General features: G+C 35.8%; 2 protein-coding genes across 4 annotated transcripts; one reads left to right on the top strand and one right to left on the bottom strand.

Moving 5' to 3' along the window:
* Positions 1-10,907: 10,907 nt before the first annotated feature.
* On the bottom strand, positions 10,908-22,754 carry RPS7 (ribosomal protein S7). Its single transcript, XM_051976054.1, has 7 exons — positions 22,732-22,754; positions 22,304-22,386; positions 21,329-21,400; positions 18,504-18,647; positions 17,335-17,399; positions 11,797-11,947; positions 10,908-11,021 (listed from the first exon to the last, which is right to left on the bottom strand). The coding sequence occupies exons 2-7, from the start codon at positions 22,376-22,378 to the stop codon at positions 10,944-10,946; spliced, it is 585 nt and encodes a 194-aa protein (XP_051832014.1). The 5' UTR covers positions 22,379-22,386; positions 22,732-22,754; the 3' UTR covers positions 10,908-10,943.
* Positions 22,755-46,942: 24,188 nt separating this feature from the next.
* Positions 46,943-78,628, top strand: RNASEH1 (ribonuclease H1). 3 transcript variants are annotated; one of them, XM_051976052.1, is made up of 8 exons: positions 46,943-47,266; positions 51,698-51,813; positions 55,070-55,225; positions 60,100-60,199; positions 63,456-63,510; positions 66,099-66,183; positions 66,832-66,956; positions 75,739-78,628. In XM_051976052.1, exons 1-8 carry the CDS (start codon positions 47,136-47,138, stop codon positions 75,748-75,750), a joined length of 780 nt encoding a protein of 259 aa, XP_051832012.1. In that variant the 5' UTR covers positions 46,943-47,135; the 3' UTR covers positions 75,751-78,628. The 3 variants fall into 3 exon arrangements, with proteins under 3 accessions (XP_051832012.1, XP_051832011.1, XP_051832013.1); XM_051976051.1 differs by lacking the exon at positions 75,739-78,628 and adding an exon at positions 67,195-70,409; XM_051976053.1 differs by lacking the exon at positions 75,739-78,628 and adding an exon at positions 67,195-70,409 and having other exon boundaries at positions 47,168-47,266; positions 55,075-55,225.
* The last annotated feature ends 23,949 nt before the right edge of the window (positions 78,629-102,577 follow it).

Below are 102,577 nucleotides of genomic sequence, written 5' to 3'. Positions count from 1 at the left end.
CTACTCCCCAAGGAGGTTATTAATTTAAAAAAATAAGAAAAATAAAAAAGATACAACATATTTATAGTAACACTTTTGGTGATAGCAGAGAATCGGATACGAAGATGCTTATCAACTAGGGGATGGCTAAACAAATTGTGGTCCATCAATGTAGTGGATTATTATTTTGGTATAAGAAACAACTAAAATAATAAATACAAAGGACTAGGGAAAGTGTTCTCAGTAAGTCAATAAGCATTAGTGTCTAGTATAAGAAAGTACCATATTAAGTATGAGTGGATACAAACGCAAAAGACAGTTCTGATTCTCTAGTTTGCAGTCTAATAAGGGAGAAAGCGTGCAACTAAGTCCAGATGGAAACTCATGCAAAGCAAAGTAAGCAGAACCAAGAAAACAGATACGTCTACATCAATATACTATGTCAATGGAAAGAACAATCACAAAGCAAGGCAAAATAAATGTTGCAAAATGAGAGAGAACAATCTTGGCCCCAAATAAGACATACTGGAGAAAAGTATCCATGATTCACTTTTAAGTTTAATCTTCATTAGTTTAGATAATCAACAAAATAAATCAATCCCAAAGCTGTTTTGTAGCATTTGCCAGGCTTTAAGGTGTAAATTCTCAAACTGAAAATTTAATTTATTGGTTTCAAATCCAATCCATGACACAAAAAAAACCCCTGTATTAAACATAGTAAGGGGAAAGGTCCTAGGATATGTGAATTTTGTCTTTGAGATCTCTCAAGCCCTAAATCTGGTACCCTATTATAAATTTTTTGGAACCTAAGACCTCCCACTGATCAACAGTAGAGCAGGAGGTTGAACCCAGACCTTTGTAGTCCAAAAATCCAGTATTCTTTCCTCTGAATTGGAAATCTCAAGAGATGGGATATAAGACTAAAATCATAGAATTTTATTTCAGGAAAGGATCTCAAAGGTCATCTAGCATATAGACTACTCCTTTCATGTTACACACGATGAAACTGATTTTCAGTGTAGCTTTACTAAAAGTTACAAGACTAAACTTGTAGTTTATTGGAACCTTTATTGGAAATTATAATTCAGGTATGAAGCTATTCTGCAACCAATTCTATTCAACAATATGATTTCTAAGATCAGTCAGTCAAGTAGCATTAAGCCTGTGTCAGGCACTATGATGAAGAGTCAAAGAAAGGTGAAAACAGTCCCAACTCTCAAGTAGTTGAGTTTAATGAGTGAGACAATATGCAAAGAATTAGGTACAAACACAATAGAGAAAATATAAATTGAAGATAACTTTAAAAGAAGGCACCAAGAATAAGGAGGGATGAGAAGAGCTTCTTATAAAAAGTAGAATATTAACTGGGATTTGAAAGAAGCCAGAAATCCAAGAGACAATGATGAAAAAGAGAGAATTCCAGGCATGGGGGGAACCATAAAAAACATTTGGATTCAGGTGACAGCATTTCCTGTACCAGGAAAAACAAAAGAGGCCAGTGTCACCAGATTCCCAGAGAATATTTTAGGGGAATAAGGTATAAAAAACTTGGAATGGTAGGAAAGTCAAGTTGTAAAGGATTTCAAAAATCAAACCAAGGGTTTTGGTCCTGATCTTGATGGTAATAGAGATCCATTGGAGTTTGTTGAATAAGGGGTCAATTGGGGTTGTGAGGGGTGACATAGGCTTGTGTTGGAAGAAAAACCTTAGTTCATTGACAAGTATATTAAAGTGGGGGAAATTTAAAGAAGGGAGACCAATCTGCAGCAATTCCAATATTTTCCAATTATTCTAATAATCCAAGTGTGAGGAAATGAGGGGTTGCACTAGAATTCAAACAGTGTCAGAGGAGAGAAGGGGGCAGTATAGGAAAGATGTGAGAACAGTAAAAACTGATTAAATATGAGAGGGCAGGGATAAAAGAGAGTAGTCAAGGATGACCCTCTAGGATCAAAATATAAATTTTCTGTTTGCCATTTAAAGCTTTTTATAATTTGACACCTTCCAGCATGATAACTGTGGAAATAAGTATAGAAGCATTGTACATGTTCAACATATATTGGATTGCTTGACATTTAGGGGAAGGGGTGAGAGAAAGTGAGGGAAAAAAATTTGGAACACAAAGTTTTGCAAGAGTAAATGTTGAAAATTATCTATGCATATGTTTTGAAAATAAAAAGCTTTAATTAAAAAATAACCCATCATCTTCCTACTTTTCCTGCTTTATTTCATATCCCTTCCCTCCAGATACTCCACTATCAAGCCCCTGGCATTCTTCCACTCCTGCCATAGTAGGTAACATAATCTATTAAGCATATACTATATGAAAAGCACACAGAATGGGGACATAATAACAATAATAATTAGCATTTATATAATACTTTAAAATCTGCAAAGCAAAATGATACATTGCAAAATACAGGCTGGCAACTTTTCTATATTTGGCTACAAGGGTGAAAGAAGAGTCCCTATCATAATACAAGAGATCAGTGTGAAATTCTGGAAAATGATAAAGAGTTGGTGACTGATTGGATTGCAGGAAGCAGGGAGCAGAAAGAAACTAAGATAACTCCAATTTCAAGGCTGGATTACTGGAACACTGATGATCTTATGCTTTTGGCTCTTTATTCTCCCAAGATGACAGTGGAGGATAATGGATTGATTAAAAAAACATATCTCCTTTTAGATGTTCACCAGCAGATGAGTTATGCTTCCCTAGGTCACAGAATGCCTTTGACTAATTACAGTATATCATTTTCCTCAAAAAACATCCCTATGGGGCAGCTAGGTGGCGCAGTGGATAGAGCATCAGCCCTAAAGTCAGGAGGACCTGAGTTCAAATTTGATCTCAGACACTTAACACATCCTAGCTGTGTGACCCTGGGCAAGTCACTTAACCCCAAATACCTCAGGCAAAAAAAATAAATAACTAAAAGAAAGAGGAAAAAAATCCCCCAAAAGTCAAATTAGTGGGGAGAACTCAGCAAGCCATGTACCTCTTTGTTTAGAAAAGAAATATTTTATGGAAGGTCATCCATTCTCCACGAAAAGAAATATTTTATGGAAGGTCATCCATTCTCCACAAATCACATCTCAAAGGGCTTATCCCTGTGGTGAGGTCAGGCTCTATATAGAGAGTCTACCTAGGATACAATGTTGTCATTTCTGTGTACCACTCTTGGTAACCAGGGAGCTCCCACGAGGAAAAACTCTTATCTACCCTCGATTTTAAGAAGGCAGGATGGTATCATGGGACAAACATTTGATTTGGAATCAGAGAATAAGAGTTCCATTTTTGGCTCTATCTCTTTGTACCAGTGTAACCTTGAGCAAGTCGAAGGGACTGAACTAATTTTTCTCTTCCCATTACTTTTGCCTCCTACTTCTGTTTCTAGCTCTTCAGCAGCATGACTTTTTATTTTCCTATAAGGTCTTGTTTGTTCTAAGAACTTAACCCACAAAATACTTCTTTAATCCAAGGGCAATTTTTATAAAAACAGAAGTACATTTTTAAATATTATATTGCTTAGTATTGTATCAGATAAAATGGGAGCTTCCATGTTAACTTAGAGTAATCTTTACTTATATAAACAGAAGTACATTTATAAGAAATATTATATTGTCTAGTGTTGTATCAGCTAAAATGGGAGCTTCAATGTTAGCTTAGGAAATATGTAGATTCATAAGTTAAAGTTGCCAACACATATTCATCAAATGAAAAAGTACAGATTCTTGTCTTTCCTATTTACCTCCAAAGTTCCATGTCTCAAAACATCAATGGCATTGTCACAGTTAACATTTGGAATAGCCTTTTCCCTCATGACCCCTGATGTGCTCAGTTTAGCATTCTAGCCCCTTCCAGTGAGGTCAGGCTAAAATCTGGAATATATCCCAGCTATTATTTACTTTTTACAGAGATAGACGAGAAACTTGGGTACCAGGAGCCAGATTCACACACTGAGTTTGTCACTCTATGAGAATTTTCACGTTCATAGCCATATGCATGTAACTAATATTTTGCTTGTGGGGAAATAACCATCTACTATTTGCTTTAATCTTATCAGATGAGATGATTGTCATTTTTTACACTAGTTTCTCAATAAAGGAATAGCAAAAATAAGAATAAAAATACTCACATTTTCTTAACATTTTAAGGGTACCAACAATCTTTCCTTGCAACACATGGGCAGTGACTTCATTAATCCCACTTTGCATAAAGGGAAACTGAGGCTCAGAGAGAGACTTACCTAAGGGAACATAGCTAAAGGCTGTGACTCGAGTCTATCTTTTGTTTCCAGGTCTAGTGCTCTTCCACAAAATTAAAGACGCTGACAGGTGATCCTTTAACACTTCAACATACACTGGATGAGCCCCTTTTTCAGACGCCAAATCAATCCAAAATTTATATATGTATATATATAATATAATATATTCCCATAATCTTTGCTGCTTAAACAAAAATTCAATATCACGATAACAAACCAAAAAAATCTTTAAAATGAACTGAAGCAAAGTAAAGGAAGTATTACCAGGAAAGCAACATACATAATATCTAAAACAATGTTAGTGGAAAAAATATTAAATGACATCTACCTCACAGGGTTGTTATGAGGCTCAAATAAGAAAATAATTGTAAAATGCTTAGCACAGTGCCTAGGACATAGTAAGTAAGCATTATATATGTTAGCTATTATTACTAAGAACAACAGTAAAACAATTGAAATAAAATCCTATGAAATTATTTATTTATTTACTTGTTTTGCTGAGGCAGTTGGGGTTAAGTGACTTGCCCAGGGTCACACAGCTAGGCAGTGTTAAATGTCTGAGGCCAGATTTGAACTAAAGTCTTCCTGATTTCAAGGCTGGTGCTCTATCCACTGTGCCACCTAGCTGCCTCCTATGCAATTATAATGACCAAATGGTCCCTAAAAAAAAAGACAGAAGAAGGCATGGGTCCCTTCTTTACAGAGAAGAGGAATTATGCATATGGATGTGAAATTATCTGATGTGAAAATGGATCAGTTAATTTTGTGGAATTGTGTTTTTTTTTTTTCATTCTTTGTAATTAGGCTTTCCAGGATAAAGGAAATATATTGAGAAAAGTAAGTGATATAAATACAAAAAATGTTCAATTAAAACTTTTAAAGCATTAGAGGAAGCTATCTGTAAAGTGACCTTAAATTTAAAGAGACATACGCTCAGCCAACATATTTGATATTTTCATGGAGAATGCCTTGTTAGGGTCCAAATGGAAGACTTCCCTATAGATGATAGTCCTCCAGATAGTTTCATATTGCAGAAAGAGTCCTGGTTTTAGCCAGCCCTAGAAGTCCACAATAAGATTCATGACAGATCAAAAGAGATCTATCTAACAATCTACACAAGCCAAATGAATGATGTCTGTTGTCCATTATAAGACATGAAGATAAACAATTCATTTATTATAATACATACATCTAGGGCAAGCACTGCAAAAGAGCAATGAACAGTGAATGGCTCTAAATGTCAAATTAAGAAGTTTATATTTTATCCTACAAGAAATAGGGAACCTCTGAAACTTCTCAGGTTAAGGACTGGTGAGGTCAGATCTGTGGTTGCAAAATATGGGGGGTAATTCTATGGACAACAGATTAAAAAAGAGGAGATATTGGAAGCAAGAACATAATAGATTCGTGATATTCAAGTCCATCTTTACTAACTGATGTTCAATCTCAACATGATGAAAGAGTCAGCAACTACTGCACTTGCATGCAAACCTTTTAACTTTTTAAAGAATAAGACATTTAACAGATAGTAAAATCTCACAAAGCAGTATTACCTCTTAAATCCCTCATTTGGACTTCTCAGGTACTTCAAGTTCACACAACCCCAAACAAGGACATGATTGTGAAGCAAATTAACAGAATGATTACCTTGTTTATGAAGCATGCTGTGTTCTGTCAAATAATGATTAAAACTTGAATAAGTCGTGATTGGTTCCATTTTCAAAGGGATGGTTAGGCAATTTTTAGGTGCAGGCAATAAACAGTATACTAAGTGAAATGACAGCCTCATTTAAATATATTATTACAGAGCATGAACTTGATTTTACCCATATAGAATTTTGAGTAAAAATGTAATTGCCAAAGAAGCATTCAGACTAAACTTCATTATAATCACTCACCCATTGTTGTATGCCACTATTGATTACAGTGAGAACAATTCATCTAAGCTAAAAGCATTTTTTAAAAAAGAATTCATGTCGTATTAATCCGCTCTTTAGTAACCAGGCATATCTCTGGTAATTGAAATGTCTCTACTTGAATTGTACTGAGGCTCTATTATACCAGTTACAAATTTCAATAAATGTCAATAGTCTGATTTTTATTTTAAATGTCTAATTGTATGCATTTTAACTATGCAAGGTGCTGAAATGATAGAGTAGTATTTAGTAACTATCAAGCTTTGTGATGCTTCATCAGGTCTATTAAAACCAAATTTTGTGTGACTATGAGAATTAGAATGGAATAAGCTATTTTTATAAGGAAAAGGAAGCAATAGGGAATGGGGAGGGGGGAAGGAATGGGGAGGACCACTTCCCAACAGATTAACATTTGTTCTTGCATGTTGGGGACCAATGCATATTAATGCTGCTTATTGTTGTATCAAAGTCCAAACACATCCATTCTTATCTGAAGACATTTCCAAACATCTTTTCAAAGTAATGCATTTATTTTGACTTTTTTGGTTGTTTTTCACACTTTGCCTCTCTACTAAAGTCCCCTACAGATGGCTCTTCACGTTGTGATAGAGAATGGGTACAGAACAAGACAGGCTATTTTTTTTTTTTTTTGGACAATCAATTCAGGAATTCATTTTGTTTGAATATGCACATTTACCAAGATTTTCTTTTTCTTTTGCTAGTGGAAGAGAATAGAAAATAGATGTCTGTTAATTGAAAAAAAAATAAAGTTTAATTTTAAAATAGATCAATGTAAATGTGGGTCAAGGAAGACACTAGTAAGAAGTACTCATGTCAACATAACTTAGTCTATGACTCCTGGGACTACTCCATGTTACCCATTGGTCTTTTCAGGTTGAAAATGTCTCAGCATCAATAGCTGCCTCATCCAATTGATAGGTTAGTCCCAGGAACCTTTTTTTTTTGGCTGAGGCAATTGTGGTTAAGTGACTTGCCCAGGGTCACACAGCTAGGAAGTGTTAAGTGTCTGAGTCCATATTCAAACTCAGGACCTTCTGACTTCAGAGCTGGTGCTTATTTAATACACCACCTAGCTATCCCCCAGGAACCTACATTTAAGGAAGTACCATAGCAACCAAACTTGGATCAAACTCAGATCAGGCCATGTCTCTTTGAACTACTTTTCTATTTCCTTCCCAGTTTCCTTTCCCCTTTTCCAACTCTGTTTTTATATGCAGCCTTCCCTTAACAGTATAAGGTCTGAGTACAAGGAGTATTTGGGGATGGGGGGAGGAGGGAGGGTGTGTGTGTTCTAACTATAACAAGATATATCTTGTTTTATTATGCTTCAGTTTATTGCACTTTGTAGATTATTGGGATTTTTTTCTTTTATAAATTAAAGATTTGCGGCAATTCTGCATTGAACAAGTCTATTGATGCTACTTTCCCAATAGCATGTGCTCATGTCATATTTCTGTCACATTTTGGTAACTTGTGCAATTTATTTCAAACTTTTTCATTATTATACCTGTTATGATAATCTGTGGTCAGTGAGCTTTAATGCTACTATTGTAATTTTTCTGGATGCCACAAACAGTACCCATATAAGAAGAGAACTTAATTGATAAATGTTGTGTTCTGAATGCTTCACCAACCAGCTTCTCCATTTCTCTTCCTCTCCTCTGGCCTTCTTATTTCCTAAGACATAATATTAAAGATTGCAAAATCTTAGTTGATAAAGCAATGGCAAGGTTTGAAATGGTTGACTCTAATTCTCAAAATTCTACTGTGAGTAAAATGCTATCAAACAACATTGCATGTTAAAGAAAGCTTTCATGAAAGGAAGTCAGTTGAAACTGCGAAGCCCAATATCTTATTTTAAGAAATTGCCATGGCTACCCCCACCTTCAGCAATCACCACCTGATTAGTTAGCAGCTATCAATATCAAGGCTCTCCAAAAGCAAAAAGATTAGGACTCACAAAAGGCTTAGATAATAGCAATTTTTTTAAAAGCAATAATGTACTTCTTATACATAAGGGGGGTTTAGACATTTTTCCACCTTTAATAGATTGTAGTGTAAACATATGTACTTTTGTATGTAATTGTATGTATACAATTATGTAAATCACCTTAAACACTGGCAGTGACTTGGAACTGAACCTGCAAAATCTCTTACATATCTATTTGTCCGTCTCTATCTAGGTTTTCACATAGAAGATAGTCTTTGAGCAGAATCCTAACGAAAATAGGATTCTGAAGATGAACATTCTAGATGGGGTGGACAACCAGATGAAAAGACAGGACCAAGAGACTGTTAGATGAACAGGAAAACAATATTACTATAGAATCATGTTTTGCATTTAAGTTTAGTACAGAACCTAACATATAGGAAGTATTTAATACTTTCTAGTTTTATATTAAGTACTTTCATATTTTACTTTATTAAAATGTTCTTTGTTCAGAAAAATAAAACCTTTTGAAATATTTTTTCAAAAGCAGCAATGTAGAGAAATGTACAACAAAAAGGCTTTCATTTTTTAATCGTCTTATTCTCTCCCTTATGCTCTTAAGTCTAATCTTCCCACAACTTGTGGAGTACTAAAAATTAAAAGCAGCTAACTTGTCTGAGGCAAAGACTTGGTTCATTGCTGAAGTAAACTGCCCACCCAAACTGCCATCTCAGTCTGTTTAAACAAAATTTTCCCAGACAGCACTTCTAAGATTAATCATCCTAAATTCTTGGGGTATAAATTCTTATTAGAAGTTCTGCATCATGGTGCAGATTAAAGCTTAAAAACTAGACTTTTGGAAATATTTTTCATATAAATTTTGCTTATTTAACATAACAGAATGTGGTTTGGTCCATTTTCTTTGTCATAAAGATCATTTTCTGGGAACATCTCAAAGGGATATAAAAACTTCAAAACTTTTTTAAATGAAGCTAACATGGTACTTTCACCTTATTTTTTTTCTTGGTTCCGCCCCCCCCTCCTCCCCAGACCTGATTTTTCTTGTAAATAACAAACATGGAAATGTTTAAAAAGACTGCCCATAAAAGCTTGTTATCTTTGGAAAGGGAAAGGTGAGTGAATTTTTGGAAAACAAAGCCTTACAAGAGTCAATGCTTAAAAACTATGATTACATGTACTTAGAAAAAGAAAATACTTCCAAGGGGGGGAAAAAAGGCTCTCAACTACTTCTGAATAAAATATATGGAGAGTGATTCAGAAAAGCAAGACCAGCATGAACTGACATGAGCTAAGAATGCAGTCTCAAGAACAATATACAGTATCATAGGATTCTAGGTTTGTTTAGATGTAGAAGGGACTTTTGAGGTCATCTAACCCCTTTTCCTTATAAACTCAAGTACAGGAATTCATTTGCCCAAGATTACACAGGCACTCAAACACTGTGACATCATGCTGCTTTCCCAGTATGACAAAAATAGACCTGAAAAACCCAAAATATCAGAATTGACTTAAAGGTAACTAGTGATGAAACCAAATTTCACTCTCCTCTAGGGAAGGGTTTCACAGATGAATAAACAAGAATCTGTAATGTAGATATCAATTCTTAGAAAGCTGCTAGGTTAACCCTTTCAATAACATACCCCAAATCAAGAAGTTACTCAAAGACAATCCCCCAGCTCCCGGGGATCTCCACTTATCCTGCCCCACCAGCAGGATTAGAGCTCAGCCCAAGTCCGGCCTTCGCAGCCACTTTACCAGCCCCCACAGACTGCCAGAAATCCTAGTCATGCCCAGCAAAGACCAGAAATGTAAAGCCAGATACTCCATGGCCTATCAGGTCAGACCAAAATGGGAACAGAAGTTTTAAGTGTTTGGCCTCCCAAACATGCTGGAGAGCTTTCCCTGGAGTCTTCATATAGTCGGTTCCCTAGGTTACTGATCTCACTCAACCCAACAGGGATAGAACTAGAATTTATAATTTTCTTCCAATCTGTCAGGCTACTTCCCAAAGAGAACTGAACAGGACCATTAGATCAGCAATTGTGGATATCCCCCTAACTTAATGAAGGGTTTAAGTTGCTTAGACTGGAGACCGACTATAAGACTTGAGATCCACTAAAAATGGACTTTGGTTCTCCTGGTGAGTTTAGCATTTCTCCTGGGGTTAGATTTAATAGGAAGGAATAAAAACCAAGTTCTTAGTAATAAATTAAAAGGTAAAAAATCATGATGTACAATGGCATTCTCAATTTCTTCAAAAGATCACTTATTTCAAGGTACACACTTTCCTCCAAAACTTGTCCCCTTATTTCATAAGGCTACTAGTAAGACTGGTCTATCCAAAACTGCAGATTTTAACTATAGATTATAAAATTAAATGTTTTATTTAGCAGGCCTTTTAATCTGAAGTAATGAAGAAACATTCGAATAAGATACACTTCAAATTACATGTCCCTCATTTATCATGATGCATTATATAAACATGCAACTTAGCTTCAAGTGCTTCTGGAATGCTTAATTTGTATTCTCCTGATGCCAATGAAGATACCAATGCTCTGAGAAACACTGCCAATTTTCCTGTAGGAGTACTTCAAGGTACTTGACCTAAGATCACCTTTCTGCTTAAAATTCTCATGTAGAAAATCGCACTTAATTTCAATCATTACTATGTTCTGCAATTTGAATGCAGTCGCCATGACCTATGTGAGGTTATTAATATAGATAACTGCTGCTGCTTGTGTAATTTTGGAGAAACAATTGTGAATTGAGACAAGGTTATGAACAATGGACTTTATTTAATCATTTCTGCATTTACAGCTGGAACTCTGGGAATTCAAAATTAACATCTTTGCCTGTCAGCTTCTTATAAACGCCAGAAAATGTTTCTACCTGTAAGAAAAAAAATTACAACACTTTCATTTCATGTTTCAACAATTAAACAAAGAATGCTTTTATAAAAATAAGTTGTCATGGATTAGAGAAATATAGGGAACAATTCCCTGAAGAATGTGATTATCAAAGATAATCTGTCATGAACTACTATATACTATATATATATTATATACTATATAGTACTATATAGGCTCCTATAGAACCATGACAACTCTGTGGATGAAAATGGAGAATTTTTTAAAGCCTCATATGTAATATGAAACTCAAGTTTAAAACATTTCCACCTAATTTTTCCCACTTATCAAACTGGACACAAGGCAATCAATGACATTTACCATCATACAATGAATGTTTTCATTACTTAGGGATTTACCATTGTGCATTAAAAAATGGCAAAATATTTACTTTCAGAAAAGCAATATTTCATCTTAAAAAATCTATGCCCTTAAAACAGGTGACAAAGTGCAAAAGGCTTCAGTTGCAAATTCATCATTTCAATGAAAATAATCTCACATTTAAAGTGCTCCCTTTTTAAAAGCATCTACCACTTGGTGAGAAATGAGATAAAAATACTTTTTAAAAAATATAGCCACAATGAGAGCTCAACTATACTAAAGCAAAGCTATTTTTTATTCAAATAAAGTGATAAATTCAAGGTAAGCTGTAGCAATTTTGCTCACAGTATAAAAGGTTCATAACCAAAGAAACATGAGGCCATCTTAAAAGATGAACATCAACTAAAACTAATCATAACAAATATTATAGGTATTACCTTGTGTTCCACATTGTTCTGCTGTGCTTTATCCAAATGAACTTTTATGAGTCTGCTACCATCTAGTTTCACCCGAATTCTCTTGCCAACAATTTCACTTGGAAAGACAAGGTCTTCAAGGATTGCATCATGCACAGCAGTCAGAGTACGGCTAAAAAGCAATATAGTTATAAAGTCATTTGAACTAATTATGCCTTTGGTAAACTGATACCTATGCATGATCAACAGAAAAATAATTTTAAGGGTAGAAAAAGTAATATTAAGGTGAAGGTGTCCTATACAGTTAGTGCACCAATAAAACATGAGCTTTAGCAAACTAAAATAGAAACATTCATGAACACGAGACCATCAGCTAAATCTGGAGGTTCACAACCAGAATAGCCAAAGTAATTTTTTGATTATAGTAATTAAAGTTGTGATCAGTGGATTGAGTTTCATGTGATTCAAGTACTATAAACCCCAACAAGCCAGTCTCAACTTTTTAAATTTCCCACATAAAGCATTACAACATAACATCTATCTTTATAAATGATAAAAAGATATATTATTTTTCCATCAAGCATCTATTTTACATCTCCATTTGTCACAATGTGATTTTTAAGTCTTATTCTCAAGGTAGTTAAATTGTATAAAAAATATCTTTACTCTAAGTCCATAAGATTTAATTGTATAAAGTACATTTGATAAAGACAGTTTTCTCCATGTTTTATAGAATCACCTTGCATACTAGTGAATATGAGGCTTTCCTATTTAATACTCTATAAAATTTCTTTGACATGTTCAAGTATTTCATACTCCGTTAACTTTTTCAGAACATACAGTCTAACAAAACCCACTGACATTTAAACAGAAAACTATAGATTATAAAACTTAACTGACGAAAATCATGCCATACCAATAAACAATAAAACTGTATTCCATCTAAGGTATTAAATTATTGAGGGATTTTTCTTGTGCTTCCAAAGAACATTGTCAAAATTTCACTACCCCCCTTATAGCAGATAAGGTATTTAAGAAAAAAACATACCAAGATCTAATTTTTTTTGGGACAAGTGGCTGAAAATGCTATGCAGCATTTTGTCACATAGACAAATACAAATCAACCAACTGGATACAAATTCTATCCCATTCACTAGAATACAGCCCTGAAAGTAAAACTTCATACTACTTAATTTAGTATCATAAATTTAGAATTTTAATTAAGCAAATTATTTCAAAATGGTGGTCAGAAAAAACCAAGACCCATAGCTTTAGTGACTTGCCCAAAGTCACATGCGCATTTGAATCCAAATTCTGATTCCAAACCCAGTCCTCTTATCAGTTTTATTCTGCCTCCCTTTGTTTCACAAATGGCAGCTGACAATAGGCATATTTTCAGCACATTTGCTAATTTTATATACTGTTACTGGATTCCTGTCTCTCAAATATCATGCCAAGTAAATATTCTCAACATTCCCTATATAATTCTCACACATACAGTAGCAATTTAGAAATGTGAATAAGAAAAAGAAAAAAAGCTCTACCAGAGCCCCAAATATTGGTCACGCTGAACTGTGTACTGGAGAAAACTTTATTGGATGAGAAGTCTAAGGACTAGCTATGATTTTGGACAAGTCAAAGAAACCTCACTGGGTCTGTTTCCTCAAAAATTATAATGAGGTGGATGGCTAAGATGATTTCAAAAGATTGCTTCTAATTTTAAATCTATGATCTTAGAAACATAAACTTTAAAATCCCCCTAAAACTATTACATTCACTCATCTCCAAACATCTGTACTACATTTATTCATCATCACTTAACAGTCACCAAGATCATATGCTTTCTTCCAAATTCTTCCTCCTAAAGCACTTATGACTCCCTAGTTTAAATACTTTCAATAGTTCTCCATCACCTACCAAGTTCAATCTCCTAAGCCAATTATGTTCCAAAATGAGTCCCCAATTTATCAAGACTATCTAAATGATCTGAGTTTGTATTCCAAAAAGGTCATAAAAGAGGGATAAGGATCCACATAGCAAAAATGCAGCATCTCTTTTTGTAGTGGCTAGAAACTGGAAATTGAGTGGATGCCCATCAGTTGAAGAATGGCTGGATAAATTATGACATGTGAATGTAATGGGAGTATTATTGTTCTATAAGAAATGATCAGCAATAGCTGTGTTACCTTGGTCAAGTCACTTAACCCCAATTGCCTCAGCCCAAAACAAAAGAGAGAGAAAATGAACAGCAGGTTGATTTTAAAAAAGGCTGGAAAATCTTACATGAACTAATGCTAAGTGAAGTGAGCAGAACCTAGATATATTGTACACAGTAACAAGATTATGTGATAATCAACTGTGATGAACTTGGCAATGAGGTGATTCAAGGTAATTCCAATAGACTTGTGATGGAGAGAACCATCAGCATCCAGATAGAGGACCATGAGGACTGAATGTGAAACAAAACATATTACTTTCACCTTTTTTGATATTAGTTGTATACTTGTTTGGTTTTTTTCCTTATGTTTTTTCTCTTTTGATCTGATTTTCCTTGTGTAGCATGACAAATATGGACATGTTTAGAAGGAATGCACACATTCAATCTATATCAGATTGATTGCTGCCTTGGGGAAGAAGGGAGAAAAATTTGAAACGCAAGATTTTGCAAAGATGAATGTTGAAACTACTTTTGCATGCATTTGGAAAAACAAAATATCAAAAAAAAAAAAAAAAAAAAAAAGACTACCTAATACAAAATCTGCATTACATGCCTTTCAATTCCTTATGTTAACTACATTTTCTCTGCCTGATATGATCCTTCTGTAGCACATACAGATTTATGTATATGCTAGCAGCTCTCAATCAACATATCAAATTATATGATCCTGGATGACTTAAACCACTAGTGATAACAATGACTTCCAATTTCAAACCACTACAAAAAATATATGCCAGAAATCAAACAAGTATTGAAATCAACTTGAAATCATGTTTCAAAGGCCCTGGCACCTGAAATTAAAGAAATTAAATGTGGAGTGTACAAAAATGCTTAGTTTTATGCTTTTCTAGTGCTATGTAAACATACTGAAAAATTTTGACAAGGTTAGGTCTTTTAAAGAGCAATTCAAAACTTACCTAATCACCTAGCATATATAGATCTTTTTACATTTTACACTAGTCTTCTAGCCCTGAGTATCCAACCCATGCTATTTATCAGTATTGACCTTTTAAATACCTTAGTAACATTGATTACTTGGAACTCAGTTCAAATTAAGTTAGATCAAAGACCAAATGTTACTCAAGGAATATATATACTCTCATCAGCCATGTATTTTTGCCTACCTCAAAGTTAACAGTATGTGTACCATTAATTCACTCATTAGCTAAACTGCACTAGGATGAACTTGGGTTCAATGATGAACCTTATGCAAACATTTTAAAAATAGTAATCTATATACACATACCTCAACTTCTGTATATATATTATACACACACATATATACCACTCATTTCCATCCTTGTGAAATTGCCCAGTGGACACATTTGCTATATTTGTTCAACATCTTATCATTCAGCCAATTTCAAATTCAAGTCCCGTTTGATTCCTTACTTTCTAAATCCATCCAGATGCTAAAATCTTATCAAATTGATCTCCACTATAATCCTCTTACACACTCCCTTTTCTTTAGTTATATGACTCCCTTCTCATCTATCACTTTTTATAATCCTAACTATAGCAGTAGTCTCCTAGCTGGCCTCCTTGCTTCCAAGTCTGTCTCTCTCCTCACCCCACTTCACTATCCAAGAGATAACTCTCAAAAGTTTGAAGTTCTGAACACATTCCAGGGCTTAAACTCCAGTGGCTCACTATTTCTTTTCCTGTTTTCCTTTCCAGGTTTATTATATATACAGTACTGTCCCTCCTTCAATCACTCTGCTTTAGCCAATTATGCTAGACATACAATTCTCATTGTCTTGACTTTTCAAAAGCTGTCCTAAGACAGAAATGTTTCTTCTCTTTACTTGCACTCCTCAGATACCCTAACTTCCTTTAAAAGCTCCACCACTTCCACAATACTTTCTCATCTGTTTCTCTTCTAGCCATGTTATTTTGCATTTACTTTGTATGTAATTTAAAAAATATCTACATATTGGTTTACCTTAGTAGAAGAAATTTCCTGAGGGAATGGACAGCTTTATTTTTGTCTTTCCATCCTCAGGGCCTACTAAAGTGACAGGGTTCTATTAAGTAATGCTTATCGATTGATCCAATTATTACCAAAAGAACCAGTCACTACTAGTAAACAATAAAATACTTTAGGTTTCTAACATGACTATTTCAAAAAAGACAACTAGTTTAAATTTTCCAAACAAAATCAAAATAGAAAAACTTTTGTTTTGAATAGCATAATTCTTATAAGAAAGTTCACCTATGGGAAGGGGAAAAAACTAAATATAACCTTAAATTTCCATCCTTATAAAATGGATAGGATGCTAGAGCAACAAGAAGACCCTATTTTGCTAAAATGGCTTTTTCGAATAGATTTGAGCATTCCTTTCTATCTAGTCTCTTAGGGTCGATAATTAAAGGTTCTACTAGAAAATTTGGGTCAGGTCAAGTTAATCCTACAAATTTTATGGAACCATAGCACACTTTACTACATTTGGATTTTCTACACAATAATTTTAGTTCTGTTCTAATCTTACTTCACAAAACATCCTTAAAGAATGTATGGATTTCTTTCTTGTTCACAATTCAACATCAATTCATTTTTGATTTGAAGACAGGAACAAACTCCTATATTAAAATAGAAACTTTCCAAAACTGCATTTCCCCCAACACTGAGCTTTAATTCAATATTCTGAATTCTCTTAATTTGTTCAAAATAAGGCAACCTTACCATTAGTTAATAAATTCATTACTTGTACTGTAATCTCCCCTTACTTTACTAATCTTTATAACATTCTGCAGTTGGCTTCATGACTTTCTTCTCCAAGTAACTTAAATACATTTATTTATATAACTTGCTTCTACAATTCTTTAAAAGGTCCAGAAGCACAATGGCTTTTCCCACCATGCCACATAACCTTAAGATAATGTATAAATACAATACTGGTTTTAAAATAAGACTTACTATACCTTTCCTCAGGTCCAAAGTAAGGGATTAAACAAAATGACCTCCATATTCTCTTACAGCTTCATATCGATGATTCATGACACATTACTTCTTAACCCAATTTCTCCCAATCCCTCTCTCGTTACTAGATAGGGAGAACTTACATTCATTACTAGGTAGAGAGAAGAATGTAAGTTAAAGATACTTTCTGGAACCTCACCATAGAATAGTCATTTCCAAGTGTGGTTCATCTACCAGCTATTTTTTTTCCTAGAATACCAAGCAGTAGTAGAGAAAGCTCACTCTCTAGCTCCTTCCTCATAGCCCCTTCCACACTCTTTCCAGCTTTGTCAACCTCATTCTTGCCTCCCAAGGTGCTGAATCACAAGAAGGTGGAAAGAAAACTACATTTGTATAATGATTCCTAATAAGGAATACTCACCTTCTGGGACGTTTTTGTTTATTTTTTGTACGGCTTTTTCTTGTTGGCTTAGGAAGAATTCTCCTCTGCAACAAAGATTAGAATGCTTAATTATTCAAAAAACAAAATCTACTGTAGAAAATTGGCAAAAAACTTATCATCATCATACCTAACTTTTAAAACTATATATGCATAAATGAGTTTCAATGGGCAAAGAAAACTCAAATGTTCTAAGAAATGAATTTTTGAAAATTCCAGAAAAATTCAGAGCAACTCCACCTTAATATCTTCAGTTTGTAAGTTTCACAGTAGAGATAGAACTCTCAGGTGAAAAAAAAACCCTCAAATTAACAAAATATAAACCATCTTTCTCAAGACAAATCACTTCTAGAAAACTGGCTTAAAATTTTTTTTCAAGTCAAATAAATTTGGCCCTTTTCCCTACTCCATATCACAAATATAATAAACTAGTAAGTTTATTATATTTACATTATATTATTATATTTATATTATATTCAGTCTTCAAGACTGAAAGAAAAATTTAAATTCTAACACAGTATTCAAAAAACACAACCAATTCCAATTTTTTCCAGTTTACTTTATATTTGCATGTTCTTTTCTCTGAAAGCCAATATGATTTTTTAAATATTCTTGGAATACTTTGTAGTATTCCACACAAATTAGGATCCTTTCACTTAACCTCTTTCAATTTTATTTTCATCTGTGATCTAGACCAACACTGCTCAGTCTTGTCCCTTTTTAAAAATTGCTTTTCATAGTCCCTTAAACCTTAGCCTTAAAATTTATTATTAGCCCCAACAATACATATGAGTGACCTGTTAAAGAAAATCAAAGTTCCAAATATACTTCACATTTTTACTTAACCATATTCCAAAACATTCTTCACCATCCATAGGGATCAGTGCTTTTCAAAGAGTAGCCCCAAAATTCAATATCTTCAAGAACTTTTGACTTATTTCCCAACTTATCCAATAAAAGCAATTTCTAATAAATACCAACTCTTTTGAAAAAATTCTGATTCTTTAATAATTCATATACACAAATGATTTTCTACTACACATCCCTAAACTAGAATGACTTCTACCACATGCTTAAATGGCCTAGTTTTTTGTTATGCCTTAAGATCAACTTCGCTAGAAAAGTTTTAAACATATGAAGACAGCATCTACCTGAGCAATAAAGACCACATGTTTGCCACTGAATTTTTTCTCCAATTCACGAACTAGTCGTACTTGAATCTTCTGAAAAGATTTTAGTTGAGGAACTGGAACAAAAATGATGATAGCTTTTCTGCCACCACCAACTTCAATTTCCTAGGAATGAAAAAAAAAAATCAGTCATGCAGATAATTTATCAACTCCTCTGATTCAAATCCCAGAACTGTCAAAGTAAAATCACCATACATGATTTAACACCTTTCAAATTAAAATTTGCTATTAGTTGCCTAAGTGGCAAACTACAGTACCTGAACTAAAGAGGAAAAAATGCACTTCCCTTATAAAATACTAAAAGAGCCAGCTAAACTTTCATTGAAACTTAAATTTAAAAATGGATTTCATTTAAAATAACTTTTCACTTATTCAAGTTCGCAAAAAATTATTCTTTTTCTATTCATATTCCCTTTTACTCTCATATATGGCCAGCAAGTACTGTTCTATGTTCTACCTCACAATTTCTTCATCTGCCATTATTTAAGTCTTCCTAAAGTTCTTCATATATCTAACACTTGCCTATCTTAACTGTACTGCAATGACTAAAAACTAAATTAGGTTTAGGTGATTTATCTCAAAAATGTTTTAACATACATCTCTAACAAAATTGAACTCTTTCCACCCAGTTTCTTTGCCAACTTAGCCATTGTGTAATGAATTCAAGTTAACTTCATAAGTACTTTTTGCTAGTAGGAGTCAAGACAGATCTCCATTTAAACTACTTGTGTGCCAGTTACTTGAATTCTGACCCCCCATTTCCACACCAGTAAAATGGGGACACTAACCATAATACTTATCCCGAAAGGATTGGCATGGGAATCAATAGCACAGTGTATATGGTGTTACATCTTAAGAGTGCTATGAAAATGTCAATTATTTTCAGATGTAATGTTTTTAATGTTATCTTTACTAGTTTCCTGAATCTCTTGTTTATAATCATGACCCCTCCTCCCTAACATATGTCATTCCATTTTTTTTTCTGTTTATGTCTACCACCCATCAACACTGACCCTTTTCACGTACTGCAGAATTAGTTCTTCAGGAAGTTTTTAAGTTCATAGTGACTAGTTGTATACTTTATCTAAAAAAAGAACCAATTTGCCTAGACTTGATTCTCAACAGTTTTCTAAATCATAAATCTTTCTCATAATTTTTATTCTTTTTATATACATTAAAGACATAGATTGACAAAAGAAACCAGTATTCACATAAGGATAAAATCTTTTCTCCCCTCAGGAGTTCATGGCCCTCAGCTAAGAATCCATGGTCTTAATTTCTAAACTCACTTCTAACACAGACATTCATTTTTATCAGAACATGCATAAGTTTCCATACTACCTTTTCTGACTCTATCAAGTAAAAAAAAAAGAAAACAAAACAAAAAATACAAGTCTGCTAGATTCAACCAAAAACCTTTGAATCCAACTGTCTGAACCATGACAGGGATTATTTGACATGCACAAAATAGCCTACCTGTTGCAACTATATGGTTCTAAAATGGCTTTATCTTTATGCCAAGAACTGAGGGATATAAAGAAAGGCAAAAGACATTCTTGTTCTCAAAGACCTTAGAGTAATCAATTGAAATCAACATGCAAGCAATTGTGCACAAACTATGTTCAGGATAAATTTGAAATAATCAACAGAGGGAAGGCAAAACAATTAAGAATCAAGAAAGGCTTCTTGTATAAAGTACAATTTAACATGGAACCTATAGGAAGTCAGAGAAGCTAGGACAAGCATTCCAGTAACAGAGCATGCCTTGGAGTTGGGAAATGAAATGTCTTAATTCAGGTGAACAGCTCAGTATTACCCAGCTGAAGAGTATCTGGTGGGGAGGGGCATAAGGCATAAAAAGACTGCAAAGGGAGGAGGATCAGGTTATGAATGGCTCTTCAGAAATAAGATTTTATATTTGATCCTAAAGTTGACTGGAAACCACAAGAGTTTACTGAGCAGGGGAGCGACATGATCAGATTTATAGGTGGATTTTAGTGATGAAAGAATTGTGACAGAATCTAACCAACTACTACAGCAGTCTAAGTAAGGTGGCGAGGGTGTGCAGCAGGGTAATGACAATGTCAGAAGAGAGAAAAGGTAGTGTAAGAGATATATAAAGGCAAAAACGGGCCTTGGCTAAAATATAGGGTGAGAAATTAAGGATGACCCCAATTTTTCCGGCCTGGGTAACTAAGATGGCAGTATTCTTAGTGGTAACAATTAAAGGGTTTAAAAAGCATTTTAATTATCCTCAAACCCTCTTCTCTTCCAACTCATTACCCTTCTACCAATCTGGATAGAATAATTTTTCAAGTAAAAATAAAAGGAAAAAGCCCTAAAAATAAACAACCTCCACACACTAATCCTGAAGTCAGGAGAACCTGATTGTTCAAATCTGGCCTCAGACATTTAACACTTCCTAGCTGTGTGACCCTGGGCAAGTCACTTAACCCCAATTGCTTCAGTAAATAAATGAGTGGACCTCTCCTCCCCATCCAAAAAAAACAACCCAAAGCTTTCTTGAGATTTACACTTGTTCAAGATGGACAATTAATTTCACATTTTCTTGCTAGAAACAATGAGTTTTCAACACCAATTCTCCATTTTCTAGAATCTGGATTATTTCATTCTATCATTCTATCTCCTGAAAAGTGCTAAGAAAACTTTTATAAGTTATGTATAAGTTAGCAATAAAGAGCTCTTATGAATATATTTTACTAGTGAATACACTGTCATCCCCATTTCCCCAAACAATAAAGACCAGAATTAAAGAGTTTCTTTACCTTAGCTGCTGTGATATTCAGCTCTCTTAATTGAGCCTTTAAGTCAGAGTTCATCTCCAACTCCAAAAGAGCCTGAAATGGAAAATTATTAAATAGGAATCTCACTATTTTACTACAAGATGGGAGTCTGCAAAACAAGGATTGCTCCTCTCTTTTTACAACTCCAAAAAATCCATCATAACTGTGTACTAATGTAATACAAGCAGAATTTAGATCAAGGCATTAGTGCTCAGAGCTTTCCTTTCACTCTTCACTGAAACCAGCAGCACGTGTCCTGATCATTACAAGCTAGGACCCTGGGTTTTGAAATACAAGTAATATCTCAAGCATCCCAGACTACCTACTACTTGTGTTAAGAGTTCCTTCCCTTCCATAGGCTTCAGTTTCCTTATCTATAAAATGAAAAGCTTCAGATCTACAAGATTCTTTCCTTCAAGTTTCAGCTAAGACATTCAAGATCCCTTATCCACTCCCCCTTAAAACTAAAGTTTTCCATAACCAATTCCAATCAATCTTCTACATATTTTTACCTTGAGTCCCCTATCAGATTGTGAATTCCTTGAGGATATGTGCTTTCTATTACTCCAGAACTCAGCACAATGGATTGAGACGCAGCTTAAATGTTTGCAGGCTTGACATTAGTTCTAATTCCAAATCTTAAGATCCTAACTTTTTCCCTTCTGAGTCTCAGTGGTCATTAGTAAAGTGGAAAGTGCATTGGATCTGGCATCCAGTACAGCAAGAACTAATTAAAGTGCTTACTATGAATTACACTGTGCTAGGTACTGGGAAAGAGCGCCTGTTGAGCTGTTGTTACTTTTGAGAACTTGAATAGTCCCTACTTCTGAGTTTCTTTTTCGTAAATAGGATTAATCTTCCAAGTCCACATTCCATGATGCTATGATCCAAAGGAAGAGGGAACCTCAATCGAAGGGAGTGTGGGGGTCACCTGTCAGGGATCCCAAATGGACCCACCTGTGAAATACCAGACTCGAACTCGTCTGGCTTCTCGCCATTGGGCTTCACGATCTTGGCGCTGGAACTGAACATGGCACCGCCTGTAAAGCACAACACAGAACGCCTTTAAGACGTGTGCGCGGTACTCTCCCTCTAGGTGCCTGAGCCCTTTCCCTCCCAGGCCGCCACGCGGGACATCAGGCGGGCGGAACGCGAGTCCTCTGAGCACGAGCGCCCAACCCCCTCCCCCCAAACCCAGGCGGGGAAGCCACCGGCCTGGAAAATCTCCCGGCGAGGCCATCCGCGGCCCCGGAAAGGGCAATCCGTTGTATCCCCATCCCAACAAATGGCCCCGCCGCTTTAACGCCGACTTCGGGGCAGTATTCAGGTAAGTAGAAGCCAAGAGAGAAGACCTAGGCCCGGGAAGCAGAAGACAGCTCACCCACCTCGCTGAGCGCCGGCCTAGGAAGAGGGAGAGCTCTCGCGAGAGCACTGTAAATCTCGGCTACAGGAAGAAGGACCGGGTCGAGAGGCGGGGCGAACGGGACTTGGAGTGTTAAACCGGAAGAAAACCACAGCAACTCTCCAGAACGCCTAGATAGGAACAGGAAGTAATGAAAGGGAATATTAAGGTAGTAACGCATCTACCTGAAGAGGTATCACTCTTCGTCCTCGCACCTTGCAATTTACTCTTCCTCGGTGGAAATAGTGAACCTGTGACCTGGAGTCCCCAGGACAGCACTAGGCGTAGAAGGTCCCAGCAACCTCAATTCTTTGGGTCTTTTCTAAGGTGTTTTGCCTTTTTTTTTTTTTTTTTTTTTTGCCCGTCTTTCCCTCGTACCCCGTGACTTATGGTTCCGAATCCTATTATTTCCTTAGGTCTCTCTCCCACCTCTGCTGGGTGATTGTGGATGGCTTTCTAACACGGAAAAAATATATAATACCAACTTTCATTGAATAGGACTTTAAGGTCATGAAAAGCACTTTCCAACAACAGTAAGTCTGTGAGGAAGTAATGCAAAATTGTCATTCCCATTTTGCAAAGAAACTGAGGCTTAGAGTTAATATAATCTTAGACCTGGAAGGCACCTTCAAAGACCATCTCCAATTTTCTGTTTATAGAGAAGGGCAGTAATTTGCATAGCCATGATTTGAATCCAGTTAGTCAGCAAGCATGCCTTAAATGCTTACTGTATGCCAGGCACCTAGCTAAGCCCTGTAAATATGAAGAGCAGAAAGGAAACTATATATGAAAACCACAGGGATAGGGACTGGACCTATAATTTCACTGTTACAGGAAACTCCTTTAGGAATGCTGATTGGCATCTTCTCTGCAATTTAAACTCTTAGGGAGTTACATGGAACACTGAGGTTAACTTGCTAATTACTTTGGTAATTTATTATTAGTGTTGTCTTCATTCATGGATTGAAGAACTGAGGAGTATTTCACTAGCTTCTGAGATAACTCTATTTCAACTTTCAGATAGCTGTAATAGGAGGATATTTTTCCCCTTCATTTTAAATTTGCTTGGAAATTGTTATTATATCCTCCTTGAGTCTTGAGTTAAATATATTGAGTTACTTCAACATACCTTTATATGGCATTTTTTCCATCCAAGCACCCCCTGTTTTCAGCTTATCAATATGCATCTTAAAATGTAACATCCAGAATTGGCCCAGATGTGGTCTTACCAAAGCAGAATATGATAGGACAATCAATCGCCTCCTTAATCAAAAAGCATTTATTAAACATTTACTGTATGTCAGGCATCATATAAGCACTGATAATAAGAAGAAAAGTAAAAAAAAAAAAAAAAAAAAAAAAACAGACCCAGCCCTCAAGGGGCTCTCATTGTAATGGAGGAGAAATATGTTGATACTTATAAGATGTATATTAGAGAAGTAAGTAAAAGGTATTCTCAGAGGAGATGGCATTAGCATTTAGACTGAACAAAACCTTCGGAAGGTGGAATTTAAGCTGTGTTGAAGGAAGCCAGATAAACTAACAGGCAAAGATGAAAAATGATATTTTTGATTTGGGCATAGCCAGAGAATCATATTCAAGGAACAGAATATAACCTGAGCCCCAAAGCCTATTGGTATGGGGCTTTGTTATTGGTGGAGATTAATGTTCGAAATCAGTTTATGTAGTAGGGCATAGTGAGATTAAGAGAGAAGAGTCAAGTCTCTTCAGGTTCTTATGATTAAGGCTTTCAGAGAGACATGAGATACCAACCTCTCCTGAGCCCCTCCAAAGGTAGAAAGAACCTGAGAAAAAACTGACATGGAAAGAGCTATCAGAGTTTATCTTGGAAGACTGAGGAATTTCCCTTTAAGGAAGATCTGGGACTCTCAATTGAGCTATTGAAAGGAAGCTCATTTATTCTGTATTGTCTCTATGTGTTCTCATATGTCTCCTTCCTCTGACTTGTGTTTTGTTATTAATATGGATAAATGGATTTCTTTTCTATTTACTATATGTATTCATTGTGGAATGGCATTTGGTGAGAAGGGAGTCAAGCCTTGTATATAAAGCTTGCCACCCCATTCCCTATTAATGAATAGCAATCAGGAGTTTAGCTTGAGCCTGAAAGCTATTTCTCCTAGACTAGGAATATTAAAGAGAGAAGATACAATTCTAACCCAGTACCTGCTCTCTCTGGGGAAATTTTTCCTGCTTTCCCTCCTGGAAGGAATTCAAATATCCCTCAGAGAAAGGTATTTAGATGTAGGAGAGCCTAAAGACATCCATTCTTATCTCCCTGGGAGAGACCCATCAAGATAACTACTGTCAACTGTGATGGACTTGCTCTTTTCAACAATAAGATACTTCAGGCTAATTCCAATAGACTTGTGATGGAGAGATCCATTTGCATGCAAAAAGAGGACTATGGGGATTGAATGTGGATCTCAACCTAATATTTTCATCCTTTGTTTTTGTTGTTTGTTTGCTTTTTTCTTTTGTTTTTTTTCCTTTTTGATCTAATTTTTCTTGAACAGCATGATAAATACAAAAATATGTTTAGAAGAGTTGCACATGTTTAACCTATATTGGATTACTTGCTGTCTAGGGAAGGAAAGAGGAAAAATATGGAACACAAGTTTTTGCGAGGGTGAATGCTGAAAATTATCTTTGCATGTATTTTGAAAAATAAAAGGCTATTTTTTAATTCAAAAAAATAAAAATAAAGGACAACACTATAAGCAAGAAGGCCAATATATAAATATTCTGTAGTCTGTGAGGAGGGTTAAAGTATAAGAAGACTAAGGGTAGGAAAGGGTCAGGTTATGATAAGATTTAAATACTAAAACAAAGAAATGTGTATCTGTTCTTGGAAAAATAGAAAATCTCTGGAGTTTATTGAATAAGGGGGATGATATAATCAAATTGATGATTTAGAAAAAATCACCTTGTAATAGAGGAGGGCTTCAAGTAGAAAAAGACATGAAAGTAGGGAGATCAATTAGAAGTCTTTTGAATTAGTCTGGGTTCGAAGTAATAAGGTCTTGTTATGGTTGTGGTAGCTGAGAAAAGAGAACATATAGGAGATATGTCAAGAAAATAGAAACAGGCTTTGGCAACTGATTAGTTGTTGTCATTCTGACTCTTTGTAGTCCCATTTGGAGTTTTCTTGGAAAAGATACCAGAGTGGTTTGTCATTTCATTGTCCAGCTCATTTTTACAGATGAGAAAACTAAGGCAAATGGCTTGCCCAGGGTCACACAGCTAGAAAGTGACTGAGATCACATTTGAATTCGAATCTTCCTGATTACAGCCCCAGTTGCCCCAAATTCTTGGGAAGTAAGAGGCTGCTAAAGGAATGTCGGTAGCAAATATGGGAATCTGTGTTGCTTGATTCTGCTTATTTTCTATAAGATTTTTTTTTGAGGGGTGCAGGGGGGGAGGGGGAAGGGGAGAGGAGTTTCCTCCTAGGAGAAAGAGAAAATGGGAGGAAAACTTAGAAAAAAATTATGTATTTCCTTATTAGGAAGGAAACTTTCCTTAATAAGAAATGTTTTGAGAAAAAAATTTAAATAAAATTGAATTTAAAAAAGAGAATGTCAATTTCAGAAATTGGTAGTAATCCAGTTCGGTTAGAATACAATTTTTGAAGGGAATCTTATTATTATAAACTGAGATCTTTTGGGGGGAAATGATGTGGGGTGAACTCTTAGGGGAAGTTCCTAGGTCTTAAACTTTCAGGGAATCCAATTAAGTGGCCTCATTCCGTTGGACATCTTGTCCAGGGATGTGGTCCCACCCTTTCTTAAGTTGAAGGTTAGTCCAGAACTACTCCCAGTAGCTCAAAGTCCCAGTTAAGTGATTTTCTGCCTGATTGTCAGCTCAAACTGCTCCCTAACCCCCAAGCCAAGATTTACCCATATAATCAGGGGCTGATCAAACTGTCCTTTGCAGAAGTCCAAAACAGGATTATGCTTGCCAAAGAAACTGGTTTTTTTTTGGCCAACTGTCCTTCCAGGACTTTTGCCCACTAGTGAAGATATTGTCTTCTCAGTGCCAATAAATTCCTTTTGCCACACAGATTTCGGGTTTACAAATTCTTTCCGCATAGGACCTTCGGTTCTGACCAGAGGGATTTCCCATCCCAATTCTCCCACTTCATCACAATTAGCACTAACCTCATCATTTGCACCTCATCATTATTAAATAACACTGTACACAGTAGGTGTTTAATAAATATTTATTTTATTGTATTATTTTTTCCTGACGTTAGGAATATTTCTCCATTTCAACTCCTGAGTTCTAAAAGCTGCTGAAGAAAATCACAAAACTAAGCTGATTGGGTCTACTACAAAGTCATATTATCTGACATCAACTAGCCTTTATTCATCTTTGACTGCTCTTTCTCAGACACTTCTCTCTCAGTGTATTATATTGCTTTCTACTTCACTAAGAAAAATACTTATATTTTAGGTTCCCTCACTTGCACTATTCAGCATCTCAGTATTTCTTTACATCTTATTAAATTAGATTGTTGGGTTAAGGTGCCTCTTTTTTTTGGCAAGGCTAAGCTCTGTTTGTGTCCTTGATCACATCTTCTTTCTCTCAACATTGACTATCCTTCCCTTGCCTCCCCCCCACCTCCAACTTCAATCATTCTGTTGGTTCATTTATCGTTGCCTATAAACATGCTTGCATTATCCCTATCCTTAAAAAAATTCTTTATCCTCCTATCCTCTTAAGTTAACATTCTATATCTTTTTTTCCCTTTCAACAACCAAACTTCTAGAAAGATTGACCTATACTAGCTGCCACCTCCTTCCTTACCATCCACTCACTTTTTCAATCCTTTTTAATCTAATTTCTGACCCAGTCGCTTCACTGAAACTATTCACTTAAAGATTACCAATGATTTTTTTTTAAATTAATTATTACTTTTAAAAATCACCAATTAGTTTGAATCATTTTATATTAACATATTACCATATATTAACATCTCTATATTTAAAAAGACACTACTCTAGGCCTGTTTCACATTTATAAAAAAAGATAGTTGCAATGTATGTAGTGGAAAGAACACTGAGTCTGAAACTAAAAGACATGGATTCAATATGGCAGCATAGTATAGTGAAAAAGCATTTGAATTTAAATAATTAGACCAGACTAATTTTAACCCTGATTTTGCTATCCTTTTTGTAACCTGAACAAGCCATTTCCTCTCTCTGATCTTGAGTTATTTATAAAATGAGTTGATTTCAAAGGTTCCTATGAATCCTATGAATCCGGTCTGTTATTTACTAGCCATAAGCTATTTCTAATACATTTCCTCATGTTTTAATTAATTATTTAATTTGATTCATCATTTGATTAATACATTTCCTAATGTATATTACAGCATTCTATAATTCTCTTGGCTTTTGTGATGTATTTTGTAAATTATAAAGCACTATATAAATGTGAATTTACCTACCAAGCTGGAAAGACTTTGAATAGTATTAAATTCTATTAAGGGGTCTCCTAAATTTGTCTTTTGACTTGTCATATTTTCCAAGATAGTGGACTCAAAACATGCAGAAGACCCTGACTGAATGTGTCAAAAATGAAGCCGCCCCCTCCCCCACGGCTGAAATAATTTGTTTTTTGTACCTGAATTCCCAAGGTGGATTCCCTATATGGCTTTGGAAGGCAAGACAAGTACCTCTCAATCTGTTTTAGGCTGGGAAAAGACATATGCACTTTCCACACAAATAAAGTAAAATCTAAGCAATTAGAAAAATATCATGGTGCTCATGGATAGGTTGAGCAAATATAATAGATGACAATGAATATAATAAAGATGACAATACTTCCTAACTAATCTATTTACCAATCAAACTCAAGAAACTATTTTACTGATCTAAAAAAATCACAAAATTCATCTGGAAGAACAAAAAGGTCAAGAATTTCAAAGGAATTAATGAAGAGAAAAGCAAATGAAGGTGGCCTGGCTATACCAGATCTAAAACAATATTATAAAGCAATGGTCATTAAAACCATTTAGTACTGGCTAAGGAATAGAGAAGTTGATCAGTGGAATAGGTTAGGTTCACAGAACAAAATAGCCAATAATTATAACAATCTAATATTTGACAAACTCAAAGGCCCCAACTTTTGGGATAAAAATTCACTATTTGACAAAGACTGCTGGAGAATTGAAAACTAGTATGGCAGAAAAAAGGCATAGACCCACACCTAATACTTATACCAAGATAAGGTTGAAATGGGTTTATGATCTAGACATAAAGAAGGATATTATAAACAAATTAGAAGAACATAGGATAGTCTACCTCTCAGATTTGTGGAGGAGGAAGGAATTTGTGACCAAAGAAGAACTAGAGATTGTTATTGATCATACAATAGATAATTTTGATTGTTAAGTTAAAAAGATTTTGTACAAACAAACTAATGCAGACATGATTAGAAGGAAAACAATAAACTGGGAAAACATTTTTACATCCAAAGGATCTGATAAAGGCCTCATAAAATATATAGAAAATTGACTCAAATTTATAATAGTTCAAGCCATTCTCCAATTGATAAATGGTCAAAAGATATGAACAGACAATTTTCAGATGAAGAAATGCAAATTAAGACAACTCTGAGATACCACTACACACCTGTCAGATTGACTAAGACGACAGAAAAAGATAATGATGAATGTTGTAGGAGATGTAAGAAAACTAGGACTGGTACAATGTTGGTGGAACTGTGAACGGATCCAACTATTCTGGAGAGCAATTTGAAACTATGCTCAAAAAGTTATCAAACTGTGCATACCCTTTGACCCAGCAGTATTTCTATTGGGTTTATAGTCCAAAGAGATCTTAAAGGAGGGAAAGGGACCCATATGTGCAAAAATGTTTGTGGCAGCCCTTTTTGTAGTGGCAACAAACTGGAAACTGAGTGGATGCCCATCAATTGGAGAATGGCTGAATAAATTATGGTATATGAATGCTATGGAATACTATTGTTCTGTAAGAAACAACCAGCAGGATGATTTCAGAAGCTTGGAGAGACATGAACTGATGCTAAGGGAAATGAGCAGAACCAGGAGATCATTATACATAGCAACAACAAGACTATACAATGATCAATTCTGATGGACGTGGCTCTCTTCAACAATGAGATAATTCAAATCAGTTCTACTTGTGCAATGATCCAACAGAGCCATCTATACCCAGAGAGAGAACCATGGGAACAGAGCATGGAATACAACATAGCATTCTCATTCTCTGTTTTATTTGCTTGCATTTTGTTTTCTTTCTCAATTTTTCTTTTTCTTCTTTTTTGATCTGATTTTTCTTGTGCAACAAGATACCTGTATAAATATGTATACATATATTGGATTTAACATTTATTTCAACATATTTAATATGTATGGACTACCTGTCTGCTAGAGGAAGGGGTGGGGGAAGGAGGGGAAAATTTGGAACAAAAGATTTTGCAAGGGTCAATGTTGGAAAAATTACTCACGCATTTGCTTTGTAAATAAAAAGCTAAGAAAGAGAGAAAGAGAGAAAGAAAGAAAGAGAGAAAGAAAGGAAGGAAGGAAGGAAGGAAGGAAGGAAGGAAGGAAGGAAGGAAGGAAGGAAGGAAGGAAGGAAGGAAGGAAGGAAGGAAGGAAAGTGCAGCTAGGGCCTTTGCATATAAGCAACTCCTAGCTTCATAGTCTAGCCATCCCTGAGGCAAAAGAATGCAGCTTTGATTTTAACCTTTGGAAGGGGTTACCTCATCTTTCCTCTCCCATGCCTCGTTCCTTCCTGTTTGTTGTTGTACAATCATAAATATACAAACTTCTTTTGAGGCTGCAAATTCTTTGGATTCCACATATATGTATGTTCATGCTCTTGTAATAAACATGGTTTTCATGTAAGTTTCATGATACTATGATTATGTGCAAATAAATGGCCTTTTTTCTTGTAATCTGTTTTTTTATAAGTCTCATGACATTATGATTGCCTATTGACAGTAAAGTGCTTGTAAGAAAAGTCTAAATAAATTTGGAAAGACATCACAAGGTTGGCTACCAGCTAATGAGTTTTATTCTTTTAATACATTTAAGAAATTATTCTATTCTTTTAATTAAAAAAATACATTTTATGAATAGAAGGAGTGGCATAGGAAAATAGAGAGCTGCTCTGGGAGATTTGAAGACTTAGGTTTAATTCCAGGTCCTACGCATACTGTTTGACCTTGGATGGGTGTCCAAAGCAACTTTCAGACTAGCATGACTGTTGCTGAACTAACTGCATGGGGGTAGGGAGGTTTCATTAGGAATTCCCTATGTGCTTTAAATCACAGGTCTGAATAACAACAACAAGTTATGAATAAGGGCTACCTACTAAACTTGGAAAAGTTGTGATCTCCACTTTGGTGCAGGAAGGGGGCCTATGTGGGGAAAAATCATTAATTTTTTGAAGTATTAAGTATATATGTAAGCTTAGTAATCAATCTCTAACATCCCTTAAAATACTAACATTCTCCAACAGTAGGACTAAATTATGTCTAAGGGACTTTCTGGTTTTATCATTCTATGATTCTATGACTCAATCTTTAAGATTCCTTAATAATGATTCTGATGCAGGTCTAGTGGTAGTGGAGAAGTGTGAGAATTGGGGGGGGGGGGAATCCCCCTCTGGTCAGCTCACAGGTCCAATGTGAAAGAATTCGCCAACCCAAAAAGTCTGAATAGCAAAAGGGATTTTTATTGGCACTGAGAAGCCAGCTTTACTAGGAAGACAGACTCCTCAGTGGCAAGGTCCTGTCAGAGAAATAACAAAGGTTATCACTGAGAAGAGGGTATCTTTACAGTGGGGAAGAATCCTGGCAGGCAGCTGTGCCAAGAAGAAAAGTTTCTTGATAAGGAATAATTGTGATTTGATGTCTACAAAGATTTGGGGTTCAGAGTTGTCTTTTTATTGGCAGTCTGAGGCTAGAGCTTCTATTAAATGAGATTCCTTCAATGTTGTCAATGCCTCCAGGCCTAGATTTCCAGTTGAAAAGAGAGTACTTATCTTGGAGTTTCAAGCCACTCACTAGGAATATCAAGTCCAGAACTTGAATAAACTGAATAAAATCATTTTGAAAGCTTTTCCCCAGAGTCTTGGGAATTTCCTGGAGAGGATCCAAGCTACCCCAAAAATATCAGTTGAGGATGATTTAACCAAGATCTCCAATTGAATGAAGCCATTTAACTTGTCTGGGAAGATATGCTTTCCCAAAAGAGGGCCTGACACTCCAAATCTCCCTTCTTTTACAGATTAAAGAGGACACAATTTCAGAGTTCATCCCCATCAATTCCACTTATCTCTGAATCATGTAAAACAAAGAGATACTAGGGGAGTTGGACCACGACAATTCTTGAGACTGTCCACTAATAAAATTACATTCAGTAATGCTAGCAAACTCTCTATCCCTCTACTGCTGGCCTTCAACATACATACTTCCTGCCAAAAAAGGTGAAGAATTCTCTAAATTATTTGTAAATTGCATGATATTTTGAGAATGAATAATCTCAGCATTTGAGGCAGGGAGACTGTCTAAAGGTCATATAAATGGGAAAGGGGGTGGGGGAAATGGCAGTTAACAGACCTCAAAGTCATTTTCCTCTCTCTCCAGAACCTGGCTCTCAATGTTTTGTGCTGTAGTGACAGAAGGAGAGTTACTGATCAGTCCTTGCATGTAAATTGAATTTATGGACCTGTCTGTTCAACCAAAAATTAATGGGTTGAATTTAACAGAAGGTCTTTTCTCTCCCCTCCACTTACAGCTGGCAACTTTTTTTTTCTTTTAAGAAAAAATTTATTATTATCTATTGGCCAAAGGAGGATGTAAGTAAAATGAATGTGCAAGCTGTAATGAATGTGAAAAAGTCTGAGCTAGCATGCATTTAATTAAAACAAGGTCATGAGCATGTCTTAGAATTTTTAAAGTCCCACTCTCAGGAAAGCAGAATTTACAAAGAATGATCTTAATATGGTAGTAATCCTCAGGGTAGTCTAAAAACTATTCTCTAATATTGCATAATAATAAACATGACAGGCTCTATATTTTTGTTTCCAAAATGAATAGATAATTTCTTTATGATTCCTTTCACTGTTGTCTTGTCAACATCCTAATTTTCCCATTCATCCCAATAAATATGTGCTATTATTTTTGTGATAATTTTTTGCAGCCACAGAAGCTCATGAAAAGCCTACGAATACATGGAAGAGTTTTGATTTACCTTAGTGGTGGTCTCACAATGAAATTACAGTTAACTGGAACAGTGTATAAAGTACTAGACTTGGAGTCAGGAAGATATGAATTTAAACTCTTAGGTACTTACTAATTGTGTTACCCTGGGCAAGTTCCTCCATTGTAAGATCTAGATAATAATAACACCTATCTTCCAACTTTGTTATGAGGATCAAATGAGATAATATTTATTAAAGTGCTAAGCAAAGTACCTGGTACATAGTGTGCTCTATATAAATGTCTATTCTCTTTCCCTTTCCTAGCTAGTCAAATCAATTAAACCTTTTTCAATTTCAGTTTCTTCATTTACAAAATAAGAATAATAGTAGCACCTCACAGAGTTGTAAGGATTAAATAAAATAACACACAAAGCACTTTGCAAATCTTAAATAGCCATATCAATGCTACCTATTGTTGAGAAAGGAAGGAAAGAAGAAAGAAAAAAAACATTTATATCAAGGACTTTTTAATAGCAAGAAGTATATCACTATAGATCAGAGAAATGCAATTTTGGCAACTTTGAGAAAGAAAAAATTCAAGCAAACCACATCAAAAAGAGTGAAAATGCTATGTTATGATTCATCCTCAGTTCCCATAGTCCTCTCTCTGGGTGTAGATGGCTCTCTCCATAACAAGTCTATTGGAAAGGGCCTGAATCATCTCATTGTTGAAAAGAGCCATGTCCCTCAAGACTGATCCTCATATAATTTTGTTGCTGTGTCTAATGATCTGTTTCTGCTCATTTCACTTAGCATCAGTTTATATAAGTCTCTCTAACCCTCTCTGAAATCATCCTGCTGATGAGTCCTTATAGAACAATAATATTCCATAACATTCATATACCATAACTTACTCAACCATTGTTCAACTAATGGGCATCCACTCAGTTTTCAATTTCTTGCCACTACAAACAGGGCTGCCACAAACATTTTTGCATATGTGGGTCCCTTTCCCTCCTTTAATATCTTTTGGGGATATAAACCCAGTAGAAACACTACTGGATCAAAGAGTATGCACAATTTGATAACCCTTTGGGAATGAATCCAAATTGCTCTCCAGAATGGTTGGGTCAGTTCACAAGACCACCAATAATGTATTAGTATCCCAGTTTTCCCACATCCCCTACAACATTCATCATTATCTTTTCTTGTCATCTTAGCCAATCTGAGAGGTGTATCACTATACAGGTGTATCTCAGAGCTGTCTTAATTTGCATTTCTTTGATCAATAATTTCATATGACTAGAAATAGTTTCACTTTCTTCATCTGAAAATTGTCTGTTCATATCCTTTAACCCTTTATCAATTGGAGAGTGGCTTGAATTCTTATAAATTTGAGTCAATTCTCTATATATTTTAGAATTGAGGCTTTTATCAGAATCCTTGAATGTAAAAATGTTTTCCCAGTTTATTGCTTCCTTTCTAATCTTGTCAGAATTAGTTTTGTTTGTACAAAAACTTTTTAACTAAATCTAAATTATCTATTTTGTGTTCAGTCATGATCTCAGTTCTTCTTTAGTCACAAATCCCTTCCTTTTCCACAGATCTGAGAGGTAAACTATTCTATGTTCTTCTAATTTGCTTATAATATCTCTCTTTATGTCTAAATCATGAACCCATTTCGACTTTGGTATGTGATGAGAAATACCTTCTAAAAGGAAATTCCTCTGACAAGTGAAAAATCAAATTTCATTGGTAGACATTTAATGAGGAGGTGGACTAAAAGTATTCATCTTTCCTGCTATTCTCAGCTATGTTCTCATAGCTTAATCATGAGATTCAGCAGTCTCCAGGAATCTTGACAGGGGAAGCCATTTTCATTTGGACCTTTCTGGCCAGTTTTCTCCTTTAAATCCTAATGAGGGAGGTCAAGGACAGGGGTTCTCTCCCTTAGGGAAAGGCAAACCCAAGATTGAAGAGAATGTTTTTGATGGCTAGCAGTCATCTCATCAAACTGTCATAAACTTTCTCTGAAGAACTGACCTTAATCCGTTGGGATTCTAAAAAAAAAAAAAATTAGCAGAAAAACCTGGATTATAAATTAGTAATTATTAATATAACAGTATAATAATGATTCTCTCAGACATCTACGTGGATAGAATTGGATAGAATGCCTGACCTGGAGTCAGGAATACTCCTTTCCCTGAGTTCAAATTACAGGGAGACATTTACTAGCTTTGTGACCCTGGACAAGTCATCTAACTATCTTTGCCTCAACTACCTTTGCCTCAAGTATCCTCATTTGTCAAATGAGTTGGGGAAGGAAATGGCAAAGCACTTTAGTATCTTTGCCAAGAAAACCATAAATGGGATCATGAAAATGGATACCACTGAAAAGCAGCTGAACCACAACAGTGAGGCATTCATGAAGCACACATATGACAAAGGTAATTTGTCATTCCCCAATTCAGCTGGTCCTAGAAGTTCTTTCTCTCATTGTGCAGTTCTCTTGGATAGTGACGCTGCTGTGCTAGTTGCTCAGCTAGGTTCCCAGGATCCAGTCTGTTCTTTTTTCCAGTTTTTTCTCCTCTGCCAGGGATCAGGCTGCTTTCTTCTTTGGGTGATTGACTCTCTGTCTTTGTAGCATGATTTAGCTCCTTTACAGAAGGACAATGTTTTCTATTGGCTGTATGACTCTATTTAAAAGCTACCTGGTGATGTTGAAGAAAGTGAGAAATTCCCTCTTTTCTTCCGTAAGAATGTTCTCCACAAGCATCTTAAAACTTATCATCTTTCCCACTCTAGAAATGCCAGATAGGGCATTTTTCTGCTGCTGCTATTGTTTGTCCTGCCTAGTTGAAAAGGACCATGATATCTGGGAGATGATGCCATGACATGCAAGAGGATTGCATTTAAGTGATGCCCGGCTGTGCAAACTCACAAAACTTTACCCTCCAGAACTATCTGTGTTCAAAGGCAAGATAAAGATCAAGATAACTGGAAATGGAACTGCATGCAATGGAAGACCTTGGACTTTTTAAGCTAAGGTCTTTAATAAGTCTTAGTTTGACTGAGGCAACACCCAATCAATCAGTGATTAAGGTTAAATAAGAAATGAAGCAGACAGTTCTAATCCATCTTGTGATGAAGAGATCCATCTACACCCAGAGAGAGGACTGTATGGACTGTATGGATTTACAATATAACATTCTCTTTTTGTTGTTGTTCACTTGCATTTTTTCTTACCCATTCACTTTCTTTTTTGATCTGATTTTTCTTGTGCAGCAAGAGAATTGTATAACTATATTTATACATATTGGATTTAACATATATTTTAACATGTTTAATATATATTGGATTGCTTGCCATCTAGGGGAGGGGATGGGGGGAAGGAGGAGAAAATCTGAAAAACAAAGGTCAATGTCAAATTATCCTTGCATATGTTTTGAAAATAAAAAGCTTTAAAAATAAAAAAACAAAGAAATGAGGCAGAGAATGGCCTCTTTTACCTAGTCAAAAAAATAAAATAAATTATAGTGCCCCATAGAACACTACTTCAAGAACAAAGGACAAACAATAATCTCGATGAATAGGACTTCTCCCACTGAGGACCAACTGAAATAGTCAATTAGGCAACACAGCTTTCTCCACCCTATCCCATCTCTCTCCTCTCTTTTCTTTTCCTCTCCTCTTTTTTGGTTTCTTCTTTCCCTTCCCTTTCCTCTATCCACATACAGAATCATATCCTTACCTGTGGAAGCTCTGCCCAAAAGCATGTAAATTTTGATTCCTGAAACTTGGCTAGACATATTGGGGTTAATGGGCTAGAATTCTTTTTGAAGGACTATGCCTCAAACCTAAATCACTCTGGCTTTCGTTGATTGTTTCTGTTTTGAACTGAAACCCTGAGAATCTTCCCCTTCTAGATTGACTACAACTGCTAGAAATACTATAGACTTTCTGGGCTCTCTTCCACAAAGGATTCCAAACCCAAACCCCACAAAAGGACTCCCACTTTACAACTACTGAAATTTATTCTGGATTTATCTGTTTGGGTGAGGAGATGTATGACTAGTTTGCTCAATGAAGAGCTTGATTCCTTCTAGACTCAACCTGAAAGACTTTTGTACCTTAAAAAAGTAGAGTGATTAATCTCTTAAAACCTTGTGTGATCAAATCAACTGAAGGGAGAATTACCTATTCTTCCCCTTACATGTAACACTAGCCACTTGACAGTAAGTTTAAAATCCTCTTGATATTATTATAGCTTAGAGGTGAGGTGTACATGGATTCCTCAAATTTAAGCCAGCAAAATTGTCCCAGGTCCTAGAATACTTTGAGTGGAAATTAAAATGAATAGTGGCCAACTTCTAAATACCAACCTAAAACTACAGAGGTTCATCCACCAGGCGATAAATTTTTCTTACTATGCGGACAAAGATGGCTAATCTACTGAGGCATTGATAACTTGAAGCATCATTTGTCATTGTTCTCAAATTTGTTCTAAGCATGTGCCTAAATTTTCTGTTTTGGTAGAAAAAAATTTCTTTTTCCTTTAATCAAGGACTTTCTCAATGAAGCACCGTGAGTAGCAAGTTGTGGATAGATTGCTGGAAGATTTTCAGAATACCATTATTTATTAAGCTAAAATTCAGCTGGAGGGTGTGTGTGGGGAATTATAAACAAAATAGGAACTATGTCTCTTCCTTGAAGGAATATTTTAACACACCTAATTGAGGAGACAAACCACTGAAATAAGTGTTGGAGGTATAAGGACCTTAGAGATCAGCAATTATGCCTAATAAAAATGGAGAGGAGCCACATACTCCATGTAATGGAGTACATAAGGATCCTTATAGGCAGTTTGTTCACTTAGAAAACTACATATTTCTATATTCAATAGTATTTTATTTTGTTAACTATTCCCCCCAACTACAATTAAATCAAGTTTGGTTATACTCAGAAGTGCCAAGTCTGACATGTCTAGAATTCCTTCATTTCACAGAGAATCCATATGTATCTGGTGCTCTAAGGTTTACAAAGGACTTTCTCTTCATCTCCTTTTGATAAAATTTGGCATGATTTTTATAACATCTAATGATTGTTCCTTGCTGTCAAAGAATAATATGTGTGTCCAGTACCCTTTCTGTGGGATGGTGCTTCATGTAGAATCACTAATTTGAATATGATTTTCTTCCACTCTAATGTTGACAAGACACTGTGCAAAACGCAATAGCTTGGTATGGGAAGAAGAGGCACTTTTATTCAATGTTAATTTTTGTTTATTCAATTAACAAAATAATTACTGATTATTCATTTTTGACAAAAATCTTACTCCGACCTGGCACACTGTGTCCAAATAAGTTTTCAGATACCAACTTCAATTTGTATCTACAGTGTATTAAATCTTTTTAAATGCACTAATGAAATGGACATTTTGTAAACCTACCTTAAAAGACCACCCCAGGAGAATTCCCTAATTGTGGTGTTTTTCTTCTTTAAAATATAATAATGGTTCTCTCTGGGAGCAGGTTTCTCGAGGAGGTTTTCTGGAGGCGGCCTTAGTTTCAGTTAAAAGCAATAATCACCCCAAACGCAGCCAGGTGATAAAAGTTCAGATCTTTATTTCTTATCTCTTTCCTTGGGCTCAGAGGCGTATCTCTCTGCTTGGTTCCAAGAGCTCTTGAAGATTGTCCCTTGCTTCTGCCTCTACTTTCTTCAGCCTCCAGCTAACAGCAAAGTGAAAGTTGAAAATGAATCTGTCTTGCCTCCAAGAGAGAGCTTCTGGCTCTCAATCTTCCAGAGTGCTCTGTGTCTGTCCCAGAATGCTCCTCTCCCAATCTAATTCCACTGAACTCCCTTGACTGGGCTTATATATGATCTCTTCTGAAGAATGGTTTTATGGGTTTTCTCCCAGAGTGCTCTCTGGCCCTAAGAGCTTTAAGGGAGGTGTGAATTCATAAAGTTACAAAGTTTACTTTGTGACTCTCCCATACTTGTGAACTCCAATGAGTACTTAACTACTTCTTGCTTATATGAGCTCTCTAAAGGTATGAACACAAGCATTGTATCAATTAGTTCTACTTAGTATCTAGTTTCAGGTTCTGGCCCAAAACATCTCCTTGTAAGATCAGATCAATGATACTGAACCATGCTAAATTAGATGATTATTGTCTCTATCAACTCTAATGACTTAACAGTTTATAAAGATTCCAACACCTAATGTACAGGATTTTCCAAGTAAGATGATCCAGAAAGCATAAAGTAGATTTTTGACTGGTCTTAAGTCAGTTTTCCTAGAGAGCAAAGTTGCCAGAGGCCTCAAATTCTATGGAAAATGTAAACTTTGTTTCTAGAAATCTGTGGTTATCTTCTATTATAAAAAGCCAGAAATATCTTGCTGATAAATATTGGCAGAATTTTACATAAGTAGGGCACTTTGTAGCTATTCCAGTTTTTTGTTTTTTTTAAAAAATGAATATAGTCAATGTTCCCTTCCTCTTAAAGGTTGATTCAGTCTGTGGAAAGAAATACATAGACAAACTCAAAGAGGCGGGTGTACTTTATTAGTTGATTGTGAAAATATTTATCAATAAGTATCTTTACAAATGTGTGTGGTATATTTTGATGAAGTGAGATCATAAGCATTCTGCATAGATACTTGGAAAATGACCTTCATATATATTTTACCATATTCTTTTGCTTAAATTATACAATGATAAATCCAGGAAAATGCCTTTTTTAAAAAGCTGACTTTTTCAAATGAAGGTGGCCTAGCTGTACCAGATCTAAAATTATATTATAAAGCAGCAGTTACTAAAACCATCTGGTATTGGCAAAGAAATAGACTAGTTGATCAATGGAATAGGTTAGGTTCAAAGGACAAAACAGCCAATAACTTTAATAATATAGTGTTTGACAAACCCAAAGACCCCAGTTTCTGGGATAAGAATGCACTATTTGACAAAAATTGCTGGGAAAATTGGAAATTAGTATGGCAGAAACTAGGCATTGACCCACACTTAACACCGTACACCAAGATAAGGTCAAAATGGGTTCATGACCTAGGCATAAAGAATGAGATTATAAAGATGACAGGAAAAAATAATGATGAATGTTGGAGGGGATGCGGGAAAACTGGGACACTGATGCATTGTTGGTGGAGTTGTGAACGAATCCAACCATTCTGGAGAGCAATCTGGAATTATGCCCAAAAAATTATCAAATTGTGCATACCCTTTGATTCAGCAGTGTTTCTATTGGGCTTATATCCCAAAGAAATACTAAAGAAGGGAAAGGGACCTGTATGTGCCAAAATGTTTGTAGCAGCCCTATTTATAGTGGTTAGAAACTGGAAAATGAATGGATGCCCATCAATTGGAGAATGGCTGGGTAAATTGTGGTATATGAATGTTATGGAATATTATTGTTCTGTAAGAAATGACCAGCAGGATGAATACAGAGAGGACTGGCGAGACTTACATGAACTGATGCTAAGTGAAATGAGCAGAACCAGGAGATCATTATACACTTCGACAACGATATTGTATGAGGACATATTTTGATGGAAGTGGATTTCTTTGACAAAGAGACCTAACTGAGTTTCAATTGATAAATGACGGACAGAAGCAGCTACACCCAAAGAAAGAACACTGGGAAACGAATGTGAACTATCTGCATTTTTGTTTTTCTTCCCGGGTTATTTACACCTTCTGAATCCAATTCTCCCTGTGCAACAAGAGAACTGTTCGGTTCTGCAAACATATATTGTATCTAGGATATACTGCAACATATCCAACATATATAGGACTGCTTGCCATCTAGGGGAGGGGGTGGAAGGAGGGAGGGGAAAAATCAGAACAGAAGTGAATGCAAGGGAGAATGTTGTAAAAAAAATTACCCTGGCATGGATTCTGTCAATATAAAGTAATTATTAAATAAAAATTTAAAAAAAATGAGATTATAAATAAATTGGAAGAGCATAGGATAGTTTACTTCTCAGACCTGTGGAAGAGGGAGGAATTTATGACCAAAGAAGAACTAGAGATCACTATTGACCACAAAATAGAAAATTTTGATTATATCAAATTGAAAAGTTTTTGTACAAACAAAACAAATGCAGACAAGATTAGAAGGGAAACAATAAACTGGGAAAACATTTTTACAATCAAAGGTTTTGATAAAGGCCTCATTTCCAAAATATATAGAGAATTGACTCTAATCTATAAGAAATCAAACCATTCTCCAATTGATAAATGGTCAAAGGATATGAACAGACAATTCTCAGACAAAGAAATTGAAACTATTTATAGACATATGAAAATATGCTCCAAATCATTATTAATCAGAGAAATGCAAATTAAGACAACTCTGAGATACCACTACACACCTGTCAGATTGGCTAGAGTGACAGAGAAAGATAATGTGGAATGTTGGAGGGGATATGGGAAAACAGGGACACTGATACATTGTTGGTGGAATTGTGAACATATCCAGCCATTCTGGAGAGAATTTGAAACTATGCTCAAAAAGTTATCAAACTGTGCATACCCTTTGATCCAGCAGTGTCTCTACTGGGCTTATACCCCAGAGATACTAAAGAAAGGAAAGGAACCTGTATGTGCCAAAATGTTTGTGGCAGCCCTGTTTGTAGTGGCTAGAAGCTGGAAAATGAATGGATGCCCATCAATTGGAGAATGGTTGAGTAAACTGTGGTATATGAACGTTATGGAATATTATTGTTCTGTAAGGAATGACCAGTAGGATGAATACAGAGAGGACTGGCGAGACTTACATGAACTGATGCTAAGTGAAATGAGCAGAACCAAGAGATCATTATATACCTCAACAATGATACTGTTTGAGGATGTATTCTTTTTTTTATTTAATTTTATTTAATAATAACTTTGTATTGACAGAATCCATGCCAGGATAATTTTTACACAGCATTATCCCTTGCAATCACTTATGTTTCGTTTTTTCCCCTCCCTCCCTCCTTCCCCCCCCAAGATGGCAAGCAGTCCAATATATGTTAAATATGTTGCAGTATATCCTAGATACAATACATATTTGCAGAACCGAACAGTTCTCCCGCTGCACAGGGAGAATTGGATTCAGAAGGTAAAAGTAACTCGGGAAGAAAATCAAAAATCAAATAGTTCACATTCATTTCCCAGTATTCCTTCTTTGGGTGTAGCTGTTTCTGTCCATCATTTATCCAATGAAACTCAGTTAAGTCTCTTTGTCAGAGAAATCCACTTCCATCAGAATACATCCTCATACAATATCGTTGTCGAAGTGTATAATGATCTCCTGGTTCTGCTCATCTCACTTAGCATCAGTCCATGTAGGTCTCTCCAAGCCTCTCTGTATTCATCCTGCTGGTCATTCCTTACAGAGCAATAATATTCCATAACATTCATATACCACAATTTACCCAGCCATTCTCCAATTGATGGGCATTGAGGATGTATTCTGATGGAAGTGGATCTCTTCGATAAAGAGAGCTAATTCAGTTTCAATTGATCAAAGATGGGCAGAAGCAGCTACACCCAAAGAAAGAACACTGGGAGATGAATATAAACTGCTTGCATTTTTGTTTTTCTTCCCAGATTATTTATACCTTCTGAATTCAATTCTCCCTGTGCAACAAGAAAACTGTTCAGTTCTGCACACATATATTGTATCCAGGATATACTGTAACCTATTCAACATGTAAAGGACTGCTTGCCATCTTGGGGAGGGGGTGGAAGGAGGGAGGGGAAAAATCGGAACAGAAGTGAATGCAAGGGATAATGCTGTAAAAAATTACCCTGGCATGAGTTCTATCAATAAAAAGTTATTTTAAAAAAAAGCTGATTTTTTAAAAGTATTTGTAATAATTTAAGAGTGAGACTTAGAAATTTTTTTTTCCCCCTAAGACAATTGGGGTTAATTGACTTGCTCAGGATCACACAGATAGGAAATATGTGTCTGAGGTCAAATTTGAACTCAGGTCTCCTGATTTCAGGGCTGGTGCTCTATACACTGCACCACCTAGCTGCCCCATGTTCTTTTTTTTTTTTTTTTTTTGTAGCCTAAACTTAAAATTTATTTCATTGTCTGTTATTCCATTCTTGTTCTGGATAAATCCTTTTTTTTTTAATTAAAGCTTTTTATTTACAAAACATATGCATGGGTAATTTTTCAACACTGACCCTTGCAAAGCTTCTGTTCCAAATTATCCCCTCCTTCCCTCCACCTCCTCCCCTAAATGGCATAGTCCAATACATGTTAAATATGTTAAAAAATATGTTATATCCAATATATTTACACATATTTACATAGTTATCTTGCTGCACAAGACAAATCGGATAAAGAAGGGAAAATAAATCTGGGAAAGAAAACAAAATTAAGCCTTTTGTTTTCAAAACATATGCACAGATAATTTGACAATTTGACCCTCGAATAGCCTTGTATTTCAGATTGTCTCCTCCTTCCTCCCACTCCCTCCCACAGTAAGCAATACAATATATGTTAAATATGTTAAAATACATGTTAAATCCAATATATAGAAACATATTTATGCAATTCTGTTGGTGCACAAGAGAAATCAGATCAAAAAAAGAAAGTAAATGAGTAGGAAAACAAAATGCAAGCAAACAAGAACAAAAAGAGTGAGAATGTTATGTTGTGATCCACATTCAGTTCCTACAGTCCTCTCTCTGGTGTAGATGGCTCTCTTCATCACAAGATCATTGGAACTGGCATCAATCATCTCATTGTCGGCGTCACTATCACTAAAATTGATCATTATATAATATTGATGTTGTTGTGTACAATGATCTCCTGGTTCTGCTCATTTTACTTAACATCAGTTCATCTAATTCTCTCCAAGCCTCTCTAAAATCATCCTCCTGATCATTTCTTACAGAATAATAATATTCCATAACATTCATATACCATAACTTATTCAGCCATTCTCCAAGTGATGGGCATCCACTCAGTTTCCAGTTTCTTGCCACTTTGAAAAGGGCTGCCACAAACATTTTTGCACATGTGGGTCCCTTTCCTTCCTTTAAGATCTTCTTTGGGATATAAGTCCAATAGAAACACTGCTGAGTTTTTGAACGTAGTTCCAAATTTCTCTCCAGAATGGCTGGATCTGTTCACAACTCATCCCCTCCAACGTTTGTCCTTGTCTTTTCTGGCTTACAAATGTTCAATAAAAATTATGTCTTAAAGTTTGGGTGTGTGTGTGTGTGTGTGTGTGTGTGTGTGTGTGTGTGTGTGTGTATGTATCACTTTCTCCATATCACTAGGAAGGAGAACTCATTAGAGAAGACCAATTATTGTAACTGTTTATTATACCTTATTAAAACTCATTTAAAAAAAAAAAACCAACAACCTCCAGTTCAGTTTTTTAAACAAATATTTTCTGGTCCTCCTCTCTAGGAATGTATTTTTTGTAGTTAAGTTTGATGAGATGTGAAAAAATAACCGATTCTGGAGAAACCCTAAGGCTACTCGGCCTTGGGAGTGCTACAAACAATGCTGGCCAATCCCTAGGTCAGTAAATGGTAGAATTTAATGATGAGAACTACCCCACCCCTACCACTCTTTAATTGTACCTCTAAACCATAATATTAAAATATCAACCTAATCTTTGTTTCTCTTTCCCATAATGTTATCTCTCTGATTCTGAGTCTTTGGAACTTTAGCCCACTCTCATGCAGCATAATAAATCTTTGCCCCTTAACTTGGAGACTGAGTATGTGAATTCTTTCACCAAACCTACAACACTGACCAAGGAAGATCCTAATCTTGTTAGGGTGTTTTACTCACATTTTTGGTGCTCGATGTGGAGCCCCTATCCCCAAAATTTTATGCCCTCCTTGTTAAGATATACCCTTTCTACCCAGATCCTATAGCCAAGGAATACTCCAAGCTCCCAGTGATGAGGTCTAGATTTGGAGTACCTAAATGAAATTAGAGTTTAATTGAGATCTAGTGGCAGGTTCGGGGTACAGGGAGTCAAATAGAGCTCTCCTGCAACCCCTTTCGATTCGGCGCAAGGGTGGAGAGTTAAATGAGGTTTAGTAGTGGTGCAAGAGTCCCCTGTAAAGGAATTTACAGACCTGAAAACCTAGATTGATAAAAGAGGTTTATGATGGGGTTTGGAAGTAAAGTTAAAGTATAGTTAAGGAAGTAGGTGAAGGTAGAGATAAGAGGACACCGGAAACAGGATTCCAGTGGGCAGAGAGTCCTTGGGGTGCCAGGCATGGTGCTGGCATGTCCAGAATAGCTTGTCTGGTTCATCTGAGCTCTGTGCTCTGCAAATTTTCCTTGACAAGCCTGCCTGATTTGGAATCTCTTACCATTTTTTGGCAAAGTTCCTTCTTGACTAAGGAACCTTTTGCCTTCTTTTCACACACCTTGGGAGGCTAATATAGGCAAAGGGGCTATAGGTCTAGGAATTTGAAGACTTGTGGCAAAGATGGGACAATTCACCTCCATCTTTAAACCAACTGGAGGAAAACTGACCACTGACCTCTTAGATGACCACCTCTTTTCTATTCCTCTAAGGACAAGGAATCCCCCATTTGCCCCTTCATGAAATCCTTCTCAGGAAACTCAAGAATCCTTTCCTGGACCACCCCCTTATCAAGAGCTTAACCTTATATCTAGCAATATTTCTTCAACTCAGTACCTTTCCTCTGGATCCTCACACCTTAAAGTCAAACCTCCCAGCTCCCATTCCTTAATTCCTCCCATACAAAGAGCTGGATCCCCTTTTCACTTCTTAATGTGTGGAATTAACTGAATGAAGACACTCTCATGGGAATATAGCCTTAAACTATACCTTAATTATGACTTGAGATTTTATAATAAGTAGAGCTATAGCCAAAAAAAAAAAAGTTGCAGGTGTTCATCCTCTCCTGTTTCCCAGCACTTCTTAATTAACATTTAAGTACCTCTTTTTAAAGACAATTTATTCTTTTATTTCTGGGATAGATTTCCTAGTTTAGAATGTAAACCTGGACTCCCCCAAGCAATAGGGAAAAAGGCCAGACTGGGAATGGGGAGTGGTGGGTAAGGGGGGAGTGTCTTCATTCTATTTAATTTTGTATTGTGCAGTTTTTATTTTGGTCCATACTGTCCCACACACTAAGAATCCTAATCCAGCCACCCCCCTTTTTAAACTCTGCCCATTATGAGAAGTAGCAGTCTCTTGAGGTAGAACATTCAGGGTGCACGTGTCTTTTTCAATGTCAGACTTTTCCCAGATTAAGGAAAAATTGGACGTTACTGAGGGCCCTACTAAATATATTGAGGATTTTAAAGTCATCTCCCTCCAATCTGATTTTACCTGGGGAAATGCTACTATCATTATCTCCTCTTGCTGCATTATAGCGGAGATAAAGGGAATCTGGGATTTAGGCCAGAAGTTTGAGGATGATAGCATTCATCTTTCTCCTCTGGTAGTTGCAACCTAGGGGCTATTGCTGTGTCCCAATCGGGAATTCTGCGTGGGACTATCAGGAGGGAAGCAGAGACAGAGAGAGAAGGGATCATTTTCTAATCTGCATCTAGGAAGGTTTGAAGAAAGGAATTAAGCAGATTAATTATGAAAATTATTGAAAATTTATTGAAAATTTAAGGAAGTTACCCAAGGAGCAGAGAAAAGGGTAGCCTTAGGAATTCTCAAGAATTGCTCACACTTTACCAACTTTACAATAAAAAAAGAAAACTTAACTTTCTAGTAAATTCATTAGAATTTAAACTTCCCGGAACCTAAGGATGGTGTAACGTCTTTTTTCGTCTTTCCAACCATAAAGCACCGTTGGCTGCTCCCCAGCTCCGGACCCTCTCTCCCTCCCGCCTCTTCCCCCACCCAACATCCCATAATACTGCCCTCTTCCTAAACATTCAAGCAACGTGCTGCGGCCCCGCCCCGGCGGGAGGATCCCAGCCCTGAGGCGGCTCCTCCCAAACCCGGAAGCCAGACTCTGGCGGCGGCTCACCAAGGAGGAAGCGTGCGGCCTGAGCCTTGGCGTGGAGAACGTCCCGACGGCCGTCTAGGCGGAAGCTCTGGGTGCACGTCCTCTCTTGCCGCTTCCCCCACGTCCTCCCTTGCCTCTGCCCCTGGAGCGGGGAGCGGGCTCTTTGCGGTCACTATGCCCCAGAGTGGGCCATGCTGAGGCTCCGGGCCGTTTTCCCTAAAATTGTCGCGGGTGCCTTCGGCCTCTGTGGTCCCCGCCTCCTGAGCACCAGCATGTTTTACGCTGTGAGGAGGGGCCGCAAGATCGGCGTGTTCCCCACCTGGTGAGTGGGAATGAGTGAGTGTTCCCTCCCGAGGACTGAGTGTGCTCCCCTAGTAGTGAATGCAACCCATCTGGTGGGTAGGTGACTATTTTGGTGAGCGAGTGTACCCTTCTAATGACTGTTTGCCCACCCGGTGGGTATCTTGGTGAGTGTGCCCTCCTAATGGACGGGTGAGAATATTCTTCTGGCGGGTGTTTGCCCTAATGATGGTTCAGTTGTGTACCTTCCTGGTAAATGGATGAGTGTCACCCCGGTGGGTATGTGCCCTCTGGAGGGTGGGTGTGGTGCCCTCCTGTTAAGTGTATTCTGAAGCCTCCCAGGTTGGTTGGCTTCCTTCCCTCCATCGTTCCCCCATGCTCAAGGTCTAGGGCAATCACACTTTGCACATCACGGTTCCCCAACCCCAGATGTCCCATTTTCTGCATCCCCAAAGGCCTGAGAGTGTCCTCTTGAGCCTTCTCACCAGTGCTCTTCTTGGCATGGCCTCGTTCCACCAGTGAAAAAAGATTAGTCATTTCTAGATGACAGACATTGGCCCATCTTTGTAATTATGATGGGAGAGTTGCACAGTCTAATTCACAGTCTTAGAATTGAGTGTTAATAGAATCCTGTAGAAGCACTTTTTGCTAGTCCTGCCTTCTTAGGAAAGGCTAGGTTAATAAAATGCCTCTAATAAGATAGTTCAGTTGAGGATCGTTTTTAATGTTTTCTCTTGTTGAGTCTTTTAGTCCTATCCAATTCTTAATGACTTCATTTGAGGTTTTCTTGGCATACACACTGGAGTATTTCCTTCTTTGGTTCATTTTTATAGCCGAGGAAACTGAGGCAAACGGTGGAGTGATTTGTTCAAGGTTACACAATTAGTAAGTGTCGCAGGCCATATTTTAACTCGGGTCTTTCTGGCACTCCATCTACTTCATTGTCTCCTGCCTGTTTATATCTGAGATTGGATTAATCTATCTATAAAAAGATTTTGATGAGCACCTGCTATGGGATGAGGTGCTATAAAAAAACTCTACAAAAATCTGTATTAGATATGCTACTGCCCTCAAGAAGCTTATATTATTATTTGGGAAACACACCAGGATAGCAGTAATTGAGGATCATTCTCAGCTGAATAAAATGGAAATGGAAGTTGATATTTTACCCGTGAGAGACTGATAATTCTTAATGTAAGCATAACCTTTTGTAAAACTTAAAAGCTCTACATAAATTAGATGTTTGTTATTATTATTTATTATCTAACATATAGTTGGAACAAATCTGTGCTGGAGATGACTCTTGAAAACACTAAAAAAATCATTTCTCAAGATATGTGAAAGGGAAAGCTACTGAATAATTAAAAAAAAAAAAAAGATGTTTTGCCACTAGAAATAAAGCAGTAATTCTATCAGTGCTTATTATGTCATTTTGTAAAAATAAAAGTGTCACACAAATACATACATACATACAGATGTATATGTGTGCGAGTATAAATAGAGATAGGTATCTTGAAAATATGCTAAGGGGTTTTCACAAAGTATTTTTTTTTTATAGCTGACCATATTTTCGTTGATTGAAAAATTTGGAGAATAAACTATTCCACAATTTGATTATTCTAAAAATATTTGACTTAGAGAAAAACAAACATTAAAGATATCACTTCTTCACATCTTATGATCATATAAGATTCCTTGATAAATATAATACAGAGAACTTTGTTTAAATATCCTCTAACTTACCAATATCTTTTTTCCCCCCTGAGGCAGTTGGGGTTAAGTGACTTGCCCAGGATCATACAACTAGGACCTGTTGAATGTCTGAAGACAGATTTGAACGCAGGTCCTCCTGACTTCAGGGCTGATGAGTTTAGAATGCAAATTAAAAGAAATGCCTTGTAGCAGACCATAATAATAGATTAGAGTTAAAAGAGGCCCCAGAGGTCTTCAAGTTCAAATCCTTTATCTTATAGGTGAAAAAACTAAAACTCAAAATAGTTAAGTAGTTTTGTTGGTCACAGTTGCATAGATAGTGTTTGAAGTGGGATTCAAAGCTCATCTCTTTTTAACCAAATTCTTCCAGCAGTTCCTTTTTCTGGATGACATTGTACTGATTGAAACAATCCCCAGAACTTTACAAAATGTCACTTAAAAGATCTACAGCCACTCAAAAATTCAACCTGCTTAGCAAACAATAGATGAAGAATATCTATTATTAAGACTGATGCAGATTCTTTGTACATTCAAGTATATATGTATGGAAAATATGCATTGTATATATCTTGAATAGACACTTTAAATGGACTGGCCCTTGTCCTGAATCATTTATGAAGAGTTTATGGGATAATATGGATAAAGCCATATAGGATGAGAAAGTATAAATGGTTTACAATCTGAACTTTTGAAAAGTATTCTCACATCATTCACATCATGGTTCCATTGAAGTCTTTTTAATATATATCCAAATTCCTTACATTAGAAAGGAACTGGACAGTATTTAATACAGTGCCAAGTTAATGAATGAAAAGTCAAACAAGTTTAGCATATTTTCTATTAGAACAATTTTTTTTTAAACATTTTATGGATCCTTTTGATAGTCTGGTGAAACCTATGAAACCCCTTCTTAGAATAATATTTTCAAATACTTAAGTAAAATGTATAGGATTACAAATGAAACTGACTATATGGAAATACAGTTTTCAAAATACTTTAAAAACAAAGCAGGTTCATATTAACCTGCATTTAACCATTAACCTGTGTTCTTAACAGTTTAAAAACCCTTGTATTAAAGGAAGCCATGTAGTCTCTTAATCAAGTTAGCATATAGACCAGATATACTAGAATAAAGAATAAGATGTTTCATACTATTAGGTTGTTCAGAATCAAATCACTTTTCATTTTAAAGCTAGGTTTGAAAAACAGAGCCAAACAAATTCTTTTTTTTTTTTTAACCCTGAAATCTTCCCTCTTTCTTTCTTTCTTTTTTTTTTTAATTATAGCTTTTTAATTAACAGAACATATGAATGAGTAATTTTTCAACATTGACCCTTGCAAACACTTCTGTTCCAACTTTTCCCTTCCTTCCTTCCACCCTTTCCCCTAGATGGCAGGCAGTCTCATACATGTTAAACATGTTAAAGTATATCTTAAATACAATATATGTGTACATATTTATACAGTTCTCTTGTTGCACAAGAATAATCAGATTTAGAAAAGTAAAAATAACTTAGGAAGAAAAACAAAAATGCAAGGAAATAACAGAAAGAGTGTAAATGCTATGTTGAGGTCCACACTCGTTTCCCAGTGTTTTTTCGCTGGATGTAGCTGTTTCTATTCATCACTAATCAATTGGAACTGAATTGGATCCTCTCATTGCTGAAGATAGCCACTTCCATCAGAAAATATCCTCATATAATATTGTTGTTGAAGTGTATAATCTCTGATTTTGCTCGTTTCACTTAGCATCAGTTCATGTAAGTCTCTCCAAGCCTCCCTGTATTCATCCTGCTGGTCATTTCTTACTAACAGTAATATTCTATAACATTCATATACCATAATTTACTCAGCCATTCTCCAATTGATGGGCCTTCCTTCAATTTCCAGTTTCTAGCCACTATGAAAAGGGCTGCCACAAACATTTTTGTACATACAAGTCCCTTTCCCTTTAATATCTTTTGGAGATAAAAACCCAGTAGAAACACTACTGGATCAAAGAGTATGCACAATTTGATAACCCTTTGGGAATGAATCCAAATTCTTTCCAGAATGGTTGGGTCAGTTCACAAGACCACCAATAATGTATTAGTATCCCAGTTTTCCCACATCCCCTGCAACATTCATCATTATCTTTTCTTGTCATCTTAGCCAATCTGAGAGGTGTATAGTGGTATCTCAGAGCTGTCTTAATTTGCATTTCTTTGATCAATAATGATTTAGAGCCCCTTTTCATATGACTAGAAATGGTTTTACTTTGTTCATCTGAAAATTGTTCATATCCTTTAACCCTTTAGCAGTTGGAAAATGGCTTGAATTCTTATAAATTTGAGTCAATTCTCTATATATTTTAGAAATGAGGCCTTTATCAGAATCCTTGAATGTAAAAATGTTTTCCCAGTTCATTGCTTCCCTTCTAATCTTGTCTGCATTAGTTTTGGCCAAATTCTTAACACTTCATTGAAAGGCAGGTAACATTGAATAAGCTTCTTATAAAGCACTTCTTTAAGTATTTAACAGCAGCTATTGGAGTAGGGAAAACCTGAGTTTGAATTCTGCCTCATATATTTATTAGCTTTGTGACCCAGACAAGTCAGTTATCTTTCTGTGTCCCAGTTTCCTCATCTTTAAAATTGAAATAAATAATATCTATCACAGGTTTTTTGAAAAATGAGATGATATCTCTAAGTGCTGTTGCTGTTATTGTGCCCTCTATAAGTCATCTATATCACTATTTCAGGAGTGAATGTCAAGCACAAGTGAACCGATTTCCTGCTGCCCGGTTCAAGAAGTTTGCTACTGAGGATGAAGCGTGGGCCTTTGTCCGAAATACTTCAAGCCCTGATCATTCAGCAGGTAACATGCCTTATGCTTTTATCCCTTGCACTCTTTCAAAGCATTTTCACATCTATTATGTCTCATTGAATCTTCAAAATAATCCTTTGAGGCAGCTGGATAGAATTATTTCTTTTTCAGAGGTAAGTATACTGAGACCCAGAGAAATTAAATAACTTCTTCACTATCTCACAACATTATTAGTAAGAAATGGGACTGAAGCTTGTATTATTTAAGTTTGCCAGGGTTTCTAATAAATTCTGGTTGTAAAGAAATAAACAGGATTTCTTTAGCAAAAGGTCTATGTATAGATGTGTATCTCTTTGTGTATGTTTTCAACCTTTGTCATTTCAAATAAATAGTATGATGCCCTCTTTTTTCACTCCTTTCTCCATACCCTTCTCACAAACCCCAATTATGAGAACAACCTCTCTTGCCTTTCTATACTATTTATTAGAATGATCTTTGATTTTCTTTCACTCCTTAAGATCGTCAGAACAGAAACAATCTAGGCCTAGACTTTTTGTTTTTCTTATTTAACTAACTTGATGCTCCTTAAAGACATTAAGGTTCTGAAGAGACATTTGTTATGTTTCTTATTCTGTTAGAATGTTAGCACTGCATCATCATACAGCTTTTTGTACTTGCTCAAATAAGTTTACCTCTCCAGGTTTCTCTGAGATTCTCACCCCAATAGAAGATGAAAGAAAAAAATAATTATTACAGATGCAGTCAAGCAAAACAAATTTTCAGATTGGCCATGTCCGAAAAAAAAAAAAGAAAAAGTCTGCTGCACTTTGAGTCCTTCATTTTTCTCTCAGGAAATGGGTAGCATGTTTCAACATTGGTCTTCTGACATCATGGTTAGTCATTACACTGATCAGAGGTTGTTTGTTTTTATTATATTGTTCTTTCATAGTTGTTTGTCTTTACTATATTGTTGTCATTGTATAAATTGTTCCCTGGTTCTGTTCACTTCATTCTGTATCAATTCATAGAAGCCTTCCCATAGGGGATGGAAATTCCCAGAGTCAGGGCCGAGAGATTAAGCGTCTTGTTTGTGGACCCTTGAGGAAGCCAGTATCACTGGATTCAAGTGTGTGTGGGAGAGAGGAAGGTCTGCTTAGACTGGAAGAATAGGATATGATGGGCTTTGGATGCCAAACAGGACATCTTATATTTGATCTTGGAGATAATAGGGAGCCACTAGAATTTATTGAGAAGGGGATTAACATAGCCAGACCTGTATTTCAGGACTGCCAATTTGGGAAGTGAATGGAGAATGAATTGGAGTGGAGGGAAAACTCGAAGCAGGCAGGCTCACTTACAGGCTTTTGGAATAGCATGGGTAATGTGGGACTGTTTTAGAATGGTTATAGTATCAGGAGAGAAAGGGGGATATTCAAGAGATCATACAAAAGTAAAATCAACAGACCTTGGCAACAGATTGGATTGAGAGTTAGTGAGAAGTTAAAAGATAACAGCTAGATATCAAGCTGAGAAACTGGGAGGATAGTGTTGCCCTGGATAATTATAGGGAAGATAGAAGGATCTAGAAGGAAAGGTGATGAATTCAATTTGGACATGTGGAGTTTAAGATGTCTACTGGACAGCCAGTTCAAGATATCTAAAAAGCATTTGAGGATGTGAGATTGGAGATCAGAGAGTGGGGCAGGATAGATGATTCTTTTAAATGTCTTCAATCAGTAAACACTTAGTACAGTGGTAGGCACTATATGAAGCACATATAGCCTTGTGAGTTATTTTTATTTTATTATTATTTTTTTTAATGGAAGTAAAGTGAGATTAAGGAAGGCAGGGTTAGTGGAAGAAAAGATATAGGAAAAGTTGAGTAAAGACTGATTTTTTTTTTTTAAATAACCAAAATCTATCCTGAAGATTTTACTTGGGGATTTTTATATTATTGTTCTAATGTTTTTATTTGGGGAAAGGGAGTTACTCTTCAGACCTTTTTTCTTCTCTAGACTTCTTTCTGTTCTTTTCATGGACCATAATTAATTAAATAGATGCCATTGTGAAGTCTATTCCCAGTTTTGGAATCTTAACAGTGGCTGTCACATAGAAGGCACGTAATAAATGCTTTTGCATTTGGAGTTCCTGTGTTGAGATTATTTATATATCCTTAAGCAAGACAGTTTAGCCTCTCGAGACCTCTATTTTCTAAACTGTGAAGTAAGAATCTTGGACTAGAATCATAGTATTTTTTTTTTTATTTACTTATTTATTTTTGTTGAAGCTGTTTATTTTCTAAACATATGCAAGGATAATTTTTCAACATTGACCCTTGGAAAATCTTATATTCCAATTTTCCTTCCTTTCTCTTCCCCCTTCCCCTAGATGGCAAATAATCCAATATATGTTAAACATGATAAAAATATATGTAAATAGAATATAGGCATACATATTTGTACAATTATCTTGATGCACAAGAAAAATCTGATCAAAAAGGAAGAAAAATGAGAAAGAAAATAAAATTCAAGCAAATAACAACAAAAGATGTGAAAATGCTATGTTGTGGTTCACACTCTGTTCCCACAGTCCTCTCTCTGGGTATAGTTGGCTCTCTGCATCAGAAAATCATTGGAACTAGCCTCAGTCATCTCATTGTTGAGAAGAGCCATATCCATCAGAATTGATCATCGTATTATCTTCTTGTTGACATGTATAATGATCTGGTTCTGCTCATTTCATTTAGCAACAGTTCATAAAAGTCTCTACAGACCTTTCTGAACTCATCCTACTGATCATTTCATACAAAACAATAATATTCTATAACATTCATATGCCATAACTTATTCAGCCATTCTCCAACTGATGGGCTCCACTCAGTTTCCATTTTCTTGCCACTACAAAAGGGCTGCCATGAACATTTTTGCACACATGGGTCCCTTTCCCTCTCTTTGGGGTATAAGATCTCTTTGGGATATAAGCTCAATAGGAACACTGCTGGATCAAAGGGTATTTACAGTTTGATAGCTCTTTGAGCATAGTTCCAAATTGCTCTCCAGAATGGTTGAATCAGTTCACAATTCCATCAGTAATGCATTAATGTCCCAGTTTTCCCACATTCCTTCCAACATTGGGCATTATCTTTTCCAATCTGAGAGGTGTGTAGTGGTACCTCAGAGTTGTCTTAATTTGCATTTCTCTGATGAATAGTGAAAATCATAGTACTTCTAATATTGCTTTGTAAATTTAGTGAAAGCTTATGTTTAATTTCTTGCTGCTCATTTGTATATGGTTTTTTTTTTGGTAGAGCAGAAAAAGGAATGTAACACACAGGACCACAAAATGAAGCCAAAGAAGAGACCCTGTGAATCATCAGATGAAGAGGAAGAGCCTTGCTCAAAGCTTGCAAAACAAAATACAGACTCCGTACCTTCACTTAGCAAAAATATTTTTTCTTATATGGGTAAGTGTAGAACTTGTTTTATTGCCTATATATTATTTAACCATTTATATGTATCTAACTTGTTTACTTTGGGGTGGCTAACTGAATTGAAAATTTGTAAAAACTTGTATAGAACTTCATACAAAAGTAGGTAGAAAATTGATATATTCACTAGTTAAATGGGTACCATTTTGTGGAATTTTAAAAATTGTTCTTGTTTCATTTCTAAATAACAGTTTCTTTTGATTTGTTATATCTTTATATAAAATGTTTGTTTCTAAATATGTCTTTTTCCCTATTCTACTCATTTGTAATGAAGTTTTAAAAAGAGAAAAGAAAAAACAGTTCAGCAAAGAAATCAATATATCAGTTCAGTCTGATAGTATATGCAATCTTTCATAACCATACCTTCCATATCTTTACGTAACATTGTAAAGAAAGGAAGAAAATAGATTTCCTCAACTTTTCTGTGGCCAAGCTTGTTAAACAAAGCAATTCGTTTTCTATTTACACAATTTTCATTGGATTTATTGTTGACTTTCCTGATTTTGCTTCTGAATCAATTCATTTAAGTCTTCTCATACTTCTTTGAATCACATGAATCAATAAGCTTTATTATGAGCTACTGCCCTACATGTTAGATACAGTATGATGAATGAAAAATGCTAGCTTACCAGTTTGCATTCTAATGAGGGAGCCAACAAGTACATAAATATGTATAGACAGAATAAATACAAACTAGTTAACTACAAGGTAATTTAAGAGGAAGGGCACTTAGCAATTTGGGGATGAAAGGCATGTAGAGAGTGATTGTTGAGCTGCATCTTATGTCATAGTCATATTCTATTCCATTTTTGTGCCATAATTTATTTAGTTATTACCCAGTATATGGGCATCTACTTTGTTTCTGTAGCTTTCTATCACAAAAAGTAGTGCTATGTTTTGTTCTACATGGATCTTTTTTTCCTGCCTTGATTTCATTGGGATATATGCCAAGTAGTGGAATTTGACTATCAGAGTATGTGAGCAGCTTTGTCACTTGTTTTTCTCCTTCCCTCCATCCTTCTCTCTTTCCTACATTACTTTATAAATAAGTTGGGAGGAAAAAATCAGAGCAAAAGGGACAAACCATGGGAGAGAAAAACAAAAACAATAAAAAAGAAGTGAATGTTCTTTTTCTGGATGTAGATAGCATTTTCTGTCCAAAGTCTATTGGATTGCTTTGGATTATTGAATCTTTGAGAACCAAATCTTTCATACTTGATCATCAAACATTCTTGCTTTATTGTGCACAATGTATTCCTGGTTCTGCTTGTTTCACTCAACATCAGTTGATGTTAATCAGTTTTTTTTAATCCTAAATTGCTTTCAAGAAAAGTTGGACCACTTTAAAGCTTGATCAGTTATATTAGTATACCATTGACTATTTCCATCATTTGTTATCTTTGCCAATTTACTGGGCATTATTTTGACTTAAATTTTTAATTGTTATTTTCATTTACATTTCACTTATGACTTGTAGCAGTCTTTTTATGTGGTTAAAAATAGTTTGCAAATGTTTTGGATAATTTTCTGCTAATATATTTGAACACTTAATCATGAATGAATGTCTCTTGGTCTTTATGTTGGTATTAATACTGTATATATCTTGGCTTTCAGGCACATAAAAAGAGCAATTGAGGCAAATAATTTTTTCCATTTGACTCTTTCCTTTTTATAATATTACACATTGGTTTTGTTTGTGTAAAAGCTCTTCAGTTTCATAAAAGTGAAATTAGGTATTTTATTTTATGATAATGTCTATTCCTTGCTTTGTAGAGAGCTAGATTTTCCATGGACAGATTTTTGGGTCTGAAATCAGGAAAACCTGCATTCAACTATGCCCTTAAGATATTTTTTTTTAATTTTTAAAAATTTTTTTTAATTTAAAAATTTTTTTGCCCTTAAGCTGTGGACCCTAGGCCATTCAGATAATTTTTATTTGCTATCTCTCATGCCTAGAATTGTTATGCTTCCTCATCTTTGCTTATTGGCTTTCCTGAAGTCTCAGCTAAAGTCCAATTGAAAGGAAGTTTTTCTTCAGTCCTCCTTCATCTTCAGTCCCTTTTTCTGAGATTATATCCTAATTATATACCTGATACACACATATACATATGTATGTATGTTTATATTTTTAAATGTATATATGTCCTGAGATTATATACCTGATCTGGACACAGTTGTCCTCCTGTTGCCTCCTCAGGGCCTTTTTTCTTTTCTTTGCATCCTCAGTGCTTAGTCCAGTGTATGACAACATAGTAGGTGCTTAATAAATTCTTAATGACTGTCAAAGTATATGTTGTTTTAATGTGCATGATCTTAGCATATTCTTCTAGAATTTGTGTTCCTTTTCATCCTCAGTTAAAGATGTGGGTGAATTAAGCTTAAATTATTTGCATGATGCTGTTGGTGATCTTTTTGCAAATACTTATAAGCACTGTAATACAAGATGATCCAAGGTAAAGTGTTGTCTTTTAATCACTGAAAAAGATCAACTCTTCTGCTTTTCCAAGTTTAACCTGTGAGCCATTCTTCCATTTATCTGCAACTTCTGGTTTTGTTTTCATTAAGAATGTCAGGATTAATACAATTCAGTTCCTCCACTATCATGACCCTTGTTGCTTGTTAATTACTGGACAAGGATCTTACCATGAGAAAATTAACACCTAAATTAAAGTTTAGAGGATGTAAAAAGCTATGAGTGTCTTAGCACTTTGTGCGGTGATCATAGCAGAAATGGGGGCCTCGGTAACTCATGAAACAGTGTATCCAAAAAATTCATTCACCTAGTCTGCTAGTAAGACTTACATTAATCTGTATTACCTTTTCCTCTTGATATTTAGCTTTGTTCCTCCTAAGCAAGCAAACATTTCAAAATAAAAGGTTGTTGCTGAAACTATATCAGAACTTTCCTAGCATGGCAGATTTTACCAACCCATGTACTTCCTTGGCATAGCCTTCAGGAACTTAAAATAGCAACTCTGAGTTATGATGACATATCATAGTAGACATTGTCTTTTCAGATGAAATCTTAAAATTTAGGAAAAGAAAAACAGAGGACTGAAAATGAAGCTTTGGAGAAAGCAGAAAAGAAAGAACAGTCAAGTACCTAGAGATTGGTCAAAGAGATAAGAGAGTTAGAAAAGCGTGATGTCTTAGTTGACAACTAAAGGAGTGCAGAAGTTACAAAAATGCTAAGCACTGTGGATCTACTTAGCAGATTGGTCTGTTTTTTTAGTCAATTGGGTTATTTATAGTGTGAATGAATGACTGAATAAAGCATTTATTAAGCATTTACTATGTGCAAAGCACTACACATTCAAATACAAATGGATACTTTTCTAAGTATCCTTCTTCTAAGGATTCTTATGGGGGAGATAACACATAGCAAAGGTTTCAACTGTAAATTGGATGGAAAGGTCCCATGGTCTTTAAAGTCCAGTGGCAAAGCACAAGTTCCTGGTTCTTTAATGTCACTTCTACTGATAAAATCATCAATTTCTGATTGAATTATTTTACAGAACCAGGGGCTTTGGTGACAAGAACTTTTCTTTCTGCAACTACAAGAGCATTTGTCATGCTATATTTCCACAGAGCTTTCTTTCTGGTATGATAGCTGAGGGCCATGGGCTAGAAGCAGTGCTATTCCCAAGAGTCTTAAGTTCAGAGTTTTGGTACTCAAAGTAGAATGGTGCTTGCCAGCACATGCTGACTCCTGCCTTTCCTTCAGGGTGTCTTCATGTATTAGCTCAGTTGCCTGACTTGCTCTGTGGATGGCAATTGATAGTCATGGCAAGTCCTTTCTCCATAGTAATTGATTTTCAGGTGATAGCTGGGAGAGCTTCAAAAAAAAAATTTTTTTTTTGACAAAAATTTTTAATGATGTCTCCACACTGCAGACTTATTTATTTCAGTGATGTCTCTTCATTTCTTTCAGCAACCATATGGATAGATTTTGCATTTTACAACTGTCCAGTTTGGAGACATAACAAAAGATTTTCTTGTTTCATACCTTATTTAGACATACATACTCTTGTCTGCTTTCTGGTCGAAGGTTTTGGGATAAGGACCAAGAGTTTGATTTTTGTCAAAACAGATATTCCATCACTGACATACATTGCATTCATTCTCTTAGTAAATGGACTTAAAGGGTGGCCAAAAGATTCATTGTCCTGTGGCCCATCTGGCCATGAGCTTCTTCAGCCTTATCTAAGCTAATCATTGGTTAACATGTCCTATTTCCTTTCCATCCTTCTTTGTGTACAAAATCCTTCCCAACAGTTTTGTAGGACCTACGATAGCTATAGATTTTGACAACTTAAGGTCACCCTCATTCCTCCACAAATTATCAGGGGAACACTTCGCTGAAGAATTGGTGGCATAGATACTTGAAAAAATTTTTGAGGATGATTTAACATTAGGCAGAAAGCCTGATATTCTGGAAGGTCGATTATTATTGTATTTGGGCTCTGTGCATCATTTTTGTGCAGAGATGCTTCATGTGTAAAAAAGAATTGTGGCTTATGGTACACAAAGAGACAGTTTTGCTGTTCTCTGATGATCTCTCTTTCTAATTTAGAACCTAGACAGATGGTGCTTGATCACTCATGTGTGACCCAATTGCACAAAGTAGTTTCATTAACTCATTGATTTGCACATGAATGCTGGATTCCAAGAAAAAGGTGGGACCTAAAAGTGAAACCCCAGATAGAAAAATGAGGTTATTCTCCTTGGTCTTAAGTTGAATTCAGTTATCATAAAAATTCCTCATTAGAAATGATAGTGAACTTTTGAAAAGTAATTGTGTTATTAGTAATTTCCCTTGTGTAACATTGATCAGATTTTTGGTTTCACAGGAGATGCAGCTATAGTTTACACAGATGGCTGCTGCTCCAGTAATGGGAGGAGGAAAGCACGAGCTGGTATTGGTGTTTATTGGGGGCCAGGACATCCTCTGTAAGTAACATGTGGTTTTACTTTAAACCTTACATCAGTTTCTGAGATTCACATTTAACCCAGTTGTTTTGACATTTTAAAGCTTGTCAAGACTTATAGAATATGCTGTAATTGTTTGAGAAGTATGAGCACTGAACTGGGATTCTGGAGAGACCTTAGTTCAGATCCTACCTTCAGCACTTAGTTGCTGTGAGACCCTGGGCAAATATGTCATTTTGTTTCTCTTATTCTTGGTTATTAATAAAAATCACATGAAATACAGAAGTTGCATACCTCGACGCACGATGTAATATTACAGAATAACAAAATTTGGTAGCTGGAATAGGGCTTACTACTTTATCTAGTTCAATCTGTATGAAGAAAAGAATCCCTGTAATAGCATACTTGACAAATGATCATCCAACCTCCACTTGAAGACTTCTAAGAAGAGGGAAATTTCCACCTGGAAGCATCCTATTCCACTTTGGGGTAGCTCTAATTCTTAGGGAAGTTTTCCCTGACATTAAGTCTAAAATGGTTTCTTTACAGCTTCTTTACCCACAGCTCCTGGTTCTGACTTCTGGGGCCAGTGAAAACAAGTCTGATCCCTACTCTTTAGAACAGAATTCTGATACTTGAAAACAACTAATGGGGCAGCTAGATGGTGCAGTGGCTAGAACACTAGCCCTGAAATCAGGAGGATCTGAGTTCAAATGTGGCTGCAGACATTTAATACTTCCTGGCTGTATAACCCCAAGTGCCTCAGCCAAAAAAAGAAAAAAGAAATGTCTTGGCACTCAGATCTGAACACAACAATGAACACAAGTCCAGATGAGATCTGATGAAGGCACAGTGCAATGGACTTATCATCTTCTTGCTTCTGTCTCTCAGTACAACCCAAGATCACATTAGTTTTTCCAGCTGCCTCAGTCCATTACAGACTTTAAGGTTTCAGTCCAATACAACTCCCTAATCTTTTCCAGAACTGTTATCTGTCCTGTCTCCTCATCTTTTACTTGTAAAGTTGATTTTTTGAAAGCAAATATAATACCACATTTCACGTTGTTAGATTTAGCCTAATGGTCTAGCCTGTAAAAGATCCATTTTTGTGTTTTCTGCAAATTTTATGAGCAAGTCATCTATGTCTTTATCCAAGTTAAACAGCACAAGGCCAATCAGAGATCCTTGAAGGATACAGCTGGAGACCTCCTGTCAGAGCTGACATGAACCATTAGTTCATCAGTAGTCTTTGATACTGGTCTTGGAACTAGTTGTGAATCCATCTAATTGCATATTATCTAATTCATATCGTTTCACATTTTATTCAAGATACAATAGTAGTATCAGATACCTTATCAGAAGCTTTGCTAAAATCTAGATAAACTATATCCACAATATTTACCTCATCTACTATATTAGAGATCTTCTCTTTTCCATCTCAAATGGTACCTAAGGATGCAATTAATTTGATCCAGGTGATAATAACCTCACTTCCTGAGTCTCAACTCTACATCAGTCATTTTTCTATTATTATTTCAAGTAAAAAGATCTTTCTTTTTGTAAAAGCGAACAAACAAAAAAACACAGAGGAAAAGTAAAATTGAACACCTCTGTCTTCCCCAGTTGGCACTTATGATAATCCCTGCCACACAAGCAAAGGTAAATTCCTTTGTTCCTCCTTTCTCCCAATGTAGCTAAAAGATCAACTATTGTTTTAAAAGACCTAGTAATGTTAGAAATAAAACTGTTCCAGTTCAACATTATTAAGTTTTTAACCTTCAGAAAGATTTTAAATATGATTGAGAGTTTTCCTTTTCTCCCTTCGAACCTTGCATAGCAAGTTAATATTTCTAGTCAAAACACTTTGTGCCAAAATTAATCATCTACTTCAATGATTCACATACTCCCGAGCAGAGCAGTGTTTTTAAAGATTAGTTTTATTTTCAGTTTTTTTAATTCAATAGGTAGGAAGAACTGAGCCCATTACAAATATGTATAATCAAGTAAAACAAATTCTCTCCTTAGTTGTGTCCAAAAGGAAAGAAAAAATATGCTTCTATCAGTGCTCTGTCATCTCTGTATCTGAAGGTGAATAGCATGTTTCACCATGAGTCCTTTGGATATGTGGTTGTTTCCATTGTGTTGATCAGAGTTCCTAAGTTTCAAAATTGTTTATCTTTACAATATTACTGTTATATAAAATGTTCTCTTGGTTCTGTGATACAAGTCTTCCCAGGTTTTTCTGAAACTTCTCTTTCATTAAGGCAAGGGTTTAGGGCATCCATAGAGAGATTTCTCAAGCTATGTAAATTAATTTGGATAGGGAAAAATTACATCTTTTTTCACTAACCCTTAATTCTAAACTCTAACATAATTTCTTTAAATTGTGAATTAAAAAAACCAAAACGTTATTTTGAATTAACTTTATCACATTGCGAAAGAAGTATATGACATAAAAAGAGTTAGGAATCCTGACCCAATGAATTGATCCTTGGGCATGAAGTTATCTAGCTCTGGCATTAATTCCTAATTATCCTTGGTATATTTTGCAAAAATAGTGGATATAACATGAATTGCTCTTAAGAATTTTTGGTGCAAGTATATGTGAAATAGTTAAAATATTGAGCCACACAAATCCCAGTCTTGAAAGCATGGGACCTGAAAGAAATATTTAAAAGCCATTCAGCTAAGGATAAATTTATTTATTTATTTGTTTGTTAATTTTATTTTAAATATTTTAATTAATTTAATTTAATTAATAATTAAAAAATTATTTTAAAAAAGCTATCTACAAATAATGAGTTGGCCTACCAAGATTGCACAGCTCAAGTCCTGTGTTCCCAGTTTTTAATAAGGCACACTGTTCTTCTCTCATAGTATTACATATACTTAATATAAAGTATTTAATATGATGTTAGTAAACAAACATAATCTTTGACCTGTTATTTATAATTTAATTGGCCTAGTCCTTGGTAGGAAATCTCTGTCAATGCAGATCAACATTTCTTCAATTTTAAGTGACCTGTCAAGGATCAGAGGCAGGTCTTCTGACTCCAAGGCCAGCTCTATAGCATGCTGCATCTCAAGTGTGTATATCAGCATCCTTTTATATATATGTGTGTATGTGTATTTAAACAGGTTAGATTTTTATCTAGCACTTTATAATGCCTAAAGAATGCTTAATCTTTCACTTTTAATTTTTTCTCCCTTCCTTTCTTTTCTTCCCTTTTCTTTTTCTTTCCTCCTTTTTCTTCCTTCTCTTTCTCCATTCTTGCAGAAATGTGGGCGATAGACTTCCTGGGCGACAGACAAATCAGAGAGCAGAAATACATGTAAGTTATGAGTTATCACGATCTTGAATGCTTTTTAGATTATTATTTAAAGAAATTAGTGGATCTCTGATTAATAATTTAGTTTTTCCTTTACTAATTATGAAATGAAATCTAGTGCTGTATTTCCTAGATTATCTCTAATATTTCAGGTATAGAAAGACTTACTTAGTCAAAAAGTATTTTATTAAATATTTATCACTATGTGCCTGGCATAGCACCAAACACTGTGATAGAAAAGAGAACAATAATAGTCCTTGCCTTTTTTTCTTTATCTTCATTTTTTCTTTTTTTTTTTAAATTAGAGCTTTTTATTTTTAAAACATATACATGAATAATTTTTCAACATTAATCCTTGCAAAATCTTGTGTTCCAAATTCCCCCCTCCCCCCAATTCCCCTAGATGGCAAGCATGGAAGATAGTATAAAAGTAAGGAGTACCACATATGAGGAGGTTGGGGCCTGTAGGTGGGTCATAAAAGACAAAAATGTGAGAAGACTGAAAAGATATGAAGGGGACCGATTGTAAAAGGCTTTAACTGTGAGATAGAGGACTTTTTAATTTGTTCTTTGGTAATAGCATCCAGAGGTTACCGAGTAGAAGAGTGACATAGTCAGGCCTTTGGCAGTGGTGGAGAGAATGAATTGAAGGGAGAAGATTTAAGGCAGGTGAGCACTGTTTCAATAGCTACCAGGGAATAAAGGTGTCAGCTGTGGAAGGTGGGAGGAGAGCTCGCATAGCTGGCCCCGCCTTGGATGGGTGCGGTAAGTGAGAGGTAAGGGAGGCTAGGTTTCCCATTAAAGTGGGAAGATATTGGTTATCTTAGTTTAGATAAGGATCTATGATGACTTTAAGTTTCCAGTAGATCCAGGGAGCACAATTGTGATTTCTTCCAGTTCTATTTAGCACTGTAAGTAAGAGTGGCATTGTTGGAGTAAACCAGGGTTGGGGCTTGGCGAGGTACGATCTGCAATAGGATAAGGAAAAGAGAAGAGACTTCAGTACTAGATGAATGTTAGGGCTAGTTGGTTTACTAAATTAAAAAAAAAAAGTTTAGTCAGAGAAGGGAGATTATAGCCAATGCATGGGTAGGGGCCTAAAAAAGAGTTGTAGATATAATGGAAGTTTCAGAGAGGACAAAGAATAGGATTAGATGTGGGTTTTTTTCTTTCTGTTCATTTTTAATGCACTTTGCTTTATGAGTCATGTTGGGAGACAAAAATCAGAGCAAAAGGGAAAAACTATGGAAGAGATTAAAATACATACACACACAGAAAAAAGTGGACATAGCATGTGATTTACATTCAGTCTCCATAGTTCTTTTTCTGGATGCAGATGCACTTTCTGTCCAAAGTATTGGGATTGCCTTGAATCACTGAACCTCTGAGAAGAACCAAGTTTTTCATAATTGATCTTTGCACTTTTTTGCTGTTATTGTGTACAAAGTATTCCTGGTCTGCTTGTTTCACTCAGCAGCAGTTTATGTAAATTGTTCCAGGTCTTTCTAAAGTCAGATTGTTCATCATTTTTTATAGAATAATATTCTATTATCTTCATATACCACATAGCTTGTTCAGTCATTCCCCAGTTGATGGGCATCTACTTATTTTCCATTTCTTTGCTACCAGAAAAAGAACTGCTATAAATATTTTTGCACACATGGGTTCTTTTCCCTTCTTTATTATTTCCTTGGGATACAGACCCAGTAATGGCATTGCTAAGTCAAAGGGTATGCACAGTTTGATGGCCTTTTGGTCATAGTTCAGATTGCTGTCCAGAATGGTAGGATCATTTCACAACTCCACCAACAATGAATTAGTGTCCTAGTTTTCCCACATTCTCTCTAATATTTATCATTCTCTTTTCCTGTAATCTTAGCCAGTCTGAGAGGTGTGTGGTACCTCAGAGTTTTAATTTGCATTTTTCTAATCAATAGTGATTCAGAGCATTTTTTCAAATAATCCGTAGAAGATGAATAATCCAATTTTGTCATCTGAAAATTATCTATATCCTTGACCATTTATAAATTGGGAAATGACTTGTATTTTTATAGATTAGATGTTTTAAGTTTCCAAAGTTGGAATGTTTGAAGATTAACTTAGGATGTGGAAACACAATCTGAAAAAGGCTTTTTTACCAAAAAATCATAAACTTTTTCATATATATTATTTCCACTTAAACTACTGACATATCAGATAGAAAATAAAATGACTATGAGTCACTTAATCTTTCCTTTTCCTCACTTGTAAAATAAGGGGATTGAGTTAGATTGAAGATTCTTAGCATCTCTGTTTCAATGTAACTGACTTCCTTTTTGACTTTATTTTATGCACTTAGTGATATATTCTGAGAAGAACCTTATCATTCTGCCAAGAATAGACTTTACCAGACTGCCAAAAGAGTACATGACAAACAACAAGAAATTCTGTAATAGATTAGAGACTAAAGTCCCTTCCAGATAAAAGAATCATCACTTCTGTGAACCTAGTACAGTATTAGATGAGAAAAATATTTTAGTCATTATAAACATGAAGTATTGTTGTAGGTTAACCATATTTTCATTATATAATTATGAAAATATCTCTTCAAGGCTGCCTGTAAAGCAATCGAACAAGCCAAGAATCAAAACATCACTAAGCTGGCTCTTTACACAGATAGTATGTTTACTATAAATGGTAAGCTATCATTTTGTTTCTTATAGTGATTCTTATATGTAGAAAGACTAAGACAGTTGTTTATCTTTAAGAGAGAGGTATAGATGACTACCTGAAGCTCTTCCAAGAGGACAGTTCAGCACAAAATATCAAACTGGTAATAGGGTTGGTCTAGAGCAAGAAATCTTAGTCTGTGGCCTGCTAACTTAAAAATATGTATATTTTCAATATGATTGATTTCCTTTGTAATTCTTTGCTTTTTGTTTTATTCACTTAAAAACATTATTCTGAGAAGTCCACGATTTCACCAGACTACTAAAAGTATTTTTTATGCTGAAAAAATTAAACATTTTTTCCTGGTTAAGAGGTTTTTTTGTGAGTTAAATTCATCTTTTGGATGATTGGGATCATCCAAGGATCCTTCATCTTGAACAGAATTAACCCCAACTCTCACCTGTTCTGGAATGCCTTTTGATCCATTGATCACCTGGACATTTTTTGCAAGGGTATATAGACTTAGAGGCTTATAGATAGTAGAATGCCAAAAGATATGTTGAGGACAAAGCTATGAAAATTCCTGGAAAAGTTGACAATTCAAGAAATTGAAGATAAAACACTACGAAGTTATTTGTGAATGTTATAATGACTGGTTACACTTTAACTGTTCAGGTATAACAAGTTGGGTTAAAGACTGGAAGAAAAATGGCTGGAAAACAAGCACAGGAAAAGATGTCATTAATAAAGAAGACTTTGTTAAGCTTGATACACTTATTCAAGGCATAGACATAAAATGGGTGAGTAGTTAAGTGTGTTTCGTTTGATCTTATGTTCAGTTTACTTGAAGTATTTATATAATCTTTCTAAATAATTTAATCTTTTAAAAATTAAAATAGTAGTTGCAAAAAGTTAATACACTTTTCATGTAGACATAAATTTAGTGTTAATTCACAATACTTTTTAAGGTTCTTTCATTAATAAAAGTAATATTATTGACCAATGACTAACTTATTATTTAAACCCATCTTTCAACAGATCCATGTACCTGGTCATTCAGGGTTTGCAGGCAATGAAGAAGCTGATAGATTAGCAAGAGAAGGAGCTAAAAAACCACAAGAATCAACATAGCATAATTTTAATAATCTAATTAAAGAGCAAATCAAGTGCTCTTTAGTCATTTGCATGAAAATTTGCCTACAAGACACGAAGCAGGTGGACTTGGGAACGTTCTTGTTTGATTAGAAAAACTGTCTAGTTTTCTACTGAGATATGGTTCAGCATTTTAAACTCCCCTTCAGTTTACCCTGAATGCATATCTATTTGTCATTGAGAATTGTTTGGGATTTCAGCATAAAGTAGATGTAGCTGACTAAAAATTAAAGTAACTTCCTAGGTTTAAGGTTTTTTTTTTTTTTTTTTAGGTTTCTTTGTAGCTAGAATAGACATGAACGTGATACTATATTTCAAATGATTCTTAATTTGATTGGTGTAAGCACTCTAAAAAAAAAGATTGCAAGCTCTAGCTGCCTGGATTCGTTGTTAGAATTTGGGTTTTCTTGTTTTAACAGAAAAATTTACCAGCATGTGTGCAGCCTCACTTCTCTGAACTTAGCTTGGTTGCTCTGTGGATGACACATGTACAAACAAAGTTCATGACTTTCCAGCTTGGTAGGGACCTATCAGATCATAAGACTGGTAGAATTACTTTCTACAACCTAGAACCACTTATAATGACTTTGTCTTGGCATTGTAGACTTTAGTGGAAGATATATGTTATCATATAAGTATAAATAAACCCTAAGAAACAAGTTTGCACAAATAAAACTTTCTTTGGCTGCTCATGTGAAAATGCTGCATAGATTATCAAGGAATTTGTGATGCCTCTTATGATTTGGTTTATAGCTACATTTTAGATATTAAAAATATAGTAAATCCACAAAAACCTAGTAAGACCTTTACAGTGACAATCTTGATAATTATCCTTTTGTTGTCTTAAAAAGTGAAATAAAACATCAGCATTTTAAACTTGATTTAAGGGCAATTTATATTATAATTATGAAACCTTCCATAGAAGTTATCAGATATTGTCTATACTAGTGGTTTAAAAAAAAGTAACTCATTCAGATATTCCTTCTTTCTCCTTCTCAAAAGTAGGTCTTCTCTTATCCCTAGTCTTCTCAGGAGTATTGTAAGTAATTTTGAGAAAAATAAATGTCACTCATTCTTTACTTGGAACAGCCTATATATAAAAGGGGGAGAACCAACCTTCTTGTAGCTTGAGTAGCACTCTTCAGTAACATGGCACCAGCCCAATTTGGATTTCACTTCTGTCTAGTTTTGGCTCTGCCACTGTCCCTATATGTGACTTTGAGCAAGTCCTGGATCCTTGGGAGTCTCAATACAGGGATTGGACTAAATGCTTAAATTTCTAGACTGTTTTTACACTCAACTTACTTGAGACAAAATTTTGTACTTCTATGATAAAGTTGTCAGGAAAAGCCTACCTCTTCCTTCTAATTTTCATTTCCCACTCAACAAATTTAGTGAATTAATGATCAGTGTTTGGCCAAAGCATGTATTTAATTTTAAATGTTGATTGTGTATAAATGTTTGTTCTTGTAATTTTATTTATGATTATATGTTGCTTTTCACATAAAAATATGGTACTGATTTCCTAACTAGGCATGTGCTTTTGAGCACATTTTTTTGTGTGTGTTTTGTTTTTTATTTTTTTGGTTTTCTTTTCCATCCAAACTACTTTCTTGCTCAACTAGCATCATGACAAATCACACTTTGCTAGAATGAATTAACTAGTCTACTTAAACATCTAGTGTCAATTGGTAGTATTAATCTGCATAATTCTATCAAAACTCAATAACTTATTTTTAAAGAACATAATGAATAAATATCACTTGTTTACCTTGGTGACAGTTTTCCTTATATAAAATTTGAATGGTGGCAGTTTAAATTTGATAAACCTAAAATGAAAAAAAAAAAAAAAAGAATTTTTACATTTTAAAAAAGGAGTCATGATCACTGGGCTTTGAGATATTTATTATGGACATAATGCCCCGTTTTTGATTTTTTTTTATTCAAAAAACATCAGATGTCCTAGATTTAATTTTTACAAGTCTAGTTGATAATGAAGTACCCTCAAAGAATCAGTGGCTTAAATGACCAATGGTTATTAAAACATGCCTCTAATAGAGAGCAGTACAAGTTTTTAATTTTTAATAGTGGCCTTCTTATATATGTACTTTTATGCTACACAATGTTAGGGCATAGTAGATGGAGTGCTGAACTTGGCATCAGAAAGCCCTCAGTTCAGAGCTTGCCTCAGACATTAATTGTATGATTGGTCTGAACTTTTTTGTTTGTAAAAGAGTTATTGTGATGGTCAAATTTAAGACATATATGTATATGTCTGTGTTTATGTGTATTTAAAATGCTTTGTAGATCTTAAAGGACTAAAAGGTAAGCTGTTATCATTAGACATATTCCTGATAGATTTTTATAAATTGAGGCAGGAGAGGTCAGTTTTAACAGAATTTGATTGTCAATTTTATAGGTAATAGGAATTACATTTCTTTATCTCCCTGATATGGTACCAGGAGGATAGTGCATTCCTTTCTTCTTTTTCTGGACAGCTGCCCGGTGCTCTGAATAACTTTGCCTAAAGAGAAGTCTGGAAGATGGTGAGACATTTGTGTTAAGTGAAGTACTTTTGGGGAAGGGAACTAAGGAAAGGAAAAATATCATTAGTAAGTCATTATGAGCCTACATGAAATTGGAGGGAGAAACCCAAGTAAGATGTAAGGAAGAGGATGTTCCTCTAGTCTCCTGGAGCCCTGTTGTAAAAGATCTGAGGCTGTGAAACTGACTCTTTCTTTGCAGGCTTAATGAAATGGAGTATACTGCAAATCTTGTTGTATGAAAAAAGTCTAGAATAATAAGTGTTCACCCAGAGAAAGTATTACAGAGCTGGTCCCTTAAGAGTGTAATTTGCAAAAAAAAAAAAAAAAGGAAAATTGACCAGCAATGGAAACTAGACAACAGAGTCCTTGGATAAACTACCACCACCTTCAAGAGGTTGATGAAAGCTTCAGGAAACGGTTTGACGGCTTGGAATCAGGAGCAACAACTAGTAATACTTGTCTACTAAGAACTAGAGTAGTAGTTCTTAATGTGGAAATTGAGCTTTTTAAAAAAAATTTTTGATTGTTATTTTAATAAAATTGACTTTTAATACAGTGTATCTCATTTAATGCATTTTAAAACATTATTCTAAGAAAGGATCTTCACTAGTCTTCTAGAAAGGGTCCATGATATACAAAAATTTAATTGCCTCTGATTAGAGGGGGAAAACTTTCCAAAGTGGCAGAAGAGGCAGAGAAACCAAGGAGGGAATACTAAGGTTTCCCCATCCTAGCCCTGCTCAGAGAAGTACTGTACTATACTGAATTACCAGAATTGGAGAAAGTGCCTAGAGCCAAACTCAGAAACACAAAATTGATTAGAATAAGGAAATGTTAGAACTAGAGTTGCCAAGCAGTTGGATATGCTAGCATTTTTTATCCAGGGAGTTAGTTACGTCTTATTGATATATTTTAAAGGTTCAGTTTGATAAACCCTAGCTAGAAAGAGCCTAAGTTATCTAGTGCACCTCACTCATTGAACAGAATGGTTTAGAATAGTTTATGAGTTGTTAGGTGATGCACAAGTATTAAGTAGGGAGTCATAAATAAAATCCAAGTTCTCTGATTTGGGAATAAGTATTTTGGCTACTAACCCACAGTCCGATCCTTTGGGCAAGTATTTGACCTTCTGGGATTGTTACCTTATGTGTCAAATGGAAAGAAATGCTTGCCTAACTACACACTTTTTCTGATGAAACTACTTTTTAAACCATAAACCATTATTTGTATTTAGAAAACAATTTTAAAATTAAAAAAAAAATTCCCAGGATGGGGAACTGCTTAATTTGTCAAAGAAACTTGGGATTCTTGAATGTCATTGGGGCAGGGAGAGTTTCCAGTTCCAACCTCCTTCCAGCTGTTACCTGGATCAAACTGAACTCTGTCCTTGCAAATAACAGCTTCAATTGAATTGGGAAGACCAAAAGCAGATTGCAAGAATCAAAGAGTGTGAGATAAACAGGTAACAAAATAAAAGGTAGCTTTTGATAAGAATTTATATGTGAAAGCGGGGAAGGAGCTAGGATAATAACTCGAAGGTATGGTAGCTGAAGGAAGTGAAGGTTTTTTTTAATGGGTTATATTTGGCATGTTTGTAATTAATTTGAAAAGAAAGCAATAAATAAGGAGAGATTTCTGGCTTAAAGGTGGCAGGTTCTAGAGCTCAGAGGAACCCAGATCTCCCACAAAACACCCTAGCAGATTTTTTAAATTTTATTTTTCTAATACTTTGCTTTATGAATCATGTTGGGAAAGACAAATCAGAATAAGAGGGGAAAATCATGGGAGAGGGGGAAAAAATGAATATACCATGTGTTGATTTACATTCAGTCTCTTTTCATTCTTTTTCTGATTGCAGATGCATTTTCTGTCTCAAGTTCATGTAAATCTTTCTAAAATCAGCTTATTCATTTTTTAATAGAACAATATTCCATTACTTTCACATACCACAACTTGTTCAGCCGTTCCCCAATTGATGGGCATCTACTCCTTTTCCAATTTTTTGCTACCACAAAAAGCGGCTACAAACATTTTTGCACATGTAGGTCCTTTTCCCGCTATGATTTCCTTGGAATACAGACCCTGTAATGGCATTGCTGAGTCAAAGGGTATTCACAGTTTGCTAGCCCTTTGGGCATAGTTCCAAATTGCTCCCCATAATCATTTCTGGATCATTTCACAACTCCACTCACAATGTATTAGTGTTCCGGTTTTCTTACATCCCCTTCAACATTTATCATCTTTTCCTGTCATCTTAGCCAACCTGATAGGCGCTTAGTAGAGCTTTAAAAATAAAATGCATTAAATGGAACAATGATACAACCAAAATAACTTCATCTGGGCAAAGATCACTGCCAAGATTCTGAGGGAAAAAATTTAATTACAAACATTGCAAATTATAACGCAGATAACATGAAGTGAATCAAAACCTCTAAACAATGTCGCTTTAACATTAAGCATTAAATAATTACATCAAAACATTTTGCATAACAGCAAAGTGACCTGTATCACCATATCAAGCTTAACATCATTAATTCTAGGCATAAGAGAATTAAAATAATCTTTCAAAAATAAAAACAAATTTCAATAATAGAGAAGTAACAGCCAAAAGAAATCATTCAAAAATTAATTCCCATAGATAAAGTATCTATATATAAGGAATAACTAGGAATTGTGTGGTCCTCACAAGTGAAGGCAGAGGTTGCTGCAGACTAGAGGTCTGTAGGATCTCCCAACCAAAGAAACAATTCTGGATTCCTCACGGTCCCAGACAGTTTGGTTGTGTGACAAGTGGCAGGTGTCTTCATGGGTATGCAATCACTCCTTTTCTTGATATGCTTCATTTCTGCCTCAAGAGCTTCTCTCTGCTAGATGGGAAAGGGTGGGAAGGGGAGAGGGAGTGTTTGTAACCAGTTTCCATACAGCCTCTCCTACAAAGACTATGGAGTCTGTTACAATATTATTGAGTGGAAATAGAATCTTAAAAGATTGGCAGTTTGGACAGTTTAATTGGACAGTCATTCTGGAGAAACTGTTAACCTGACATGATAGAAGAGATTGCTAGGGATACAGAAAGAAAAAGGATGAAGAGAACTTCTTTCCTGAGGGAACTGTCTTCCCTTTACAAAAACATTTCAAAGAGAATTCTTGACAGACTCTGGTTGAGAGAATTGATAACTGTTCGCAGAACTGAAAAGTCTATAACAGTGATTAAAAGTAACTTTGGTTATAATTGTTATATTTGATGCATTGTAAATAATTATTTACATCATATTTTATTTTTTGTGACTATAAATAGTAGAGCCATTAACTTGATGTGTATTTAAATCTTAGATCAGGAACTTGATATGGAGACATGTAAAAGCTTATAGGAAGAAGTTTGTTCAATTATTAAACAAGATTTAATAAACAGATTATTTTGTCAACGAATAAGTGGTCAAGGGATATGAACAAAATTTTTAAAAATATTTTTATTTTTCCCAGTTACATGTAAAACAATTTTTTACATTTGTTTTTAAAACTTTTTTAAAACTTCACTTTCTTCCTCCTTGCTTCCCACCCCCCATTAAGGCACATGTGAAGTTATATAAAATATTTCCCTAAAAGTCATGTTATACAGTTTTTCCCCCAAAAAAAAGCCCTCAAGAAAAAATAAAGTTAAAAAAAAAGGTATGTTTCAATCTGTATTCAGACATAATTAATTCTTCACCAGTAAGATAAATGTAAATCAAAACTATTTTCCAGTTTCATCTCACCCAACAAACTGGCAAAAGTAATAGGAGATGGAAATGTTATTGGAAGTGTTGTGCAAAGATAAGTATACCAGTACATTATTGATGGAGCTAAGAATCAATAAGATATTTTGGAAAGCAATTATTCAAATAGACTATAAAGTGTTCATGCCCGTTGAGTAATCCAGAGATTACTCTATTAGACATACCCCAAAGAGACATTAATTAAAAGAAAGTCATCCTGAACACCAAAACATTTGTAGCAGTGATGAGGTCCTGGGTAGCTAGAAGGTCCTTGACCAGGAGCTGAATTACCGAATACAATCTGGGAGTTTAGCTACTTCTGAAAGGATCCTCTCAGTTTCTAGCGGGCCTTTTGTTAAGTGGACTTTTGATTACAGTCTCACCCCTGGCAGAGATCACCAATAACTCCCATGCCATACAATCAGTCCTAAAGTTGTTGGGAGACTGGGAGCGTCCTTGTGAGTGCTTGCCTCGTGGGAGCTCTCCACAAAACAGTCTTCTAGGCAAGCACAGGCTTAGCACTGCGTGGCCAGCCCGGCCCTGGGCCCGGAGCCCCATTTTGCCAAGCTAAAACAGGTCAGACGGAACTGATTGCGTTTCCGGAGTGCCCCAGCCCGAGTTCCACAGGCCCACCACAATTAGAGCAGCACAGCTCTGGAGACCATCAGCTTCGCAGACAGTCAACACCTCTTCTCGCCTGTGCTTTTTCTCAGCCTTTCTACCAACCGAGCTAGCAATGCATGTCGGTCAATCTCTGTGAACGCCTCTGGAAGTAGCCGCCAAACGGAGGGTCGTTTTCCACGGCTTTAGAAATGTTCACATTATTGCGATGTGATTGCACATGTAGATAATGGGGGGTGATGGCTGGTGGCGTTTTCTTGGCCAAAATTAGCACAAGCGACAGAGAACCGACCCGCACCCGGTCACCTGCCCGTCTCAGAGCTGCCCTGAGTTCACAGGCATCTGTGAATAAAAAGTCGTGCACCAACTTGCCCTCCACTTGGAGGCGTGGCTTACAGAGTTTGCAGGTTGTCCGTGCAGCAGCTGACCTTGCTTGTTGAAGGCATCCAACCACATTGCTGGGAAAAGTTGGCAAAAAAGCAGATAGCCTTGCTTCACTCTGTTGGTGTCTGGGAAAGTGCAAGACCATCATCCATCATCTAAAAGGGGGCAAGCACCCCGCTGTGGAGTGAATGCATCATACTGATGACTTCTCCAGGCCACCAAATTTTGCCATCATCTTCCATAAGCTCTCACCACTGACAGCATCAAAGGCCTTGGGCAGAGGGACAACCATTGCATAGAGCTACCAGGTGTTTTGCCATAGAAGAGCCTAATTCTGGCATTCAAAATCTCTTCTTTAGTTGGAAGCTCATCTAGCAAGGAATTGATTTCAACCTCAGGTAAACAATGGCTTCAGCGCTGGTTGAGAATGTAATGTTCAATGTTTAACATATATTGGATTACCTGCCATCTAGGGGAGGGGATGGGGGAAGGAGGGAAAAATTTGGAACACAAGGTTTTGTAAAGGTCAATGTTGAAAAATTATCCATGCATATGTTTTGAAAATAAAAAGATTCCAAAAAAAAAAAAAAAAAAGAAAAGAAAAGAAAAGAAAAAAAGAGAGAATGCTGTGTTCAGTCCCTTTTTCCAGGATCATGTTCTTTGCACTAATCAATATGGCTCCATCAGCACTGAGTAATTAAGATGTACCATAGGTCTTTGGCCCATAATTAACCTTTAGAGCATCATAAGAATGCTTTTGAATGTTTCTATAAGTAAAAAATTAAATTTCATTTCCCCTCTTACTGAGCCAAGAATCCTGCTTCTTTCAAAGCTTCTATTTTATTTTGTATCACTTGTTTCATTTTACCAGGGTACTTTTTTGTAGTCAATATGTCCAGGTCATCCTTTTCTCTGAAACTCTACTGGGGTTGCAATGGAATTAGTATCTTCTTCTGGATTTATTTACCTGTTGTGTCCCTTTTAATCCATAGTATTTTTTCCTTATGTTCACCATTCATGGTGAGTTTCTGATATCCTCACAAAAGAGCTTCAAGGACAAGTCTGGGCTCTGGTCCCTTCTTAAACAATCCTGAATCTGAAATTGGACTCTCTTTGTGTTACAGGTCCCAACCTGATGATGTCCTGTGCACCTATGGCAGGTATTTTGCCACACTCTCAAGGACAGGCATACTTTGAAGATATTGAAGTTTTGGTTTCAGACCATTGGCAATAAACATTGCAATAAAGCAAGTCACATGGATTTTTTTGTCTTCTTAGTACATATAAATATTAAGTTTGCATCATACTGTTGTTTATTAAATATGCAATAGTATGAAGTCTAAAAAATGTACATATCTTAATTTAAAACTACTTTATTGCTAAAAGTGCTAACTCTCATCTGAGATTTCAGTGAGTCATAATCTTTTTGCTGGTAGAAAGTCTCACCTCAATGTTGATGGCTACTGATTGAACAGGGTGGCTGCTGAACGTTAAAGAGTCTGTGGCAATTTAAAAAAAGAGAGAGAACAATAAAGCTTGAGGCTTGAATTGATTCTTCATTTCACTAAAATATTTAGGGGCCATTGTATGATCACTAATTGGCCTAATTTCATTATCATTGTGTCTCAGGGAATAAGGAGGTTCAAAGAGAAAGACAGACAGACAGACAAACTGAGACAGTCACTAGAATGATCAGAACACATACAACAAATTAAGTTCTCCAATTTATATAGACTCAGTTCAAAATAATTATAACAATAACATCAATCCAGAAAAACCTGGAAAGACTTACATGAACTGATGCTGAGCAAAGTGAGCAGAACCAGGAGAATATTGTACATAATAATAACAAGATTATGTGATGATCAACTATGATAAACTTAGTCCTTCTCAGCAGTGCAGCGATCCGGGCTAATTCCAATAAATTTGGGATGCAAAATGCCATCCACATCCAGAGAAAGAACTATAGAGACTGAATATAAATTGAAACATAGTATATTCACTTCTTTTTTTATGTTTTTTCTTTCTCATGGTTTTTTCCTTTTTTTATGTTTTTTCTTTCTCATGGTTTTTTCCTTTTTTTGATATTATTTTTCTTGTGTAAATGACAAATAGGAAAATATGTTTAAAAGGACTGTACATGCATAATATAATCAGATTATTTGCTATCTTGGGGAGGGGAGAAATAAGGAAGAGAAGGAGAAAAAACTTGGAACACTAAATTTTACAAAAATGAATGTTGAAAACTATCTCTACATGTAGAGGGCTGCAGATAGTGGGGAAACTCTGAGTGAGGTATAAGACCCTTCAGCCCTGAGAAAACCTGCTAAAAATATCTGGTTTGGCTCCCCATTTTCCCTTTGGAATTTCTCACCTCCCTCCCTGAGAACTCAGGGAGGGCGTGACCACCTGTGTTCTACTTGAAGCAAGGGATACTTAACAGCAGGGTATTTACTCAGTGTGATTGATGAGATAATGGTTTTCTAGTTCACATATACTTAGTGTGATATAATGATGTAATCACTCTAGTTTGCTGTAATGATGTAATCATTCTAGTTGGCATATACTCAGTGTAATGTAACGATGTAATCAGACTGAGGTATTTAAAAGCTGAGAGGACTGGAGACAAATACTCAGAGAAGACTCAAACTCAAGCACAAACTCACACTCATACTGGGACGAGGACTCAGACACAGAGGAGACAGAGAAGATGGAGACAGAAACAGAAATCCTCCTGTTGGCTCTCCTGTCTTCATCACCCTTCCATCTAAGACCAAGGCTCGTCCAGAGATCCTCCAGAGAGCTAATGCGGACATTACAGCTACATATATTTGGAAAAAGAATATACTATTGAGGGGAAATGGTAACATCAAAGATCACTAGTCACAGATCACCACAACAGATATAATAATAATGAAAAAATTTGATATATTACAAGAATTACCAAAAAATAACAGCGACAATGTGAGCACATACTGTTGAGACAATGGTATCAATAGAGCCATTTGAGGAAGGGTTGCCCCAAACCTTCAATTTTTAAAATATGCAATATTTGTGAAGTACAATAAAGTGAACTATAATAAAATAAGGTATACCAGTACCTAGGTATGGCCCTAGCCATTTATGATGGCTGTATATTATAATGAGGAAGAGGCCATAACATTAAGCTACTGCTGCAGAAAGGGGCAGAAAGGAAAACATGTCATAAGAGGGCTAGAACCATCCAATTTGTGACCCAACTAACATACAGGTAAAACTAGAAAAGTGGTTACTCAGAGGACAGTACTAATGTTAGCCCTATACTATATGTCTTGCATACCTTTATTGATGCACAGGGTTTTTTTTTTTTTTAAGTTTTATTTATTTTAACATTCAGTTTCTTAAAAGTTCAATTCCAAATTCTCTCCCTCCAACCCTTTTCTCATCCACTGGAAGGGCAGGAAATATGATATATTTATGTACATGTTAAAAACTACAAGTTTCAAAAGAGATCTAACTCAGTTTCAATTGATCAATGATGGACAGAAGCAGCTACACCCAAAGAAAGAACACTGGGAAATGAATATAAACTACTTGCATTTTTGTTTTTCTTCCCGGGTTATTTTTACCTTCTGAATCCAATTCTCCCTGTGCAACAAGAAAACTGTTTGGCTCTGCATACATATATTGTATCTAGGATATACTGCAACATATTTAACATACATAGAACTGCTTGCCATCTAGGGGAGGGGATAGAGGGAGGGAGGGGAAAAATCAGAACAAAAGTGAGTGCAAGGGATAATGTTGTAAAAAATTTACCCTGGCATTGGTTCTGTCAATAAAAAGTTATTATAAAAAAACAAACAAAAAAACCAAACTATGTTTCAGAATTATGATTCTGCTTTTTTACTTTGCTGTTTATTATGATGTATATGATGATATTTGCCATATAGTATAACAACAAATTTCTGTTAGATATGCCTTGTTTTGCTGTTTATTTGTATACTAATAAAAATGAATTTTTCCATATATAAATTAATGCACATAATGTTTTGTAGGATTTTATGTAGGCTTATTGATATCATTATTACTACTTTGAGGGCTTTTTTGTTGTTATTTTTATTTGTTGGTATACTATGGTGATTCTTCTTTTATCATGGTATGTATATATAATACATCCTACATGTAATTTAGAAACCTGGTTGCTGAAGCACACTTTCAAACACTGGTTTATACTGAATTTTATCTGTTGCATAAAATGCTAGTGATGATTTTTATAAACAATTCTATCAGATGATAACCTAGTGTGCTGGAGTAATATATTAAGTGTTAATTTTTATTTAAATAAGTTTTGGAACTACTAGGTAGTGCAACGGTAGAGTGCTGGACTGGAATCAAGCAAGTCATTTTAGTTGCGTTTGCCTCAGTTCTTCATTTTTAAAATGAGCTGGAGAATGAAATGACAAACCACTCCATCTTTGCCCCAAAAAAGCCATGACTGAAACAACTGAGCAACAACAAAATTATTTATGTATAAAATACACCTCACTGATTTTGTAAGAGATCTCAAACATTTATTTGTGGCTTCAGGAAAGTCTCCCCTCTTAGAGTCATTACTCTAAGAGGGAGCCAGATAACTTTCTGCCTTTGAGCTGGGCAGTCTACACAGTTAACCAGGTTCTTCTGATTTAGTTCTTGACTGAACCAATTTCCTTGAAGTCAGTATCAAACTAAATTGGTTGATGAGTTCTCTGTGCCACTACAAAAAAGGCTGCTACAAACATTTTTGTACATAGATCCTTTTCTCTCTTTTATTATCTCTGGGATACAGACCAGTAGAGAAACTTCTGGAACAAAGGGAATGTAGTTTGATAGCCTTTTTGACATAGTTCCAAATTGCTCTCCAAAATGGTTGGATCAGATCAAAACTCCATCAATAATGCAATAATGTCCCAGTTTTCCCACATCTCCTCCAATCTTTTCCTGTCTTAATTTGCAAATATTAAGACATGAAGTTTGTTATTATTTAACAATTTCATTAAATTTAATCCAACACATTTGGAGTTTTCTTGGCAAAGATAATGGAATGATTTACCATTTCCTTCTCTGGCTCATTTTACAGATGAAAAAACTAAAGAATAAAGACCTTAAGTGATTTGTCCAAAGTCACACAGCGAGTAAGTGTCTAAAGTCAGATTTGAACTCAGAAAGATACTTTTCCTGATTCCAGGCTCAGCACTTTTATCTGCTGTGTTATCTAATTATATAATAACTGTGCCTGTTTTCCCACAATTCCTCTAATACTAAGTATATCTTTTATCATATTTGTGAATTTGTTGGATGTATGGTGAAAAACCTATGAATTTTTTTTGGCATGTCATATGAGAGATTCAGAGCATCCTTTCATATGGTGACTAATAGTTTGTAGGGTTTTTTTGTGAGCTGTGTGTTGGTGTTCTTTGATCACCTATTTAGGGATCTTGTACATTAAGGTCTTATATATTAGGTATTTCTTAGAAAACAAACCCTTATTAGATTTGATTCAAAGATTTTTTTTTCTCCCTAGTTGGTCACATTCATTCTTTTTTTTTTAATGAAAGCTTTTTATTCACAAAGCACATGAATGGGTAATTTTTCCAACATTGACCCCTGCATAACGCCCTGTGGAAAATTTTCCCCTTCTTTTCCCCACCCAGCAGGCAGTCCAATACATGCCAAATATGCCGAAATACATGCCAGATTCAATATGGATCACATCCATTCTTTTTTTTTTTTTTAATAGCTTTTTATTGACAAAACATATGCATGAGTAATTTTTCAACATTGACCCTTGCAAAAACTTCTGTTCCAACTTTTCCTCTCCTTCCCTCTACCCCTCCCCTAGATGGCAGGTACTCTCATACATCTTAAATATGTTAAAGTATATCTTAAATACAATATATGTGTACATATTTATATAGTTCTCTTGTTGCACAAGAAAAATCAGATTTAGAAAGAAACTAAAAATAACCTGGGAAGAAAAAAAAAAAAAAAAACAGAAAGAGTGTAAAGGCTATGTTAATCACATCCACTCTTAACCTAGCTGTGTTAATTTTATTTCTCCAAGTTTTAAAATTCATATCATTAAAATAATTTTATCTTTTTAATCACTTTTACCTTTTATTTGTTTAGGAATGTACTCCCTACAGTAGTTATAAAAGGTACCTGATTGTTTCTCTTCTATTTATTTTGGTATGATCTTAACATTAGATCACATATATTAATTTTGAATTTATTATAGCTTATGATGTAAAATATTGATGTAAACAATTTCTGACAGATATTTTCCAGTTTTCTCAGGAGCTCTTGTCTAGTTTTATGTACATACACATACATACATACATATATATGTGTATATATATATATATACACATACATACATTTAATGAGAACAATAACTATTTATTTTTCCAAATACATGCAAAGATAGTTTTCAACATTCATCTTTGCAAAACCTTATATTCAAATTTTTCTCTATCCCTTCCTCCTCGCCTACAGAGCAAGCAATCCACTACAGGTTAACCATGTGCAATTCTGGAGAGCAATTTGGAACTATGCCCAAAGGGCTATCATACTGTGCATACCCTTTGATCCAGTAGTATTTCTACTAGAATTATATCCCAAAGAGATCTTAAAAGGGAAAAGGACCCATATGTGCAAAAATGTTTATAGTAGCCCTTTTTATAGTGGCAAGAAACTGGAAACTAAGTGGATGTCCATCAGTTGGAGAATGGCTAAATAAATTATTGTATATATTATTGTTGTATAAGAAACAAGATGATTTCAGAAAGGCCTAGAGAGACTTACACGAACTGATGCTGAGTGAAGTGAGTAGAACCAAGAGATTAGCCCACTATCACCATTATTATTCAATATTGTATTAGAAACACTAGCCTCTGCAATAAGAGTCAAGAAAGATATTAAAGGAATTAGAGTAGGCAATGAGGAAACCAAACTATTACTCTTTGCAGATGATATGATGGTATACCTAGAGAACCCTAGAGATTCTACTAAAAAGCTATTAGAAATAATTCACAATTTTAGCAAAGTAGCTGGATACAAAATAAATCCCCATAAATCCTCAGCATTTTTATACATCACCAACAAAATCCAATAGCAAGAGATACAAAGAGAAATTCCATTCAGAATAACTATTGATAGCATAAAATATTTGGGAATCTATCTACCAAAGGAAAGTCAGGAATTATATGAACAAAATTACAAAAAAGTTTCCACACAAATAAAGTCAGACTTAAATAATTGGAAAAATATTAAGTGCTCTTGGATAGGCCGAGCGAACATAATAAAGATGACAATACTCCCTAAACTAATCTATTTATTTAGTGCTATACCAATCAGACTTCCAAGAAAATATTTTAATGATCTAGAAAAAATAACAACAAAATTCATATGGAACAATAAAAAGTCGAGACTCTCAAGGGAATTAATGAAAAAAAAATCAAATGAAGGTGGCCTAACTGTACCTGATCTAAAATTATATTATAAAGCAGCAGTCACCAAAACCATTTGGTATTGGCTAAGAAATAGATTAGTTGATCAGTGGAAAAGGTTAGGTTCACAAGACAGAATAGTCAACTATAGCAATCTAGTGTTTGACAAACCCAAAGATCCTAACTTTTGGGATAAGAATTCATTATTCGATAAAAACTGCTGGGATAACTGGAAATTACAATGGCAGAAATTAGGCAAGGACCCACACTTAACACCATATACCAAGATAAGATCGAAATGAGTCCATGACTTAGGCATAAAGAACGAGATTATAAATAAATTGGAGGAATATAGGATAGTTTATCTCTCAGACTTGTGGAGGAGAAAGAAATTTGTGACCAAAGATGAACTAGAGACTATTACCGATCACAAAATAGAAAATTTTGATTATATCAAATTAAAAAGCCTTTGTACAAACAAAACTAATGCAAACAAGATTAGAAGGGAAGCAACAAACTGGGAAAACATCTTCACAGTTAAAGGTTCTGATAAAGGCCTCATTTCCAAAATATATAGAGAACTGACTCAAATTTATAAGAAATCAAGCCATTCTCCAATTGATAAATGGTCAAAGGATATGAACAGACAATTTTCAGATGATGAAATTGAAACTATTACCACTCATATGAAAGAGTGTTCCAAATCATTATTGATCAGAGAAATGCAATTTAATGCATTTTAATTATTGCAAATAATAGAAATGCAAATTAAGACAACTCTGAGATACCACTACACACCTGTCAGATTGGCTAAGATGACAGGAAAAAATAACGATGAATGTTGGAGGGGATGCGGGAAAACTGGGACACTGATGTATTGTTGGTGGAGTTGTGAACGAACCCAACCATTCTGGAGAGCAATCTGGAATTATGCCCAAAAAGTTATCAAAATGTGCATACCCTTTGATCCAGCAGTGTTTCTATTGGGCTTATATCCCAAAGAAATACTAAAGAAGGGAAAGGGACCTGTATGTGCCAAAGTGTTTGTGGCAGCCCTGTTTGTAGTGGCTAGAAACTGGAAAATGAATGGATGCCCATCAATTGGAGAATGGCTGGGTAAATTGTGGTATATGAATGTTATGGAATATTATTGTTCCGTAAGAAATGACCAGCAGGATGAATACAGAGAGGCTTGGAGAAACTTACATGAACTGATGCTAAGTGAAATGAGCAGAACCAGGAGATCACTTTACACTTCGACAACGATATTGTATGAGGATGTATTCTGACAGAAGTGGATTTCTTTGACAAAGACTCAGTTTCAATTGATAAATGATGGACAGAAGCAGCTACACCTCAAAAAGAACATTGGGAAACGAATGTGAACTATTTGCATTTTTGTTTTTTTTTCCGAGTTGTTTTTACCTTCTGAATCCAATTCTCCCTGTGCAACAAGAGAACTGCTCGGTTCTGCAAACATATATTGTATCTAGGATATACTGCAACATATCTAACATATATAGGACTGCTTGCCATCTAGGGGAGGGGGTGGAGGGAGGGAGGGGAAAAATTGGAACAGAAGTGAGTGCAAGGGATAATGTTGTAAAAAAATTACCCTGGCATGGATTCTGTCAATATAAAGTGATTATAAAATAAAATAAAATATTAAAAAAAAAGAACCAAGAGATTATTGTACATGACAACAACAAGATTATACAATGACCAATTTTGATGGAAATGGATTTTTTCAACAATGAGATGATTCAGGCTAGTTCCAATGATCTTGTGGTGGAGAGAGCAATCTGTATCCAGAGAAAGGACTATGGGAACTGAATGTGGATCACAACAAAGCATTTTCACTCTTTTTGTTGATGTTTGCTTGCATTTTGTTTTAGTTCTCTCTTTTTTTTTTTCTTTTTGATCTTACATTCAGTCTCTTTAGTTCTTTTTCTGGATGCAGATGCATTTTCTGTCCAAAGTCTACTGGGATTGCCTTGGATCACTGAAGCACTAAGAAGAACCAAGTCTTTAATAGTTGACCATTGTAATTCTTGTTATTATTGTATATAAAAAATTCTTGCTTCTGCTTGTTCCATTCAGCATCAATTCATGCAAATCTTTCCAGGCCTTTCTAAAATCAGCTTGTTCATCATCTTTTATAGAACAATAATATTCCATTATCTTCATATATCACAACTTGTTCATCCATTCTTCAGTTGATGGGCATCCACACATTTTCCAATTTTTTGTCACCACAAAAAGAACTGCTATAAACAGTTTTGCATGGATAATTTTCCCTTCTTTATGATTTCCTTGGGACATAAACTCTAGTAGCAGCACTGCTGGTATGCAATTTGATAGCCCTTTGGACATAGTTCCAGATTGCTCTCCAGAATGGTTGGATCCTTTCCCAACTCCATCAACAATGAATTGATGTCACTGGTTTTCCACATCCCTTCCAACATTTATCATTATCTTTTCCTGTCATTTTAGTCAACTGAGGGGTGTAAGGTGGTAATACCTCGGAATTGTATTAATTTTCAGTTCTTAGGGAAAATTTTATATACATGAATAAAATAGAGAAAGAGAAGATCAATGAATTGGCATGCAACTACAAAAACTAGAAAAAGAACAAATTAAAAACCCCAATTAAAAACCAAATTAGAAATTCTGAAACTCAAAGGAGACATTAATGAAATTGAAATTAAGAAAACTATTGAACTAATAAATAAAACTGAATTGGTTTTATGAAAACAAACAAACAAAATAGATAAACTTTTGCTTGTTTACTTTGATTAGAAAAAGGAAACAAAAAAACAAATATCTGGCATTAAAAATTAAAATGGTGAACTTGCCACCAATGATAAAGAAATTAAAAGAATAATTTGGAGCTATTTTGCACCACTGTATGGCAGCAAGTCTGCAAGCTAACTGAAATGAATGAATATTTACAAAAATATAAATTATCTTGATTAACAGAAGAGGAAATAAATTACTTAAATAGTCCCATTTTAGAAAAATAAATTGAAAAAGCCATTAATGAACTCCCTAAGAAAAAATCTCCAGGGCCAGATGGATTCACAAATGAATTCTATCAAACATTTAAAGAATAATTAATTCCAATACTATGTAAACTATTTGGGAAAATAGGTAAAGAAGGATTACTACCAAATTCCTTCTATGACATAAATATGGTATTGATACCTAAACTAGGAAGAGCCAAAAATTACAATCCACTCTCCCTAATGAATATTGATGCAAAAATTTTAAATAAAACATTAGCAAAGAGATTACAGAAAGTTATCAGCAGGATAATACACTATAACAAAGAGGGGATTTATATCAAAAATGCAGGACTGGTTCAATATCAGGAAAACTGTTGCCATAATCGATCATATCAATAACAAAACCAACGGGAACCATATAATAATCTCAATAGATGCTGAAAAAGCTTTTGACAAAATACAGCAACCATTCTTATTAAAAATATTAGAGCATAGAGAGCTTTCCTCAAAATAATAAGCAGCATTTATCTAAAATCAATAGTAAACATTATTTAGAATGGAGAGAAGCCAGTAAGACCAGGAGTGAAACAAGGATGCTCATTATCACCACTATTGTTTCAACATTGTACTATTATTCAACGTTGTACTAGAAATGTTAATTTTAGCAATAAAAGAAAATAATTAAAGGAATTAGAATAGGCAATGAGGAAACAAAGCTATCATTCTTTGCAGGTGATATAATGATATAGATATATATAGATATATATAGATAGATATATATATATAGATATATATATATATATATATATATATATATATATATATATATATATACTTAGAATCCTAGAAAATCATCCAAAAACCTACTGTAAACAATTAACAGCTGTAGCAAAGTTGCAGAATATAAAATAAATCCACACAAATCATCAGCTTTTCTATATATTACTGACAAAGCCCATCAGCAAGAGATAGAAGGAGAAATTCCATTTAAAATTACTGTAGACAAAATAAAATACTTGAAGGTCTACCTGCCAAGAAAAACCCAAGAACTATCTGAACACAATTACAAAACATTTCTCACATAAAGTCAGATGCTTATGATTTTTTTCCCTACCAATTGCTTTATCATGTATTCCCCCACAAATATAGAAATATGGATGACAAAAGAGTTATCTTGATAGGGTAAAAAATAGGGGTGCAAGCCCCCTTATTTCTAGGACAACAGGATTAGAACCTATACCAAAGAGCTCAAAATCCTTTGTGCTCCCATTACACCATATCCTAGTAAGGTCAGCTAAATAAACTATCAGGCCCATACCCCGAAAATGTTAATTCACACCCTTCCCATACTAATGTCCCTCTACATACTCATTATTTTAACACTAAGCCTCTTTATCGGCACATGCCTAACCTTATTCAGTGACCACAGATTTACTGCTTGAATAGGTTTAGAAACCAATACACTAGCCATCATTCCCATAATAACTGCCCCAAACAACCCACACGCCACAGAAGCTGCCATAAAATATCTCCTCACTCAAGCCACCACTTCCATAATAATAATATTTGCTATCATTTGTAACGCATGATCAACAAATCAATGGACACTCTCTGACCAATGAGCCTCCATCTCAATAACCCTAGCTCTATCAATCTAAACAACTGAAAAACTATCAATTGCTCATGGGTAGGATGAGCTAATATAATAAAAATGACAATTCTGCCTAAATTGGTCTACTTCAGTGCCATACTAATCAAACTGCCAAAAAATTATTTTATAGAACTAGAAAAAATAACAATTCATCTGGAAGAACAAAAGGTTAAGATTATCAAGGGAATTAATAAAAAAAATACAAAAGATGGTAGCTTAACAGTACAAAACACAGCAATATTTTTACACATCCTTCTCTCCCTACCCCTTCTATGAAAAAGTAATTGGAATATATTAATAAACTGTTACTTCCAGTTTCCTGGCTTAAATTTGGACAATAATTCTTGTTTAAAGATATTTATAAAATCACACATTACTCATATTATTGAATGTATCTTTTTGGACTGGTATAATAATGAGTGTTTTTAGTAGGATTCCTGGGATTTTAATCTTGGAAAACCCTCTATTAACTATTCAGTTTAATAGAACACATATTTACTCTTAAAATTCATTTGTAGATGGAGCCTTATACCCTTGGTGAATGAGATTAACTGAGTGAAGATCTCTCATGGGAAGGTGTCTTCAACCTGTGCCCTAATTGTGACTTGAAACTTTGCAATAACAAGTTGACCTATAGTTAAAAAGCTGCAGTTGTTCTATTGTCTTGGATGAACATTTCCCCTCCTGTTTCCACCACATCTTAATTAGCATTTAAGTACTTAATAAGTATAGAGTTTGTTATTATTAATATTCTTTTGTTTCTGGGATCAATGTGATTAAGGTGTAAGCCTGAACTCCCCCAACAATGAGAGAAAAAGTGTGTGTGTGTGGGGGGGAGGGTGAGTCTTCTGCATTAGGGCCTATATAATATCTTATTTTTTGTAGTTTGCACTTTCCATTCCTCTACTAGCACCTTGTCTGTTGGGAGTTATCTTTTTTCTGATTTTAATTTGGGTGAGAGTCACTGTCCCACACAATTATGGGGACTCGTCCAGGATATTTCTTGTGACTTTTTAGTCAGAATGGCCAGAGCTCCATAACCCTAATTATCTCAGTCCTAATGGTCAGGAAAGGGGGGGGGGGGGAAAGGGGAAGGGGATAACATAACATACTAACTCAAGGAAATTGAGATATTATAATTTAGGGAAACTAATGCAGGGACACTAATGTAGGAAGCCAAGGTATTACAATTCAAGGAAACTGAGGTAGGGAAACTGAGGTATTATAATTCAGAGAAACTGAAGTATTTCACAGTCAGATTAGTGCACAACCCAGATAGAAAAAGAAACTGGTGAGAGGAGGATAAACTCTTAAGTGGTTCAAGTCCATAAGAGGACTTTCTCTTTGTCAAGAACTGGTGAGCCACCTGGATGACTGGGATTGGGATTGGGAGAATTTAGGCTCCCATTTCCTTTTGATATTGGGAAATTCTAAGTGTTTGAGGTTGGAAGAGTTTCTCCATTTTCCTCTGGTAAGATGAGGTGAGTCCTCCATCAAAAAAAATAAGATACTGTGAACCTTGAGAAAGATACAATCTAAGGTAGCTGGCTCTAAAAACCTATCTACTATTGTCCCAGGAAGATAGCCTTTTAGAAAGATTGGGATAAAGCACCAAAATGTATAGGGATTAAATACTGTTATTTTGTTTGGGCAGATGTCGCTAGGCCTCTCCCTTGGAGAGGATTGTGGAATCTGTCCTGGCTAGGCTGGTGTCCTTTACTGGCCAGAATTCTTCTGAGGTTTGCGCTGGTGACCCAACATCTTCGACATGATCCCCAGAGCCCTGAAACCAAACACCTGGATCCAAATTTCTCTGACTCTCTCCCCCAGGGTCTTAAAGTCCATCAATTTCTTAAAACCTAAAATGCACTTGAAACTTAAATTTTGGGGCTATGTGTTTTTAAATTGGAATTCTTATTCTGAAATTATATGAGATAATTTCTATTAACTAGTATGTGCTAAAATTGTGAACTTGTTTATTCTGGTATAAAATTTTAGAAATATGTGTGTTATTAATATTGGAGTATTGCTACTAGAGATTTAAATCTGTATTTGATTTGATTTTAAGTTAAAAAATTTTTGATTCTTTTGTAACTTACCTAAAGAAATGACATGTTTATAACTCCTAATTAGACCATGTTGCTTTCAAAATTGTATACTGGGCAATTTGTAAAAATTGTATGAGCTCTCCTTTAACATTTTGTCAGCTCCTGCTGGAAATGTGTTATAAAAATTTTGAAATTTGGTTCAAAGTTATTTAAATATTACCTATATTCTGAATCTTAAAGTTTGTCTTGCTTTCTCCTTTTAAAAAAGAAGTCAAAGCAAAAAAATTTGGTGTGTAGGAATATGTGTAATTGCAAAACAAATTGTGTCTGAAAAGTGTGTAATATGTCTAAAGAAAAATAAGACGATATTGAGGATCTGTCCTTCTGGAGGGAGGGAGCCTGGCTCCAAAATATTCAAGTTAGGTTTTAATAAAATGACGCCAGTGGGGAAGGATGGTAGCTTTCCCTGGCCTTTGCTGCTCTAAGAATGGTTAGTGGAATAACACTAGAACAAATTGTACCTAAAAAGTATGGATTGGTAGAGAATATTGGTTCTGGTAGACAACCATATTTCACATCTAAGATTTTATAAGAAATAATGGGGAGGAATTGCAAATTGAGTGGCAATTCCATACACCTGGGCATCTGCTCTCATCAGGGAAAGTGGAAAGAATGAATCAGAAACATTACTTATTTGATGTTAGAGATTAAATTACCTCTGACCCAATGTTTGTCTATTTATTTGTTAAAAGAATTAGAACTGTCTTTAGAAATGATCTGGGATTTTCCTCATATAAGATTGGTTCATTTTACTTGAGAGGAAAAAGGGAAAGACCCTCTTTTGAAACAAAGAATAAGTTTTTAAGGAATTATATATTGGCAGCGTCCTCAATCCAGTTAACCCTTAGGAAGCAAGAATGGATTGGCACCCATACAACACCTTTGGAGTTTGCACTTCTAGGAGGTTGGGTGCTTACTAAGTCCTGAAAGAAGCAGAGTAGGAAGGACATTACCGACATTAGAGATGACTGAGACTGCAGTCTGGAGGCTGAGAACACTACAGTTAAAGATTCTGTGGAGGAAGCTCAAGAATGGATTGTTAAGGATAATTTATAATCTCTAAAATTGAATTTGTAATTAGGAATGTTTTGGTGGGAGGAGAGATAAATTATGCTTAGAATTTTAACAATATTGGTGTTGTACCTGTTACTTCTATTTCCAGAATAGAGACTTTTTGACTGGAGAAAGTTGAATTAACATTTTTTTAGGATGAAAAATTATTAATGTTAATTCTGATAAACTGTGAACTTTCTAGGATGAATCTCTAACTGTTATCAATGTAAAATTATAGTCAATACTTATTTAGGATTTGTGATCCTTGAGAGCTAAATAAACCAGAATCTTTGATTAATGAGACTTGCTATTTGAGAAAAAATCTCTTGGGACTGTAGCTGTTATTATTTGGAGTTTTGAATTCAGATATGATTGTCTGATGGATCATCAAGCCAGTAATCCACCATTTGAAAGGAATATGCCACAAACTATTCAGAGGAATATGATCTTGAATTGTTCCAGGTGGAAATTAGTATGTAGGCAAGATCCTATCTGCTTAAGATAGGCTCCTTCTGGCTCAGTTTCCCAGTGGTATTCCTTTGAATAAGGACCCCCCGATTATTCCTGGGTCTGGCTATAAAGTGGAATTATTATTGTATACAACTAGCTAATTATGCTTTATCCTGTTATGTATGTGTGCTCAAGCTGAGGTCTGAAAGACAGTTTTGATACTATTATAATCATGTCCCTGATTTTTCCTCTTATAACAAATTTCTATAATCAGGGCAAGTGTTCAGTAGAAGCTATGAATACAATTCAAGGATGTAAGATCTTGTAGTTTCCTGTCTGAAAATATATGGTCATTATATCCTAAATAAGTAGGTGAGTATTGTGTGCTTTCTAGAGCCCCCACACTGGGGTGTCAAAATATAGCATCAGAACTAGCTCTCTGGAGGATCTTGGGACCAGCCCAAGTCCTTGGTCTTAATGGAGGAGTGATGAGGCAGGGACCCGCATGGGTAGTCAAACATGGAGTCTGTTTATTCTAAATTCTCTCACCATTATATACTCCAATACCCTTATATAACCAAAGTAGCACTGCACATGCACTAACTACATAATGCGCACGTGGGACCACATAAACAACCTGCTATTATATGTAGATTACTCTTTGCCTTTTGGTATCACTCTGCTTCAATCACAACACAGGTTGTCACTGCCCCCTGACTTCTCAGGAAGCCCAAGAGCCCTTAGGGACAATAGGGAGCTGAACCAGACACTGTCAGCAAGTTCCCTCTGGGCTGAAGGGTCTTATACCTTACCCAGAGTTCCCCCAGTATCTGTGGCCCTCTACATCTCTCCCTTTCTTTTGTTTTAATTGAAGCAGATATACATTAGTTATTAAATCCATCAGCATGAGAGTAATCACACAAGCAAGTAGTAATATAGCAAACAATATGAATAAACAAGATACTATAGAAGACTTCCCTGAGGCCCAGAAGGAAGGTGTAGAAAATAACTATCAATTCACAAGCACACATATATCTCCTTCAGCAGCCAAGAGATAGTCCAAAGCCAATCTATTGTCCATCACTTCATGTGACAGGGAATCTAGTGATTCCTGCAGGTTTTGAAATCCTGCATCAGTCTCATTAACAATCATTTGAATCATGGTAATGTTCATGAGTCAATTGCCATACACAAAGGGTTAACTGTCAGGGATGAAGTCAGAGATGGAACCACCAGATGTTTCCTGGGTCTTCTCCGTTTTGAGGGTCTTCTCTTTTCCATCTCTCTCTGATGGACAAGGTGGATACAGCTCATGGGCATCCATCAGATTTCTTCTCCATCTGTAGAGGTTTGCTATAAAACAAACCTCTGTCCCAAGTGGTTAGTCTGCTGGTCCCTTCCATTTACCACTCTCCTGATCTCTCCATGTTGTCTGGCAATTATCTAAAGATAGTACAGCTTCTCGCACTGGGCACTGCCCTTCCAGTGGGTTATAAAACCTATCTGCCGGAGCCAGTGCATCTTCATCAAAAATAAAAAAATTAATAGTATAAAGAGCTAAGTTTAGAAATTCTCTAGGGTTACCTGTGGCTCCCCCTTGCTTTTGTTTTTGGAGGAGCATCTTAATGTCTCTGTTTCTCCTCTCTACTATTGCCTGTCCTTAAGGATTAAAAGGTGTGCCAGTGATATGTAAAATCTGATACTGTGCACAAAAGTGTGCAAAATGTTTAGAAGTATGCAGGTCCATTATCTGTTTTAATTGCTTGTGGCACACCCATAATTGCAAAAGTTTGTATAAGGAATTCAGTGATTGGAGTAAGAGCAGCAACCACATACATTTGACACATAGTAGGGCTATTTTTCATAACCCGTGGCAAAACTATCCATTCATATCTTTTATAAGGCTCAGCTAAATTAACGCTGGGCACTTAAAAGGCAAATCTTTTCATATCCTCCTTATCCAGAGGGAAAGAATAGAAATAATCCTTAATGTCTATAACCCAAAGAGGCCATTCCCTAGGCAATTGAGTAGGAGATGGAAGTCCAGGCTGAAGAGCTCCCATTATCTCCATCTTTTCATTTACTTTTCTCAAATCAGTCAACATCCTCCATTTTCTAGATTTCTTTTTTTACAGAAAATACAGATAAATTCCAAGGACTTAGAGAAGGTTGTAAGTGTCCTTGGTCAAATTGCTTCTTTACTATATCTAATATGGCCTGAGTTTTTTCACTGATTAAGGGCCACTGTTCTTCCCACACCTGCATATTAGTTTTCCATTGAATGGGAACAGGTGAGAGTGCAGGCAGGCCTTCAACAGCAGCCCTGTCTAAAAAGCTGAAGTACTCAATAGTAATCCTAACTGTCTCTTTTCTTTTACCTTGCCTGGGGACATACTCCTTAAACTTCTTAATGAAGTCCTTATCTCCCTTCCAGCCCAATTCCTCAGGCCCCTAAAATCTCCTAGAGCAGTAAGAAACAATGTAAATCAACAGAACACTAAAAAAGACTTCCTTAGCTCCACCCTATGTGCTGTAGGGGCTCTGGGCACCAACCCTCTGCTTCTTTTTCTCCTGATACTTCCTTGTTTGACACCCCACACTAAAAGCTTTCTTTTTCTTATATGTGGCATTCCTTAAGGGCAATTTTATTCCATTATATTCAGTTAGTTGTTCTTCCACTACCTTCCACATCTCAGGCTCCAAACTCTCTCCCTTAGAGGGCCAAGGAGATGTGTACTCCAGAGCATCTGAGAACTCAGTGATCTGCTTCTGAGTTACCAACAAACCTTGCTTCTGTACTAACATAACTAAGCATGCTGCCCCCTCAGAAGGGAGGCTGTTTTCTTATTATTTGCCACATTTTGGCTGAAAAACAAAAGTGACTAGTTTACCCCTTACCGAATCTTCCTGCTTGCCTATTTTTATAGGCATTTTTATAGTCTACGGGGACTCCTCCACCAAACTCACAGATCCCATCAATTGAGCTACTGTGTAGGGCCTCACATTGGGTACCAAATGTTGTGTACTCCACACTGGGGTGCCAAAATATACCATTAGGACTAGATCTCTGGAGGATCTCGGGACCAGCCTGAGACCTTGGTCTTAGTGGAGAAGTGATGAGATGGGACTCACATGGAGGGTCAAAACATGGAGTCCATTTATTCCAAATTCTCTCACCCTTATATACCCTAATACCCTTATATAACCAAAGCAACACAGGGCATGCGCAAACTACATACTGTGCATGCCGGACCACATAAACAACTTGCAATTGTATGTAGTTTGCCACCTGGTATCAACCTACTTCAATCTCAACAGGTTGTCACTGCCCTCTGACTTCTCAGGAAGGCCGAGAGCCCTTAGCGGAGATAGGGAGCAGTTCCCCTCTGGGTTGAAGGGTCTTATATCTCACCCAGAGTTCCCCCACTATCTATGGCTCTCTACAGGTGAGTTTTTGATCTGTTGCTAGACGCATGTGTCTGTCTGTTTCTTTTGGCATTTCTGTTGTTGCTGACCTTCCTAATAGACATCTTTATTTGTTAAGAGTTACCTATTCTGATTAGTGGGAACACAAATGGTTGGGGTAATAGATAGTCAGAGTCGGGGGTACAAAACCCCAATTTGTATGCTGAATAAGCTCAACAGACTCCAGGCTGTGGTTGAAATAATTAACCTGATGACAAAGACACTGGATTTGTTAGTAGACCAGTCCACACAGACTAAAGAAGAGTACTCCAGCATAGATTGGTATTGGTACTTGTGGGCTGAAGAAGATAAAGTTTGTGGGAAATTAAATTTTTGCTGTGTGAAAACTGATATTAATGGACAAGTAGTGAAAGACATCAGAAAATTGGCCCATGTACTATTCCAGACCTGGTCCTCCTTAATGTGAGCTATGATCTGGGGTTTATCACCAGGTGATGGCAGGCATCAAGGGGCGGGATTCAGTCATGTGAGGAGTTCACAATAGCCATTCTTTTTGATAAAGGGTAGATTTATTTGGGAGAATAGGTTGCAGACAAAATGAGGGGATGTGGTGGATCCCAGGAATAGTGAATGTGAAGTGGAATTTGAAGAGCATATGAAAGACAAGTTCTCCCATGAGGTGGGAGAAAGCCCTGCTCCTGAAGAGTATTTAGCAAAAAATTTCATCTTAAGTGGATTTTTTAAAGCACATTTGGGAAATGTAGCCTTGGGGGTTGCTAAGGTGCAAATTGAAGAAGGAGGGTCAGGGAACTAGGTGGCTAAACAGGTCCTAGACCTGCCTAAAGATCCCATCAAGTTAGTCTGGGAAAACTTAACTTCTTAACTTACGGTAATAAGACAGTCTGGGAACGCGAAATTTCCATTGAGATTGTTTCAAATGTTGTGTCTGTCTTTAAAGATGCTAACTAGATTGGAAACAGGATGGAGGAATTAATAACTGACTGATTTTAATTTGGATAAGGGTTACTGTCCCACATACCTGGTAACTTCTTATCCTTAGCTCTCATAAAATGCTTCTAATAGTATTTCTTTGTCAAATTCCCCAATGTACAATCTAGCTATTGCTATATATATTTTTTCTTATTTATACCTTATTCCACCCCCACTGTCTACATTATGTTTAGCATCTTCTTTCTGGAATACATTAACTCAATTTTAGCCTAGATGAGGAAAATTTTTTGCAGAGAAAATTCCATATGGAATTGATTTTATTCCAACATTTCATGAACTGGATTGATTTCCAACAGTGAAGGAACTGGAAGGGATGAAGGCCTAGAGACACAAATGGGAATATCCAGTTTAAAACAATTTTACTGATCACTTTTATTATTTTTACAAACATCTGCAAGGAAGTAGAACTTTGTCATTTGACATTCCATGCAATACTGTTATGTTTCTAAATAAATTCAGAAGGGCTAAGAGAAAAGTAAAAGTAATACAACAAATTAAAGAAAAGTTTTAAAGTCTTTGTGATGTTAGGATGCTTCTAAAAACATTTTTTAAACAAAAATAGCAATGATTTTAATATCCATATACTTATGTTGCTTTTAGGAAGTTGAGTGGTCTGGGAGAAAGTGCTATTATCCTTAGAAATGTCTTACAGAATTATAAAATCTCTTGTGTATTTTATATAAACTCTAGTGTTCCTTGTCCCAACACTCTAATTGGCACTAGCAAGTCAGAGCAAAGACATACTTCCCTTTCTCCTGATTCTGGGAGCTACTTCTGAGGGATTGGGATATCTTTCTAATAGTTAAGTGGCACAATCAATCACTGGTTTAAATTAATAATTTTTAAAATCAATCATTTCAATGATTAGTATCCTTATATCAGTTTGAACTATTAATATCAATTAACTTTTTTTTTTCCTGAGGCAATTGGAATTAAATGACTTGCCCAAGGGTCACACAGCCAGGAAGTGTTAAGTGTCTGAGGTCAGATTTGAACTCAGGTCCTCCTGACTTAAGGGCTGGTGCTCTATCCACTGCACCACCTAGCTTCCCCTATCAATTAACTTTTTACAAAAGGATATTTACTAAGAAGCTATTCAAGAATATTATTGTTCTGTAAGAAATGACCAGCAGGATGATTTCAGAGAGGCTTGGAGAGACTTATATGAACTGATGCTGAGTGAAATGAGCAGGACCAGAAGATCATTATATACTTCAACAACAATACTATATGATGATCAATTCTGATGGACCAAATCAGTTCCAATAGAGCAGTAATGAAGTGAACCAGCTACACCCAGCGAAAGAACTCTGGGAGATGACTAAGAACCATTACATAGAATTCCCACTCCCTCTATTTTTGTCCGCCTGCATTTTTGATTTTCTTCACAGGTTAATTGTACACTATTTCAAATACTGATTCTTTTTTATTTTTTTATATAGCAAAATAACTGTTTGGACATGTATACTTATATTGTATTTAATTTATACTTTAACATATTTAATATGTATTGCAACCTGCCATGGGGGGAGGGTGTGGGAGGAAGGAGGGGAAAAGTTGGAATAAAAGGTTTTGCAGCTGTCAATGCTGAAAAATTACCCATGCATATAACTTATAAATAAAAAGATATAATAATTAAAAAAAAAAAGATATACCCCCAGAACTAGGGCTACAATGTCTGTTATATCTCAGTCTCTAAAGAAAGTAAGTTTAAAATGATTGCAGTGGCTACAAAGTATCAGGTTCACTCCTAAGTGTGCCCATAGCTCATAGATAATGTCACTCTCATGCATGCAGGACATGGCGTTTCAGCTACTATCAGAAAGTTCCTGATAGTCTCCTTGAGGCTGCTCTCTTAATCTAGATGCCTGCCAGTTCTTGTGGCTCTTCCAACCTTTTAAAATCTCATAAAGAACTATACCAAAGGAAAGAACACAAACAGGATGCCCCACTCTAGACACAGGTTTGTCTAGGAAGACATGCATTCGCCAGTGGTCCCATTTCAAGGAGCAGTACCTCTTCTCATGATGGGCTAGTTTCTTCATGTACGCATTCTTAGTTCTAACTCAGCAGCCACAAAAAAGATCATTCCTCTACTATGCAGTAAGCCCATGGGGAACAGTCAAAAAATATCAATGCATGTTCTGAAATGGAAAGCTATGCTTCTTTATTCTGTTGCGGTGTGGGGTATAGATCCCAAAAGTACTCTGAGGTTATGGGCTGGTGTGGGGAGTCATCCCAAAAGAATTTGCAGGCATAGACCTCCAAATCAAGGGGCAAAGATTTTATTATGTTGCTAAGAGCTGCCTAAATTCCAAGAGGAGCTTAGCACTCCAAAAGAATTACTTAGAAGAAGAAAGAATCCATGAGTCATGGAGGTGGGAGGGTGAGACCATGCCTTGCCAAGCTAACCCTAAAAGATATCTGCTAAGGATCTCTAGATCCTTACAATATCTATAGATCCTTACAATACAAACAGATCTTTATAGAGTTAATATAACCTCAGGGTTTGACATCATAACTTAGCTTTCTGATTGGATAAATAAAGATGGGATTTCTAAAGACCCCCATCTGAAGTGAAAGTGTAATGTAAAGTCCACTTGAACAAAAGACCTACTCAAGGACAAAATGCCCCTGTAAGGATACTTGCAAAGAAGTCCTCCTGTGCTTGCCTCAGGGAGTATTACTGTGCTTCCAGCTTTCTCTACTAATTCCCACTTTGCCATCAAGGAACTCCATTCCACTTTATACATTTCCAGATGAAGGCTCACAGAAAGTCCACATGCACCCTCACTAGGTAATCTCTATCTTCTACCTCTATCATTACATTAGAGTTAAAAGAAACCTCAGAGCCATCTAATTTAATCCACAATTACAATCCACAATAATCTATTTGCCAAATAGATTTTTCTGTCTTTGTATAAAGATTTCCCCTAAAGGAAGACCTGTTACCTACTGAGATACCAGGATAATGATTTCATATCAGTTTAATCAATTAACATCAATTAGCTTTTTACATAAAAATATTTACTAACATACTATAGCAAGAAAATGATACACTCCCAGAACTGGGCTATAATCTCTCAACTATATCTCCGATCCTAAGGAGAATAGGTCAAAATGAATGAGGTGATTACAAAGCATCAAACTTACTCTAAAGTGTGCCTCATCGCTGGCCTTTTATCTGCCTCTTCTGAGAGAATGGGATTATGGGTTTTCTCCCATTGTGCTCTCTGGCCCAATAAGCTTTAAGGGAGGTGAGTTAAAAAGTGTACTTTGTGAAGCTAGCATACTTGTGGACTCCAATGAGTAAAGGTGTGAACACAAGCCTTGTATTGATTAGTTCTACTTAGTACCTTGTTTCAGGTTCTGGCCAAAACATCTTCTTGTAAGATTAGATCAACTCTAATTAGTTAGCAGTTAGTAAGGATTCCAACACCAATTGGACAATACTCTATCAGTATATGCTTGGAGAAAGAATGGCCCTGCCCACTATGCTACAGGCTTGATTTGTTGTATAGGAGATTGGGTGAAGGAGTTGGTGGGTGGAGTGAGAGAGCCAGAGACACTCCTAGCCGGAATTGTGTGGAGACTTGCCTCACTTCGTATTGCCATTCTGTTCACATCCACAAAGAATAAAGTTCAAGGACTTTTGCTGCTCCTGACTCAGGCTGATTCTAAAATATCAAGTGTGCAAACGCGGTCATCACAATAAACAATCACAACCATGAATGTGAATGGGATAGAGACATCCACTGTGTGTCTACTGGATGGTAGACTGGATTAGAAAGAAGAATCAGAATAGAGGTGCAGGGTATTTTCAGATGTAACCAATGTATTGATTTATTTTATCTACTCTTGTTTACTTGCTGTTACTTGAACATGACAATTTACCTCTGACTCTGTGCCTTTGCACTCAGTCTCTCCTATATCTAAACTGTTCTTCCTAATCTCATATCTTTCTTTTCTTCCTTCAGTACTCAGCCTAAATCTCAATTTCCGAAGTAAACATTTCTCTATCTTCCTAGCTGCTAGCATCTTTTCTCTGAGATTAATTTCCACATAGTCTCTATATATTTTGAATGTATATAGTTATTTACATGTTGCCTTCTCCATTAAAATATGAGTTTCTTTTTTTTAATTTAAATTTTATTTTATTTAATAATAACTTTGTATTGATAGAACCCATGCCAGGATAATTTTTTTTACAACATTATCCCTTGCACTCGCTTATGTTTCGTTTTTTCCCCTCCCTCCCTCCACCCCCCCCAAGATGGCAAGCAGTCCTATATATGTTAAATATGTTGCAGTATATCCTAGATACAATACATATTTGCAGAACCGAACAGTTCTCCCGCTGCACAGGGAGAATTGGATTCAGAAGGTAAAAATAACTCGGGAAGAAAATCAAAAATGCAAATAGTTCACATTCATTTCCCAGTATTCCTTCTTTGGGTGTAGCTGTTTCTGTCCATCATTTATCCATTGAAACTCAGTTAAGTCTCTTTGTCATAGAAATCCACTTCCATCAGAATACATCCTCATACAATATCATTGTCGAAGTGTATAATGATCTCCTGGTTCTGCTCATCTCACTTAGCATCAGTCCATGTAGGTCTCTCCAAGCCTCTCTGTATTCATCCTGCTGGTCATTCCTTACAGAGCAATAATATTCCTTAACATTCATATACCACAATTTACCCAGCCATTCTCCAATTGATGGGCATCCATTCATTTTCCAGTTTCTAGCCACTACAAACAGGGCTGCTACAAACATTTTGGCACATACAGGTCCCTTTCCCTTTTTTAGTATCTCTTTGGGGTATAAACCCAATAGAAACACTGCTGGATCAAAGGGTATGCACAGTTTGATAACTTTTTGGGCATAATTCCAGATTGCTCTCCAGAATGGCTGGATTCGTTCACAACTCCACCAACAATGCATCAGTGTCCTTTTATCTGCCTCTTCTGAGAGAATGGGATTATGGGTTTTCTCCCATTGTGCTCTCTGGCCCAATAAGCTTTAAGGGAGGTGAGTTAAAAAGTGTACTTTGTGAAGCTAGCATACTTGTGGACTCCAATGAGTAAAGGTGTGAACACAAGCCTTGTATTGATTAGTTCTACTTAGTACCTTGTTTCAGGTTCTGGCCAAAACATCTTCTTGTAAGATTAGATCAACTCTAATTAGTTAGCAGTTAGTAAGGATTCCAACACCAATTGGACAATACTCTATCAGTATATGCTTGGAGAAAGAATGGCCCTGCCCACTATGCTACAGGCTTGATTTGTTGTATAGGAGATTGGGTGAAGGAGTTGGTGGGTGGAGTGAGAGAGCCAGAGACACTCCTAGCCGGAATTGTGTGGAGACTTGCCTCACTTCGTATTGCCATTCTGTTCACATCCACAAAGAATAAAGTTCAAGGACTTTTGCTGCTCCTGACTCAGGCTGATTCTAAAATATCAAGTGTGCAAACGCGGTCATCACAATAAACAATCACAACCATGAATGTGAATGGGATAGAGACATCCACTGTGTGTCTACTGGATGGTAGACTGGATTAGAAAGAAGAATCAGAATAGAGGTGCAGGGTATTTTCAGATGTAACCAATGTATTGATTTATTTTATCTACTCTTGTTTACTTGCTGTTACTTGAACATGACAATTTACCTCTGACTCTGTGCCTTTGCACTCAGTCTCTCCTATATCTAAACTGTTCTTCCTAATCTCATATCTTTCTTTTCTTCCTTCAGTACTCAGCCTAAATCTCAATTTCCGAAGTAAACATTTCTCTATCTTCCTAGCTGCTAGCATCTTTTCTCTGAGATTAATTTCCACATAGTCTCTATATATTTTGAATGTATATAGTTATTTACATGTTGCCTTCTCCATTAAAATATGAGTTTCTTTTTTTTAATTTAAATTTTATTTTATTTAATAATAACTTTGTATTGATAGAACCCATGCCAGGATAATTTTTTTTACAACATTATCCCTTGCACTCGCTTATGTTTCGTTTTTTCCCCTCCCTCCCTCCACCCCCCCCAAGATGGCAAGCAGTCCTATATATGTTAAATATGTTGCAGTATATCCTAGATACAATACATATTTGCAGAACCGAACAGTTCTCCCGCTGCACAGGGAGAATTGGATTCAGAAGGTAAAAATAACTCGGGAAGAAAATCAAAAATGCAAATAGTTCACATTCATTTCCCAGTATTCCTTCTTTGGGTGTAGCTGTTTCTGTCCATCATTTATCCATTGAAACTCAGTTAAGTCTCTTTGTCATAGAAATCCACTTCCATCAGAATACATCCTCATACAATATCATTGTCGAAGTGTATAATGATCTCCTGGTTCTGCTCATCTCACTTAGCATCAGTCCATGTAGGTCTCTCCAAGCCTCTCTGTATTCATCCTGCTGGTCATTCCTTACAGAGCAATAATATTCCTTAACATTCATATACCAGCCATTCTCCAATTGATGGGCATCCATTCATTTTCCAGTTTCTAGCCACTACAAACAGGGCTGCTACAAACATTTTGGCACATACAGGTCCCTTTCCCTTTTTTAGTATCTCTTTGGGGTATAAACCCAATAGAAACACTGCTGGATCAAAGGGTATGCACAGTTTGATAACTTTTTGGGCATAATTCCAGATTGCTCTCCAGAATGGCTGGATTCGTTCACAACTCCACCAACAATGCATCAGTGTCCCCATTTTCCCGCATCCCCTCCAACATTCATCATTAAAATATGAGTTTCTTGAGATCAAAGACTGTTTTTGTCTTTCTTTGTATCCTTAGGACTCAGCACAGTGCTTAACAAATAGCAAATGCCTAATAAAGGGCTTTTTGATTGAATGATTGATACAAGAGGAAGGAGTGTATGAGGGAGGAGGAAGTTAGAAGTCAGTGGTGATGGAAGAAAGAAGAAAAAAAAGGAAAACTGTCAATTAAACATTTAAAAAACACAGAAAAGAGAGCAAAAACATAATTCAGAAAGGGACATGGCTAAAAAGATAAAGTTTGTAACTGGTATAAAACTTAATATACATTTTTTAAAAAATTATATGTAACAAAATCATATTGCATGGACAATTCTCTTTTCCATTTTTTGTACATTGAAACATTTGTGATTGTTAATATTTAGGTTTGTAATAAAAAGAAAATTCAAGCAAAACAAAATAAAATTAAGAGTATAACAGATAAGATGCTCTGAGGGGCTTATCTCATCTCCTTTTTGTCTGATGAGTTGGGTCTCCAGGGGTCATCAGTTACTATGTCTCCACAGGGCTCTGGAGATATCCCTGAGAAGTTTGGGGGTTTCTTTTTTAATGCAAAAGTTCACGAGCCCTCACTGGGGTATTTCCCATCATGATCAATTGAGAATCATTTAGTGGGCAGACTTTAAATGATTTTAGAAAGGGTCATTCATTAAGATAGCATAGTTGGTACAGATCATGCCTGCAAAGTCTTTAACACACAAAGTCCAGAGAAAATTAGGTTCAAACTTAGAATGAACACTTGGCAGAATAATATCTTCTAGCTCCTAGTTATTGAAAATCCTTTTCTCCCCTTTGTGGGATGGTTAGGAAGTTCCCCTTAAGCATAGAGTGAGTAGTTCTTTGTTGGGCTCTGTAGTGCTTTGAATTTACTTCCATCCTGTCCTTGGTTCCCAATATCCGACACTGCCACCAGCTACTGCTGTCTACTTCTGTCTACTGCTATCTCCTGCTATCTCAGGGGAAAATGCCAGAGATGCTGATGGAAAGATAGGAAATCTAAAAC

Source organism: Antechinus flavipes, chromosome 2, assembly GCF_016432865.1.
Source record: "Antechinus flavipes isolate AdamAnt ecotype Samford, QLD, Australia chromosome 2, AdamAnt_v2, whole genome shotgun sequence".
Classification (NCBI taxonomy): Eukaryota; Metazoa; Chordata; class Mammalia; order Dasyuromorphia; family Dasyuridae; genus Antechinus; species Antechinus flavipes.
Note: the sequence above shows the minus strand (reverse complement) of the source record. Positions and strands in the feature narration are given on the sequence as shown.

Bases quoted from the DNA above. Each gene is read 5' to 3' on its own strand.
- RPS7 (XM_051976054.1), bottom strand. From the start codon at position 22,378: ATGTTCAGTTCCAGCGCCAAGATCGTGAAGCCCAATGGCGAGAAGCCA. The intron at 17,400-18,503 runs GTAGATGCTGTC...TCTTTGTTGCAG, and splicing joins ATGTGGTCTTTATTGCTCAG to AGGAGAATTCTTCCTAAGCC. The intron at 11,948-17,334 runs GTGAGTATTCCT...ATTGCTTTTTAG, and splicing joins AAACAAAAACGTCCCAGAAG to CCGTACTCTGACTGCTGTGC.
- RNASEH1 (XM_051976051.1), top strand. From the start codon at position 47,136: ATGCTGAGGCTCCGGGCCGTTTTCCCTAAAATTGTCGCGGGTGCCTTC. The intron at 60,200-63,455 runs GTAAGTAACATG...CCATTCTTGCAG, and splicing joins TGGGGGCCAGGACATCCTCT to AAATGTGGGCGATAGACTTC. The intron at 66,957-67,194 runs GTGAGTAGTTAA...ATCTTTCAACAG, and splicing joins AAGGCATAGACATAAAATGG to ATCCATGTACCTGGTCATTC.